The sequence below is a fragment of the Hemitrygon akajei genome, chromosome 16 (assembly GCF_048418815.1).
Source record: "Hemitrygon akajei chromosome 16, sHemAka1.3, whole genome shotgun sequence".
NCBI classification, from domain to species: domain Eukaryota; kingdom Metazoa; phylum Chordata; class Chondrichthyes; order Myliobatiformes; family Dasyatidae; genus Hemitrygon; species Hemitrygon akajei.
The window spans coordinates 26318064-26439959 of NC_133139.1; the positions used below are offsets into that span (position 1 = coordinate 26318064).

General features: G+C 44.6%; 2 protein-coding genes across 4 annotated transcripts in view; both read left to right on the forward strand.

Moving 5' to 3' along the window:
* The window catches only part of sac3d1 (SAC3 domain containing 1), a 6083-nt gene extending 487 nt beyond the window's left edge, over positions 1-5596 (forward strand). Inside the window, exons 1-2 of the mRNA XM_073068481.1 lie at positions 1-145; positions 4469-5596. The exon at positions 1-145 is cut by the window's left edge and continues 487 nt beyond it. Coding sequence (XP_072924582.1) covers positions 1-145; positions 4469-4947 — 624 coding nt within the window. The 3' untranslated portion in view covers positions 4948-5596. The remainder of the gene's footprint in view (positions 146-4468) is intronic.
* A 15449-nt stretch (positions 5597-21045) lies between these two features.
* cpamd8 (C3 and PZP like alpha-2-macroglobulin domain containing 8) lies at positions 21046-121533 on the forward strand. 3 transcript variants are annotated; one of them, XM_073068482.1, is made up of 43 exons: positions 21068-22114; positions 22564-22715; positions 22849-22871; positions 32554-32719; positions 34039-34091; positions 36465-36482; positions 37131-37185; positions 38141-38254; positions 41417-41501; positions 42937-43045; positions 43714-43941; positions 44992-45162; positions 45711-45839; positions 46807-46996; positions 47401-47573; positions 48134-48283; positions 51864-52022; positions 52338-52480; positions 53565-53627; positions 56225-56456; positions 61683-61836; positions 61960-62102; positions 62480-62531; positions 63439-63737; positions 64381-64606; positions 65193-65369; positions 66279-66360; positions 75431-75587; positions 76271-76345; positions 80112-80277; positions 82943-83029; positions 83691-83827; positions 84801-84956; positions 90336-90398; positions 92471-92700; positions 92801-92888; positions 98878-98952; positions 101476-101581; positions 103382-103492; positions 113241-113453; positions 114134-114208; positions 119599-119780; positions 119975-121533. In XM_073068482.1, exons 1-42 carry the CDS (start codon positions 22035-22037, stop codon positions 119775-119777), a joined length of 5544 nt encoding a protein of 1847 aa, XP_072924583.1. In that variant the 5' UTR covers positions 21068-22034; the 3' UTR covers positions 119778-119780; positions 119975-121533. The 3 variants fall into 3 exon arrangements, 2 of the variants coding, with proteins under 2 accessions (XP_072924583.1, XP_072924584.1); XM_073068483.1 differs by lacking the exons at positions 21068-22114; positions 22564-22715; positions 22849-22871; ... (1 more) ...; positions 34039-34091; positions 36465-36482 and adding an exon at positions 36577-36632; XR_012101765.1 differs by lacking the exons at positions 92801-92888; positions 98878-98952; positions 101476-101581; ... (3 more) ...; positions 119599-119780; positions 119975-121533 and having other exon boundaries at positions 21046-22114; positions 84801-85032; positions 92471-92538.
* Positions 121534-121896: the final 363 nt, after the last annotated feature.

Genomic DNA, 121896 nt, shown 5'->3' on the forward strand with positions numbered 1-121896 from the left:
CCGCCCTACCACCCCCGGCCTAGGGAGCCCGGCTCCATCGATGCCCAGGTGCGCGAGTGCTTCAGCCGCCTACTCGCCACGTACAGCGAGGGCGAGCATAAAAACCAGGCGGAGTTCGAGGCCCTAGCACTGCTGTACGACCTCGGTACGTGGAGGGTTGGAGGAAAGAGGGGAAGGGGTGGTGGGGGTGGTGGTCTAGAGTCGCATAGCACGGAACTCAGGCCCTTCAGGTCCCATCTCCTTGATGCCGACCAAGATGCCTATTCAAGCATTTGGTTCATAATCTCCTAAACCTTTCCTATTGGTGTACCTGTCCAACTGTCTTTTAAATGTTATTAAAGTGTGCCTACCTTAACAACAACCGCTGACAGTGCATTACCCTGACTCTGTGAAACAAAAAGTTGCCCCTCAAGCTCCTATTAAATCTGCCCCCTCTCACTTTAAACTGACATCCTCCAGTTTCCAAACACTAGGGAAACTAGGAAAAAAAACTATTTTTTTCTGAGCTCCATATACCTGTCCAGGAGTCTCTTAAAAGACACTATCGTATCTTCACCACCGTCGCTGGCAGCCCATTCCACGCACTCACCACTCTCTGCGTAAAAAAGAAAACAACTTACCCCTGATACAGCCTCTGTACCTACTTCCAAGCACTGTGCCCTCTCGTGCTAGCTATTTCAGCCCTGGGAAAAAGCCTCTGACTATATGATCAATGCCTCTCATCATCTTATACACCTCTATCAGGTCACTCTCATCCTCCGTCACTCCAAGGAAAAAAGGCCGAGCTCACTCAACCTATTCTCATAAGGCATGCTCCCCAATCCAGGTAACATTCTTGTAAATCTCCTCTGCACCCTTTCTATGGTTTCCACATCCTTCCTGTAGTGAGGTGACCAGAACTGAGCACAGTACTTCGTGGGGTCTGAGCAGGGTCCTATACAGCTGCAACATTACCTCTCGACTCCTAAACTCAACCCCACGTTTGATGAAGGCCTATTCACAGTATGCCTTCTTAATCACAGAATCAACTTGTGCAGCTGCTTTGAGCGTCCTGTGGACTCAGATCCCGATCCTTCTGATCCTCCACACTGCCAAGAGTCTTACCATTAATACTATATTCTGCCGTCATAGCAGTACTCACTGCCTCTACTGATGAATGGCAGCATGTCAGAAAGGACAGCCCAAGAAACAATCAGCCAACATCTCCCTTTGCTTCATACTATCAAGCCAGTTGTCCCCGGATTCCACGTGATCTAACCTTTCAGAGCAGCCGATCGATCACCTGGAATCTTATCAAAGGCCTTACTGAAGTCCTTGTAGACCCTGTTCTCATCGACCTTCTTGGTCACACATCAAAAATCAAATTCATAAGACATGATCTACCATGCAAACAGCTGTGCTGACTACTCCAAATTAATCCCTATCTTTCCAGATGCATATGTACCTTATCCCTCAGAATCCTCTCCAGTAACTAACTTACCACAGATGTTGGGCTTACTGGTCTATAATCCTCAGGTTTCTCTTTGCAGTTCCTTAATTGAAGACTCATCTTCTACTACCCTCCAGTCTTCCGGCACCTCACCAGTGGTTAACAACAATGCAAATATCTCAGCCAGGTTTCAACAATTTCTTCTCAAGCCTCCCAGTATGTCGTCAGGCCTCAGAGGTTTGTCGATCTTCCTACATGTTAAGATGTCAGCAACTCCTCTAATGTGGTCGATGCCCAATGCCCATTAACTTTCCCTAATTCCCGGGTCTTCACATCTTTTCTCCAGGGTAAAAACAGAGGAGGAACATACATTGAAGACCTTGCCATCTTGTGTCGTTGCAAACATGGATGTCCTCTTTGTTTTTTTTTGAGGGTCCCATTCTCTTCCTGGTAACTATTTTTCTATAAATATACTATAAAATATATTTGAATTTTTGTAGTCTTCTCTGCCAAAGCTGTCTCATGCCCCCTTTTTGGTCTTCTGATTTACTTTTTTGAGTTTACTCCTGCAGCCCCTATTCTTCTCCATGGATTTGCATGATCCCAGCCACCTGTACCTGACCCTTGCCTCCTTTATCCTGGCCAGGGCTTCAATATCTTGTATGGTCCAGGGTTCCTTGCTTGTGGCTTTTCACTCTTAAGAGGAACATGCAGGCCTTGAGTTCTCACTTCCTCATTTTTAGAAAGCTCCCACTTGCCTGTGGTCTCTTTGCCCACAAACATACTGCTCCAATCAACCTTGGCAAGCTACTTTTTCATACCTTCCAAATTCCTGTTGTCCCAGATTAGACCATGAACATGTGAAAGAGTTCTGTCCCTTTCATAGCTTAATGGCATAATTCTGCTTCTATGTCTCTGGTCTTTCCATAGCTACTTTAAAACTGATCAGTAATCCCTCATTGGTCATCTCAGTCACTTGCCCCACCCTATTATCCAAGCTTTGCCCCTCTCTGGTGGGATCCTCTATAATCTCAGTGGCCATTTTATTAGGTATCTTCTGTACGTAATAAGTGACCTCTGAGTATATGTTTGTGGTCTTCTGCTGCTGTAGCCCATTTACGTCTAGGTTTGATGTAGTGTGAGTTCAGCGATGCTCTTCTGCACACCAATGCTGTAAAGTGTGATTATTTGAGTTAGTGTCACCTTTCTGTCAAATTGAACCTGTCTGGCCATTCTCCTCTGACCTCTCAATAACAAGGCCTTTTTGCCCACAAAACTGCTGCTCACTGGGTTTTTTTTTAAATTTTTGCACCATTCTCTGTAAACTCTGGAGACTGTTTTGCGTGAAAATCCCAGGAGTTCAGCAGTTTCTGAGATACTCAATCCACCCTGTCTGGCACCAACAATCACTCCACGGTCAAAGTCACTTAGATCGCATTTGTTCTCCGTTCTGATGTGTGGTCTGAACGACTGAATTTCTAGACCACATCTGCATGCTTTTATGCATTGAGTTGTCGTTGCAGTAGTGTAGCAGTTAGCACAACGCTATCACAGCTCAGGGCATTCCCGAGTTTAATTCCAACACTATTCTGTGGTGAGACTGTGTCCTTCCTGTGAAATGTGTGGGTCTCCCCCCCCCCCCCCATGCCCCATGTTCTGGTTTCCTCCCACAGTCCAGAGACATACCGGGTAGATTAACTGATCATTGGGGTTGCTGGGACAGTTGGCTCAAAGGGCCCATTCTGCGCCATATTGTTAAATAAATAAATATGATTTGCTGATTAGAGTTTTGCATTAATAAGCCACGTGTACAGCTATACCTAATAAAATGGTGATTGAGTGCATATTGCCAAGGGAAACTTTCCAGAGCACACTTACATTCCACCCATCTCTGCCCTGAACTTCATAGCAGTCCCAGCCAATGGTAGGAAATTTAAAATCCCCTACTATGACAAGCCTGTCTGCACAATCTCCCTGCATGTTTGTTTCTTGAATTCCCACTGACTAATTGCGGCCCATAGTGCAACCACAACACGGTGACCAACCCCTTCTTATTTCTCAGCTCCATCATAAAGCCTCACTGGATGATCCTTCAATAATTTCATCTCTCTCTACTGCTGTGATGTTCCCCTTAAGCAAAAATGTTGAGGGTAGGGAGCGGGCAGTGGGTGAGCGGTTGTAGAGGGGTGAGGGGTGCAGTGCTACATATATAGAAAGGAGGGTGGGGAGGGGAGATGGGTGAGGGTGTGATAAATAGCGTGGAGGTTGGTGGAAGTTGTGGAGAGGGAGGGGGTTGACGGTATGGGGAGGGTAGTAGGGGATTGGTGCTGGGGAGGGTGTGTGTGAGGAATGGAGATGGGGGGGTATTTCAGATGTGAGTCATGGGGAGGGGGGTGTGGTGAGGAAGGGAGAATGGAAAATCAAATAAAATATTTCATATGCTGGTAATCTAAAATAAATCCAGAAAATTCTGCAAACACTCAGCAGGTCAGGCAGCATCTATGGAGAGAGAAACAGTTAACATTTCAGGCCAAAGACCTTTCCCCAGCGTGGTAGGCTGAGTAGAAGCAGACTTGTTGTGGAGGGATTGAGAGGAAGGAGGTGGTGGGGAAGGGTCAATGGGAGAGACGTGAGCCCAGGCCCTGTGGGAGGGATTGAGAGGAAGGAGGTTGTGGGGAAGGGTCAGTGGGAGAGATGTGAGCCCAGACCCTGTGGGAGGGATTGAGAGGAAGGAGGTGGTGGGGAAGGGTCAATGGGAGAGACGTGAGCCCAGGCCCTGTGGGAGGGATTGAGAGGAAGGAGGTTGTGGGGAAGGGTCAGTGGGAGAGATGTGAGCCCAGACCCTGTGGGAGGGATTGAGAGGAAGGAGGTGGTGGGGAAGGGTCAGTGGGAGAGACGTGAGCCCAGATGCCCTGGGGGGAATGGAGAAGAAGGAGGCAATTGGGAGGGGAGGAGTGGGTTAGGGAGGGGTTTTTGGGAGAGATGTGAGTTTAGACCCGCTCTGGCACAGTGTGCACAGACTCTGTCTTGCGTCCCCAGGATCGGATAAAGCTTTGCATCGTGCCTTGCAGTTGCCTGCCCGCATCCAAGACTCGCCTGAGATGAAAGTGGCGTTTTCCATTAACCGTGCCTTGGCCGAGGGGAACTACGTGCGCTGCCTGCGTGTGGTGCGTCACCTCCCCTTCCTGGAGAGCTGTGCCATCTATCGACACATCTCGATGCTCCGACACCGATTGCTTCGTGCATTTAGCCACGGTTATAGTTGCCGCAACTGTCGCTACCCTCTCCGGACTCTGGTGGAACTGCTGGCTGTGGACTCTCAGGACATTGCCACTGACCTCTGCCAACGACACGGTCAGCAGGTGACGGGTGACTCAGTCTGTTTCCAGAAGAGCAGCTACAGGGACCCTGACACCAATCCTGGACTTGAGGAGCTGGAGCTGGTAACCAGAAAGCAAGGAAACAGGACAAGGTCAAGTATTATCCAAGGCCACAGAGTGACAGCGACTGAGCTCTGAGTAAGCAGGGCTCGTCATCTGCTGGCCTTTCAATCAGCCCTGGACAGGGAAGGTTCTTACCTGTTTCCCTCCACTCTTTCACTGTGATAGGTGTGGTAAGGGAGGATGTTACAATCAGATGAACTGTGCTAAACCCAGACTGACGAGACCAAGGGGATGCCCTCTCTAAGGAAACTTGCTCTGAGTCTAATTTGTGCTATCCATCTGCTGGGGTGTTTGAAGGCACATTTTAGGTGGAACTTTAGTTTCTGTCCAGTCCTGTTTGGGAGATGTTTGATGGGACAATACATAGTGAGTTTTCCTCCATGTCTGACTCAAGTTGACCCTTCCTGGGGGTATTTGACTGCTCATCCAAACTGTTCGATATCTGTTCTGGGAGTGTTTGATGCTGGCTGAAATAGGTTGTGCCATTTTTCCCTGCAGTGCCAGGACGTTTACCTGCTTTTGTGGGATGTGGACTTTTATTGACTTGGACCCATTATCTGAGTTTGCAGCTCCCTTGAGAAGTGAAGCACACTGGTTGCTATGTGTGTACTGCCTTATCTCTCCCCGAGCCACTCTCTATCTCCCCATAATTCCTACCTCTCTGAGCTTTCTGTGTCATCCTTTTCTTTATAAGGAGCTGTCGATTAAAAATATTTACAGTTAACATTCGTTTCCTTTGCTGTACTCTGTGATGTTAATGGTGAAAACCAACTCCTCTGCTTGATGAGCTGTCTCTTGAAACTTGACCTGGAGAAGACAGCTATTGAAAAATATAAATGTGTGGGACACTAGTAGATCTACTCCCTCATGGCTGTAGCAGCCCAGGTAAAATTCTGATCTCCAGTGTTGTGTGGAGTTTACATCTCCTTGCAATTGCTTGGGTTTCGTTTGGGCACTCAGATTTTCTCCTGTGTTCTGAAAATGTGTGGGTTGGTAGGTTAATTGGTGTCAAAAGGTTATCCCTCGTGTGTAGGTGAATGGGAGAATCAGTGTAGTAGGGCTGGTTTATGGGAGTGTGTGGTGATAAGATGGGTTAGGTTAGGATTAATGCAACAATGGATGCCTGGTGATTTGCATAGATTCGATGAGCCGAAGACCCTGTTCCTGTGCTCTATCTCCTAAATGAAAAGCTCTTACATTCCAGGGACAGCTGAGTATTTGATAACCAATGACGTACTTTACTGGTGCAGTCCTTGTTGAAATCTATAAAATACACTAACTTTTCATAGACTAGAATCATAGAAAATTTCTGCTGTAGGCCGCCAGGTGCAACATAGTAAATGTGCTGGTCAAAAAGAGCTGGTTCAGCATAACTATCTTTAGACACTACGTCTGTAACTCTGCAGGCCACATCATGGTACTGTTCAAAAGTTTATTTTCAGGCAGTAACTGTCAGACTCATACCACACTCTGAATGAAAGGATATTTACTCATCTCCCCTCTCAACATACCAATTACTTTAAATCTATGGCTCTTGCTTTTACACCCCTCTGCTATTGAAAATAGATCCTTTCTATTCACTATGCCTAGGCCCTTATTAATTTTCAGTACCTTGGCCATCACTGTTGCACAGAAAGTCAGTCTGCCTCTTTCCAACAAAGCTGCATTGTTTCTGTCCTGGCAACATCTTCATAAATCTCCACTACAAACTCTCCAGTGCAATTTTCTGCGATGGCATATGCAGAAGTAAAGCTTTGTGTTGTATGCAGTTCCAGCATCTCCTCCTTGCTAATAAGAAGTTTCTTTGTCAGTTATGTTATTGACCTGTCCTGCTAATTTTAAAGATATGGATGCATAAACCCTAGGGTTCTCATTAAGAACACTCAATGTCAGTAAGAGCAAGGAATTGATTGTGGATTTTCGGAAGGGGAAGACGGGAGAACAACATACTAGCCCTCATCAAGGTCTGCAGTGGAAAGGGTGAACAGCTTCAGGTTTCTGGGTGCCAGCATCTCTGAGGATCTATCCGGGCCCACATTAATGCAGTTATGAGGTAGGCACAGCAGCAGGTATATTTCATTTGGAGTTTGAGGAGATTTGCTATGTCACCAAAGACACATGCAAATTTCTACTGTTGCGCCATGGAGAGCATTCTGGTTGGCTGCATGACTGCCTGATATGGAGGCTCCCGTGCACAGGATCAGAAAAAAAAATTGTATAGGGTTGTAAACTAAGCCAGTTCCAACATGGCCACCATCGAGGATGCCTTCAAAAGGCAATGTCTCAACAAGGCGGCATCCATCAGTAAAGACATTTCGCCATCCAGGACGGACCCTTTTCTCATTACTACAATCAGAGAGAAGTACAGGAGCCTGAAGATACACACTCAACATTTTAAGAATAGCTCCCCTTCTCTGCCATCAGATGTTTGAAGTCTGTGAACACGACCTCACTGTATTGTTCTCATTTTTTTTCACTACTTATTTTTTATCATTCTAACTTAAGGTAATTGTTTATGAATTGTACTGTACTGCTACTGCTAAACAACAATGGAAAGCTGCCAAAATGTGAGAATGTACAAAATAGAATTATGAACAGACAATGCAGGAAATAAAGAGACAAGCTGAACCAGCATTCCAGGGTATTCTCCAGCTCCACAAATGCTGTGTGTCTTGCAGAGTGTTTCCAACAATATCTTTTAATTGCTGATTTCCAGCAGCTGCAGTCATTTTGCTTTTAATTATTACAGAAATTAAATCCAGGTAACAAAATACCTCCACACCTCAATGCAGATTTAGAGATACAGCATGCCAACAGGCCTTTCTATCCCAACGAGACTACATCGCCCAATTAACCTACTAACGTGCATATCTTTGGAAACCAGAGCACCCGGAGGAAACCCATGCAGCCACAGGGAGAACGTACAAGCTCCTTACAGAGAACGATGGGTATGTAATAGTGTTCTGCTAGCCATTATGCTACCGTCCCGCCCCACTGAGGACCTCTTGATGCAACTTGAGTTCTAAAACTGGTTTCAAGTTCATCTCGTTAATAACCTCTTATTTAGGGAGAAGAAGATAAATGACAAACCAGTTTCTTGGAAGAAATTGATTCATTTACAAATTTGATGCATGTTCTCTGGACCTGTGACTGGGGCATCTTGGTTTGGCTTTACACCTAGCAAGGAACGGCAGAGTTGTGGTTAAATTATGGACTAGTAATCCAAAGCTCTTGGTAGATAATCAAATTGCACAATGATTGTTGTAGAAGTTACACTGAATAACCATGGAATAAATCAGAATATTCTCATTAATGGTTGCTAAATCTTTAAGAAGGTTGGGAATCTGCTGTGTTTGCCCATCTGCTTTATATGCTTTCAAATTGGTAGCAATATACACTCAGTGGCCACCTTATTAGGTACACCAGTTCATTTATGCAAATATCTGAGCAGCCATTCACGTGGCAGCAACTCAATGCATGAAAGCATGCCAACATGGTCAAGAGACCAAACACCAGAATAGGGAAGAAATGTGATCTAAGTGATTCGAACCGTGGAATGATTGTTGGTGCCGGGCAGGGTGGTTTGAGTCTCTCAGAGTCTGCTGGACTCCAGGGGTTTTCACGCACAGTAGTCTCTAGAGTTTACAGAATCTGGTGCAAAAAACATCCAGTGAGTGACAGTTCTATAGGCAAAAATGCCTTGTTAATGAGAGGTCAGAGGAAAATGATCAGACTGCTCCAAACTGACAGGAAAGCCAACAGTAACTTAATCAGGTGTTACAACTCAATGCACAGCACGCCAAAACTTGAAGTGGGTAGGCTACAGCAGCAGAAGAATACACCAGGATCCACTCCAATACATAATACAGTGGCCACTGAATGTAGTTGATGGTTAACCAGCTTCAGCAAGCTAATCAATTGCATCAAAATTGCTACATGAATCAAGAATTTAGTGGAGGGAACAAAGAGAATGTGGTACGGTAAACCCCATCAGATAACAGTGACACCTGGGCCAAGGGAGGGTGGTAAAGGCAGCTGGACTTTGGGAGGTGTAAACAGAAGAAGACAAAGCTAGAACAATGGAATATAGAATACACCTTTCCTTGGAAATTTTGAAAGAGAATGGTGAAGAGCCAAGGCAGCATCTGTGGAATGAAGCAAACTGTATAACAAGTTGATGCCTTTACTTCAGGCCTGGCCAGTTCTGCCACAGACTGTAAGGACTGGTTATTGCTGGTCCCTCATCATTACTGGGAGAAGGTTAGCAAAGAACTTTCTGCCTGTTGGCGAGACTATCTCCACAGTTCACGTAGATGGTTCACTGGTGCCCTCTAAAGGTAAGTTACAGATGGACCACAAATGCTGATCTTATTTGTGATGCCCTGATCTGGAAAGTAAAATGGATCAAGAAATTCGTGAAATTTTGAATTCAGCACTGAATCCCAAGGATAGTCACCAGCCTAGTCTTTTCCCACACATAAGCTTTCAGCCCCGTTCTACCCAGAGAAAGGATAGAGTCTTTCTTGTCCTCTCCTTCTATCTCATAAGCCTCCACATTCATTATACCATGCTCCATAATTTCCTCTACATTCAATGAGGTACCAGCAGCAGACATGTGTTCCTCTTTCCAGGGACAATTCCTCTCCAGTTCCTTGCTTCACACTTTCATCTTCACCAATGTCATATTTTCCCATACAATTGCAAGAGAAGCAACATGTGCCATTTTATCTCTGACCTTCACACTTTCCAGGGAGCCAAACACTCCTTCCAACCAAAGCAACAATTCACTTGCACTTCTTCCATTTGCATTATATTGCATTTGTACTCATCATGTGGTGTCCTCTACACTGGAAAAAATAAATCACTTTGCAGAACGCCTCTGCTCTTATAATGATACAGGGTCCATGTATCATTATAATGATCCATTGGGTCCATGTCATTTCCCATGATGGCGATCCTGGTGTCCCCTTCCTTTCTCCTGTGTCCCTGTAACCCTGCAACAACTTCCCTTTGCTACTTTGTTTTACCTTTAACATGGAGTTAAAGTAACCGGAAAGAAAATAACTGAATGATGGAACAATCACGAGGGATGAAAGTACTTTTGACCCGTGGTCTTTCTTTGCTGTATTAGTATTGTTAGATAAGCAAGTCTAAGAAATGACTTACCAATATCTTAATATGAAATTCACACTTGTACTTTTATTCCTTTCAGCAAATTCATATACAAGCACTCTTGATATATTGGTCATCCTGAATTTGGTGCCTGCAGTCCCCATCACCTGAACTTTTTCCTGGATGTAGAGAGCTAACCCTTCGCACCTAAGAACCAGAAAACTGCAACAAATTGAGTTCAGGCAAGCCCCTTCCCCAGGAATAACCAGCTTTTATCAAAACCTTCTCAATAACCTTTAAGTCAATGATATTTAAATAATTAAATCACAAGTATAAATGTAATTAAAACACATTTGGATATAAACGGTTAAAACATTAAATCATTCAAATAAAGTGATCATTCAAGCACCTCTAGCTTTCCACAGGAGTGGGTACCACATTCAAAAGAATGAGATCACCATTTAAATGTAACAGGTGGGTCCAGTAGCAGAGCAGAAGTTTCCTAAGCAGAAGGTTCCAATAACTGCTTTCACCACTGACACACTGTTCTTGTGGTTACTAGTTGGTGGGCTGTTTCTCCAGGATCCGTAAAACAGACAGGAGGAGGCTTGTGCTAGCTATTTTGTTCAATAAGATTATGGCTGATGTTTTACCCCTGCTTTTCTCCACTAACCCCATATCCCTTGAATTCCTTTGTATTCGAAAGCCTTAATAAGCTCATTTTCTGAGCTTGGAATTAGTAGAGAATTCCACTGATACATAACCCTTTTTTAGTCCTGAATGCCTGACTTTTTATTCTGTGAATTGAAGCCTGATTCCAGAGATCCTAACCTTTATTGTACGGGTATTTGAGTAAACATAGGATCACACCTGGAGTATTGTGTACTTGCTGTGGAAGATGCACAGGCTAGTTCCTGAGATGGCAGGTATGACATACGAGAAAAGATTGAGTAGGCCAGGTGTCTGTTCTCTGGAGTTTAGAAGAATGAGAGATGACCTCATTGAAACTCATTAAATTCTGAGACAGCTTGACAGGGTGGATGTGCAGAAGATGCTTCTCCCAGCTGCTGAGACAGATCCTGGTTGTAGTCTCACATTAACAGCAAGACTATTGAAATATATTCATTCAAAGGGTTGTGGACTTCCCTACCCAGAGTGAGCCAGAGGCTCAGTCATTTATTTCATTCAAAATGAAGGTCAGTAGATTTCAGGGTATTAGAAGAATTGAGGAAAATAGGGATGAAGCAAGAAAATGGTGTTGCACAGTAGAGGAAGCTCTGGTCTTCTCCCGTTCTTATACTTGTTGGAATATCATTACTGTCTTCACCCTATTAAGTGCCATAGGAATTTTATAGGTTTCAATGAGATCATCTCACATTCTTTGAAAACCAGAGAGTCCTTAATCTCTCCTTATTCAAACCCCCATGCTCTCTGAAGATCTGTTATATTCTATCACAGGTCCATCATAGAGAGCAAACAACCTGTATGTCATATTCCAATTGTTGTCTCAACAGGGCCTTGTATAATTGCAACAGGAAAGCTTTACTCATGTACTCAACTCCTCTTGTAATAAAGGCTAATGTACAATTTTCCTTCCTAACAGCTTCCAGTAACTACACATTACTTTTCAGATATTCAAGTGCACACAGGTCCCTTTAAATCTCTCAGAATGAAGGAAACTCCTGATATTCCATCTGTCACGTCCCTGTTCATATGCATCTGAAGTCTTACAGCCTTCTCACATTCAGCTTCGTCTCATAAGAAAATGTGGATCTATTATAGTTAGTCCCCTTATCCAAATCATTGATTTATATTATGAGCACCAGAGGCTCCATCACCAATTGCCTTGAACCCCACCCCCCCCCACCCACCTAATCGCAGCTTCCCAGCTGGAAAATGACCCTACTGTCTGTCATTTTCTGTTCATCAGTGAGTCCTCAATCCGCACCAGTATTCTATCCTCTACTCTATGTGCATCAGTTTTATTTAATTAGCTTTAATGTATCCTTTTGAAAGTCTAAATACACCTCACCCCTACTGCTGATATCAGGCTCACTGGTCAGTAGTTCCCTGTTTCCTCTCACTCTGGGTTCTTAAACCGTGTGATTATATGTCTATTAAATTGCCATTTGTGAAATTTGCTCTGGAATCTGTGGTAGGCTGTTATAGAAGTTACAAAGGATCCGAGGTAAGCTATCTAATTGGATCCCAAACTGGGTTGATGAAAGAAGACAGAGGCTTGTGGTGGAAGGATACATTTTTGCTTGTAAGTCTGTGATCCGTACTCTATCACTGTGATTGGTGGTGCACCCTTCATTGTTAAAACTGGGATGTGAATCAAGAAGATGTGATTATTATGTTTATAGATGACATGTAGTCTAAGGCTACAGCAGGAGATAAATCAGATGGAATGTTGGCCAGATGGAATTTAACCCAACAGGTCTAAGGCAACGTATTTTGTGAAGTTAAATATGGGTAGGGCATATGCAGTAAATGATAGGTTGCTGAGGAATGTTGATGGACTGAGGGACCTTGGTGTTCAGGTCCATAGAGCCCTGAAGGTAGCAACAGAGGTAGATAGATAGATAGATAGATAGATACTTTATTCATCCCCATGGGGAAATTCAACTTTTTTTTCAATGTCCCATACACTTGTTGTAGCAAAACTAATTACATACAATACTTAACTCAGTAAAAAAATATGATATGCATCTAAATCACTATCTCAAAAAGCATTAATAATAGCTTTTAAAGAGTTCTTAAGTCCTGGCAGTAGAATTGTAAAGCCTAATGGCATTGGGGAGTATTGACCTCTTCATCCTGTCTGAGGAGCATTGCATCGATAGTAACCTGTCGCTGAAACTGCTTCTCTGTCTCTGGATGGTGCTATGTAGAGGATGTTCAGAGTTATCCATAATTGACCGTAGCCTACTCAGCGCCCTTCGCTCAGCTACCGATGTTAAACTCTCCAGTACTTTGCCCACGACAGAGCCCGCCTTCCTTACCAGCTTATTAAGACGTGAGGTGTCCCTCTTCTTAATGCTTCCTCCCCAACACGCCACCACAAAGAAGAGGGCGCTCTCCACAACTGACCTATAGAACATCTTCAGCATCTCACTACAGACATTGAATGACGCCAACCTTCTAAGGAAGTACAGTCGACTCTGTGCCTTCCTGCACAAGGCATCTGTGTTGGCAGTCCAGTCTAGCTTCTCGTCTAACTGTACTCCCAGATAAAAATCATAAGATATAGGAGCAGAAGTAGGCCATTTGGCCCATCAAGTCTGCTTAGCCATTCAATCATGGGCTGATCAAATTCTTCCAGTCATTCCCACTTCACCTGCCTTCTTCCCATACCCTTTGATGCCCTGGCTAATCAAGAACCTATCTAGCTCTGCCTTAAGTGCACCCAATGACTTGGCCTCCACAGCTGTTTGTGGCAACAAATTCCACAGATTTGCCACTCTCTGACTAAAGTAATTTCTCCGCATCTCTGTTCTAAATGGACGTCCTTCAATCCTAAAGTCATGCCCTCTTGTCCTAGTCTCCCCTACCATGGGAAATAACTTTGCCATATCTAATCTGTTCAGGCCTTTTAACATTTGGAATGTTTCTATGAGATCCCTCCTCATTCTCCTGAACTCCAGGGAATACAGTCTAAGTGCTGCCAGACGTTCCTCATACAGTAACCCTCTTATTCCTGGAATCATTCTTGTGAATCTTCTCTGAACCCTCTCCAAAGTTAGTACATCCTTTCTAAAATAAGGAGCCCAAAACTGCACACAGTACTCCAAGTGTGGTCTCATGGGTGCCTTATAGAGCCTCAACATCACATCCCTGCTCTTATACTCTATACCTCTAGAAATGAATGCCAACATTGCAGTCACCTTCTTCACAACCGACTCAACCTGGAGGTGAACCTTCAGGGTATCCTGCACAAGGACTCCCAAGTCCCTTTGCTTGCCTGCATTTTGAATTCTCTCCACATCTAAATAATAGTTTGCCCATTTATTTCTTCCACCAAAGTGCATGACCATACAATTTCCAACATTGTATTTCATTTGTCACTTATTTGATCATTCCCCTAAACTATCTAAGTCTCTCGGCAGGCTCTCTGTTTCCTCAACACTACCCGCTCCTCCACCTATCTTTGTGTCATCGGCAAATTTAGCCACAAATCCATTAATACTGTAATCCAAATCATTGACATACATTGTAAAAAGCAGCGGTCCCAATACCGACCCCTGTGGAACTCCACTGGTAACCGGCAGCCAGCCATAATAGGATCTCTTTATTCCCACTCTCTGTCTACTGCTGATCAGCCAATGCTCCACACATGCTAGTAACTCTCTTCTAATTCCATGGTATCTTATCTTGCTAAGCAGCATCATGTGTGGCATCTTGTCAAAGGCCTTCTGAAAATCCAAGTACACCACGTCTGCTGTATCTCCTTTGCCTACCCTGCTTGTAATTTCCTCAAAAAATTGCAGTAGGTTAGTCAGGTGGGATTTTCCTTTCAGGAAACCATGTTGGCTTTGGCCTATCTTGTCATGTGCCTCCAGGTACTCCGTAATCTCATCCCTAACAGTCGATCCCAACAACTTTCCAACCACTGATGTCAGGCTAACAGGTCTATATTTCCTTTCTGCTGGCTCCCACCCTTCTTAAATAGCAGAGTAACAATTGCAATCTTCTAGTCATCTGGTACAATGCCAGAATATATTGATTCTTGAAAGATTATTGTTAATGCCTCTGTAATCTCTCCAGCTACTTCCTTCAGAACCTGAGGATGCATTCCTTCAGGTTCAGGAGATTTATCCACCCTCAGACCATTAAGCTTCCTGAGCACCTTCTCAGTCGTAATTTTCACTGCACATACTTCACTTCCCTGACACTCTTGAGTGTCCGGTATACTACAGACATCTTCCACTGTGAAGACTGATGCAAAATACACATTCAGTTCCTCTGCATCTCTCATTACAGTGTCATTTTGTATTGGTCCTATATCTACCCTCGACTCTCTTTTACCCTTTATACACTTAAAAAAGCTTTCAGTATCTTCTTTGATACTAGTCACCAGCTTCCTTTCATAATTTATCTTTTCCTTCCTAATGACCTTCTTAGTTTCCTTATGCAAATTTTTAAAATCTTCCCAATCCTCCATCTTCGCACTAGTGTTAGCTTCCTTGTATGCCCCCTCTTTTGCTTTTACTTTGGCTCTGACTTCATTTGTCAGCCATGGTAGTAGCCTTCTTCCATTCGAAAATTTCTTCTTATTTGGAATATATTTGTCTTGCGCTTCCCTCAATTTTCACAGAAACTCCAGCCATTGCTGTTCTGCTGTCGTTTCTTCTAGTGTTCCTTTCCAGTCAACCTTGGCCAGTTCCCCTCTCATGCCATTGTAATTTCCTTTATGTCACTGAAATACTGACACATTGGAATTTTGTTTCTCCTTCTCAAATTTCAAAGTGAACTCAATCATATTGTGATCACTGTTCCCCAAGGGTTCCTTAACCTTAAACTCTCTTATCACCTCCGGATCATTGCACAACACCCAATCAAGCATAGCCAATCCCCTATTAGGCTCAACAACAAGCTGTTCTAAAAAGCCATCCCTTAGACATTCAGCAAATTCTCTCTGTTGAGGTCCAGTACTGACCTGGTTTTCCCAATCCATTTTCATATTAAAATCACCAACAATTATCATGACATTGCCCTTCTGACACACCTTTTCTATCTCCCGCTGTAATTCATAATCCATATTCTGTCTGCTGTTTGGAGGCCTGTATACAACTGCCATTAGGGTCCTTTTACCCTTGCCATTTCTTAATGTAACCCAGAAGGCATATGATTCATAGCTTGGGCTATGAGAGTTGGGACGTTATGTTGGAACTTTATATTACAGAAGTTAGACTGCGCTTGGAGTATTATGTACTGTCTGATCACCACACAAAAGGAAAAATGTAATTGCACTGAAGAGAGTGTTGGGGAGATTCATTGTGTTGATTGGATTGAAATATTTTAATTCATGGGCAGAGAGTGAATAGACTGGGTTTGTTTTGCCAGGAGCAAATGAGGCTGAGGTAATAAAATTGGGAAGAAGCATAGACTGAGTAGATAAAAACTTTTCACCTTAAATCTTTGCCTTCTTAGAGATAAATTTTTTAATAGAGGACTCTGTCTATCCCCTTCATAATTTTATATCATGTCATGCCTTAGTTTTATCCGTTCCAAAGAATACAAACAGCTTTTCAGCTATCCAAAGAAAACCAACCAACTGCTCTCATCTCTAACTAAAATACTCCGGTCCACAGAACATTTTATTGAATGTCCTCTGCACTCTCCAGCATAATCACATCCTTAAAATAATTGATAGACAAACTAGATGAGAAAAAAATCTTTCCATTCAGTGGGTTGGGTAGGTTTAGACCTCAATCCCAGAAAGGCTTGTGGATGCTGAAACCCCCACCACATTCTGAATGAACAATCAATGAACCGAGTGCAGGAAGGAGGAATTTAATATTTTGTTTCATTTTTAAAGATGAACAGTGTCAGCTGTTATGATTAAAATAAAATGGGAATTTTCACGGGAGAATTGGGTATCTACTTGCAGGAAAACGTGCAGTGTTACAGGGACAAATTAGGTGAGTAGGACTAACTGGGGTGCTCTTGCAAAGACCTGACAGAGGTAATGTCTCAAACTGTGGTTATTCTACGCAGTGACGGTAGCTGCCCTACATGCAACACATTGAAATGGGACGTCATACAGTACTCTCACTCCTGGCCAGTTCTCCATTTATTTCTCAACTTCATTATTTCTGCTGCCTGTGTCTTACTTAGCTATCACCAAGTCCTGATTGCCCTTTACACTCGTGCTCATTGACACGTTGGCTCCTGTTAAAGCCATGTCTCATTTCCAAAATCCTCATCTATATATTTGAGTCTATCCATGTGCAATGTTCCCTCCCTATCTCTATAATCTCATTCAGGGCTCCATCTACCAAAGATCACTGTGCCCCTCCAGTTTTAGCCTCAACCACTGACCCTCATCACCCATTTGCATCAGTCATGCCTTCAGGCGCAAAGTCATAAGCTATGGAAATCCCTCCTTTCTGCTTCTCTTTCTTCAAGCAATCTCTGACCAGACCTAACTACTACATTGATTCTGAATCAGCCTAGTGTCTGGCTTGGCTGTGTGAAGTTGGTGCTGAGGTAATAGATCAGCCAAGATCTCATTGAATGTTGGCACATTCACAGGCTGTTGAATGATCTACTCCTGTTAACCTTCTATATTCTCTAGAAAGGCCAGTTACTGTTGCGTGGGACCTGGGATGCAGCAGTATAAAGACAAACCTACTAGGCTATTCCACCACTGCAGCTTGGAATTTAAATTCAGCTGATCTGGCATAAAAATCAAGTAATGGCCATGAACCTACTGAATTGTCACAAATCCCATCTGGGCCAAGTGTTAAGAGAAGGAAATCTATTACCTTACTCCAGTCTGGTCAATGTGTTTGACTCTTAGCTGACTTCTTGTTAGTGAGTGCATAAGATTGCCAGTATATCGATGCCTTGGGGTTGAATAGATTAAATAGATGGACCCAGTGCCATCAATATCACCAAAAAAGTCCAGGAGGGAATTAGGACGAGAGTGGGGAAAATGTGGATTCACTGCCACGGGGAGAGGTTGCCACAGTAGAGACACATTTAAAGCAATGCTGCATAAACATGAAGGGGGAATGAGTGGTGGGTGGGAATGATTGGTGGTGGCTGTGCGTAGTCTCAAGGCCAGTACAGAGCAGAGGCCCTGCTTCCCTGTAGGGCAGAGTGTGGCTTGCTGTTTCTGTAGTTGAGCAGCAGGGGGAGACTCTGCCACACATGGGTGATTACGACAGAGCCTGGAATTCAAAGCTTAGATTAGATGTTCAACTTTTATACAGGGCAGTGGAGTTGAAATAAAATGCTGCTGTAGGCAACATAGATCATGGGCTGAGGGTGGGTGTTGTGTTCAGAGTGATTGTTAGGGCAAGTGAGAAGCTAAGGTCTTACTGAAAATGCTGTAGATGGTATTTGATGGGATTAGTGGAACATTTGAAAGGGGCAATAAACACACTGCGCCACAGCACCAGGAGGTTGAGAAGAAATTGTTGTCTTCTTATCATTATTATTATTTAGCAGTCTGTTGGAATTGAGGATGATTGTGTGTGTTGCTCTGGATTTCCTGCATCAGCTGAATCTCTTGTGTTTATGATTTACTTCCACTCGAGTTCTTTTGGGGTTTTAAGGTGAGTTCTGAGCCCATTGTGAGAGAAGCAGACTGTTTTACAGATAAGGCAGGAGGGATCTGATGGGTAGTTTTTGTCATGGTGCACTCCTACCATTTACAGTGGCATTCTGTGTTCCCTGAAGCATGATCCCAAGGTTTTCAGTGCCATCACTGATGTTCCTTCATTTTTGAGCAGTCATGAAGCAGAGAATCACTGGAATCAATGAGATTGCTGCTTGTTTTCAAGAAGATTTTGCACACATCCTCTAATCCTTACTTCTGTCAATCTGGTAATCCCTTCCCGTATCAGAGAATGGGATAAAGTGTCTGTTTTGGGATCTGGGATCTGGCATTGGGCATGCGAATGGCATGGCCTAAAAAATGGAAGCATCCGAGTCAGAGAAGGGAGAATGCAGATGATGTAAAATTGGAACAACAGACATAAAATGCTGGGCGAATTAAGTGGTCAGGCAGCATCTGTTGAAAATGAACAATGTTTTGGGCCAAGATCCTTCATAAGGGTATGGGGAAGATGTTGGAGTTGATTGCTAAGAATGTGGTTTTGCAGTTCTTAGAGATACATGATAAAGTAGGCTGTAGTCAGCATGGTTTCGTCAAGGGAAAGTCTTGCCTGACAAATCTGTTGGGAGTTCTTTGAAGATATAACAAGCAGGATAAACAAAGGAGAATCAGTGGATGTTCTTGGATTTTCAGAAGGTGTTTGACAAGGGCCACAAATGAGTCCGTTTAACAAGTTAAGAGCTTATGGTATTACAGGAAAGATTCTAGCATGGATAAAGCAGTGGCACATTGGCAAGAGGCAGAGAGTGGGAATAAAGAAAACCTTTTCTGATTGGCTGCTGGGTTAGTATTCCACAGGGGTCTGCGTTGGGACTGTTTCTTTTTACGTTATATGTCAATGACTTGAATGACAGAATTGATGGCTTTGTTGCAAAGTTTGCAGATTATATGAAGATAGGCAGACGGGCAAGTAGTTTTGAAGAAGTAGAGAAGCTACAGAAAGGCTTAGACAGATTAGAAGAATGGGCAAAAAAAATGGCAGATAGAATACATTGTTGGGAAGTGTATGGCCATGCACTTTTGTAGAAGAAATAGAAGGGTAGTCTGTTTTCTAAATAAAGTGAGAATTTAAAAAAAATCTGAGGTGCAAAGGGACTTGTCCTTGTGCAGGATTCCCTAAAGATTAATTTGCAGGTTGAGTTGGTAGTAAGGAAGGCAGATGCAATGTTAGCATTCATTCCAAGAGGATTGGAATATGAAAGCAAGGATGTAATGCTGAGACTTTATAAAGCATCACTTGGAGTACTTGGAGCAGTTTTGGCCCCTTATCTAAAAAAGATGTGCTGACACTGGAGAGGGTTCAAAGGGGGTTCATGAAAATGATTACAAGATTGAACAGCTTGCCATATGAAGAGTGATGGTTCTGGGCCTGTATCAACTGGAATTCAGAAGAATGAGGGGTGACCTACGTGAAACCTATCAAAAGTTGAAAGGCCTCAATAGAGTGGATGTAGAGAGGATGTTTCCAATGATGGGAGAGTCTAGGATCAGAGGACACAGCGTCAGAGTAGAGGGGCATCCTTTTAGAAAGGAGATGAGGAGGAATTTCTTTAGCCAGAGAGTGGTGAATCTGTGGAATTCATTGCCACAGGCAGCTGTGGAGGCCAGGTCTTCACGTATATTTAAAGTAGAGGTTGATAGATTCTTGATTGGTCAGGGCAAGAAGGCAGGAGATTGGGGCTGAAAGAGAAAATGGATCAGCCATGATGAAATGGCAGAGCAGACTTGATTGGTCCTATATCTTATGGTCATATGGTTTTATAAGAATTTGAAAGGAAGGGGCCAGAAGCAAGAATAAATACTAGGGGGAGGTGAGGAGAACAAACTGGCAGGTGATATATGAATCCAGACGGGTGGGGCAGGGGAGGGAATAATGTGAGAAGCTGGGAGGGACTGTCCGGAAAGAGATTGCTGATGCTTCTCTTTCCAATAGCCTACATCGCACTAATGAAAAGATTGTTGATACCTTGGCAGAGGGACAATGGTGAAAGGTTGGTCAGGGACTGGGGCAGGCCTTAAGGAGCCGGTCAGCACCAAAGCTTTAGGCCTGCAGAATCCTGTGCAAGCTAGATTGAGTAGGGCTTGGGTTCTGAGAAGGGAGAAGTGAAAGGTGATGTGAAGAAATTGAAATGATAGAATGTAACAGAGATTGTAGAGAAGGTAGATAGGAAAAGAAATAAAGGTGTGGACCAGAGATATATCAGAATAGGCAGTGTAGGAATATCAGATTATATAGGCATGCAAAAGATTAAGATTACCATATCCCAGTAAAGGGGGGGGGGCTGGTAAATGAGAAAGAATATAAGGTTGTATAGAGATTTATCTGGTAGATAAATTTATTAGACTAAGGGCACATTTAAATCAAGAGTGTGACTGTTTGTACCATGGAGATGACAGAAAGGTTTCTGGGTGTTGGTCACTCTGTGGACACTCTGTCCCCGTCCTGCTCTTTTATTTTATAAGGTCAATTTAAGTTTCTGGACATGTGCCCCCCCCCCCCCCGGGATATTAATAGTGGATGAGGATGCACATGCACTTGAATGTCAAGGGAGGTAGCTAGATTTTCTTTTGTTAACGATGCTCAGTTAGCTTGTGGGGGGGGGGGGGGAGTGTTGCATGTTACCTGCCAGTCATCAGTCTCTGTCTTGACTTGTGGATATCGGTTCACTACAATTGCCGAGCATTTCAGAATGGAATGGTCGACTCCAGCTGTAACCTAAACAGCCGCCCATTTTTGGTTGATAGGGACAGGATGGGCCGAATGGCTTCTTTGAGCGCCATAAATTTCCGCGGTTCTACTGTGTGTTATCTTCAGCCGGGGCGAAGCTGACTTGATTTTTCAGGGCTCGGGTGGGAGACGAAGCGGGGAGTTGTCTTCCTGCATTCTGGGTCAGGCCGTCATGAGAAGGGAGAGTGTCTGAAAGCACAATACTGGAGATTCTCCACTTGATCCGGTGATCTGGGGAGGGGTGGAGAGATGTGGATTAACCCAGGGACCAAGCGGCATTGGGCGGGGTGGGTCCCCTCCCCTGAACAATGTGTCCCTGCCCCCACCTCCCGACCTGTCAGTGATCTGCTAAGGAAATTCCATGTTTGATCCGCCCCTGGCGAAAGGACTGAAGTCATGTACGCCGCTGCGCTCAGGGTGTCCCGTGGTGCCGCGAAGCCACAGGAAATTCCCGGCGCTGTCATTTACTGAGCGGCTGTTAATTTTGTGTTGTGTAAAGTTGGCGGGTCTGGGGCGGGGGCGGGCCGGTATTTACAGCCCAGGGATGTCATTGGTGAGGAGAGTTGTGACTAATGCCAAGTCAGCCAATGCTGGGTCTCGCTGGGCATAGGGATCGGTCCCGGGCACAGCCAACCGCACGGAACCAGAGAGACATCGGTAGAAACAAAAGCTTCTCCATCAAAGCAGTGCGGAGCCTGCAACTTTCAGGCAGGAATGCCTTGTCCCCACCGCGAGTGCCGGAAGCAAATGTGAGGGAGCAACAGCCGGCCAGGCCGGGACCGTGAGTGTAAAACCTCCCTCAGCTTTGATCCACGGAGGAAGGAGTTATTCCCCGTGAGGGTAGACCAAGTGGAGGTGCTCGGGGCTACGGGTTCACAGCTCTCGATGGCCCCAAGTCCCCTCTGAGCACACGGCAGCCTGGCGGCATTTTAAACCGGTTTCATTCCCACCCGCGCCGTTCAACGGACTCTGGAAATGAGGCAGTTCAGTCGCTGCTGGTGGATTTTGGCCAATCTCGTGGGCTACTGTTGCCTCTCTCGGTGCCAACAAAGACAGTAAGTGTTTGTGAGTGAGTGTGCGAGAAAGTGTATGTGTGAGAATGTTGTGCGTGTTTGAGAACGTGAGCGCGCGTGTGTGAAAGTGAGTGTGAATGGGCGTGATAGAGATTGTGTGCACCAGGGTGACTTGAGTGTTAGAGAAAGCGTGAATGTGCGAGTGTGAATGTGTTTAGGAAAGTGTGAGTGTGAGAGAAAGTGCATGTGAAAGCGTGTTTGCACAAGAGTGCGAGAAAATGTGCATCTAAGAAAGAAAATGTGTGGAATGAGTGTGTGAGATAGTGTGAGTGTGTGCGAGAAAGGTGTGTGTAAGAGAGAGCAAGAGGATGTGTTCTGTTTAAAGGGGAGCATATCAGGGCATGTACTGGCATCTGAGGGTATAGATTGTGAGTTAGAGTGCCACTATCCATTGCAGCCTCTTTATCTGTCTACCCTTTGCTATGTTCTAGGGGTTACCTGGTAACAGCTCCTTCAGTTCTCAGGGCAGGGGTTGATGCAGTTATCAGCTTTACAATATTCAAGCCACTATCAGAAACCAAAGTCCATGTCCAGCTGGTGGTGAAAGGAGAGACGGTGGCTCATAGTCAGGGCTCTGTCTTTGGTGAGTTCTCATGGTTTGAGCTTCAGAAAGATTGCTGTAAACATTTGCTTCATCTCAGCTTTAATGAAAGGCGTTTCTGTGTTTGTGGAGCGTTTTAGTAATCGATATATATGGTATTTGTTTTATTTTGCAGAAAAGGGAACAGTCACATTAAAGGTAAGGTGGCAATTATTTCCTGTCAGATAAAGTTTGGGAAAGGGAGTATAAAGACCCAGCGAATGTTTTAATGGTGAACTTGACAACAATGTAGATCCCATTCAGACTCTCTGCATGTTTTTGTTTCTCCCTCTCTCCCCCTTAAAAATATTGTTTTGTCTCTCCCCTTCAAAAAGATACACCGTCTCACCCTTGTGTTATCCCTTTACCACCATCTCCTTCCAGCTGTCCCTGTAACTCTGAATGTCTTTATCTGTCCTGTCTAACATTCTGCATCTTTCTCATTTATTTCATTCATTTGTTCCTGGTGCTCAACTTCTCCTCACTTTCTTGTCAGTTGTTCTTGCGCAGTTTCGTTCTCTAGCTCCACCCTTGCTCTCTCTGCTTCCCTATTGTTCTCTCATTCTGACATTTTGTTCAGCTGTTTACTCTAGCTTCTGTTTGTTTCCCTATCCTGGCTTTGGCCAAAAAGTGTCACCCAGTACCTGCTGCTGACTCCCCTCCCAATATGCACCTCCTCTCCTCTGTCAGGTTCTGACCCTTGATGACATAAGACCTCCAATCCTTCCTCCCACTGCTGGCTTTGGGCTTCGAGATGGACTCTGACACACGCATGGGGCCGCTTGTGGGAATATTTATTCCTCCAGCTTATGCAGGTTTGAGGGTGTTGGCCGCACTAGAGGCTTCAGCACCTCTAGAGAAGACAGCAAAAGGCAAAACTTCAGCAAACTCTTCAATTCTTGTCCTCGTTATTCTTTCTTTGCCCGTGATTTCAACGATGTCCTGGGGTTTGGGAGTCCTGTTTCTCTGATCTCACAGCTTTCAGAACAGGTGGAGCGAAGGCAGGCAGTTTAACATCAGAAAGTGAGGAGGAAGGGCAGGACAGCTGGGACTGAGAGTCCTTGGCCATCTGTACAGCAGTTGTATGAGGTATGGCAGCAATCATATTAGCTCAAGTCTTTAATAGACTCTATTTGTGCAGCAACTCTTAGCTGCCAAGCCTGAATCGTCATAGATGTCACAGGGCCGGGAAAAATTCTTCTTCATCCCACACTGATAGTCAACAATGAAATATAGATGGAGTTAGTGTGGAACCCATGCTCAGAGAGAGCTAGTGCTATGTGCCTGAGGGAGAGTTGATGCATGTGTACCCTGTACCCTGGGGAGCATCAATGGCTAGTGAGTCCAGTATCTGGCTGATTGCATCCAAGGCCTGAGACCGTGAATGTTCCAAATGAATATTATCAGGGCTTCTTGACATGCACGTTCAACTACAAGAGGCAAACTCCAAAATTCAAAGTTTCGATGTGAGTTTATTCTCAAAGTCACCATATTCTATCCTGAGATTCATTTTATTACAGGCATTCACAGTAGGTGCAGAGAAACACAATGGAATCAATGAAAAACTACACACAAAGATAAACATGCAACCAATGTGTAAAATAAATCAAACTGTGTAAATACAACCCCACCCCCATAACAAATAAATAAATAATATTAAAAACACGAGTCACAGAGCCCTTGAAAGTGAGCTCGTGGGTTATGGAATTAGTTCATTGAGGTGAGTAAAGTTATCCACGCTGGTTCAGGGGCCTGATGGTTAAATGGTAATAACTGCTCCTGAACTTGGTGTTGTGGGACCCAAGGCATCTGTACCTCCTTCCCAAAGGCAACAGTGAAAAGAGCACCCGGATGGGTGGGAGTGGGGGACCCCGATGATAGATGCTCGAACCTGATTTTGTGCACCAGTCTATGTACAATCGAAGCTTGGTCTTTTCAGATGTAGCATGGCCCTGAACAACTTCATTTCAGGTCCTGATGGTTGTGGCAACCCTGATGTATTCTGTGCTTGCTATTCCTTTTCATCTTGATGTTGTGATCTTCAGGTTCTGTACACGTGTTTTCATTAAGATCACTTGAAACCACCCACAACTCGGGAAAAGAATGACCTTGTCTTTTCTTTTTCACCTTCCGCTGTGTCAGGTTTATGCAAAAAAAATTCTTCCCAGCCAGTCAGCTTCCTGCGATGTAGTTATAATGTGTGGTGTGGCTGTGGGAATGCCATTCCTATGCCCTGGAAAAGATTGTAGTGAACAGTTTTGACGATGTTTTAGCGTTTGACTTTCACTGCTGTAGTGAGGGGGAGACTGGTGTTTCCACTACTGTAAATGAGGGCCACATTTTCTTTGTCCAGTTTTGGACTGTCTGTGTCTGGCTGTGAGTTTGGCTCAGGTACTGACTCAGTAGGGTTGGAGACGAAGCATTTGTTTGTGAGGTGTTTTTCCACCGAAATCTCCGTAGTTCTGTTCCTTGCCATTAGATGGTGCGTTATTGGAGTCCTTCCCGTGGTAAGTTGCTGGATTCAAGCTGCGATCATGGCGTCCCATCCATTCTCCAGTGGGTCCGGGTCTGTTGTGTTGCAGGGTTGCAGTTGATGATGAGGGCGACTGAAGCTTCCCATCTAATATCTGAAGGAGTCATTCTGCTGTGTCAGGGACCAGTTGACAGGCAATGACTTCAGTGTCTAAGCTTTACTGTGGAGGGACGTGCTCCTGCTGAAGATTTGATGGTATGGCCTGTAATTTTCTGCAGTGGAAACATTATTGTAACCCTCAGAGTTTGTTGAGGATAGAACTGACCAAGACACTGGGAGATGCTGATAAAGCAACTTGGTAATGTGCTTGTCCTTTTCTATTTGACAGATTGATCTATAAAGGGGAAAAAAAATCCACAGGGGTCCAAGGGGAAAGTTTGCATCATTTATTAAAAATTGACTTAGGTTATAGTTGATGGGAGTTCAGTGGAGCTCTATGGGACTGAGTACTTCACTTTGCTTGGTGTGCATTATTGTTTGATGCTCAAGTGCAGTTCATCTACAGAGGAACAAGAGCTGTTCAATCTTCATTTTCAGTCATTGATTTACAGTTTGCAGATGATGCTTGTGTACGTGCTTATTCAGAGACCTAGCTTCTTGTTATTACTGACTCCTCCTATGAAGCGTAAAAGAGAGTGGGAGTTATATTAAACGACTGGAAGACAAAGGTCCTCTGCCAAACAGACCCACCAGGCAACATTACCTTCTCACTCTCCCACATGCTGCCCTATCGGTCAAGGTCCAAGATGAGTCTTCAAACATGGATCACTTTCTATGTCTTCGGAGAAACCTAACAGCAAAGGTAGATACTGATGATGAAATTCACCACCACCTTTAGTGCACAGGCACAGCTATTGGTCAACTGAAGAAAAGAGTGCTCAAAGACCAAGAGTTAAAGCTGGCACTACTCGGGTGGCCTGGAGAGCAGTCGTGATCCCTGTCTCCTGAATCTGAGACACAGACCAACCGCGACAGGCATGTCTGGGGTCTGTAATTCCCAACTTTTAGGGTGTTCTTGTGGTTAGGACATATAGCAAGTAACTTCAGCAACTATCTTCAGCCACCAATCTTCAGATCTGAATATGGACTGTAGATTAAATTTAAAATGCAGCTCTGGGCAATGGGATCGTAGAGCTGTGATAAGAGCAGCTGACTGAAGGACCAGACAATGTTGATTAACATTCTTTGGAGGGTAGGTGCAAAGGAAGGGAGAGGTGTGAGAGTTATGTGTGATACAAAGAAAGCATTGTAGATACATTGTAAATATAAAATTGTACTTTGATCTTCAGCACATAAAATGTCATGTAGTGTTGGGTCGAGCAGCCCTCTTCCTTGAATATGATGCTGCCGTGTCTCATTTTCTCGAATAAAGAGACTACTTCATAACTACCAGCTCTGTCTCTCCGGTGACTTTGTACATGTTACAACACCGACTACCTCAAATTGGAAAATAAGCAGGTAATCTCCAATCCTGAGTGATTGAGAATATGAAACTAGTTGTATGTAAACTGAAAAGCCACCATGACGAAGATTGATACAGATGAAAAAAGGCCAGTGGTGTGGATGATGGGAAGAAAGTTTAAAGCCACAGGAAGGCAATGATGAACTCGATAGGTGGTCCGGAAAGAATCAGATGGAATACAGTAAGGGGGAAATGTGAGGTGATGTGTTCAGGGAGGGCAAACAAAGCAAAGAATACATAATTATTGGTAGATACTAAGTAAAGGAACATGCTGATCATGAAATGCAAAAGCAAACTGTTGAAGGGGCAGGATGGGTCAGTGGGCTGTTACGAAAGTACTTGCCTTATTGGTTGAGGAATACAATGCTAGAGTGGGAAGGCCTTGCTTTAATTGTCTAAAGCTAGTTTGGAAACAGCTAGGGCAGTTTTATAGTCCTGGTCACCACGTGACGAAAGGTTGTATAAAATATTAAGAGGATTCGACAGGGTAGACAGTCAGGGCATTTCACTTAGCAGAGAAATAAATAACTCGGGGGCATAGGCTTGTTAATTGATGGAAAGATGAGAGGGAAAAACTACTTCAATCAGTGGGGTACTGAAATGAGATACTTCAAATGATGCTGAAGAACTATTACCTGCCAGCCTACAGACCAAGAACTAAGAAGTGTGATTAACTTAGATTTGTGGGTCACATGGATACTATGGAACAATTCCAGTGGTTCTATAAATCTGCAAGCAATCTGGAGCTGATACAAAGTTACAAATAGTTTGGCATCATAGCTTGTATTTAATAAGAGGGTTATTCTGAATAAGGAAAATAAATAATTTCAGGTGATACTCTGAACAGTATTCCAGACGCGGGAACAGATGGAGCTAAGCTGGTGCATCGGTGAAAACGGCCTGCAGTTCTAGTTTCTGTCAATAGAGGTTCCCAGTGAGGTGGTAAAAGACAAAATAGAACCATTGTGGTATCTGCACGGGCCAATGTGGATGTCCAGAGAAAATAAGATTTGCCCTGCGGCTGGACTGAATTGAATTGCATTGACTTTAGTACTTCCTTCATACACATGAGGAGTAATAGTCTTTACATTACGTCTCCTTCTAAATGTGCAATTTATAGCCATTTTTAATAAATAGTATATACGACAGGATAGTCAATATAATAGAAATTCAGTTGTGTCAGCATGAATTAAGCAGTCTGATGGCCTGGTGGAAGAAGCTGTCCCGGAGCCTGCTGGTCCTGGCTTTTATGTTACGGTATCGTTTCCTGGATGGTAGCAGCTGGAACAGTTTGTGGTTGGGGTGACTCAGGTCTCCAGTGATCCTTCGGGTCCTTTTTACACACCTGTCTCTGTAAGTGGATTACTTTCTTGTGTGTGGATACACTTGCTCTGATTTTAGCTTATTTGTAAATTTCTGCAGGGGTGTTTGTAATAGGAATTGCTCATGTAAATATGATGGTTATCGTGGAGTTTGGGTGACCTTGTCAGGACTGTTTCAGAGATCATTAGTACCCATTGCATTAACATCACTGAGACATCTCACCATCAGCACGGAGCTTTCACCCAAACCAACCACATACTATTACTACGGGACCAAGCAGGAGACCGGGTGTCCTGGAATGAGTGGGCCACTTCCTAGCATCTGATGGGATGAACACCATCCACAATGCACAAGCTAGGAATATGATGGAATACGCTGCTTGCCTGAATGAATACAGCTCCAACACTTCAATAAGCCATCCGGGATAAAGTTGCTAGTTTTACTGAAACTCCCATCTATGTCAGAATCAGGTTCAATATCACTGTTCCATGTGGTGAAATTTGTTGTTTTGTGGCAGTGGTAGAGTCCAATAGATAAAATGCACTATAAATTACAAGAAGAAATATAATTATTGTACTTGTATATTATTACAAATATGTTAATTACATATTACAAAAAGAGCAGAAACAGTAAGGTAGTGCTCATTGTTCATTAAGAAATCTGTTCCATGTTCAATGGTTCAATTTTATGTCAGACAATGTATACAATATACAGCCTGAAACTCTTACTCTCTGCAGGCGGAGCAGACTTGATGGGCCAAATGGCCTAATTTTGCTCCTATGTCTTATGGGCATCCAGAAGAACAACCCTAAAGAGTGAATGATAGCAAAAGATGTTAGAACTGCAAATCCCCCTCTTCCCCCCCTTCCCACGCACAAGCAGCAGCAAGACATCAATCAACCCTCCCCCCACTTATTCCAGCAAAAAGCATCAGCACCCGCCATGTGCCAAAAAATTAATTTCCTCCATCAGTCGCACACCGGTGGCCGCAGAATATTCACAAAAAAATAACTGCGGTTACTCTTCTGGTTACTCCCAGCGACACCGTTCAGGACCACTTTCCCTGAGATTGACGAGGGCTTCAGGCCCATGGGAACATCACCATTTACACGTTACTGTTCAAGTTGTGCACCATCCTTACTAGGAAATATATCACTGTGTGTAAATCCTGGTACAGCAGTCCCTGGGTTACACAAGGTTTCCATTCCTGAAAAACACTATATAAACCCATTTCTCCCTAAATCAGAGATGTCCATTTTTTACAGTATCCCATAATGTATTGCTCTGCATGTATTTACTGTAAGCCTTGTATTTCATTGAACAATTACCCTAACATTACCTATAATTAAACAAATGGAATGCATTGTATTGTGGTTAATTGGGACACAGTGGGACTAGTACATTTTGGCTCAATTGAGTGGCTGCCCCAACTAGCTGAAGTTTCATGGAAATAGATAAAAAGCTATAAAAAAGGCAAACGACCATTTAACTGAGTAACAAATTTTGTATTTAAATGGAAATACAGAACAAATTAGAACATTACCAAGTTCCTAATAGTTATCACCACAAGAATTTATCCACTGTACAATGCCATGTTGTTTGATTGTAAATGAACAAAATCAGTGCAGATAATGGACTGCCTTTATACAATACTTAAGCTGATTGCGTCCTCCAAATCATTTTCATTATAATGTTCAAGATTATAGTTGATGCCTTCAAATTCTCTAATTCCTAACTTGCCGAAGTAGTGCAATTGTTTAATTTTCCCTCCTTTCGGAATGGCTGCTTATTTCCCACCAACTATCAGTGACAAAAATCACTGCTTTTTGAATGCAAACACACACAACCGATGCTATTTAAAAACTGTTTGCTCTCAGCACAGTGTAGTGGTCACAGCAAGTACATGTGACTGATGTTAGTTAGAAGCTGTTTGGCAATAGTCCTCTGGCCCATTTAAGCTTCACTGTCCCAAATAAATGAAAAGAATCTCAGCTACTTTCTTGATTTAGTTTTTGTTCTTAAGAATTGTCCCAAATAAATGTCTGCTCTGACCAACTGATGGCCCAATTAACCGGATTCCACTGCAGTACACTATTCTGAATTGAAATTGCTATATAACATACCATCATATATGCATGCATTTCTATGTAACAGCCTGGGTCAAAAACACAGATATGCTTATCTGATCCAGTGTTTAATATACACACCATCCTATGGTACACATTGTATACTGTATCAGTATGCGCAGGTGCCCAGTGCAGCTTCTTGTGTAATGCACTGACCAATTGACCCTTCTTCCTGTGTAATACTTCATCCAGTACACAACTGCCTTTATAACATGTTATCCAATACCCACAGCTCCTGATGTATTGCACTGTTAAACTGTATGAAAGCTGTTCAATATGGATTCCTGTGTCAATCCCACAACAATTATCCAGCTCTGTCATTCAGTTACAAAGTTCATTGTGAATTGCCTGCCAGCGGTCTCACTGGTTGTTCTGTGATTGCCATTACCTCTGATAGTGATTCTTCAGGCGAGGCTCGGCTACGTGTCGAGGTTCCGGACTCAATCACCACGTGGATAACCGAAGCAGTCAGCCCGTCGCAGGAGTTTAGTTTTTATTCTCTAACAGTTAGTGGGGCGGCACAGTAGTGCAGTGGTTAGCACAACGGTTTTTAACAACCCAGGTTCAATTCCCGTCGCTGACTGTAAAGAGTTTGTACGTTCTCCCTGAGACCGCATGGGTTTCCTCCCACAGTCCAAAGACCTACTGGTTGGTACGTTAATTGGTCATTGTAAATTGTCCCGTGATTAGGCTCGGACTAAATCAGGGATTGCTGACGGCCTATTCTGATAGATAGATAGATAGATAGATACTTTATTCATCCCCATGGGGAAATTCAACATTTTTTCCAATGTCCCATACACTTGTTGTAGCAAAAACTCATTACATACAATACTTAACTCAGTAATAATATGATATGCATCTAAATCACTAACTCAAAAAGCATTAATAATAGCTTTAAAAAAAGTTCTTAAGTCCTGGCAGTTGAATTGTAAAGCCTAATGGCATTGGGGAGTATTGACCTCTTCATCCTGTCTGAGGAGCATTGCATCGACAGTAACCTGTCGCTGAAACTGCTTCTCTGTCTCTGGATGGTGCTATGTAGAGGATGTTCAGGGTTTTCCATAATTGACCGTAGCCTACTCAGCGCCCTTCGCTCAGCTACCGATGTTAAACTCTCCAGTACTTTGCCCACGACAGAGCCCGCCTTCCTTATCAGCTTATTAAGACGTGAGGCGTCCTTCTTCTTAATGCTTCCTCCCCAACATGCCACCACAAAGAAGAGGGCGCTCTCAACAACTGACCTATAGAACATCTTCAGCATCTCACTGCAGACATTGAATGACGCCAACCTTCTAAGGAAGTACAGTCGACTCTGTGCCTTCCTGCACAAGGCATCTGTGTTGGCAGTCCAGTCTAGCTTCTCGTCCAACTGTACTCCCAGATACTTGTAGGTCTTAACCTGCTCCACACATTCTCCATTAATGATCACTGGCTCCATATGAGGCCTAGATCTCCTAAAGTCCACCACCATCTCCTTGGTCTTGGTGACATTGAGACGCAGGTAGTTTGAGTTGCACCATATCACAAAGTCCTGTATCAGTTTCCTATACTCCTCCTCCTGTCCATTCCTGACACACCCCACTATGGCCGTGTCATCAGCGAACTTCTGCACATGGCAGGACTCCGAGTTATATTGGAAGTCAGATGTGTACAGGGTGAACAGGACCGGAGAGAGTACGGTTCCCTGTGGCGCTCCTGTGCTGCTGACCACTGTGTCAGACCTACAGTCTCCCAACCGCACATACTGAGGTCTATCTGTCAAGTAGTCCACTATCCAATCCACCATGTGAGAGTCTACTCCCATCTCCGTTAGTTTGTGCTTTAAGATCTTGGGCTGGATGGTGTTAAAGGCACTAGAGAAGTCAAGGAATGTAATCCTCACAGCACAACTGACCCCCTCTAGGTGAGAGAGTGATTTGTGCAGCAAATACGTGATAGCATCCTCCACTCCCACCTTCTGTACCGAATCTCAATAAATAAATAAATAAATAAAGAGTTGTCCCAAATAAGTTGCTGCCCTGATTAACTGATGGCCCAATTAACTGGAGTCCACTGTATCTGTTGTATTAATTCATTAATGAGACCCATGAAGCATTATTGACGCTAGCTTGAAAAATACTTTAAAAAATGTAAGGGAAAGTTACGTAAAGTTGTATTTCGTTAGTTGGGTTATTCATAACCTGTAGAGCCCCTGTGCGCTTTTCCCATCACAATTGTGGGAGTACTTTCATCAGGTACCACCTTGTCATGAGGTGTTAGTGATGAACAATAAATGCTGGCTTTTTCCAGCATTGTACCAATCTTGAAGAATGAGTAAATGAGCAGCTGAAAAGTGGCCTCCAGTCACTTCTTATCCATTTTCCTCCTATTAAACCTCTTTTCTTTATCTTCCAGGTGCCGCAAGGATTCAGTGGACAGGCTCAGTTAAAAGTGTGGGGCAATCGATATCTCACCGATGATGGACACATCTTCCACAACTTTACAACCGTCACTATCGACTCTAAAGGATCGTCGGTGTTTATCCAGACAGACAAACCCGTCTATAAACCGAAGCAGAGAGGTGACCCTTCCTTACCCACCTCTCTGCATTCCCCATGGCCCGAGTCTCAGAGTGTATCAACTTGTATTAAATGCTGAGAGACTGAGAGAAAGAAAAGGAGGGTAAGGGAGGGGGTGGAGATGAAAGGAAGGAGAGACAGAATATCCTCATTACCCAAATATTTCAATTTAGCTAATTTCTCAGATCAAAGTCATGATTCAAGTCCTTAGAGGGAACATACTGAGCAAGAACTGCACCATTCAATTTGGTGTTCTATTGGTTCAATCCATAGAGATTAAATCCCTACGTGCACCTCCCTTGTATCTGTGAGTTCTCCTTTTCACCCTCAATACCTGTCTTATTCTTCCCTTCTTTCTCTCTGTTACTCACTTTTTTCCTTTTCTCGCTTCCATTTAATGACATCCTTTCTTTCTCTTTCTCTCTTTCTTCTGCGTTTCTTTATCTTCTTATTTTTCTTCTGTCTTCTTTCTCTTTGAGGGTAACCGGAGGGAAGAGCTTTAAATTAATTGGTGAAGTGTACTGGCCAGTATCCACACAATTTGTGCCCCACTTTTTAAATTAATTGGGAAAATGTACTGGCCAGTATCCACACAATTTGTGCCCCACTTTTTAAATTAATTGGTGAAGTGTACTGGCCAGTATCCACACAATTTGTGCCCCACTTTTTAAATTAATTGGGAAAATGTACTGGCCAGTATCCACACAATTTGTGTCCCACTTTTTAAATTAATTGGGAAAATGTACTGGCCAGTATCCACACAATTTGTGCCCCACTTTTTAAATTAATTGGTGAAGTGTACTGGCCAGTATCCACACAATTTGTGCCCCACTTTTTAAATTAATTGGGAAAATGTACTGGCCAGTATCCACACAATTTGTGCCCCCATTTTACTTGCAGCCGGTTTATGTGGCACGATCAAAACTAGTTTCATTTAACTTAAGTTGCCTTTTAGCTTAATCAAGTGATATTAAATGCACCTATTGAAACCTATTGACTCCACAGATTGCGTCACTTAAAGAGATGTTTGTAGAGGTAACCAAAGGGTTGGTGTGAAGGATTCATTTTAAGGAGTGCTTAAGGGAGGCAAGAGAGATTTAGAGAGGAAATTGCAGAGCTTATGGGCAAGACCGCTGAGAGCATGGTAATCGGTTGTAAGACGATTAAATTTGGGGATAATTGAACTGTTAGAATCAGAGGGACACAGGTACCAGAGACTTGGAGCTCCATCCAGAATTGGGGAAGCACGCAATATGTGTTTAGTAAAGACATAATTTGTACTACTTTTTCACCAGTGCCTTTCTCCCTCTTTCCTTCACAGTGCTGATTAATGTGTTCACCGTCACCCCTGACCTCCGACCCACCAATCCGAAGGTAGGATTTGTCACTGTCCCTGCCAGCCTCCAGTTTTGTGTATAAATTGAATATACACCCCTTCCAGTTACCTTTTTGAAGTTTTGGATTTGATCAGAAAGTTTTTCCTTGTTTTTTGTTTGGCTTTCACTCTCAGTTTGAGCAGTTCAGTTCTTTTTTTTGTTTTTTTTTGTGTTTTGGGGTTTTTTTCTGTATATGTCAATTATAAAAGTTTCTTTATCTTTTTTATCTTTTTATGGATAAGAGGAGAATCAATTACCTTTCTATTATATACTATTAGATTAATACTTTGATCTTGATAATGTTTAGTTTTCCTTTTATTCAAACTGTTAATAATATAGATATTTGTGATAATTCTCCTCTTGTTTATATATATGTACTTTTTATTCAACTAATAAAAAGATTGATAAAGAAAGAATATACAGAAAGACTGACTTACCCGATGAAATGTTAGTGACAATAGCAGCAGGCCTTCTGGTCCATCCTATTTCTAAACCCAGTGGGTAGCAGGAGGGCAGAGGATAGCTGGGTTCACCTCAGGCTGACACTCAGACTCTCAGCAGTCATATTGAAGTTCTGGATCCATTGGGAATGGGTCAGAGATTCGGACTGAAACACTGCAAATCCACATTAATGCCGTGTCCAGCATGAAGCCATTGGCTATGTTCCGACCCATCATCAAGCTTCTTACAGGATATTAGTTTTGGAGATGGTTTGAACATCCCTGTCTTGGTTAATGATGTTTCTAAGCACACAGGTTAGCATGGTAGCAAAGTGGTTAACAGAATGCAGAACATCAAACAGTACAGGCCCTTTGTCCCACAATGTGGTGCCGACATTTTAACCTACTCCAAAATTAATCTAATCTTTCTCTCCCACGTAACCCTTCATTTTTCTTTCATCCATGTGCCTATTTATGTCCCTAGTGTATCAGCCTCTACCTCCACCCCCGGCAGCACATTCCATGCACCTATCACTCTCTGTGTTTTTTAAATAAAAAAGAAACTTGCCTCTGATATCCCCCTATACTTTCTGCAATAACCTTAAAGTTGTGTTCCCTTGTATTAGTCATTTCCGCCCTGCTAGTGGACAAGCAGCCAGAGTTCTGGATCGTTGTTCCAGACTCATGAGTCTGAATCCCACCGAGGCAGCTGGGGAATGTAACATTAAGTAAGGTAGTGTAGCAGTTAGCACAATACTTTACAGAACCAGGGACTCGGACCCGATTCAATTCCTACCACTGTCTGTAAGGCGCTGATACGTTCTCCCCGTGACTGTTTGGGCTTCCCCCCACAGTCAAAGAGGTTAATTTGGAGATTGTAAACTGCCCTGTGGTTAGGCTAGGGTTAAATTGGAGTTATCCAGTTGGCACCGTTTGAAGGGCTGGACTGTATCTCAATAATAAACTAAATTTGGAAAAAAACAATGATGCCAGCCTTGGTAAAGACAACCATGGAATGAGCAGACTGTTGTAAAGCAATCTGGTTCAATAACGTCTTCCTTCAGAGGAGGAAATCTGTGATCCTTACCAAGTCTGGCTTCAGTGTGGCTCCAGATCTGCTAACGTCATTGACTCTTTAGCTGTTTCCTCAGTTTAGGAGTAATTAGGGACACAGAATAATTGCTGGTGTCCTCAGTGATGTTCTCATCCTGTATATGAAAAAGAATTGTTCTTGGACCTCCTCAATAGTTGTGTTGATTTGCTGTCAAAGTTCAAAAAGGCACCAGTGTGTTTTATTTTCCTCTCTCATTCTCTGCCTCTGGGCACAGCTGGCAAGGTCAAACCGCTTTTCCGCTTCTCAGCTATCCTGACGAAGTGATGGTGAGCTGTCTTTGTCCCCCATTGTGTGTGTGGTAATCCGTGGAGCTGTTGCGAAACAAATCAGAGTTTGCAAAGCCTCTTTGCAAGGCATTTTTAATGCCAAGTTGTCGTCAGGCTGGTTCAGCTGGTACAGGAAACAGGTTTCCTTGTTCCACAGCCAGGAAAAAGATGGTAAGTTTCCTGCCCTAAAGGGCTTAGTGAGACAAATGTTTTATTTTCGCAATTCCACTTCATTCTGGTCACTGTTATTGAGTCTGAAGAGGAGGTTTAGATGTGAATAAAAATCCATATTAATAAAATTGCTATTTCATTTACTGGTGCCTCCTCTTTGCATTTTGTGTGTTATTTGCTTCTGAGTTGAAGGAAGCTTGGGATTTGTCATAAGAATAAATGAGAAAATTGGGTACGACTGCTGAGTTCTGCAGAATGGCTCCTTGGCACTATGGATATTGATGTTGCCTGCACATATAACAGGGGCTAAACTTTCAGTAATTCAAGAATGCTATTGAAGTGAATCATTGATTCCTCATTCAAACATCATTCTCTTGCAGGTTGAAGCCTATATCGTGGTGAGTGCCAGGGAGATGCCATCCAACCAGAAGCATGCATGGCCACAACTGGGATGTTAAAAGCACCCTGTTATCCTTTGGGCATCCATCATTTTATCTGTCTGACAGTTTGACACAGAGCGAGACCCGTCTTTATTCTGCATGTTGCCCGTCAGTTTCTCCAATTTTCCTCTCTCCGTGTTATCTGTCACTCTGAATCTCTCTCCTGCTTTCCCATCTTTTCTCTATACCAGACTCAAATATTCTAAATGACTCTAGCAGTGTTGCTGCCGCTTCTGAGAACTGGAGCTTTGCACCATGTTCTCCCCGACCACAGCAGCAGCGTAAATCGGGAACTCTGCACGCAACAGGGCCTGTTCCATGTGGTGGACATCCGTGGGTTGCAGTCACACCACCACCCCCCACCCCGTCCCGTCTCTGTGAGGAAATGCATGCTTAAGATTAATAACAGAAAATGGGATCATGTGTGATTGAATCAGACGTAAATAAGGTGGGGGAGAGATTGCAGACATGTTTGTGTCGGGTAATCAGAGATCCCGTCCCATCACCTTGTTGGGGAATCACAGATTCTTATCCCTTCAGAATGTGAAGGGCAATATCTGCCATGGTGTATAGTTCCCTTTGCCTCATTGCTGGTCTTTTCCTCAGGATCCCCGGGGCTCTCGGATGATCCAGTGGACTGACCTAAAGCCAATCTGCTGTGGTAAGTCATGCAATTGCTTCTATGAAATTCCCATAAAATTAACCCCAATGGCTGTTCATGTTAAGTTGAAAGTTGATTTCCCACAAGTTCCAGGCACCATTCAACTCACTAACAGAAACTAAACTCTTTGTAGAAAGTCCCCCTTTTCCATTTCACAGGCCCCATGATTCATGGTGGGAAGTTTTCCGGTTTGCAAACTCAGTGAGTTGTTTAAAGGTATAGCAGATACGTGAGTGTCGTTAAGAGTTAAGTGGTAATGAGAGGGCCTGAGAAGGTTTATAAACCGGAAAACCTACCCACCATGGATCAGAACTGAAGAAGCCTCTCAGAAGAGTGGTGAAATATCGTCTAGACAACACAGCAAGTCCAATTGCCTTGATTTACTACTGCTTGATATACAATGACCTGGATGACTGAGAAACGTCATGGACATATGACTGGTTCTGAGTGTTTCTCAGTGCCATCCAGTTCACTATAATGAAGGATGAGCTCACCCTGCAGGGATTTCCAACCTTTTTTATGCCACGGACCAATACCATTAAGCAAAGAGTCCATTGACCCCAGGTTGGGATCCCCTCCTCTAGAGGAACTTGGGCCACTGTTTTGTCATTAACTCACCAAGTGAGTGCGACTAGCTCTGCCTGTTAGCCACCCCTCAGTCATGTTCCCATTTCCCTCCAACTCATGGATGATGTGGAGGCAAGGTGTTAGCGGAATGGAATGATGTGGGGTGTGGAGGTGTAGGTGGGTATGGGCCGCTGGAAGTATGGGAAATACAATGAGGTGAATGGTTGGGTGAAGAGTGGAGAGTAGGATTCAGTGCTTGTCAATGGGATTGCTGGCTGGTACTCAGATCTGTAGGATCCTCAGGCCTGCACTGCCCAGATCCGCAAAGAATTGAATAAGCAAACTCCTGCTGCTTTATGGCAAATCATTCATCTTTGTTTCAATTCAGGGGTTGTAAATATGAGCTTCCCGCTTTCGGATCAGCCAGTGATTGGAGAGTGGTTAATCTTCGTGGAGCTTCAAGGATACACTTACAACAAAACGTTTGAAGTGCAGAAATACGGTGAGTGTGGCACCTTACCTCAAATACAGCCTGCTGGCGTTTACACTTCACCAGGAACCAAGCAGCCGGCAACACAGACCGTGGAGATTACAGGCTAACACACAAGTACAGCCCAGTACGTGGACTGGCTGGACTTGCTCAGGCATGCACATCTCGGAGTGCCAGCACTTACACTGTCCTGCGCGCGTACTGCCTGTACTTGCACAGCCCCATACGTGGGCTGCCAATGTGCAGCTGGTGCTTGGAGCCGGGGATCGCTAACAGACCCTTGCTGGAATGGGTTTCTATCAGATTCTAGTTACCTTGGCAGGAATTTTAACCAAGGGGTAGGGTCTGTTTTTAATTCACCAAGATTAAAAGCATTAATTCTATGTTGCTCCGGTGATACCAGATACTGTTGGGTAAAGGAGGAAGACTGGCTCTTACCTGGGCAAGAACCACAGCGAGATACCAGCTTCAGGGCTCTCATGAAGAGCAGAGTCTGCCCAGTCTCGAGTTCTGACCTACTGCTTCTGAGCACCAGATCAGCTGCTCTGTTATTGGTCACAGATCTTGCTGCTTGTGTGACACAGGTCACCCTTGGTTTTCTGCCCAGACCCATCTGGCTATGCCTTGCTGCAACATCCATTTTAAAAGTTGTACAGAAACCTTCCGTATACTTCACCTGTCCCTTTACATAATGTCTCTTCGACCCACAGATACCTGGCTCCCCCAGATTTAATCACTTCGCTATTGAAAGTACCTTTGAATTCTCTCCCCAAACACCACTCTCTCTGTTTGGCTTTTCATTTCTCTTTCTTTCCTCTCACTCTCATTCTCTCTATTTTTTTCTCTTTCTCTTTTTCTATTCTTTTACTCTTCTGCCACCAACTCCTTTTTGGTCTTTCTCGTGTGCTCTTTGCCTCTGCCCCCTTTCTGTCTCTCCCTCCCTGTCTCTCACTGTCTTGTATCTCTCTTTATCTTTCTTTCTCCCCCTCTCTTTCCCTTCCTCCCTCTCTCTTTCTCTCTCTCACGCATGGTATGCAAGTTATTTCAGGAATTTGGGTCAGGGAGTTGAAAAGATTCCTTGAGGAATGATTCCAGATTTAGTGGGTGGTTGCAGTGAGATGGGGGAGGAGTTTTAAGCCCTTCTCTCGTATCCATCTGGGAATGGTTTGGACGAGGACTGCTGAAGAAAGCTGTTTGGTTCAGGGTGCTTGTTCTCCTCTCCTCTTCATCCCTGTACAAACCCAAACCAGGCCACTGCTGCCTGACGTTCCATCTCCTGTGCAGCTTTCTGCCATCAGCACGCACCGAGTCTGACTCACTTGGCACTCCTTCCTTCCTGACCTACCCTGGCTCCCTGCCTGCTAACACCTAGATTTTTAAAATTTTGCTTGCTCTTTTTCCAGATCCCCTTTTTAGCTTCTACCCTTCCTGTCTCTGTAACCCGTGATCCTATGACCCGCTGGTTTTCAAGGCTGCTTCCCAGTAGTAAATGTCAAAAAATTGAGAGTGAGGAACATTACTACGGCTGGTGACTTAAAGCTTGCCCAGAGATGAACACTATGGTGTGTCTTGGAGGAGGGAGCGTGGGGAAATATTGATCCCTTTTCATAATAACTACCAATGACTCTGTTTTTGGGCTGATAGATCACGGGATCTGAAGTCAACACCAAATAACTGTAACAGCAACCAAATACAGTAACAAAAGGCGTGTGTTACTGCAACGAACAATTAGCTGAAGGAACTCAGTGAATCAGGCAGCAATTGTAGAGGGAACGGACAGTCAGTTTTTCAGGTCCTTTACCCAGACGTGTGAAAATTCAATGTTCATTCCAGAAGGTTGCAAAATGCCAAGATGAAGGTATGGTGTTATTCTTCAGATACTTTGGGCCTTGCTGTAGCAGTGCAGAAAGTCACAGACTAAAGGTCAAAGTGACAGTGGGATTCAGAATTAAAGGGGCATGCAGCAGAAAGTTTAGGATGGCCTCTGTTGATTAAGCAGTTACTTAAAGTGATTACCCAGCCAGCACTTTGTTTCTCCAGTGTGCAGGAGAACACATTATGAACGCTGAGTGCGATACACTGTATTGGATGAAGTGCAAGTGTATTGCTGCGTCACCTCGATTGATTGTTTAAGGGTGCTGGGTAGTGGGGAAGAAGAGATGAATGGACAGGCTTTGCGTCTGCTCCAGTTGCACAGGGAGGCGCTGTGAAGCTGGGAGTGGTGGATGAGGACAGAGAGTCCCTGCAAAATGCAGAAAGAGGAAGATGTGACACGCTAAATCTGGCTGAAGTTCTTACCAGTGTTTCTGTTTTTGTTTCAGATTTCACATCTGAAGTTTTATCTGTTTTCCATTACTGCAGAACAGGGACAGCACATATCAGATACAGGGTAAAGCTCCCTCTCCACTTTCCTATCGCACACTCCCAAGGCAGGGATAGCATGATTTAGACAAAGCATTAACTTGCCTTTACCCTGTCCCATCAAACACTCTTGGAGCCCACAGGTCAGATACAGAGTAAACCTCCCACCCCCCGCACACACTGCTAGTACAGGAAAAGCACAGGTTACATAGAATGTAAAGCTGCTTCTACTTGGTCCCCTTAATCACTGACCTCCTGTGGGTGAGCAAGGTTATCAGCTTCTAGCGGATCTGGACCATTCTGGGGACTTGTCATATGGCTCTTGGTAAAGACTCGGCAAACTTGCCTCCCAAAGATTTAGCAACTGGCAAAGTGTCATCGTAGGCTGGTGTCAGGTTCTAGGTGCCAAAAGTGATTGGTTACGACATACCTCTCTGCATCACGCATCCATGGTGTTCGCAATTTTGAAAGTTTTCTGGCAGAGTAAAAAATGCAATATGTTTTCCACTAGCAGGAGGTTGATAACCAAAGTACACACATTTAAAATTGGCAGAAGATCACAGAAGATGAGGAGAAATATTTTTGCAGTCAGTTGTTATGATCTGAAATGCACTGTCTAAAAGAGTGGTGGATATAGTTTCAGTGAGAGCTATTAACAGGGAGTTGGGTAAATATTTGAAGTGGAAAAATGGCCCTCCATGCTATACCACTCTGTGATTTCTACTAAATGTTTCATTCCACCTTGTGGCTTCTTCACCCAGACGATATAATGTTTTACTGGAGTGAGAATATTCCCTTTATTCTTCCATACAGTGTTACCAAAGTTTGAACTCACTATTGATCCTCCCAAGTACATCCAGGACCTGAACAAGTGCGAGGAGGGAACTGTCCATGCCAGGTAAGCTACTCTTACTCCTGGGGAGAAAGCTGACTAACAGAGCCTCTCAGCACACAGCCCGAGGTAAGGGCCTTCAGGACCTTTGACGTGAAACATCAAGGAGTTTAGTCAGTGTCTCACTAAACTTTACTTCTCTGCCAGTAGCTCAGACCACACAGACACAGACCATCCAGAACCTGAACGTCTCAACACCAGTCGCTAAAGTCCTAAAAGTTATAACAACCTTGCAACTTTTTCTCATCTTCAGTCTGACCGCCACGGCTGCCCTCTGATGCATGAGGCTGAGCCTGTACATTTAGAACAGGGTATGTTGAAAGATCAGTCCCCACCCCACACAACACCACAGAGCGGAACCTGACTGCAGATGGACTGTATTAATTTTAAACTGCCCTTGCAGCTCGAAGCCTGGTTATCACAGGGAGGCTATAGCACTACTAATATAACCAACTAGCAGCTTAGGAGGTGGTAGAAAGGGAGAAGGGTTGGGGAGTGAACAACATTTTTCACAAAGTAAATGTTCTGCTGATACATAAACATCTATTTCTTCGACCCAGATTTGCACATCTGAATGTGCAACTATTTCATTACTAGTTGGCCTCTATTTAACTATTTGTGTCTGATATAAGGACTTGGTAAATTTCCCAGTCGATTCCGGTGGACGAAACCCACATATTAGTGCCCAGTCTAGGATTGTGGAATGGATTCACTGTGGATTTCGATAAATTGGAACATCTCGGTCCAATCTATCTCTTACTCCTTCATCAAGTTCAGATGCCAACTGTTTTCCAGAGCAGACTGTTACAGCCAGAACCTGTATTCAGCCTCAGTAAATCCCAGCTGATCTATCACTGAATCCATTTATCCACCCGTGTTCCACATTCTTTGGTTTTCAGCACACAACAAAATAAGATCTACCATTGTCTTGAAATCACCGATTGAGCTTGGCTTGCACAATCTTCTGGAGAGCGAGCTCCAGATTTCCATTGGCCTTTGAAGAGGTGCTTCCCGATGTCGGACTGAATGGCCTGATTTCAAAATTCTGCCTCCACATCCATGACTTTTCCCACAGAAGGATTTTAAGAGGTTGGATTCAATAAGGATCGGTCTGGACAGTAAGGTCCTTGAACTGATCCATCAGAGGAAGTGTCTGGGAACAAATTAAGAGAAGACTTCCTCGGACCCTCTGTGCCCTACTAAAATGGTTGGAGTGAAGGCTTCAAGATTTTAACAAAGAGTAAACTGGTAACGGTGTTCGCTGAATGTTGGGATGTGGCAGTGGGTTAATTCTCCATCAAAGCCTTGCTACACAACATTGATTTGGAGATGTTCATTCATGGTGTTGGGTGGGAATGTAGGCTCACTACAGGAAAAGCAATAGACTCTCTCACTTCTTTCTCCTTGTGCACTCTCTCTCTCTTTCTCTCATTCTCTTGAGGTACACGTTTGGTAAACCGGTGCTGGGGAGACTGACGGTGAACATGACGGTGAATGGAGTGGGTTACTACAGGCACGAACTGGGACACCCTGTGGTGAAGATCATGGAGGTATGGAATCTCTGGCTGCCAAGATCAATTTCTTGAACCGAGGAAGCATTAATCTTATAGAAGGAATGAATTTTCATTTCAGCATTAAGTAAACATGTAAACGGGGACAACAGATTAAAAAGTTAATCTCTCTTTGCATTGTCCCATCAAATGTTCCCAGTACGGGATCAGCACTACAAAACTCCATTTATATTGAGATGGTAATAGTATAGGTTAGATACAGACACTCCCATTGATCTACTCCCAGGGAGGGGACAACATGGGTTTTACAGGTAGTCTGTACTGTTGACATACAGGGAAGGATAGAGATTGAAGCTCTCCTTGCGCTGTCACTCCCAGGGCAAGGGCAGTCAGGCTAAGTACATTGTAATTCTCCCTCTGTCAAACATTTGCAGGGTAGATAAGCATGGGTTGGATTCAAAAAACAGTTCCCTTTGTTGCCCTGGTTAACACTTCCAAGGCATGCAAACAGCTGAATTTATTCTCCACTCTGATGAAGGTCGATCTCCCAATGTCTTCTGACGTGTCTTGCCAAGTTCACACATTTATGGAATGGTCCACTCATTTTGTAGATGCTGCTTGACCTGCTGAGTTCCTCCAGCAATTTGTGTGTTCCTGTTGCCTCTCTCATTCTTTCACTGAAAACGACCCTCTTTTTAACCCTACAGATTGACGGCTCGGCCTCCTTCCCCATCTGCGTCAAGGAAATGATGCCCGTGGATGTCCCGGAACATTTCCGAGGCTCGCTCAACATCTGGGCCTCGGTGCTGAGTGGCGACGGCAGCACACAGATCACCTTTGACGATTCGACCCCGGTTCACAAGCAGCTCATCGACATCAAGTATTCCAAGGACACTCGCAAGCAGTTCAAACCAGGCCTTCCTTACAAAGGAAAGGTAACCTCGAGCTCATGAAGTATGGGAACCTTGGAATTAAGCCTCCCAAATCTCAGGACATTACAGTGTAATCCTAATCTATCACCAGCTCAATTCCATAAAGAGACACCCCACCACCCTCACTCTTACTGAGTGCTGACTCACTACTCCCTAGGGTGCTAACTATCCTTGGCCTGGTGCAAGTCCTGAGCCTGGAAAAGAGATGAAAGAAAATCTAAAGATTAGCTTTATTTGTCACATGTGCATCAAAACATACATTGAAATGTGTCAAATCAAATTAAATCAAATCAGCAAGGAGTGTGCTGGGCAGCCCACAGGTCTCACCGTGCTTCTGGCACTAGCATAGCTCTCTAACCCTATCATGTGTCTGGAAAGTGGGAGGAAACCAGGGCAGCCGGAGAAGACCCATGCGGTCATGAGGAGAACTCCTTACAGACAGTGGAGGGAATTGAACTGGTGTTGTAATAATGTAACGCTAACCACTACGCTACCATGCCACCCATAGTACATGGTGAAATGGGTACCCAAGGCTCTCTGGGCCCTGGCACACTATGTTGGCTCTGGAACACAGTGCATCCCTGGCCTGGCAAGGTGTCTTGGTCATAGAAGACCGGGTAGTCCTGGGTCTGACACACCACCCTCTCCTTCTGCTTCTCTCCTTTAAGATTTTCACCCAAGCCCTTTGACCATGCTTCTGGTCACTACTGTAATATCGTCTACTAGGGCCCAGAGTCACTCTTTATTTGAAAATCTCTCTGTTGAAGAGCCTTGGGATAGTTTACTTTGTAAAAGGTGCTGCAGGAATGAGAGCCGAATCCCAGAAATATCTTCCTTGGGTCTGCTCTGCTCAGCCGTGGCTGACTTATTTTCTCTCACAACCCCATTCTCCCACCTTCCTGTAACGTTTGGGGCCTTTAATAATCAAGAGCCTATCAACCTCCACTTTAAGTATAACCAATATCTTGTCCTCCATAGCCATCTGTGGCAATAAATTGCACAGATTCATCACCCTCTGGCTAAAGAAATTCCTCCTTGTTGTTCTTCTTGTAGGTGGAGGTGACGTACCCCGATGGAAGTCCTGCCAATGGCATCACTGTGCGGATCAAAGCTGAGCTCACTCCAAAGGACAATGTCTACACGAGCGAACTGGTGTCTGAGGACAGCAAAGTGGAGTTTGAGATTCCATCTATCCCCACTGCTGCCCAGTATGTCTGGCTGGAGGTGAGGAGGGAAAGATGCCACGTGGTGAGAGAAATCTTATCCTCACAAATACATGGGTATGTGCATGCACACATACACGAGCGTGCATACACAGACACACATAGCCACTTACGCCTTCATAGATTAATACTCAAATCTGCCGGTCCTCCGAGATAATAACACCTAGGAATTTAAAGTAAATTTTCATTTACACATGCACATGTTTATTGCACATACACATTCACATGTGCATGTGTATCCTCACAAACTAGCATACACACATTCGTACTTCCTTGTGTTCTCCCTTTCACACAGAAGTACTTAGACACAATAATGTGTATAAACTTCCGTGCTTGTACAAATACATTGAATCTATGTGAAAACATGAAAACATGTTCCTGGAAAGAATGCCCATACACATAGTTGCTCACTCAGACTTGACACAATGGACCATGGGCGATAGACAGCAAGTGGAAATGTTTCTCATCACCTCTCATTCCTTTCACCTAAGACAACCAATGATAAAGGGCATGGGCTTCATTGCTAATTATATTCTTACTTCTCTTCAGACTAAGGTGACTGCCATCAATGGAACGCCAGCTGGTGAGCAGTACCTGCCTAGCTACCTGTCCATTAGCAGCTGGTATTCACCAAGCAAGTGCCATATTCAGATGCAGGGGCCAGAGCGGGCGCTGCAGGTGAGGTATTATGCCCTGTAGCATCGCGTTTTCCCTTTCTCACTGCCAGAATTGAAGAACATTGCAGTGACTCTGGAAACTACAGCCTGTCTCCTCAACTAACATTCAGCCACCGATTAACATTTGCAAATGCGATCATTGTAATACACATCCTGCAGGGGATCTATTCATCCCATTGAGTCTGTGCTGCCCCTCTGAAGGAGCTTTTCTCATTGTCCCACTTCCTTGTTCTTTTTCTTGAGCTCTGAGGACTTTTTCCTGTCAAGACCATAAGGCAGGGGAGCAGAATCAGGCCATTTGGCCCATTCGGTCTGCTCTGCTATTCCATCCTGGCTGACTTAGTTTCCCTCTCAACCCCATTCTCCCACCTTCTCCTTGTAACCTTTGATGCCCTTAATAATCAAGAGTCTATTAACCTTTGCTTTAAGTATTCCCAATGACTTGGCTTCCATAGCCATCTGTGGCAATGAACTGGACAGATTCACCACGTTCTGGGTAAAGAAATTCCTCCTCATCTCATTTCTAAAGGGATGTCCATCTAAAGCAGAGGTTTCCAACCTTTTTTATGCCATTAACTGAGGAGCCTGTGGACCCTTGAAGCACCCAGTAGTCCTAGACTCTCCCACTATTAGAAACTTGCTCTCTGCGTCTACTCTATCTACGCCTTATAATATTCGGAACGTTCTAATGAAGTCCTCCCTCAGCCTTTCATTACTGGGTAAGTCAAGTACTTATCTAGCTCCCTTTGAAAGTTCCTCTACTCCTTTAGATGATGCATGATCACAGCAACCCTCTAGGTCTCTTATCTGATCACCTTAAATCTCTGTCCCCTATGGAGCCCAATGTGCTAAGGCCGATTGTGGCCTTTCTTGCTGCTGAACTAGCTGCAGGAGGCTCGGTGCCCTGTGGGGGTGGGCTCATTGGTACACTGTGTCTGAGGATGCTCTTTCGTCTCTGACTGCTCCAGGTGGGCGAGGAGGCCTGGATTCCAGTGAAATCCACCTGTCCTTGTGACTTTGCATTACACTTTGAGATCGCCTCACGGGGCAACATCGTGAGAACCGGGGTACAGCCAGCCAGCATCACCCGGCTGCGCAATAGGAGGGCCACTGTCATCTTTGACAAGAAGAAGCAGTCATCACAGACCCCACAGAACCGTAAGTCAGAGGGAGAGCCAGGCGGAGAGTACGGTCCGCTGGATGGAGGGAGGGTTGGAAGGTTGACAGGACAGGGAGAGTGCTGGATGGATGGGTGGTTAAAAGACCAGATGGGGAGGGAGAGAGGATCAGAGAAGGTGAGGTTGGATAGATGGAGGGAGGGAGAGTCAGAGTGAGTGAATGAGCAGCTGGTAGGAGGGAGGGTGGTTCAGAGGGAGAGTCAGAGTGAATGAGCAGCTGGTAGGAGGGAGGACAGTGAGAGGGAAAGGGTTAACTGGAGAGACGTGATGGACAGATAGACGGAGTTGAAACTGGACTGTTACACTGTGGAAGGCCGAGGTGGTTGGACAATGTGGTCAAACAGAGGGAGACGGACAGAATTAAACACCCTGCTTTCCCCTCAGAGCGGGCCATGTCTCCAGCCGGTGAAGTTGGTGTGTGCACGACCTACCTCCACTTCAGGGTCACGCATGACATGAGCCCACTCAGTCGTCTGCTCCTGTACTACGTGCGAGAAAATGGCGAGGGCATCACCGACAGCATCCAGATTCCAGTACAGCCATCCTATGAAAACAAGGTGGGTGAGCAACAACATGGGTCACTGTTTACAGGTATGTATCACCTGTAACAAAAGGGAGGCTTCAGTGTGTCACCAGACAAAATTGGTCATTGAATTACACCTTGTGGAGCGAGCATTAGGGCCTGTTTCTGGCTAAACCGTGCTTGATGAATGACTGAGTTAGGGGGCTGGGTCAAAGGACGGTTTTAAAGGGGAAGCAAAGTGGAGTAAGTAGAGGTTTAGGAAGGGAAATTCCCCAGTTTAGGATCCAAATAGCTGAAGACATGGCTGTCAGTGGAGACTCAGTAATGTCCAGAATCGGTTGGAGGACAGCTGTTTAGATAGCAGGGATTTTAGAAATGGGAAGCTGAGTCGGAGCCTTTGGGGGATTTGGAAGCATGAATCAGAATTTCAAGATCAGCCCACTGCTGCCCCAGAACAGTGCCAGATCCCGGAGCTGGGAAAGTGTTTCATTTGTTTTGGGGGTGCAATGAAGTTTGAATTGGTGGGGGCTGTTTGTGTTCATTAAATGTGCTGGATTCATGACAGCTGGACTTGTTCCTGTTTGAAATATCCAGGTATCGATTTCACTCTCCTCCAACAAAACGATGCCTGGTGACCCCATCAGTGTGACGGTGAAGGGCAAGGCACGGTCGTGCGTTTGCATTGCATCTGTGGATAAGAGTGTGCACCTGCTGAAACCTGGTTTCCAGCTCACAACTGACAAGGTAATCACAGCTTACCCCTCTCACCGACACGCTTCCTTGGTATGATGGTCATTCCATCTTTCAGACTGATTTATTATTTATTTAGGCCAGGGTATTCTGCATTGTAAATGCTTTTACTTCCTTCAGTTCTATTAACTTAAATCTCCCAACTTTAGAAACCTATTTAAACCCCAGTGTGGAACCTTTAGTTGACACTCAGCCTTAACAATCTTACTTGGGGAGGGAGCTTTGGATTTCCATACCCATCCAGACAAAGCAGACCATTTGACTGGCACCTGTTTGCTATCCTAAGCATCCCTTTCCTCCACCATTAGTGCAAGTCTTGTACAGTGTACACTGTCTATAAAATGCTCGCCTGGGCTTCTCCAATGGCATCTCACAAACATGTGATCTCTACCACCAGGCAAGGTCAAGGGAAGTGGGCGAATGGAACCAACTTCTGGTGTGATACCATTCTGATTTGGAAATCTATCACCTATATTGGTAATATCTTCACCACAATAAATGTGACAGTTCCCAAAGGTGCCTTTTCAAAGGCAGTTAGGAATGGGCAATGAATGCTGGGCTTTGAATGATATTCAAAATCCTGAAAGTTGATCACAAATAATATCACCCCGAATAGTCTGGCTCTACTATTATGGCTGTTACTATTTTCTTCTGTACACATCCACCAGTGGGAAGATTTATTTATTTAGAGATACAGTGTAGAACAGGCCCTTTTGGCTCAGTGAGCCACGTTGCCAGCAACCCAGCTGTTTAACACTAGCCTAATCCCAGGACAGTTTACATTGATCAGTTAGTCTACTTAGCGCTGCGTCTTTGGGCTGTGGGGGGAGGAACTGGAACACCCAAAGAAAGCCCACGCGATCACAGGGAGAACGTGCAGACTCCTTACAGACAGCGCAGGAATTGAACTCCGAACTCCAACGCTTGGAGCTGTAATATTGTCGTGCTAACCACTAAGCTACCGCGGCACTCCATACTTCATCTACTTCATTAACACCTTTGGTCATTTTAAAGTCCTTGATTAGATTTCCTCAGTCATTGACGGTAGACACAAATTCAAGCCCAGTGCGTGCAACTTGTCTGTTTGAATCCCCTCCACCCGACTGGGATTCTGACAATGCTGGGCTGTAGTCCTTACAAAACTCTGTCATCATCTCCAGGACTGAACACCATGCCACTGGATGAGATCTGATCAGACTTTATCCTTGATTTTGCTAAACAAGATTCCCAAATCGCCAAGCTCTTGGAAGCCTCTATTCATGGGAATGGGATAAAATAAAGACTTGTGTTCTTTTAATCCACCATTTACATCATTTCCTGCACTTCCCTCAGGGTGACCATGAAAGGTTCGACATTGGCCCCAATCTCCTTATCCGTTCTTAGCAGTTTTGTTTCTGTTGCTGGATTCATTACAGGAGTTCAGAAGTGGGAATGCTGGTTGATTTGGTTCCCCTTTGTTCAGATTACTGTGACTAGGGGGACCAGCCATCTCTTGCTTTCCAGTTCCCAGCAAAAAACAACTTATTTTCTGCTCTGCTACTCTTGGCTGCTGTCACCGCTGTGAGTCAGCCTGGTGTTGTTTGAGGGACATCCAGTAAGTGTGCTGGTGAGGGTTCAAAAGTAAACTCAAGAGTACGTCACCACATACAACCCTGAGGTTGTTTTCTTTTTCTGCGGGCACACCTAGCAAATCTATAGAAGAGTAATTGTAAACGGTAAACATCAGGAACTGTGCAAATGCAGATATAAATAAATAGCAATAAATAATGAGCTTGAAATAGCAATGTAACAGAGTCCTTAAATGAGTGTAGCTATCCCCTTTTGTTCAAGAGCCTGATGGTTGAGGGATAGTAACTGATCTTGAACCTGGTGGTGGGGATCCTGAGGCTGCTGTATCTTCTACCTGATGGCAGCAGCAAGAAAAGAGCTTGGCCTGGGTGGTGAGGATCTTTGATGATGGATAATGCTTTTCTATGCAACATTTCATGTAGGTGTGCTCAATGGTTGGGAGCATTTTACCTGTGATGTACTGGGCCAATTCCATTACCTTTTGTAGGATTTTCCACTCAAAGGCATTGGTGTTCCCATACCAGGCTGTAATGCAGCCAGTCAGCACATTTTCCACCTCACTTCTATAGAAGTTTTCGAAAGTTTTCAATGACACGCTGAACCTCTGCAGACTCTTGAGGAAGTAGGAGTGCTGTTGTGCTTGCTTTGCAATAATAATTATATGATTGGTCCAGGGCAGGTCCTCTGAGATTGTGACATCCAGGAATTTAAAGTTACTGACCCTCTCCAACTCTTCTTCCAATGGTTGCTGGCTTATGGACGTCTGGCTTCCCTCTCCTGAGTTCTACAAGTGTGCATACATGAGAGAGAAGAGTCTTGCCTGTAAAGCAGGGGTTCCCAACGGACCTCTTGGTTAATGGTAAAGGTCCATGGCCTTTTTTTTAAAAAAAAGGTTGGGAGCCCCTGCTCTAAGGCTACACAAAGAACCAGGAGCTAATTCAGCTCTCTAATTCTTAGTCTATGCTATCTTTCACCCTTACTGTCTTGAAGGCTGTAATTAAATTCTTCCCTATCCATACCAATTCCTGGGAATATAGCACCAGGTCTGCTGCACAGTGGTTACATGGCCAGCATCAGAGCTCAGAACTGTTGTTAATTTTATTTATATAGAAAGCACAAAGTAGACTCTACCGGTCCTTTGAGCCACATCGCACAACCACTGACAAACCTGATTAACCCTAACCTCATCGCGGGACAATTTACAATGTCCTTGGGTGGAAACAGGAATGTCCAGGGAAAACCCACACATTCCACAAAGAGGATGTGCAGACTTCTTATAGAATGGCGCCGGAATTGAACTCTGGAACAGCCTGAGTGTTAGAGTGTTGCGCTAACTGCTACACTACCACAGCGCCCTGTTCTGGACTTTAGTGTTCAAATCCCACCCAATATGACATGGAATTTAAATCTCAATGAAATAGCCAACAGTAAAAATTTAAAGTTTAGTAATGTTGACTGCTGGATTATCATCAAAATCTATTTATTCTTTAATGCCCTTTTGGGGAGGAAACCTTTTGTCCGGATTTATTGTGATCCATATGTTGTCTCGACCTGCAAAGTGGTTGTGTCTTAATTTCTTTCTGAATTGTTCTACCAAGTAATTCAGTTTGAGGGCAATTGAAGATGTATAATAAATGTTATCTTTGTCAGTGATGCCTATTTCATGAGTCCCAGTCTCATTTTGGTCATTTGAAGGTGTACTTCTTCAGGTATAGTGCATACCTTCTAAGGTGTTGTGCCCAGGACTGCTCTGAGTGGTATAATTCTGATCAATTCAGAGTCGTTCTCAAGGAGTCTGAGCACATGGTATCCAGTGGTTCACTCTGGTAGCAAGGGGCTTTGGCGATGGATGTTGCAGATGGGACATGCCTGGTGTGGAGACACTGTGATCTGTTCTGGTCCAGGGAGCACTGCTATCTTACTTCTGTGTAGTGTTTATCTGCAGGCAAAACCAGGGTGTACCGACCATCAGCTGGCCTTTAACTCTGTCCACTCATTTCTCCAGATCTTTCAGGAACTGGCCGATTACGATGTCTCTGATGCTTTTGGAATTCCGAAGGAGGACGGTCACTTTTGGTGGCCGGGGCTGTCTTCACGAAGACGGAGATCATCCGTGTTCCCTTGGCACTGGGATATCACCAAGGATGCTCACTTCGCCTTCAGCGTAAGCACCGCGTCACGGCAACCTCCCCCATCTCAGCTCGCCCATGACCTGTTTTCAGCCCACGTCCTGCCCTCATTTGGACATGGGTGCCCCAGACACTGAATCTGATTGGGTTGGATCAACTCTTACTGGGATAGGTTCTCTAGGTATTGAATCTTGATAATTGTCCTGCAAGCACCAGCCCTAATACAATACAGATTCCTGAGACCCCGACTCTCATAGGGGCACAGGTCCCCAGATTTGCTCGTGGATACTGTTCTGCTCTTCTACCCAAGACCAATTCTTTGATCTGTGTCTGCTTCCCCGGTTACATAGGAGACAGGCCTGGTGGTCATGACAGACGTGGTGAGTCTGAACCACAGACAGAATGGGGGGATGTACACTGACGAGGCCATGCCAGGCTTCCAGCCTCACACTGGCACCCTGGTGGCAGCCCTACAACCAAGGATCAGCCCTAGGTAAGAGGAGATCTTTATGTTTTACACTAACTGGAATGGGTTAATCCTTCACTGTAAAACTGTAGGGTCTCCTTTGAGGTTCAAAGAAGCAGTGTCGACCGTAGTTTTCTCCACGGCTTCTTGGTGTAACTAAGTTTCAGACTCATTGGGACAGAGGCATTAGCAAGACATTTTTGGTTGCTGCTGTCAATATTATGCAGCACATCTAACACAGATGTGATGCCTTAGGTTCAGTTGTGACCTCCAGAGCTACCTGAGTAAAGTTTGCGCGTTCTCCCTGTGATCATGTGAGTACCCTCCCATACCCCAAATATGCATGGGTTGGTCAGTTAACTGGCCACTCTAAACTGCCCTTCACATAGGTGGGTGGTAGAATTGGTGGGGATGCAGGATTACAGAGAAAATTAGTGAAGGTATGGACTTGCTCTTTGAATTGTCAGAGACTGAATGGGATGAATGGTTTCCCTCCATGTTGCATGGAAATATGGAATTGTGCACAAGTTTCATCTGAATGATATGTCATCTGCATGCATGGTTCCAGTAATGCAGTGGTGAATACAGAAGGCAGCTGATAATTGTGGAAATATTTAGAGCCTCAGTGGAAGAATTTCTTATTTACCGTACCTAAAATGAAGAAGTTAGGGATAGGGTAAAGGGGATCAAGACTTTAAGTGAAGGGCTTTCTCAAAGATCTAATATAAATATCATGGGTCAATGGTCCAATTTGCTGTGTAATTTTACAATCGTGCCTTTCTGTGCTAACGTCAGTCAGACATCTCCTTAAATATCTGGCACTTCTGGTAGTGCTGCACTCACTCAGAACTGCACTTGAAAATTAGCCGGAGAGTTTTTCCGCAGCCTCCTGAACCTCAGTCTGGCTGGTGGTTCTGGGGCAGGACGAACAACTCAGGGAAAGTACATTATGGAGCTGCCAGGGAAGTAGAGACTGCAGGGAGAGTTGGCGCTGGCCATAATGCAGGCAGACTAGGCGTTATTGCTGGGGTGGCTGGGAGAAACGTTGTCCTGCGAGATGCCATTGATGTTCTGCTCTTCTCTAACATGTAGCTGATTTCTTTCTGCCCAGAGCTGAGAAGAGGAAAAGGACGTTTTTTCCAGAAACCTGGATCTGGCATTGTCTCAACATCAGGTAGAAGCATTAAAAACTGGATTTATTCAAGAGTGCAACAGTGGGTCAGGATAGATGCCAATCCCATTCCTAGTGACAATCCCTAAAGTGGCAATATGATTTCCGGCTCCCGATAAGACAAGCATCCAGCTTCTCCACAGAATATTGGAGGCTACTGCCAAGAGTTAGCTGAATGTCAAATTTAAAGACCCCAAGGATACTAAGGTCCACCGATTGGGCTGACCCAAATGTGGGTATAAGGGATAGGAACGGAGAAGATTAGAAATTCTGTGTCTGTGAATGTCACAGATCGATTTATTTCCCAATAAATCAGAACAAGTGGATGAGCAGGAAATATTGGAAGCTATGCAGAATGTAGCTTAATAAAAGAAGGATGTTATCACTGTGGCTGCCAGTGCAAAAAAAGAAGTATTTAGTGGAGCCTGTATCTTCCAAAAGATATTGTTTCAAAGCACTTAACACATTGCCAGAATATCTTCCAATGCTTTGCCATTACTGCATTCCTCAGCTAAGTGTTCCCATGTGAGAATTTAAAACATTACCAGCTTTTGGGCCAAAGGATGAAAGGAATTTTGAGTTTATTTACTTCCAAAGCTCCCAAACGGTGGAGAGCACAGCTTGCATCGGAGTGGAACGGCATTTCACAGCCCTGAATAAGGGGAGGGAAGGATTGAGGGCAATAGGCTCAATGAGGAGTCAGACTCGTACACCTGTGCACCCTGACAATCAGCACTGCAAAGCTTTCGTTTGATATTCTGTCAAGTTACGGTCACTATTCAATACACAGAACTTCCAGTTTAACACATTGCCCAATACACAAGGGCCTGGATAACACATTGCCCAGTAAACACAGCTCTTCAAGTGATACCGTGTCTGATAGACAGCTCCGTGTTTAACACACCATACGATTAACACAGCTTGCTATGCTGCACTATGCAATACACACTACTCCCTTGTAACCCATGCTAAATCCCTAATTCTCTGTAACTGTTTAATACACACAATTCCATGTTTAACACATTATCCAATACACACAGCTACTTATCTCATACTATCCGATCATCCAAAATGCACAGCTCCTTGTGTAACACACTGTTCAATATACAACATGCCGCCCAGTACACACAGTTTGCTGTAACAGACTCGCCAATAAACACATTTCCCAATTATAGAGTGGATTCTGGTTAATGGGGACACATCGGTACAATTTGACCCAATTAAGCAGCCAAATTGGCCAAAGTTTCATGGAAATATTTAAAAGATATAAAAGGGACAAACTGCAGTTTAACTGAGTAACAATTAATGTGTTAAAACGAAACCATCAACTGAAATACAGAATAAGTTAGAATACTACCAATACCTCTACAGCACTATAAAACTGAGACTAGATCCTAATAGTTATTGACGGAGGAATTTATCTGCCATGTTCTTTTGATTGACTGTAAAAGAACAAAGTCAGCACAGCCATACGTCTAGTGCAGATAATGGACTGCCTTCATACAATGATTTAAGTGGCTGCATCCTCCAAATCTTCATTTTCATTGTAACAGTTAAGATGACTGTCATACCTTCAAATTCTCCATAATTCCTAACTTGTTGAAGTAGTGAAATTGTTTCACTTTCACTCCCGGCCGTTTCTGGCCTGAATGGTTGAAACCGCAGTGAGCAAAACAATGCTGAATTGTCTTACTGCTTAGTTCTCAACAACTATGAGTGACAAAAATCGCTGCTTTTTGAACACAAACACACAGAACTGACACTATTTAAAAACAGTTTGCTTTAAGCACAGTGTAGTGTCTGACGGCCAAGCAAGTGCACATGACTGATGCTAGTTAGAAACTGTTTGGTAACAGTCTCTTGCCCAAACTAAGTGGCATAGTATCCCAAATAAACGAAGGGAATCCCGGCTCCTTTCTCAATTTAGATTTTCTTCTTTAAGAGTTTCCCAAATAAACAGCTGCCCAGATTAACTGGTGGCCCAATTAACTGGATTCCACTGCAGTACACGATCCAAGATCGAAATTGCTATGCAACATACCATCAGATAAGCACGTATTTCTATGTAGCACATTGTCAAAAACACAGGAATGCTTATCTGATCCAGGGACTCCTATACACATCATCCTTTGTTACACATCATATTCTGTATCAATATGTGCAGGTGCCTGGTACAACTTCTTGTGTAATGCACTGACCATTTGACCCTTTGTCCTGTGTAATACATCATCCAGTACACAACTGCCTTTATAACATGTTATCCAATACCCACAGCTCCTGATGTATTGCACTGTTAGACTGTATGAAAGCTGTTCAATATGGACTCCTGTGTCAATCCCACAACAATTACAGGTGTCCCCCGCTTTACAAATGTTCGCTTTATGCCACTTCGCTTTTACAAAAGACCTACATTAATAACCTGTTTTCTTTACTTTACGCCATTTTGGCTTAAGAAAGGTTTCATAGGAACGCTCTATCTTGGTAAAGTGGGGGGGGGAGACACACCTGTATCCAGCTCTGTCATTCAGTTACAAAGTTCATTGTGAATTGCCTGCCAGCGGTCTCACTGGTTGTTCTGTGATTGCCATTACCTCTGATAGTGATTCTGCAGGCGAGGCTCGGTTACGTGTGGAGGTTCCGGACTCGATCACCACGTGGATAACCGAAGCAGTCAGCCTGTCGTGGGAGAGTGGTCTCGGACTTGCACAGCCCACTGAGCTCCACACGTTCAAAGCTTTCTTTGTGGACTTCACCCTGCCCAGCTTCGTGATCCGCGGCGAGCAAACCAAGATCCCGCTCATGGTCCACAACTATCTGCCGACTTGCGCTGAGGTACGACCAAAGCTGCCGTATCGGGAAAGAGGGAGAGGGGAAGGGAATGGAGAAGGAAAAGATGAAGATTAACATTATTTGTTACATGAACATTGAAATGCCTCGTTTGCATCAATGACCAACACAGTCTGAGGATGTGGCAGAGCAGCCCATAAGTGTCGCTGTGCTTCAGGGGCTAGCATAGCATGCCCACGATTTACTAATCCCCATGCCTTTGAAACGTGGAAGGAAACCGGAGCACCCGTAAGAATCCTACACAGTTATGGGGATAATGTACAAACTTTTTACAGACAATGGGAATTGACCCTTCATCATTGGCAATGTAGAGTGTTACGCTGCTGTGCTGCCGGCTGGGGATGAGGGGTGAGGGCATTTTTGGGGTAAGCATATGGGTTGGGGTTAATGGCGTGCACTAGTATAGTTACATACAGTATATATATTTGTTTACTGAGATACAGTGCGGAATATGTCCTTCCAGCCCTTCCAGCCCTGCCACCCAACAATCCCCCAATTCGATCCTAGCCGAATCACAGGACAATTTACAATCACCAATTAACCTACAAACCAGTACATCTTCGGACTGTGGGAGGAAACCGGAGCACCCAGAGGAAACCCATGCAAACATTGGCAGAACATACAAACTCCTTACAGGCAGCGATGGGAATTGAACCCTGTTCTGTAAAGCATTGTGCTAACTACTGCTGTTCCGCCCCCATCTCCCCAACAAGGTGGAAAATTGCCTAGATAAGCTGTGTCTAGAAGCTGCAGAGCAAGTCCAGTCTGGTTAGTTCCTACCAGAGTGGTCTAGTCTCAATAGTCAGCAAAGAGACGGAAGATGTCATTGACATTAACACCCAGTTTGGGTTTTGATTGAGCCACTGGGCTCCAGACCTTCTTATGGACATAACGGCAAAGAGGTAAATTGCAAAGGAAAAGTTACTGTCTTTTATATCATGGCAGGATTTGACCTAATTCTGTAGCTAGAGGCTCTTATAAATCTGACATCAATGGACTTCAAAGGAATACACTCCAATGGCACCTTACACAAAAGAAGATGGTTGATCTTGTTGGGAGGTCAATCGTTCTGCTCCAGGACATTATTATAGGAGTCCCTTTTCAAGGTTCAATCATCTTCAGCAATTTTCCTTTCCTCGGAAGTTCAACCAAGGGGATGTGCACTGTTGATTACTTGCAATTGCAGTTTATCAGAGAATGCCTCCATACATGAAGACCTAGATTTAATTCAACATCAACTGATATGTGGAAAATAACATTTATACCACACTTGACCTCCAAGGGAGGGACCACCAACTTTCCCTTGACATGCAAAGGCATTAACAACACCAAGTCTCTTGCCCTCGGTATCCTGAGATTTACTGTTGGCCAGAAACCCAGCTGGACCAGACACATAAATACTATGGCTACAGAGTTGGTATGTTCAGTAGTAAGTGACTTTCCTCTTAACATCAAAAGCCTTTCCAGAAGGTTTGGGTCGGGACTGTGATAGAATATTTTCCACTTGGTTGAATTAATGCAGCACCAGCTGCAAGCTTAAGAAAAAGACTGCCCAGTTGAGTTAAAATTGCCCAAAAGACTGCTCATTGAAAATCTGGCTGAATGGTGCTACAACAATCTCTCACTCGATATCAGCAAGGCAATGGAGTTGATTATTGACTTCAGGAAACCAGAGGACCATGAGCCAGTCCTCTTCAGGGCATCAGAGATGGAGAGGGTCAGCAACTTTAAATTCTTTGGTATTATTAGTGCAGAGGATCTGTCCTGGGTCCAGTATGTAAGTGTCATTACGAAGGAAGAACAGCAGTACCTCGACATTTTTTTTTAATTTTCCAAAGAAGGTGTCAGTAACCTGCTTCAATGACTATCATCTGATGGCATTAACATCAACCATTATGAAATGCTTTGAGCACATTAAAGCCTTTCTCCTGGCTACACTGAACCCTTTCCAGTTCGCTTATCGCTCAAATCGATCCACTGATGATACAATAGCCTCTGCCCTCCATTCTGCCCTGTCCCACTGGGAAAATGGGGTCTCGTATGTCAGTCTGCTGTTTGTAGACTTCAGTTCAGCATTCAACATCATCATAGTCCTGAAACTGGTGGGGAGACTGGCTTTGCTGGGTCTCAATACTCCCTCTGTAATTGGATATTGGACTTCTTAACAGTAAGGCCGCAGTCAGTCCATGTCAGTCTCTTGTCCCATTATGTTGAGCACTGGTGCCCCCCCCCCCAAGGTTGTGTACTCACCCGCTGCTGTCCTCACTGCTGACGCATGACTGTGTCACAGACCCAGCTCAAAGCGTGTCGTTAAGTGGTTGGCCTCATCAAGAACGGTGACGAGATGGAGTACAGAGATGAAGTGGAGCAGCTGGTGGATTAGTGCGAGAACAACAACCTAAGCCTGAATGTGAAGAAGACAAAGGAAATCATTGTGGACCTCAGGAAGGTGCAGACAAACCATCTCCCTCTGTGAATATATGGCTCCTCCATAGAGAGTTAAGAGCACCAAGTTCCTGGCAGTTCACATCACAAATGACCTCACCTGGTTCCTTCAAATCACCTCCCTGAACAAGAAGGCACAGCAGTGCCTCCACTTCCTAAGAAGATTGAGGCAAGCTAGGCTCCCACCCACCATCTTAACTGTGTTTTACAGAAACGCCATTGAGACCGTCCTGGCAAGTTGCATCTCCATTTGGTATAGGAACAGTTGAGCATCGAACAAAAAGTCCATACAAAAGACTGAGAGAACAGCTGAGAGGATCATAAGGGACATTTATCAGGAGCGCTGCATACTTATTATTAAAGATCCCACCCATTCATCCAGCAACCTCTTTGACTTTCTACCATCAGGCTGGAGACTGATGCATATAAACAAAAACAGTCAGGGTGAAAAACAGTTTCTTCCCCCAGGCCATTAGGCTTCTGAACTCCTGGCTGCATCATATTTAAAGTGTCACTGATTAATCTGTTCCATATCTTCCAGTATTTAAAATTAATGCACTTTAGTCTGTTATTTGTGTGTGATTATCTGTAGATTTTATTCGTACCTTCAGAAGTTGTCATACTACTGTGTTATGTGTACTACTGTGCTTTACATCCTAATTTGAAGAAACATCTCGTTTCTATATACGTTATATGGTTCTACACATTATATACACATATATAGTTAAACTTGATTTGACTTAAAGATTTGGCATATCATCTAAAACTTTGATAAACCTCTATAAGCTGTGCTGTGGAGAGTACATTGACTGGTTGCATCACGATCTGGTATGGAAACACCAATGCCCTTGAATGGAAATACCTACAACAAGTAGTGGATACAGCACAGTTCATTACTGGTCAAGCCCTCCCCATCATTCAGCACATCTACACAGAGCACTGAAACAGGAAAGCAGCATCCATCATCAAGGAACCCCACCACCCAGGACATGCTGTCTTCTCGTCGCTGCTATCAGGAAGAAGGTACAGGAGCCTCAGGATCCTCACCATCGAGTTCAGGAACTGTTATTGCCCCACAACCATCAGGCTCCTGAATCAGAGGGGATAACTTCACTCAACCCATCACTGAACTGTTCTCACAACCTCTGGACTCACTTTCAAGGACTCTTCATCTCATGTTTTCAATACTTATTGTTATTTATTATTATTATTGTTTTTCTTTTTGTATTTGCACACTTTGTTGTTTTTTGCACATTGGTTGTTTATCTGTTCTGTTGGATGCATTTTTTCCATTGTGTTTTTTGTAATTGCTATGAATGCCCACAAGAAAATGAATCACAAGGTTGTATATGGTGATATTTGTGTACTTGGATAATAAATTTGCTTTTACTTTTGACTTTGACCCATTCCCTCCACAGCTGGCATGTTGTAGTCTGCATAATACATTAGTTACTCACCTAAACTACTCTGACAATACCTAAAACAGTAAGCTCTACCACCTAAGAGGACAGGTGCATTACATTATTTGAAAACAGGATTCCTACGGCATGTTCCAAAACACACACACACTTTGTTATTCTTTCATCACTGTGTAATATCCTGAATTCCTCTCTAAAAGTACTAAAAAGTGTACGTCCATTATACAGACTCCAGTGACTGAAGAAGGCTGATTGCCACCACACCATTTCTGAAGGCAGTTGTGGTCTCGCTGTGACACCTCTATATCATGAAGGGATAAAAGTATCAGCAGGATCCTGGAATAGGTCATGGACTGTACCCACTTGCTCTGTACAACCCTGGATTCCAAGAACTCAAATGTAAAGGAAGCCTTGCTTCAGTTCCATAAAGATATAGTCCAACTTCATCCGTAGTACTTGTGTTATATTCTGGGGAACACTGCAAGAAAGAGACTCCTTTAGGAGGACTGCATCATCGATTCACTGGACTAATACTTAGACTTGAAGGGTTAAGTTAAAAGGATGATTGCATGGATTTGGTTTGCATCCATTCATTTAAAAGACGGAAGAGAGATGCAATCAAGAAGTTGAAGAGCATTAAAGCTGATGGGGTGGAGTGAGAGAAACTCTTCCCTCTGCTGGTGGTGTCTAGAACAAGATGCAAAGTCCTGAAGTTGGAGCCATTCTATTCATAGTCTCAAAACACAAAAATAAGCCTTCCATTCTACGTTCATGAATTATCTGTCCACACTGATTCTATATGTCAGCAGTTAGACTGTGTCTTTCTGTCTCTTGGCAGGTGAAGTTCTCATCTATCTACTTAAATATTCTGAGAATACCTCAAAGGTGATGTCAAGAAGCATATCCTCACACAAAGGCAATGGGTCTCTGTATAACACTCCATAAAAGGCCATTGATATTGGGAATTAATCTGAGCTCTCAAGGCAGAAGGATTTTTGAAATAGAAACAAAAGAAAAATGATGGAAGCAGTCAACAGGTTAGGCAGTGCCTGTGAAAAGAAGCACAAAGTTAACTTTTCAGTCATTATCCCATTGTTCCGATGAAGTGTGTTTGAACTAAAAATATTAATAGCGTTTTCTGGTTTTATTTCCATTTTTGGGCATCTGAAGTTTTTTTTTCATTTTTACCGATGGATTTTGGTTGAGTAAGGGTACCAGGAGAATGAGAATACATTTATATAAACCAGAATGTGACATTAGGTTCAGCAGACTCTTTCTATTGTGAGTGGGGATGACAATGGACTGGATGATTGCACGGTGTTAAGATCAGTCTCCTCAAATGTTCCAGGTTCATGTTAAAGTTACAGTTCCAAAAGGAATTAAATTTATTGGGCACCCAGGGAAGAGACACCTGACTCGAAAGATGTGCATCAGCTCGGATGAAGCCAAGCCCACGTCCATCGTCCTCTTGTTCAGTGAGCTGGGTCCTGCAAACATCACAGGTAAGGGGTTTATTCTGAGCTCCCAGAGTTCTGGATTGTTTCCAGCATCTTTTCCCAGTGCTGTGTTCACGTATTACGTTCGTATCAGAGTGTGTTGACAGTCCTGTCACTTTACCTTGACAGCCAAAGGGTTTGCTTACAGTGGGAGCAGCTGCTGCCAGGGTGGGCTCCAGACGCTGAAGAATGGCAGGTACCTGGATGAAAGTTACCTGGACAGGAGGAACCCGGCTGGCATAGACTATGTGAAGAGACGTGTCCTGGTGGAGGTGAGAGAGCCCCTTCTGCTGTGTGTTCTGTTCTGGGACTTAAACCTCCCAAAAGAGTGTAGTACAAAAGCAAAATGTTAGAGACTTGAAGACCAAAATATAATCAGAAAATGCTACACATGCAGGTCGGGCAGCATCTGTGGAGAGAGAAATATGGTTAGTATCTCAGATCAGTGAGGTTTCATCAGTTCAGCAAACGGTATACAAGATGATTGGTGTGTTTTCGGAAGCTGAAGTTACTGTAAATATATAATGCTGAAGTTTTCCTAGTTGCTGGGGAGGTATCTGCAAACTCAGTAATGTGGAGGGGTAATTGGCTCTGTGGACTTTGTACTGATCATTGTCTTACCCTGTCTTTCTCTCTTGGTGTTCCACAGCCTGAAGGACTGCCCAGGGAGTACACCTACAGCATCTTCTTCTGCCCCAACGGTATGTGTAATTAGACTGGTCGACGTGATAGAACAGCATTTCTGTCTGTGGATGGTGGAGTGTACGTTTCTTATAGGTGCCCACAATCGCACATCCAAATCGTACCAACTCCATTATATTTGTTAACTAAATTCTCTACCTTTCAAATTGTCAATTGTGTGAATTTATTTCCCAACTTGGTCAAGTTTCTGAATGAAGGGTTAACTATAATACATATAGTAACACTATAATACGTTTCCCTACCTCAGCTTCTTCTGTGAAGTGCACGCATTACTGTTAGTATGAAGTCCAGACCTCACCAGGTCTGGTATAACCCTAACCCAAGTCCTTGTTTACCAGTACTCTGGAGATAACAGTAAACATTCTATCAGACTTGATTGTTCCTGCTCATTGCATGTTAATCATTTCTTTGGGTCCACAGTTTACAGATTTTCACTATTTGGACAGTACAGTTTTCTGATCTTTTTAGGTCCAAAAGGAATTATTTATCATTTTCTCATAAAGTTTTACACAGTTTCCTCATTTTCCACAGTTTTGCCTATTGATATCCATTCATGTTTTTATTCATATTGTTTACAATGCTGCAATCTTGGATATGTAGTTTTCTATTACATCTTCTAAATCATTTATAAACACAGTGAATTTTTGGAGAGCTGTTTTTTCCCAACTTCCTTTCCAACCAATTTACCTCCAATTTCATGAACTTCAGTAATAGCCAACAGACTGTGATGAAGGACTTCATCCAATGCCTCCTAAAAATCTACATGAGTATAATTTGTTGAAGTTCCCCTGTTATATAATCCTCAACGTCAGTGTCTTCCCATTTAACCACCTTTCTACCCACTCCTCTCCAATACTTTGACATTCTTCCAATACTTTGGCCAAATTATTCCCTTTGTCTTCTCAGAGAAGATTCACATCTCCACCCCCAACAAGTACGAGTACCAGTACATCCAGAAACCGGCCTGGATGACACACTTTGACGTGGCTGTAAAAGCGCACAATGATGCCCACTTTGCCTTATCGACGGGTCCTCGTGACACGGCGGAAATGGTAGAGATTGTGATTGGAGGGCAGCAGAACACGAGGACATGGATCACAGTGAGCAAGATGGGTGAGCCGGTGGTCAGCGCCAGCACACCTCACATCCTGTCCTGGGACGAGTTCCGAAACTTCTGGATCCGTTGGAAGGCTGGCATAGTCCAGGTAAGGGGCAGTTTCCATGGTATGCACAGGAAACAGCTGCCTTTGGCCTTCACCTTTCACATGAGAGGGAGCCTCCATGGGATTGATGCTCCTTCAGTTTCTAAGTCTGGGGCGTTTTTGCTTTGTATTCACTTTGGCATTAGTCAGTGAGATCCCCGATCTCACTAGGTCATCATCTTTCATGTTGTCTTTAATAGCCAAGGTACAATCTGGTGCAGTTTTAGTAGTGGGCAATATGATTAAGTAGCAGTTAATGTAACACTATAATGGTTAAATTATATAAGTAGTGCAAAAACAGATATTAAAAAAAGTAGTGAGGTAGTGTTCATGGGTTGAATGTCCATTCAGAAATTGAATGGCAGAGGGGAAGAAGCTGTTCCTGAATTGCTGGGTGGTGCCTTCAGGCTTCAGTACCTCCTACCTGATGGTAATAGAAGTTTCTTCTCCCATTCCAAAAAGTTGGTGAGTTGTGGGCATGTTATGTTGGCATCTGAAGCATGGAGACACTTGTGGGCAGCCCAGCATAATTTGATTTGATAAGATGCATTTTGCTGTATATTTTGATGTACGTGTGACAAATAGAATTAATCTTTAAGAATCTTTAATCAACAAAGGTTTAGCTGTTCTCTTGTTCTGTTTCTAGGTGGGCCATGGCGCGGTGCCCAGCAATGAGTCGCTGATTGTTGAGTGGGCACTGGCCAAAGTTCCAGACGTCAAATACATTGGCTTCTCAACGGGCTGGGGCTCGGTGGGCGAGTTCAAAATCTGGAGGAAAGAGGAATCGGAGGAGAACCACAATGAGGCCTTTACTCTTGGTGTGCCGCACAATGTGGTCCCTGGATCAGAGAGGGCCACGGCTTCCATGATAGGTAACAGCACAGTCAGGTCCCGTGCAATGCAGGATCCACTACCATTTCATCATGAAATACTAGTGACGGATGGAAGGCTTGGACTGGGTGTGGTATGTTGGAAAGAGGTTTGTGATTACTTTGAGTGGCTCTGAGTTACTAGGAACAGCCAGTTCTCACAGAACCAGATCTCAACAGTTGGTAGCTCCTCTTGGACAATGTATTCAGGGTGAGAGAGGGAACTAATTTTGTTAAGGTGACTTGTGATACCATCACTTAGGGTGGCTTCGCGTCTTCCCACTGGGTTTTTTCCCCACACGCAAGACAGATTGAGTGCTCTTGTTTATTGTCCAATCAGCGAGGTAGAAGTTCTATCGCTCCCTGAGATGCTGATATCCACTAGTTCTGGGTTCCCTGCTCTCCCCAGGGTGCAGATACTCACCATGCCTCTGAGACCCACCTCTCCCAGGCTACCTACACTCAGTGGGGTTCGAGGACCCTCCTCTCATTAGGATTCTGTCTCTCCCTGGAAAGGATGTGCATGTGTTTCTCTTCCTTGTGACCTTTCTGCATTTGCTAACCCTCATTGTTGTCTGTTTTCCATCAGGTGATGTGATGGGCCCCACCCTTAATAATCTGGACAACCTTCTGCGTCTTCCATTTGGCTGTGGAGAACAGAACATGATCCATTTTGCCCCGAATGTCTTTGTGTTGAGATACCTACAGAAGACCAAGCAGCTGTTCGCCGAGGTGGAGAGTGAGGCCACCGACTACCTACTGCAAGGTGAGTCCCTGTCTCAGCACCCTTGGGTGGCTCATTCCAGCAAAGAGTTTCTTCACCGGGACCCTGAGAGGGGCTCCTTCTGCCCCATGTCTGCTGCAGACGAAGCTTTATTCAGAACCCAAACCCCAATGGACACAGACATGAGTGCACAAACACACAGACAGAGAGACACACACACCCCACAACCAGAACTCTTGTGGCCTCAAAGGGGAACCTGGAATCTTGTCTCCCCTCCTTGGGGAGAAGAGGAACAAAAGAACTACCTTGTGACCTCTAAAAATGAACCAAGGGCTTACAAGAGTGGCCGGAATATGCCTATCACATCATCCATCCATGACCACTGGAATGTGGTCCTATCAGGAAGGGACCTTCTCTGTTCTCTGCCCCAGTGGGTTGCATAGCTGTGTATATACTTCATGAAGTCAACGGGGAAACTTGGGACAGGAGCAAACATTGCTGTTTCTGAGATCAGCAAAAGTGAGGTTTTATCCATTCTGCCCAGCTGGAATTATTTAATTATTCATTGTTTTGTAATGGAGTATCCTAAGGAATTGAGTATCCTTCCTTAGTTCTGTTGTCTTATGATATGTCACTGTAACTAAAGCTGAGCTACTTCAGATGTCAGTTAAAAGTCATTGCGAGGTTGGAGTGAACTTTGAACTCATAGTCAAGCTCACCAATATAGTGAGAGCAAGGATTGAATTGAATTCATTGCCTCATCCTTTGCACACAAGGTTAACCTCCTCCTCCTCCTCCAATGAGGACAGCCCCACTGCTTCCAAAACCTCAAGAGTTGGTAAACCTCTTTGCTGCTGTTCATTTGAAAAATATTTTCCACTCAAGTGATAACTGACAGAAAACAAAAATGGAACTATTGGCAGACTCTCCCCTGCATTTTCTCTCCTGCAGGATATCAGCGTCAGCTGACGTACAAACGGGAGGATGGATCATACAGCGCATTCGGTGAGAGGGATTCTTCTGGGAGTATGTGGTGCGTGAATTTATTCAGTCTCTACCAATACAAGGATCAAGAACATTTTGGGGAAGAATTATATATTTCCTCATGGGGAGTAGAGGGTTGGGGAAGTGTAAACGCAGCTCCAGACATGTGATGTGCCTCAAGGACAGAATTAAATTCTCAGATGCATTCCTGAAATTGTTCTACTACAATGCACACAAAATGCTGGAGGAACTCAGCAGGTTGGGCGCGTTCTATGGAGGGGAATGAACAGTTGACATTTCAGACCGAGGCCCTTCATTAGGACTGGAGGGGAAGAGGGAGGAAGCCAGATTAAGAAGATGGGAGGGAGGGAAAGGAGTGCAAATTGGCAGAGGATAGGTGAAACCAGATGAGAAGAGTTTGTTGGGGAGGGTAGATGGAATAAGAAGCTGGCAAGTGATAGGTGGAAGAGGTAAATGGCCAAAGGAGGAGGAATTTGATAGATAAATTCCAGGAGGGAAATCAGTGGGGAGGAACGAGTAGACAAGGGAAGCACCTTCACTTTGCATCTTGTGTGTGTGCTGTTTGGGGAAGGTTATGTATTCACAGGGTCAGATCACCGGGTGAAGCTTTCTGCTCTATCCACCATGTATTGATCCTGTTTTGGGTTGACACAGTCTCATCCTTCTGAGCTTCCAATGATTTCCCATGCTACGTTTCCCCGTTATTTATTGTTGAAGCCAGCAATAAACAACTTAGAACTAACTCAGAGAAGTTTTGGAGCTCTGATCCCAGGAATGAAGTTTGCCTCGAAGAGGTGGCTGACAAAGTGCTGGACGTTTTCCAGTTCCTCACTGCCACTGTAGGTCTTTGCTGGGTCTGATGGCTGACTGGAGACAGGCTGGTGAAAACCTTCTGTCCTGCTCATGTTCGTTGCTAATACTGGGCTGTTAACATCAGAGAAATGGGTAGGAGCCTCCTTTGAACGTGCAGAACCCCGCAATTGAAAATTCGATCTATTGAAGGCCATACATAATTCCAGGTGTTGTTCTTGATCCTCTTCCTGGATTTGTCTAACTGCAAAGATCATAGCAAAGTGCCTTGTGATGCCCTGAAGCCACACTGGGACTTGGGAGAATGTCATCTGCAAAGAGGAAGTGTTTAATTTAGTTGGGTTCTAACAAGAATCTTCGCAATGATGAAGAGGCTGACAATGCATTAATCGTTACCGTGATCAGTCCTATATCCCTTTATAAAATGGTGATGGTTAGCATTGTGTAGGTCAGTGAGTTCTTCACTAGGACAAGTTTTAAGGAGCAACAAATTGGGTTTCTTTGTCTGTGTTTCAATCTAATCAAATCAAGTTTAATTATCATTCAGACCGTACTGGGATACAGTCGAACGAGCTAGTGTTCCTCTGGGGTCCAGAGGCATGGCATACATTCAAAATAGAGAGGAAAAAAAAACAAACACACATTGTTACACAAGAGAACACGTGTATAGTCCAAGTCCCTGAGTGACGTGATGGTACAGCTCCTGGCAATCCAGCTGTCCTTCTGCCAGTCGAGCACTAGAGGGCAGCACTCTCGGGAGAGGCCAGCTCTCAGCCAAGCACAGACTCCTTGCTACAACTGAGGCCACACTGCTGACTTGTCGCCAGTCTCACCACCAAACAAGGGAAGCAGGCCTGTGGCATCTCACATTATCCGACAGGGTCTTGCGATCGCAGGAGAACTATCCAAGACAGTCACTCATGGTTACACTGCATGCTGCTTTTGCGCACCAACTCCAATGTCTTCCAGTAGCAGGCAGCAGCATGGTCAGCTCATCCGACCCTTTCCCGGCCGAGCGCCGGCTTCTCCTTCGACAATCCAGCCGGCAGCTCCGAACAGCGAACAGATCACTGATGCAGTAGGCCTGCTGTACTCATTGATCTTGGAGTACAGTATAGTCTGACAACCATAAAAAACACAATAAGAAAAATGCACCTTTGGTTGGCCCCCAAGAGGCTGCTGAGTTTGAACACGCTGCCATCTTAGCATCTTACAAAGACAACTGTGTTTTTCCGAGGTCATTCTTACGCTCGACCATTAGGCTCTATAATGAGTCAACCTATAGCCAGGGAAGTGATGACCCCCTCCTGAGGTAACTTGTTTTTTATTCTTTCTTTGTTCTCTTCTAATATTTGTAAACCTGTGGACTTGGAATGCTGTTGTGACTCTTAATTTCCTTTGGGATCAATAAAATATCTATCTCTCTACCCCAGCTTTCCAAATTCCAATGTTTCCCTATTGGAACTTGATACTTTATCTCTCTCCAGCTATTTCCTTGGGTGTTGGTGGGGGTAATGAGAGGATGCTGAGAGACAGAATTGAAGGAGTTAACAATCACAGGAATGAGGATGTGAAGTTCAGATCACCATTAGAGCAAGCTGTACACAGGATTCACAAGCAGAGAAACTGTCAAACTCTTACCAAAATCTGTTTGGACTTACTCAAACACCATGAATAGTTCTGGTCTCCACTTTTCAGAGGCATCAGGAAAGAGGGATAATGATTCACCCTTACTTGACACTCTTGTTAATCTAGAACCTATCAACCTCTACTTTAAATATACTTAACCTCCACAGTTGTATGTGGCAAATAATTGCACCCCCGCCTAAAGAAATGCCTCCTCATTACTGTTCTAAAAGTACTTCAGAGACTCTCCCACAATTTGAATCATCCTCTGCTTGTCCACTTTATCAATATTCAGTAGGTTTCAATGTGATCCCGCTCCCCCCATTATTCGAAACTCCAGCAAGTAAGATCCAGAGTCATCATTACATTAACCCCTTCATTCCCAGGATCATTCCTATAAACTTCCTTAGGTCCCTCTCCAATGCCAGCACATCCTTTCTTTGATATGGGACCCAGAACTGCTCACAACACTCCAAATGTAGTCTGATCAATTCCTTGTAAAGCCTCAACATTACATCCTTGCTTTTATATTTTGGTCCTCTTGAAATGAATGCTAACATTGCATCTGCCTTCCTTACTACCAACTTAAACTGCAAGTTAACCTTTAGGGAATCCTGCAGAAGGACTCCCAAGTCCGGGTATGGAGGGTGGTTGGAAAGTCTCAGATGGGGAGGAGAGGCAAGTGGGCAAAGAAGAGTAAGTGAGTGAGTGGTGAAGGATTTGTAGAAGGGTTGGAGTCTAGAGATGGGAAAGGGACTTCTGATTCATGTATGCTACTTTTAATTATCTTAGTATGACTTTAAGAAAGGTAACGTTTTCTTAGTTGCATCTATAAGATTCAGCTTCATCTGTTAACCCCCATAACCTTTCAATCAGGAATGATTCCACGATGTTAGGAAACTAGCCTGTATTCCACTGTCAGTATCTCGAGGGTATAATTCTGGCCTGGGTAATCGGCTGGTCTGTGATTGGCGTGATGCTGAAATGTCTCTTGTTTGGATGATGTCATTGGCTCTGTGCCAAAGCTCCGCCTCTTCCTGAGGGCATGAATAACGGAGCAAATTGACTGGAGCAGATCGCAAGATACAATCACCAAACAGTGCTGTGGCTTATTGTCAAAGCCCCATCCCTGCACACATGAAACTGTAGTGTTGTACGGGGAAACCCGACGTTTGCCAAGACATTTCATGGCTCGATCAATGAGAAGGAGCTGGAGAGAAAAGCTAACAATTTTTAAATCTTGGCTTATGGCCCAGACAGAATTTCATTCAGAGATTTAGCCTGGGCTTTTTTTTTGCCAGGACATTCATGGTGAAATGTCTCTGGATTACAGGTGAACATTGGGAACAGCTGCAGTTGACTTTTTACAATCTCATCTCCCTTGAGACCCGAAGCTTGCTTTTCTCCCCTTAGTGACTTTTTATTATCAATTGATGGCATTATATTGCTCAAGAAGGTTGGTGGGGAAGGTATACCCCATCCAGAGCACGAGTGAGCCCCATAGAGTGTTGCCTGGGCAGCGAGTGAATCTTGGTTTATGGGAAGCCTCTGCCCAGCTGGAATTTTCCCATGGCAAAGTAGTGAGTCCCAAGGGAAGAATGGGCTACCTGGACTTCACCCTCCCTGGTTCCTTTTTCAGATTTTTGCTCTATCAACTGCAATTGCACCCCACTAGGCTTAGGCTGGTACAAGGGTTGAAATTCAGGCCAGGAGAGATCTATCCCAAGGTTGCCATGGGAAGCAAGGGAAGAAATAGCCTGAACCCTGTCGGAGATCTTTCCATCTTCACTTGACACAATGAGGTGCCAGAAGACTGGAAGTCAGCTAACGTTTCTTTATTTCAGAAGGCCGATAGGAACACACCAGGCAATTACAAGCCAGTGAGCTTATTCCTAATACGTGTATGTAAACGTATATGGCAGATAAAGTTGATCCTTATGTCGGAGGCAGGAAAATTATTGGAGAAAGTTCTAGGGATAGGATTTATGTACATTTGGAAAGACTGGGGCTGATAAAAGGTAGTCAGCATAGCTTTGTGTGGGCAAAATCCCATCTCACTAATTTGAGCAGATTGATGAAGGAAGGTCAATAGGTGTTGTCTGTATTGAATTTGAGGTCCCACATTATATGCTGGTCCAAAGGGTTTAAGTTCAAGATCAGGTTTCATTGTCATTCACCCATACATGAATATCCATGAATACAGGCAAACGGAATGGCGTTCTTCCAGGGCCAAGATCCAAATCGTAGTACACACAAGGCACATATAGCACACGTTTCACGACATATGCTGGTGATATTAAACCTGATAAGGCAGTAGTGAACAGTCACAGACAAAAAAATGTGCAAATCCGTGAGCTTCGTGTCCTGTAGATTGATGGTGCGTGGATGCTGTTGTCCAAGAACAAGCCTGCAGCAGTCCGTAGACAAACGCGATCCAGCTTGTCTTCCACTGAGCGCATACTGGAGAGCAGCACCAATGAAAGGGGTCAGTCTCCACGCAGCATGGACCCCAGACCACCTCTGGCGTCTCTCCTCTGTGTGGCTGCAACAGCTGACCCATGGGCACGAGAGCCTAGGCTGCACTACAACCAAGGCCAAGTAACTCCGCTGCCGTCAGTCTCATCAATAAACTGGTGAACTGCCAGTATTCTGCATTACAGCGTGTTAACAGGGTCTTGCTATTCCAGGAAAAACATCACTCGGCCACATCCCTAGACAATCACTCACACAGTTTGTTAGACTGCACGCCGTGTCCGCGTGCCGACTGCAATGCCTTTCTGTAGCAGGCGGCAACACGATCCGCACCAAGTCCAGCTCCTCCACTATCGAGCAACTCACTAGAGGGGTAGACTTGCAGTACTCAATGTTCTTAATAATCAGCACTATTGTGTGATCGTGAAAAAGATGTAAAGGATGAACAATTTCACCTTTGGTTGGATACCGAGTGACTGTTGTGACCATGCATGCCGCCACCTTACTGGAAGTTCAAAGCAAGTTAAGGTACATGAGATCCAAGGCAAGCTGGCTAATTCAATCCAAAATTGCTATGATAGGCAGCAGAGTGGGGGAGATGATAGAAAGATATTCTTCTGATTAAGATGGCACCAGCAAGCTACACGACCAAGGGTGACATCCCTCAGTCAGTTCACAAAACAACTAGATTCGCTTTGTTTACTTCATCTTTTTCTTTCAAATGTGGTTCTGCTGCTGTTGGGTCCTGTGATCTACAGTTTGGTGTTTCCTCGGGCCGATAGATCAATTAGCACTTTGCTGTCTCTGAGGGTGTTCAGCAAGGTTTCGAGCAGAGTGAGCAGCCTGGTGACGGAGCTCGAGCCCGAGCCCACGATGGACTCCATTTCCCGCTGATCCCATTGATTAAAGCGTTGAGGAAGACTGAAATCAAGGAAGAGTAGAAGACGGGCAGGTGTGCTGCGTGTGACCAGTCTCTCCCTCACCCCCCCCCCCTCGCTTGCTGCCCCCGGAGGAAGGTGCCTGTGTTCGAATGGTGTCTCTCTCGTTCTCGTCTGATGCTGCCGGAGGATGGGGCTGGAGCCAAGAGTCTTGGGCAAGGTTTCAATCAATGGAAGTTCTGTGTTGGACTCTGTAGTTCAGGTTATGATGTGCTTCTAGTTTCTGGTCGATCCTTTTGCTCCTGTTTTGTGCGAATTTGATCGGGGTGGACTGGCGCTGCCACCTGCCGATAGCGAGCGACACGGCGCTGGATTGAACTGAACTGAACTCTTTCAATGGCTTTGTGATTAGGTGTTTTGTATCCTGTGTTTTCCACTCAATTTTTGCCATTTGTGCAATTTATTTTTTGAGTGTTGGGGATTTGATGTTTTCCTTTCAATGGGATCCGTGAATTTCTTTGTTTCGTGGCCGTCTGTGGGAAGATGAATCTCAGTGCGGTATATACTTCACACATACTTTGACAGTAAATGTACTTTGAATCTTTAATTAAAATTCTAAAACCCGATACAATTGTTTAGACAAGGCGTAGAAGGATACAGTTCTAATCCTCATGGCACGAAGATCAATTTCTCAAACTTCTGGTAATGGTCCTCCCCCCACCTCCCTTCTCCATCTCCAATAGCCATTCCAATTTCCCTCCCTTACATTATCTCCTTACCTGCCCATCAACTCCCTCTGGTGCTCCTCTCCCTTCCCTTTCTTCCATGGACTCCTGTCCTCTCCTATCAGATGCCCCCTTCTCCAGCTCTTTACTTCACCCCTCCCCCTCTCCCAGTTTCTTTTATCACCTACTACCTTGTATATCTTCCTCCCCTCCTGCCACCTTCTTACTCTGACTTCTCATTCTTTTTTTCAGTCTTGATGAAGGGTCTCGGCCTAAAACGTCCACTGTTTACTCCTCTTCGTCGATGCTGCCTGGCCTGCTGAGTTCCTCCAGCATCTTGTGTGTGTTGCTTGGGCAAATAGGATTGGTATAGGTGGGCGAATTGAGCACGTGTGGTTCAGGAGAAAGTAGTGTCGGATTTGCTGCGGTGCCATCCACTGTTCGACGTTTATTGTCTGATTTTGCTGGTGGTTTGGTCTCTAAGGTGAGGCATCTGCCAGGCTTGGTCTCCCAGAGCACCTCGGGCCGGCACTTGCAGTTGTATTTTATATATAGCGTGGGCCGAATTGTGGCCCCCTTCGAGGTATTGGAACAGATCAGAGGAACACAGAACAGCCAAACCTCAAACAGTTAGATCAATGGGCAGGGTTGTGTCCCAGTGGCAAAGCTGTTGGGCCATTTTTTGTTCTGACGCATGTATCCCAAAGAAGCCAATGACCTCACAGTCACTTGATGGGAGGTCAGTGCCCTTGAAGATGGTCAGAAGGGAATCATGGCATCTGATTTGGGCATAGGGTAGCCCCTTTGTGATGGAGTTTTTTTTAAGCAAGGGTGAACTGGCTTGTTCCATGAGCTCCTGGGACTTGATATTGAAAGAGTTTGGGTCACTTTTAAGTTTCCCTTCATTCAGCCAAAGATATTTTATTGGTTATAGAACTGAGTCAGGTAGGTGCAGCTGAAATACAGAGGACTCATGGTGCTGTCGAGTAACCAGGCTCAAGGGGTTGAATTGCTATCTTCTGCTTCCATGTTTAACATGACATGAACTAAAACAATGGTACAGTGCGAATCTTCAGCTCTGAGTTGCAGGAAAGGGTACAATGGATCTTCATCGTTGGAATCTAGTCCATTCAGTAAACATTTGACAATTCTCTTTAGTCGCTGAAATGGAATCAACTGCTTTAGTGCGTTAACCAACACAGCACACAAAACCAGATGTAAACAGCTATTGTGGAGACACACTCTCAGTTCTGTTGCAGAGCCACTGACCTTTCCTGCCCCCCACAGCCAGGTCTATGTAAAATACCAGAGTAAATCATTTGAGAGAGGTAGCAACCCCTTGCACAATGCCTGGCGCGATTCAGTCCCTCACCGTGAAAGATTGTGACAGGCCGTTACTTAACACTTGAAAAATTCACTGCGGGCTGTTGGCTAAACGGCGAGTCCCTCCCACTGCGTTAAGGGCAGGGGGTAATAATAGCACGATTCAGTAGTTGAGAGACTGCGCACTCCCTTTCCCTCCCTCTCTCTCTCTCTGGCGACTCTGCTGTGAGCTGCAAAGGCCTAGGAGTCATTAGCAGCAGTTTTCTTAATAGGTATTGGGGCCTCAGGGGAGTTTTAAAGCACAGGCCCAATCTTGCAATTTTAACATTTAACCCGAGATGCCAGTTTAGTTGTGAATGTTCTCTTTCCCTAAACAAGTCTTTCTAATCACTCATTATGTTGACGTCATTTACAAAAAAAAAACACTCACACATAGCTTATTTTCAGAGAGTTTAACCTTAGCCTGAATCTGAGCTTCCATTCGGATTAACTCAGCCACACCGACGATTTGCAGCGGCCTCGCGCGGCGGGAGAGTTCGCTGATGCCAGTCTGAACCTTGAGTTGGTCAGCAGAAAGGTTTTTACTGCCTTATTCCCAACTTGCCCACTCAACTTCCATCAACGTCAGCACTTCCCGGGATTGAGCGGAGCAGCAGGGACATTCCCTCTTCCGGATAATCATTCAACATATTGAGGATTTAAGCATCTGTGTGTGTGTGTGTGTGTATACATTTAAACTGTCTCTGAAAAGCGGTCAAGGTAAATTCCTGTATCCCTGTATTACATAGCTAATATCTGCTAATATCCACACTCCCCTTTAATGAATCAGTGATCAAGCGTTAAGGGCATCACTTCAAGTTCAAGTTTATTGTCATTCAACATGTATACATACAGCCAACTGAAAAAATGTTCCTCTGGGCCAGCGTGCACAACACAGTACATATGTTCCACACACAACACATAAAGTGATATCACCACAAATAATAGTTTCCAGCATTAGGCGCATTTATGACACAAGTAAAAAAGTAAACAGTACAATGCTACTGGCACTTCATGTGTGATGAGACCTGGGTAGTGGCAGGGAGTTTAGGGGTCTCATGGCCTGGGGGAAGAAGCTATTTTGACCCCTAACAGTTCTTGTTCTAATGCTACGGTATCTCCTGACTTAAAACGCAATAATTTTTAACTCTACCAATGCGTTGTGTTTGGAGTCAGAGCAAGCAAAATTAATGTCTCCTTCCTGCGTATCCCTTATTTCTCCTAGGCTGACGGCGTTTGTACTGAAATCCTTCGCACAGTCCCGTGGGTTTATCTACATTGACCTGAAGGAACTCGCCACGGCCAAGGAATGGATTATACAGCATCAGCAGGAAGATGGCTCATTCCCTGCGGTTGGGCGCATTCTGAACAAGGACATCCAGGTAATTCCATGGGTGGCCTCTCCCACAAGAATATCACCACGTTCACCAACACAATGCACTTGGGAGAGGCAGAAGGATAGAGGGAGAGGGTAAGTGTAGATGGGGAAAGTGACGGGATTGGACTCCGTTGGGATGTGATTTATAAATGCCTTTGTGTATTGGTGAACTTCAACCAATTTGTGCATCTTTTTGGTAAAATCATCGACAACAAGCAGGGTGGATGAGTGATTACATATTTGGATACCAAAGGGTGACATTTGTTACATAAATGTGCACACGTGAATTATGTTTTATCTGTGTTGTGTGACTGTGTGTCAGATAGGATCTACTAATATTAGTGCATCTGGCTAAAACAGTCACCATTGCCCCCAGCTGTGGCTGGTCAGTGATTTCTGTTGGCCAACACTGCGTTACAACAAGGTCCATCTCCCTGTTCAGGTGGATGTTAAAGATCCCACGGCAACTAATCGATGAAGAGCAGGGGAGTCCTTCGGGTGTCTTGGCCGACATTTCTCCCTCCACCAACACAACCAAAGCAGTTTGGCTGGTCAGTGATCAGATTGCTGTTTGTGGGATCTTTCTGTGTGTGATTGCTTGTTTGTACTGTTGACCTCTAAGTTCCAGGGCCAAACTTGACATCAGCAATGATTTCCTTATTCTGATATTTATATATATATATATAGGGTGGAGTCCATGGGAAGATCTCATTGACTGCCTATGTTGTTACTGCACTTCTGGAGACTGGCATCGCCTCTGAGGTATGGTTGAGTTTCTCACACAGCCTTTTTTTGTTTTTTCTGGTAATTGGTTGAAGTGTGGATGGAATGGGAAGACCCTCAACAGACTTGACCTATGTTGTGATGGAAATGAGAAAGATTCTTTGGGTCTCACAGGCAAGAGCTCTGGACACACAGTGTTAACAATAAGGAGTTTATTTACAAGGGGAGAAAAAGCTTGGGAACAACACAAGCGGCTACGATATTCGCACAAACGCGCTTAGAACAGACGTGTGTGGGAAAAGTCTGGTCGGCAGTACAATACACGGGAAAACGGTGTGGGGACAGAGTACAGGTACACATAAAATCAAGGGAAAAGTAACTACAATACCTGCCATCCCTTGACTATCGGTAGGCACGGCTCTTTGCTAAAGGGACAACAATAAACGCTCCCACAACCCTGTTCAATGCACAGCTCACCACTTGTCTCCAGCGCTGTTCTGCAGTCTTCAGCCTGGAGTGAAGCAGGGTGCTCCCTCGAGGATGGCAAAAAGAGAGCGAGCCAAGCACATGTAGCACCCTTTATAGGTCAGGAGGCTGGAGGATCCAGCCCAGGTGATTCACCAGGGGGCCAACGGCTTGGTGCTAGGTGGGTTAATCCAATTAAGGTGGCCAATGGTTAAGTATTAAGTTGGGAGGGGTGAAATGTTGACTGCCAGGTGGTGTGACTTCCGACTGGGTGGGGGCAGTGCTGTCACGTGACAGGCATGGCGCTCTGGATACAACCTATGTCTTTAGAAGCAGAACAATCCCATGAAAGGCTATGTTGGCCTGATTGACATTGTCCTGCAAAGTTCTGGACAAAAGGTCCCTAGAGTTACCCAAATCCAACATGCTCTCTGATGGGCTCCCAGTGTTTTGGGGAGTATAGTGACTCTCCCCAATACAATGGAATGAACAGCAGGTTTAATAAGGAAAATGATAAAACCAGAATATGTCTTAATATCCACATTACTTGTCTCTACTGTCAAAATCAAAGTCAAGGTAAATTTAGTATAAAAGTATGTATACGTCACTGCAAACTATCCTGAGATTCATTGTAATACAAGCACTAACAGAACAATAAAGACAAAGTGATCTAAATTAATTACAAATATAAAACACAAAATAGTTGATTGCATTAAGTTTTCACCCCCTTTAATATGCTGCACCAAATCATCATTGGTGCAGCCAATTGGTTTTAGAAGTCACATAATTAGTTAAATGGATCACCTGTGTGCAGTCAAGGTGTTTCAATTGAATGTAGTAAACCTGTATCTGGAAGGTGCAATTGCTAGTGAGTCAGTATCCTAGCAAGAATTACACCATGAAGGCAAAAGAACACTCCAAGCAACTCTGCAAAAAAGGTTATTGAAAAGCGCAAGTCAGGAGATGGATACAAGGACATCTCCAAGTCACTGAATACCCCTTGGAATACAGCTATCATCAAGAAAGGGAAAGAATATAGCCCAGCTATAAATCTGCCTAGAGCAGGTCATCCTCAAAAACTGAGTGACCGTGCAGGAAGGGACTAGTGAGGGAGGCCACCGAGAGACCTGTGATAACTCCAGAGGAGTTGCAAGCTTCAGTGGCTGAGATGGGAGAGACTGCGCATATAACAACTGTTGCCCGGGTGCTTCACCAGTCACAGATTTATGGGAGAGTGGCAAAGAGAAAGCCACTGTTAGGGGGGAAAAAGTCACTCGAAATCTCAGGTAGTGTTTGCCGCAGGCATGTGGGAGATTTTGAAATCAGGTTCTGTGGTCTGATGAAACCAAAATAGGGCTTTTTGGCCGTCAGTATCAGAAAAGCCAATTTAAATCCACTGTGATTGTTGTAAAACAATAAAACATGAAAACTTCCTAGAGGGGGTGAATACTTTTTATAGGCACTGTATCTATACAATAGATATATATATATATATATATATAGTGTGTGTGTATCTTAGAAAATAAAAAGTGATTCTGTGGGTCGTTGAATCAGTTCAGAGTTAAGGTGAACGAAATTATCAATATTAGTTCAGGAGCCTAATGGTAATAAGGTAATTACTGTTCCTGAACCTGGTGGTGTGGTCACCCAGTGGAACATATTATTTACATAGCATTTAACATTTCTAATGTGGAGTGTACTAGAGAGATTTGTTTTGGGCAAAGAGGATGTATGCACACTGTGACATCAAACACTCCCAGTGAAAGGAGAACAGTTTAAACATGGAAGCTTGCTTAACATTGTCCCGTTAAATCCTGTCAAGGCAGGAACACCCTAAAATGTTCTGATCCAGATGTTTGATCACATAGTTCTAAACAACTCTGTTCAGTTGTCATTAGGGTAAGTGGAATGAAAGGGTCAATAGGATCTGACAGATGAACACTAATTAGGTAGAGTTAATCCTGTTTCAGTCACTGATTGTAATTTGAAGAGGTTTGCAATGGGGATGGACACAGGTTAACAAGGGCCGGAGGGGATTCCATGGGTTTGTTAAACAGGGAACTGGAAGAAAGTATGAATTCCTTGAATTCCTAATTTCTCAGGCACTTGCTGCTCTCTCTCCCTCTCCACATCAGCTCTCAAGGGGTCAGGAAACAGGAAGCAACTAAAGCTCTTAAATCTGTGTCCTCGCCAGCAGGATACAGGGAGCTGGCAGTAATCAGAGGAACAGCAAGATTCACCTGCTTGTACAGTCCAACCTCACATGCCTCAAACCAGAGACTGAACGCTGATATAGCCTGTCTTTCCCAAACCTGCCCATCGTTGGCATATTTGTGATTAAATGAAATTGTTGCTACTCCCTGTAAGCAACTGTGGGCTCAGGCTGAGAAACTAGTGCTCGTTCAAAAGATTAGTGCAGTTCGAGAGAATGAGAGAGACGACAATGTGTCTGATAAATGGAGGGAGAGAGAGAGGTGATGGGGTGGGTGGAGGGGAAGAAAGCACACATCATGTACTTAATAGACGGTAAGATAGCAAGCATGCAGTCAGACTGAGTGAGGAAGCAGAGGACACCACGTGTCTGATACGGAGAAACAGCTTCACAGCAGTTACCTCATAGACAGAGAGAAAGAGCTTGCTGTTAGTTTATAAGAATGGTAGAGAGAGAGATGTATAGAGATGGTGATCTAATAGACAGGCAAAGTTACTTGTGCATGACAGGCAGAGAGAGGGGGATAGGTAGATAGGTGAGAAGGCACGTGTACAAAAGAAAGAGATGGATGAGAGGCAATGTTCCCTCTAATTTTTTTTTAAACAGCTACGTGGACCAGCCATTGCTCTGAGCAGGCAATTTTTACATGACCTGCAAACTGTGCGGCACTTTAAATGTTAAGAAAACTCCAGCTGTGTGGCAACAAAGGCTTTGTGCCCGGAAGCATTTCGGTTACCGTGCGGCCACGCACCACGCAGATTAAAGGGAGCAATGGTGAGAAGTCATTGCATGAGAGAGAGAGAGAGAGAGAAATGGGTGGGAAGCCAAATACCCAAAAGAGAGAGAGAGTGCACCTGCCAGCTGACTGAAAGAGAAGAGCTAGAGAAAATAGTGTGCTGGGTTCCTAACAGGCAGTTCGGAAAAATAAAAAGCACCTTGTACACAGCATAATGAAAACAAAAGTGTTGTGTTCCTGATTGACAGAGACAAGAGAGGGGGGAGGTTGAAGGTATTAAATGTCCTTTGGTCTGGGAGAAGAATGATGTCTATCAGGACAGGAAAACCTGTCCTGAATGAAGATTGTACATTTTTAGTTGTTGCTTTCTCCTCTATATTTTGTTGTTTTAGGAGGAAAAAGCTGCAGTTGGAAAGGCTAAACATTTCCTGGAAGCAAACATGTACTCAGCAGATGATCCATACACCACAGCCCTCTCTGCCTACGCACTGACCCTGCTCCGGAGCAAGCATGCGTCAGCCGCACTGAGAAAACTCAACAACATGGCCATTATGCAAGGTGCGTCCAAGCCCGTGCTGCCTGGATGTATACAACCACAGCAACGTATCTGGATGAGGTTTTCAAAATCTCCATCAAATATATTAATTCAAAGTTACCTAAGGAGATATTTGGGCATGTGAGTGAGAGCTTTGAGATGTGTTTTAAAGGATTGGAGATAGGGAGAGAAACTAAGAGATTTAATGTGAGAATTCAGGAACATAGAGCCCGAAAAATGATGCCACTGTGGTGAAACGATTAAAAGGGTAATGAAGAGGTAGAATCCAAGAAGCTTAGATGTCAGGGGAGTTGTAGGACTTAAAGTAGATAGGGAGGGTTGAGGTTGTGGAAGTACTTTAAGGGACAGGCATTGCTTAACGAGGTGTTGGTTAGTCAGCACACAGTGATGGGCAAATGGGACTTGAGGCAAGTTTTGACACAGACAGCAAGGTTTTGTGTGATTTGAAACTTGTGGAGTGAAGTGCAAGATAGGCCAGGCAGAAGAACTTTGGATTGATGAAGTGTAAAGACACTGAGGGCAAGGAAGAGTGTTCCTACAGCTGGTGAGCTGGGGTGAAGTTGTTAGTTTTGCGGCAGAGGAAGAGGTGCAAATATCAGGTTTGCAACTGAGATGACACCAGATTTGCTAGCAGTCTGGTTCAGTTGCAGGCAGAGGGATGGAGTATTGGCAAGAATCCACCTTAAATGATGATGGTGTCCCCTCTTTGTGATAGAGTTTATAAGTTACCTGGATGAAAATGTATATGCATGGATTAGTAAGTTTACAGATGATATGAAAATGAACATTAATTTCTCTACAACACACACAAAATGCTGGTGGAACACAGCAGGCCAGGCAGCATCTATAGGGAGAAGCACTGTCAATGTTTCGGGCCGAGACCCTTCGTCAGGACTAACTGAAAGGAAAGATAGTAAGAGATTTGAAAGTAGGAGGGGAGAGGGGGAAATCCAAAATGATAGGAGAAGACCGGAGGGGGTGAGGTGAAGCTGAGAGCTGGAAAGGTGATTGGTGAAAGTGATACAGAGCTGGAGAAGGGAAAGGATCATGGGATGGGAGGCCTAGAGAGAAAGAAAGGGGGAGGGGAGCACCAGAGGGAGATGGAGAACAGGCAGAGTGATGGGCAGAAAGTGAGAAAAAAAGAGGGGGGATAAAACTAAATATATCAGGGATGGGGTAAGAAGGGGAGGAGGGGCATTAACGGAAGTTAGAGAAGTCAATGTTCATGCCATCAGGTTGCAGGCTACCCAGCCGGTATATAAGGTGTTGTTCCTCCAACCTGAGTGTGGCTTCATCTTGACAGTAGAGGAGGCCATGGATAGACATATCAAAATGGAAATGGGATGCGGAATTAAAATGTGTGGCCACTGGGAGATCCTGCTTTCTCTGGCGGACAGAGCGTAGGTGTTCAGCGAAACGGTCTCCCAGTCTGCGTCGGGTCTCACCAATATATAAAAGGCCACACCGGGAGCACCGGACGCAGTATACCAATTCCACCCCCTACCCCTTCAGTCTTTTCGCATTTCTGAGTGTGAGTCCCCTCTTACCTTCTCTTCTCCTCACCTGCCCATCACTTCCCTCTGGTGCCTGTCTTCCTTTCCTTCCACGGCCCACTGTCCTGTCCTGTCCTTCCTCTTCAGCCCTTTACCTCTTCCACCCATTGCCTCCCAGCTTCGAACTTCATCCCCCGTCCCCACCCACCCACCTTCTCCCTCACCTGGTTTCATCTATCACCTGCCAGCTTGCATTCCTTCCCCTCCCTCCACCTTATTCTGGCTTCTTCCCTCTTCCTTTCCAGTCCCGATGAAGGGTCCAAAATAGGTTCCCAGAACTAGGTTTCGTGGACTGGGACTGCTGTGCGAGATTTCTTTAAATAACAACAGTGCAGGTCTTGTGAGTATTATGGATGAAAGTTCTGCAAGTAGTTTTGAGCCATGGATATTTGGGGGGGGGGGGTTATATTGCATACACATATAAGAAATAGAAATAAGGGTCAACCTTGTCCAGCTTGTAGTCAGCCCCTGGTTTCTGTTTTCATTTAAAATTTCCTTGTAACGTATAAAACTGTGACACTACCAATTTCTGTGTCTATCATTATTTGTACATTTGCAGATTTTAGAACAGGACAGTAGGGAAGGGTTTATCTGGTTGCTGAAAGAGAGGATAGTCGTCTCTGTCTATTGGGGTTTAGTGATGGTGTGATGGAGAACTGGATAGACTAGAGAATCAGGAGCTTCCCCCTTCCCTGACACCAGCTCAGCCAGGAAAACACTGGATTGGTTCGACTGGCTGAGCAATTGGGAGAATCTGTAACATGCATCAAATTGGCCTGGATTTTGTCTCAGACCCACTTAAATGAAGGCGCGATACACACGGTTGTTTCCGAAATGAATAACCCACCAAACACAGGGGTGGTTTTGGAATCCCACAGCACGGGAAAGGCCATTTATTCCAATGTACTTGTACTGGCCTCAAACTGTTTTCATATAACCATGTAAATTAGATCACTTAATTGACATATTGTATTTGATTACTTTGTGAGATCTCTTATGGAATCTGACCTTTCAGGAGGTATCTCAGATCATAACTATCATAAGTAAGGTGTCGGGGTGGGGGAGGAATCTCTTCCTTTTTTGTGAATGCATTCATTTACTGTCTGAATTGTAGATGGTTTCACACACTGGAGTTTGATGGGCACCACAGTCACGGATGAGGATACATTTATGGGTTTCAATGATGGCCTCTCGCAGTCAGGTAAGGCACGACTTTGGGATGCCGGCACGGCCCACTTGTTAAATCTGTAGTTGGTACACAGGTTTTCAATCATGTCCTCTGTCCATGCACGGGAAGTCCCTATCATCAGTCACAACCAGAGGGGCTCAAACACTGCTCAGGAACGGGGGTGGGGAGCAAAAGCTGTAGAAACCGTAGGAATCAGAAATGAAAATAGAAAAATGCCTGGAATATAGTAGGTTGTATCTGTAGGAAGATGTTTCTCTCAGTTTTTTTCTCTCCCCAGAGATGGGGCTTGAGCTGCTGAGCATTTTCTGTATTTTTTTTTATTGAAGAATTGGGAATTGTGCTCTAAGAGGTATCTCACACCATGGGGCAGGGATCTATACTGTGGGTTGGGTGTAATGAGGATGGAGCTTGCACTGAAGTATTCACATTATGGGGAGGAGCAAGGGAAACTGATTTAAGAAATGAGTGAAGTGTGGTGGATATGTGTTACTATACGAGAGAAGGGTTCTCTCTCAAGGTTAAGGCTCCAATGTTGATGGAGGAGGGGTTTGCAATAATTTTGATCGCTCTGTGTAACTCCGCAGTCACTTCACAAGCAGGAGTGCAAGGCAGGAAGCTGATTAAGTGATTGTGATTGTTCTGTGAATCTGCCTCTCATGTCTCCCATTCACAGTCGTGTCAGCAGAGGTGGAGATGACAGCCTATGCCCTCCTCACCTACACCTCCCTCGGGGACGTGGCATCAGCCCTTCCCGTCGTGAAATGGCTCTCACAACAACGCAATGCACTGGGAGGATTCTCGTCCACACAGGTAAACTCACCCATCGCTTGCAATTCACAGGTGAACGTACAAACTGCAGGTCAGTACATGGGTATACGAGCTCATGTGTGGGTAAATTTGCATTGTATCAGTTTGTAATGGGTAAAAATGCAAAACCATTGGACATTATACATGTAAACAAACTGCAGACCAATAATACTGGTAGGTATGAAGTAGTCTCTGTATTTGATAAAATGAGATACAGCTGGCATCATATTGAAACCCCTTTTGGAGGAAGAGGCCTGTTCGATCCAGTGCTACATGACATTTTAGATGCTAAAGATCAAAGGACAATTCCATATTTACAATGCCTCCTTTGAACTACACACAACCTGCTCACCTCCCTCTTTGCACCCACACCACAGGCACCCAAATTAATTTTAATCAGCACTGTTTGGTCTTCCCATTAACTGTAATTCATGACCCTTGGGAACCCATTATTCAGAGCTGCTCTTTAAATTTAACCTACAGTCCATATTCAGATTTGAAGATTGGCGGCTGAAATTATTTGCTATATGTGCTAACCACAAAACGCCCTAACAATGAGTAAAAATACTAAGCCATTGGACACTATACATGTAAGCAAGCTGCAGGCCAATAACGGGGAAACATGCAACCCCTCAGTTTTGCATGGGTAAACTTTCTTAAACTGATGGTCGGTACACTGGTAATCGTACAAACAACACACGCATAGACACAAAGGTTCTGCAGATGCTCTAAATACAGAGCAACACACAGAATGCTGGAGGAGCATAGCAGATAAGGCAGCATCTATGAAGAGGAATAAAAAGTTGACATTTCAGGCTGAGAGTCTTCATCAGGACGTGTATAGACACACACATCCCCGTGGTAGATGCACACAGGCCCCTCCCTCTCTTGCCTGTTTAGTTTCATTTGGTGGAGTGTGTGAGTTGAATGTGTGGCCCAGAGTTTGTGGAACTATTACCGTTTAATCTCTTTCCAGGATACCTGTGTAGCCCTGCAGGCACTGTCGGAGTATGCCATCCTCTCCTATGTTGGAGGGGTCAATCTCACTATCTCACTTGCATCAACTAATCTGGACTTCCAGGAATCCTTCGAGCTCAACAGGGACAACAAGAAGATTCTGCAGACAGCGGCGGTGAGAAGCAGTCAGTCTCCTGTTGTGAAAGCACACGTTTCAATTTCACACTTCTACACGTGAAAGAGTAAAGCGTGTGAGTGTGTAGACTGGCTAAATCTGTGCAAAGGAAGTGGTGTAAATGTACGTGAAGTCGTCTAGGTGGGAAGGGTTCATTAGTCAACGAGTTAGAAAGGGAGACCAAGGCCAAGTAGAGAGAAGAGTTTACTTAAACTTTATTTCTATAAAATACAGTAAACAAAACTCCTGAGAAAATCTATAGAAAAGGCAGGATTATTGAGAAAATTACATGGAATGAAGGGAGCTCTGGAGTATAAATGACTTGTATAAAATCAGTCCCAATCACTCACTTGTAGTGATTACAGGGAAAATTGGTCAATCTTACCACCAAAATTCTCCTTGGTGTCTCTGTCTATAGCAAACCCTGGAGAGTAGGGCAGGTATGTGAGAGTTAGTGGGTCGAGAAAATATTGTCTAATGGTTGGTGGAGATCAAGTGATGAGAGTAAAGAACAGTTTGAGTTAAGTCTGGAGTTTAGCAGCCAGAGAGCAGAGTTTGGGAGGTGGAAGAATCCTTGGAGAGGGATGCTAGGTTGTCAGATGCAGTGTTTGACCATCAGGTTGCAACTGTGGATGAGGAAAAGCAACAAGCCGTAAGAGCGGAGGGAGAATTCTCTGGTGCTGAAATGCCAATGGCATCTTGAAGATTAAGGTGGGGCAATTAAACTGGTGTGGCCAAGTTGTCATGGGGATTCAATCCTAAAGAACATTGTTGCAGTATCTAAAGCACAGTGAGAGCATTGTGTACAAGTATGGGCTCATGGCCCAAGGAAGGATACAGAAGTGCAGTGAAGGTTCACTAGAAGAATAAGAGGTGATCTCATTGAAATGTGCCAAAGGCTAACAGGGCCTACAAAGCTTGTACAGAATTTGGGTTTCCCCTGGCAGGAGTGTCTACAACCAGGGATCATAGTCTCAAAGTAAGCCATACAAGATAGATTGAAAAGACATTTTTACATGCAGAGTATAATGTATGACTCTATTTCTTTTAGAGCAACACTACGTATTGATCTGTTGTCTATGCATGTGCATTGCTTTCTCTCTCTCATTGCAATGTGAATACACCAGTTAAAGCCATCTCCCACATGCATGCTTTTATTTAATTGACACGCAGTTGTGCACAGACACAACAAATTGGCGACGAGTAAGAACTTGAATGTCAGAAAATATCATGAATGGCTCCTGCAGTTACAGGACGAAATAGCAAGAGTTAAACAGCACAAGAAAGCCAAAGGACGCCGGAATGATAGTGAACTACAGTTTGAATTTGAAGTGAAAATAACGTGGTGATGGTTTCAGTCGGGAAAGTTGAAGAATTTGATAGCACTAATGAAGGCTAGGAGTCATATATTGAGAGGGTGGAACTCTGTTGTAATGTGAACAACTTGGAGGAGCAAAAGAAAACCCCTAGACTTCTTAGCTTAATGGGCTCAAGAGCATATAGTCTCTTATGCAACCTGGTAACCCTGAAAAGACCACGAGCAAGATGGTCGATGAAATTGTTGCAATTTTACAAAACCACCTGAGCCCTAAACCGCTGGTATTAGTGGAAAGATTTAGATTTTACAGAAGGAACCAGTCAAAGGATGAAAGCATTTCTGAATATGTTGCAGAACGGCGTAAACTTTCCCAGTACTGTGACTTTAGAGATGGACTTTCTGATGCATTAAGGGACAGGATTGCATGTGGCATGTATACTCAAAGCACTCAAATGAAGCTCCTGGCAGAAAGAGTCCTAACCTTAGAACAGGCATTGACCATTGCAATATCATTAGAGACCACAGCAAAGGATACAGCAAACTACAGTAAAGGTTAGAATGTGAAATGCACAAAATGTCCCTGAATGGTGCAAAAAGCCAAAGATGTTATTGATGTGGCAAATCCTCCATGATGCAAATGACTGTTGGTTCAAAGAAAAAGTCTTCAGAGTGTCCCAGACAACCTCACATAGAGAGAGTGTGCAATGCAGACAAAAAGCACAACCTAGAGAAAAGACTCAAACACAAAACTAAACAAATGCATAAAGTGACCGAATGTAAAACAGAATCAGACAACATAGAGTCTGAGACAAAGCTGAACTGTCATGCCTAGAACTGCATAGTATTGAAGCAGATTACAAAATCATTTGGATCACAACAGATGTGGCTGGCGTAAAACTGAAAATGGAGCTGGATACAGGGCCAGCTTTGCCCATAATTCCAGAGGCTGACTACAACAGACCATTTGCTGAGGTAGCATTGGAGAAGACCTCAGTGATATCCAAGACTTGCACAGGTGAGAAAGTGTCTCCCAAAGGCCAGCTGAAAGTAAATGGGATGTGCGGAGGCTAAACACAACAGGTAGAGCTTTATGTTTTGAAAAGTGAAGGGCCAGCACGTTTCGGACATGAATGTTTGCGAAAAATCCAACTAGACTGGCACTCAGTCAAAGGTCTCAGTGTAACATCAATGGGCAACGGCAGCCCAAATGATAGCACTAACCAGAGACTGTCACAGCTGCTTGATGCTGATGAGAAGGTGTTTGAGAAGGGAATAGTTAAACAGATCAATCAAAGACTTGGCCGAAAGCTGTTTAGGGTGCCAAAAAGTTTAAAATGTACCCCCAGGCACCGTTACACCCATGGGAGTGGCTGTCTTCACCATGGCAATGAGTACATTTTGACTTTGCTGGGCTATTCATGAACTCCATGTTTCTGCAATCCTTTTTTACTGGGCGTCTCTGGAAATGCTGCTTGTTAGCCCCTCGCTAACAGCCATTGGACTCCGTGGCGAGAAACACACCTTTCCCAGACTCCATACATACGTCTAGGGTGCTTTGGACTTTGGTCCTGCCAAATCCCTGAGGTTGGGATGCCTCTCCCACCCAAACCCCGGTTTGTGTGAATGCCGTGTGATTTACTACTCCCCAGCAATCGCCCATCGACAAGAAATAACAGATCATATGCTGCATACAATTATAAAGAATTATATTTAAGAGTGTTAACTTAAGCAAAGTTATTAAAAGAAAGAAAGGGGGGGAAGCAAATAGGGCCCATTATTCTTAAACAGTCAAATGTGCACTTAAGTTGGAGCACATATTGAACTTGTCTGTTACTCGTGCGCTGGAGCCTTGGTCTGTGTGAAAGCTCACACCACCTTCCGAATGTCACTCGAAATCCATGTCTCCCACGGGAGTTTTGGTCCTTCCTCCTTGAAGCCATTCATCTGCACAAAGCACCTTGTGCAACAGGGACAGCACAAGGGTGAGCATCCTCAGTCATCTTCCCTCCCGTCTTCTCACGGCTCCCACCAAAAAGACCGACTCATACCTGTAGCCCTCACAAAACTTTTCCACCCAGCGTTCTCCAGAACCTTCTCCCAATTCCACCATCCTGATTGGATGACATCACATTCCTAAGCTAAACACCAAAGCCTCTCATCTCTGCTCAAACCCGAACACGCTGAAAGCAGAGCAGATTGCTCTTACAGAACTGCTAAAATGAAATACCTACAGCATAGCAGTAAAAATCTTAAACAGGGCGTTACATTTGTGATTGCTGTGGATGTTCATTCGAAGTGGCCAGAGGTTATACCAATGAAGTCAACCAGCTCAGCAAAGCCTGTCTCTGCTCTGAGGACTATCTTTTGCCAGAAATGGCGTAACAGAAGAAATTGTGAGTGACAACGGACCACAATACATGTCGGAAGAATTCCGATTGTTCATGAAGAAAAATGGCATCAGACATTTCAAGCCAGCTCCTCACCACTCAGCAATGAATGGGTTAGCTGAAAGATTTATTCAAACCTTCAAGAAGTCCACTAAAGTGTTGGACAAGGAGAACATTTCTGTACAGCACAAGGCAGACGGCTTCCTTTTTGTGTATCGGAACTCTGTTCATGCAACGGCAAATCAAACATCTGCAGTGCTGTTCATGAACAGGTTTCTGGGATCTCGCATAGACCTCCTAAAACCAGATCTACAGAGGCAAGTGCAGAATAAACAGTTCAGCCAGTTGCCAAGTGAAGCAGCGAGAAACTTCGAGGTTGGACAGGAAATCCTAATGTGTGATTACCAAGAAGGCAAGTGGACACCTGATAGGATAGCTACAGTAACTGGACCACTGATATACACAGTGGATGTTGGAGATCAGACATGAAGACATCATGTGGACCAGCTACTGGATGCTCAACCGAAGAACACACCCGAGTCAATTGCATCCAATAAAACAGACAGATTACAGCCTTCAGACTTGTCTCTCAGTGATGATGTCACTGACAGCAATGTGACACTGGAAACAGAGAACGTTATCTTAGCCAAGACACCTCTCAAAACTGATGCCACTCCACAGGTACAGAGACACTATCCCGAAAGAAACAGAGCACCACCCAAAGGATTGAACCTTTAGAACTGTGAAGCTAGTTATGGAGTGTTATGTGAATTTGGAATATGGGCTTACGAAAGGGAAATTGAATGTTTTGTACATATATAGTTATATGTTGCACTAATCTAAAGGGGGAGGAAGTGTAAAGTTTGGATCTATTTCTTTTAGAGCAATGACCCCCCCCCCCCCCCCAAACACTTCGTATTGATCTGTTGTCTACACATTAACATTGCTCTCTCTCGTTGCAACATGAATGCAGTAGCTAAAGCCATCTCGCGTGTGCGTGCTTTTATTTAATATGTATGTAGTTATGCACAGACACAACACAGAATGGTGAGTGATTGGAATTCCCAGCCCGAGAGGGCTGCGGAGGCACAGCTGTGAATGCATTCAAGACATTGAGACTGGCAGGTTTTTAGATATTAAAGGAATAAAAGAATATGTGATTAGGCAAGAAGATGGCACTGAGGGAGAATATCACCCACGATCCAACTGAATGACAGAACAGGTACTAGGGACCAAACGACCTACTCCCGGTTCTGTTTCTTATGTAGTAAAGTTGGAAGGATTTTGAAGATTGGGGTAAAAGATGAAGTCATTCCTCTGGAGAAGATATTTTGTAGGCAGAGTGAGGAGTAATCACGGGGCAATTATGTAATGCTGATGGGCTTTGCAACAGAAGTTTTCAGTGAGGTGTTGAGGAAAAGGTTGTCATGAACCAGTGGCAGATATTTTAATGGATTCCTAGCAGCAGTGGGGAGAAAACATAAAGCCTGATCTTGGGATAAATGGGAACCTGGGAATCTTGTTACACCCAAAATAAATTGTACTAAAACAGGGCAGGGTCAGCCTGAGGACTGAATCTTGCAAGGCTTGGATTTTGTTGAATTCTCTCAACTGCTACAGTAAAAACCATTGAAGATGTTCTGATATTTCTCTGTCTGCTCCCTGCTGTTCTAGATTCCAAGTGTTCCGACTGGTCTGTTTGTTAGTGCCAAGGGAGAAGGCTGCTGTTTGATGCAGGTAAGGATGAAAAATGGCCCTGTTATTTTTGAGTCCTCTGCTTCTTCTGCCTGAGATCCTGAATGCCAAATACTAGTTGAATCAGTGGAGAAGGAGGTCACGTGCTCCATTATAGATCATAAAACACTATAGCACAGTGCAGACCCTTTAGCCCATGATGCTATGCTGACCTGTACAAACCTACTCAACAATCAATCTAACTCTTCCTCCTACACAGCCTGTAACCCTCCATTTTTCTTACATCCATGTTCCTATCTAAGTCTCTTAAATATCTTTGCTGATATCAGTCACTGCCTCCACCCCAGCAGTACTTTCCAGGCACGTACCAATCTCCGTGTGTAAAGAAAAAAAACAAGAAACTGCCCTTGACATCTCCCCTCACCTTAAATGGATGTTCTGCGGTATTGGCATTTGCTGCTTTGGGGGAAAAGAGGCACTAATTGTCCACCCCATCTATGCCGCTCATAATCTTTACACCTCTATCAAGTCGCCCCGCATCCTCCTTTGCTCTAAGGAGAAAAGACCAGCTTGCTCAAATTTTCCTCATAAAACATGTTCTCGTAACGTTTAACACAGGGTGCATTTAATAGTGCTACTGGCGCTTTATATGTGATGAGATCTGAGTGGTGGCAGGGAGTTCAGTGGTCTCACAGCCTGGAGAAAGAGGCTGTTTCCCATCCTAACAGTCCTTGTCCTAATGCTACAGTACCTCTTGCCTGATGATAAGTGGGCAAGTGCTGCCAACACGACTGTGTTCTTTTTGTCAAGAAGTCCAAGATCTAGTTACAGAGAGGGGCGTTGAGATCCAATGAGGACAATTTACTCACTGGCTTCTGGGGGATGATCAGCTGAAGTAGATTAACAGCATTCCGGTGTGTGAGGCACAGTTTTCTCAGAGAAACAGCACGGATTGGAGGGCAGAGACAATGGCTTTGCCAGTGGACCAATTTGAGTGAAAGGGTCCAATGTAGTAGGAAGATGGGATTTAATGCAATCTATAACCAGTTGCTCAAAGCAATTCATTTTTGTTGGACAGTAGTTGTTAAGGCTGCTTACTGTCACCTTCTTGGGTACCAGGTTAATGATGGCTGCCTTGAAGCCTGCAGGGACAGTGAGAACAGTCTGTTAGAAGCCAACCATGGCTTCTGATTTGCCCTCACAGAGTTATGTTTAATAACAGGGACATTCTCAATGCACTTCTCTGTGTAGCCAGTCACAGATCCCGCATATTCATCGTGATGGTCGTAAGTAGCTGTCTCCCTGAACATTTTCCAGTCTGTGTTTTCAAAGCAGCCCTGTAATGCTGAGGTGGTTCCTTCTAGCCAGGTCTTTATCTTCCCCTGAACTGGTTTGACCTGTTCGATCCATTTCCATTTTGAAAGTTCTCACAGAATCTACACGTAGAGTTTATTTGAGATACCACATTATTGTGACGAGCTTGACGCTCGGCCGGTAACTTGCAGCTGACACCTTGCATGTGAAGAGACTGATGTAATCCTTGTCTTTATTGACCATGGTCACATCAGCATCCAGGGACGGTTACCGGGCCAGGAGTGGAGGGGGGCGGGGGTAGAGAATGAAACCACATCTAAGCTCACACTCCACTGACTCTTACTGGAACAAGTCTGTAAATAGATAGCAGAAAAAAAAATAGGGTTCAATTGAGTGGTCAACATCAGTTAGATTTGCACTCTTGAGTCAGTGACTATAGGACCTAGTCCAGTGGGACATATATCCCAGAGAGGGGGTGTCTGTGGGCTTCAGACTGTTGTGGGTGTCAATATGTGGGGGACTCAAACCTTAATCTGAACAACTGTATCCCAGTGAAAGATGGTATCTCTGGAATCTGTGCCACATTAAGGGTCATTGATGAATGAAAAGCAAGCTCCAAAATCCTTAAAATCTAACCTAAGAAAATATAGTTTCAAGGAATTGGAACAAATGTATATTTTGTGCAAGCCCAGTCATTGGGGCTTGAGAGCAGCTGGTTTGGGAAACTCGTGTTGCGGTTCAGTCAGAAGGAGTGCTGACAAAAGTCTATGCTGACTGTAAATTAGTCTCCATCTTCATAGATTGACGTGAGCTACAACGTGCCAGATCCGGTGGCCAAACCAGCCTTCCAGCTGTCGGTGAATCTAAAGGAACCAAGCCGCGAGCGGCACCGGCACCTCGCCAGGCCCGCCTCCAGGAGCGACAACCGGTCAAAGAGGTCGCGCCAGGAGCGGGCGCTGCACCACGATGATGACCCGGCTTCTGACCAGGATCATCAGGAGTACAAACTCACTGTGGAGGCCTGTGCCAGGTATACAGCCTTCAGTTTCACTGTGCCTGCCCTTTGTTGGAGTCCACCCCGTCACTCTTCCCTCCCTCTAACCTGTACTTTACTGATTATTCTTCCCTAGGTGGTTACATTCTGGCTCTTCGAATATGGCAGTCCTGGAGGTCCCTCTCCTGTCAGGCTTCCGAGCAGATGTGGAGAGTCTAGAACAGGTGACGTTTCAGACACTTTTTTTAAAAATCAAGGCTCTATGTTGGATCCCTGGAGTCTCAAAGCCCTTGAAATTTACGTTTAAAGATGACCCTGTGATTGTATGCCAATGAAGAGGACACACTCAATCTCTCTCACCCGCACACGCTTCACTATTCGTCCCCCTCAATATATTCATGTTCTCTCCCCACCTCTAAAGTTCTCTCTGCTCCTCAGCCGACTCCTCACCCCTCTCTCTGCCTTCTGCCACTCACCCCACTCCGTCTCTCTCCCTCTGTCAGATTTAATTGAAACCATTTCTCTCCAACTTCCTGCTGACAGCACGGACCTGGGTAGCCGCAGTTGAGTGCTCGGGGATTGTGTATGGGATATGGGACCGAAACTGTGCAAAGGGGGAGGAGTGGGATTGGCTTGGGCTGTGAGCCAGAGCCTGACTGCAGTGTGAGGCTCTGTCCTTGTTTGGGGTTCCCGTGGGGGTGGGGATGGGGGGTGTTGATCTTGGTGCCTCTGTAATTGGAGTTTGCAGCTGTTTATTGGGAGTGATCCCTGCAACATCTGGAGTTCATTTTGGTGGAGACTCTGTATTGGAATGAATCTGTTTGGTGCTGTGAGCATCTCACATTTTAGGTTCCACCCTCTGGGGACAGAGGGTCCCTTAGTCCCTCAGAACTAGGCCATGAGCTGGTCTGCTCTGTGACTTTCAGTCTTCCGGAGCTTGCTCCCTCTAGTTCCAGTGGCCCTGAAATGCTCCTCATAATAGTTTCCCTGGGAGATGACAGTTTTAATGAATTGCATATTTAAAGGTTTATCCTCAATCGCCCTCCGACCTCTCTCCCCCCCCCCCCCCCACCTCCCACGCAATAAAGTTCCTCTTAAAATAACGAGATTCTGAAGCTGCGGAGCTCCCTGCTTTCATCTCCGGACCAGGCAGAATTGTCGGGCTTCCTGGGATTGGGAAGGGACAGTGTTAAACTCAGTCCCGGCTCTTCTGCTTCCCGTCAAGGGAGTTGGGTCAGGATTCCCACCCAGAATATGTGCCCGGTGGCTCCACTTGAGTGTGGCAGCCTCCTGGAGTAAAGGGCTCAGCTTAGCTCTGGTCCCCTGCAACGTGTGCACTCGGACTCCAGTGACCTCGAGCCACAAGACCTTAAACCTTTCTGCAGCTGTGGTTGTCTAAGAATTTATTGCTCTCCGCAGACTCCCACATGCTACAGATATATATTACAGTCTTCCACTGCTATCGAACTTGTTTTACATAATTAATTAAAATGTATATATTTTAACAAAAAAATGCTTTCTACTTTTCTGTTAAGGACTTACGTGATCTCGTTTCAGCTACATACAATTAACATTTACCTGTAATTCACTCTTCCTGCTGACCTAATGCAGTGACACCACTTTGCACCTTTTCTCCTGAGGTGCATGTACTCTCTCAGCTAACAACTTCCTCTTGGCCCTGCCCTTTGTCCCCAGTGACCTCTTGGCCCTGCCCTTTGTCCCCAGTGACCTCCTGGCCTTGCCCTTTGTCCCCAGTGACCTCCTGGCCTTGCCCTTTGATCCCATTGTGCTCTTGGTGTTACGATTCTCCTTTGCACATTCCTAAGTTAACAGAAATTGCTATGATTGGGGCATAAGGAGTAAAGATTTGGACGCTTCCAGTTCACGGTGAGCAGTATGATGGATTGCATCCAGAGGTGGAAGAGTACCAATCCAAGAGTGGCATTCCGGGAGCTGGGAGAGTTACTTGGATCTTAGTGGTTTCAGTGAAAGTGTGGATATATGCTCTAAAACTCATTCTGGGGTTAAATTTGACATCAGGGTTTTGAACAGTTTGGTTACATTTTAGACATTTGCAGGAGAGGAATGGTGTCGGTGACCAGGGAACGGAATTTGTGATGGAGACTCAGGCAGTGACTCTAGTCTTCCCACTGTTTAGTTGAAGAAGACCTACTTTTCAGTTCTGGATGTCAGACAATCCATGAGGTTGAGGAAAGGGCAGAAAGTTGCAGTGTTTCAGCTGCGCTGTAGTGACTCTTGGACGAGGATGGATGTGAGGCAACCCTGTGCCGGGAATCTCTTACAGCCATTGACACTGGTCTAAGGTCAGAGTTCGTGCACACTGTGTGACCTGGGACTTGTTTGGTGTCACCACAGCCCACAGGAGTAGGAGGGGGGAGCAGCTGTGGGCTCAGGTACTGTCAGCAGGACTGGAATTCTATTTATTTGTAAAGAAAAAATTATGGAGCCCCAGAGACCCAAAAAGTCACGGAAACCAGAAGATTTATCCAGTGATTTTAAAACCCTAAATAGCAAGGGAAAGATCATTGACCAAATACATTTACAAGTGTTTGTGTATAAGTGGGACTGAGACCTTTAAGCAAAATTTGTTTTAGAAAAATAAAATCTTATGTTATCTTTGCTCTTCATTGTCTTTTGCATATTTGAGTTGAAGCACTGGGCTGCATCTATTGTCCATGCTTGGGGAGTCCACCTCAGGAAGGACATTTGACAGGATGTCCACCTATTGGTGTTATCAGTATCATCTGTGTAAAGTTTCTGTGAAGAGGGTGAGTGTGAGTGTGTGTGTGTGTGTGTACATATGTCATTCCATGAGTGCCCACATACACACAGGTGTGTCCATTTCTGTGTGTGCGCACACACATATCCTTGTGCAAGCACACAGACGTGTGTGTGCATGTCTCTATGTGTGGGCATGTCTGTACATGTGTGTGTGTGTTTTTTTTGGGGGGGGGGAGAGAGAGATGTCAGGATCTGGCTGGGTGATGCTGTCTGTGGCTCACCGGCCTGCAGATTCTCACTGAAGGGTGGGCATGAGTGTGAATTGCCTGGCAGGCGCAGCAGAAGAGAAAGCACGCGGTACGTGTGTGCGCAATAAAAGGAACTTCAAAGGAGCCAAAGCTGTGGGGTCAGCAGAAGAGGGCCACAGGCCAAAGGTGACAAAGAATCACTGCGTTACTTCTGAGTCGTTAACCAGCAACCTCCCAAAGACTGTGAAACAAGGATACCCAGGGGGCAGCCAAAGGTCACTTAGAGGGGCATTCCGTTTAAATAAATGCTGTTGTAAGAACATGCAAGGGCTTCTGTCATGCCAATGTAATTGCAATGTTTTGTTTCTTTGCTCCATCTGCTCATTGCTTCCCGACATCTGAGTCTATCACTCCTGCAGGTACCCAGAGCAGACGTTACAAATACAGGCCATTCGGCCCATACCGTTGTTACACTCCTCACAAATCCCTTCACTGCACCCGAGTGCCATGTCCTCTCCTTGTATCTATTGACCCCTTCATTGCACCTCTCCTCTTCAGCCCACAAATTTCGACACCACCTCCTCCCACAGCATGCCCATCACCACCGTGTGACACAAATCCCCAAGTATCCTCCGAGGTGGGCACTTTCCTGAAACTTTCCCAAACCCAACACTTTGCATGGGGAGTGAAGAGCATGTTGGTGGATGGCGGGGGGTGGCTTGTGAGGGAGGGATAGCAGCAGAGGGAGAGAGGTGAGAGGATAGTGGCAGAGAGAGAGAGAGAGAGATGGAGGTAACAGCAGGGAGGGGCACATGTGAAGGGATGGAAGGCACCAGCAGTTTGCTGCCTTGTGTGCTACCTGAACCTACCTCACTGCCAGCCTGAGCAGTGGGCAGGACCTGGAGCTGGGACTTCCATCAGGCCAGCCTGTAAAACTCGGCTCTCACTGGGGAGCACAATTCTCCCTGGCGCCAGAGTGCAAAAGAACGTCGTAAACTGTCTGTCTGCGGCCAGTTACTGCCCTTCCATCTATGAAATATTAACAACAGCCTTCAGGCCCTGTAAAACCCAACACTAAATTAAGTGTGGCTCTTTACTGGCCTCGGCTGGAAGCTGAGGCCACTCGCTCTTATCATGGGCTTGAATAGATGCAGCTTTCACTACAGCTTGCTCTTTTATGAAACGTCCCCCGAGGACGGCAAAACTTCTCGTGATAGAACTGTTATGTGGCACAATGTGAGAAGCTGCGATCAGCTCCAACAAGCTTCCCCTTTGTTACTCTGTGTGTCGGCCTGTGAGACCCACGCTACCCTTGCCTCGGACCGTGCGCGCGTGTGTGTGTGTGTGTGTGTGTGTGTGTGTGTGTGTGTGTGTGTGTGTGTGTGTGTGTGTGTGTGTGTGTGTGTGTGTGTGTGTGTGTGTGTGTGTGTGTGTGTGTGTCTGCCTGCTTCGGCCTTCAGATACCATGTGTATCTGTGCAAATGTGGTTCAGTGCATGCGTGTGTGTGTGCAGATGTGCAGCTCTCTCTCTATATATATCTATCTGCTTCTATATCTTTGTATATACGTGTTTCCATGTGTGCATTGTGTATACATACATACTCTGTAACTTTATATCGGCTAGCGGAGCCTCGTGATTTTAGTATCACAGTGGGGGTCTTGGTAAAGAACCCCCTGATATTAAAACAAAGGTCTTTCACAACATTGGGGAGTTGGGGGAGGGTTCATTTTAATAACTTTCTTTTAATATATTAAACATTTTTGGCAGACTGACTTTCCGGGGTGGAGCGTAGGCCTCCCATTCACAGGGACTGCCTGGATCACAGCCCACTTATCTGTTAGATCAACCATCTCTTAACACTGGGATTAGGTTAACTCATTAATGCCTGCAAAGGCTTTCATTGGTGAATGCAGACCGGCAACTGGAATCAAAAGTCCCAGATTCAGCCCTCTGGCTTCTCAATGTGAGTTATTTGAGGCTAAAACTTTGGGGGAGAAAACACCATATAGGCACCTACTGGAATTTCATGACAACTTCTAGTATCCTCACTTGAGGAAAATGTCAGGACATTGGAGATGGATGCAGAGGTTTGCAGAGTGGTTCCAGAAATGAGCGATTTTAGGAGGGATTGAAATAGTTCTTCTTGGAGCAGAGAAGGTTGAGAAAGAATTGATAAAAGTAAAACTAAACCATTTAGAGTGACCAGAGGACTGGTAACTACAGATTAAAGATAAAGCAAAATGACACAAGGATTTGCTTTACACAGTGAATTGTTGTAATCTGGAATGCTCCACATAAGGGAGGTGAAAGCAGGAATTTTCAGCAAGCAACTGTGTATACTCTTGAAAAAGACAGACTTCCAGAAGTATGGAGAAAGAGCAGGGAAGTGGGGGGTAAGACGAGAGCTTTTTCATGGAGCAGGTCTAGACACAATGGGCTGAGCAGCCTCTTTCCAATCGTACTGTGATTCAATGGAGAAAGGAACCACTTGTCATTTGGCGACCTTTTATTTATTTGTTTGTGTTTTATTTCAAGATACAGTGCAGAACAGGCCCTTTTGGCTCTATGAGCCCGTAACCCACCTATCTAGCCCTAGCCCAGTCACAGGATAGTTTACAGCCAAGTAGGTTAATTGGCCATTGTAAATTGTCCTGAGGGAGTACGGACAATTTGGACTGTGGGAAGAAACTGGAGACCCACAAGGTTACAGGGAGAACGCACAAACTCCTTACAGACGGCACCGGAATAGTACTCTAATCTCTGACGCCCTGAGCTATTGTGGCGCCCTGGAGAAAACTCTGCTTCACCGGACTCAAAGGAAAAACTGCGAGTACCCGTATACAAAGCATAGCTGTGCCTTGTTGAACTAAGCAGATAAAGTTTATATTACACTTACTGCTAACAGTCTCAACCTCTCTGGTCTCATTTTAAATAGGAATTGCCTATATACTCAAGTCATACTGTAGTTACACCCTGTGAATAGTGAAGGACTGTGGAAGACCAAGCTAAACAATAAGTGGCTGATGCTGTAAAGCAAAATTAGTGCCAGCCCACTCATCTGGAGACAAGGCCCAAACTCCCAGTGCCCAACTGGTTATTTTGATAGCTAATTTACTCAATTAGGATCCCAAAATATAGTGAAAATTAACAATGAACCTAAATTGGGTTTACTCTTCATGTTTGAAAGTAACACACTCAACACAACATTCTTCCTCCCCACAGCTGCTCCTGGGCAAACAGATTGAACTCAAACGATACGAAATGGATGGAAGAAAAATTCTGTTTTATTTTGACGAGGTAAGAGAGAAACTAAAGATGCAGTGAAATAATAAGAAATTATATTTGATGGGATCTTTCAGTTATGAGGAGAGACTGGGTTTGTTTTACTTGGAGCAGAGCAGGTTGAGGGGAACCTGTTAGAATTATACAAAATTATGAGAGGCACAGATAGGGTACATGTTTTTTTAAAAAAACTTTTCCCATGGTAGAGGTATCTTGAGACCAACAGGCATAGATTTAAGGTGGCATGTAAGAGGGTGGTTTGCACTCTGAAGCTCCCTCTGACATGTCGGTCCATGCCCTCTTGTGCCACGATGAAGCCACTCTCAAGGTGGAGGAGCAACACCTTGTATCCCGTCTGGATAGCCTCTAACCTGGATGGCATGAATATCGATTCCTTCCAGTAAACAAATTCCCGCCCTCCAACCTTTTATTTCCCCACTCTGACGTTTTACCTCTTTACCTCTTCTCACCTGCTGATTCCTTCCCCTGGGTCCTCTCCTCCTTCCATTTTTCCTATGGTCTACTTCCTTCTCCAATCAGATTCCCTCTTCTCCGGCTCTTGATCTTTCCCACCCACCTGCCTTCACCTATCACCTTCCAGCTAGCCTCCTTGCCCTCCCTTCTGTCTTTTTATTCTGGCACCTTCCCCCTTTCTTCTCTGTCCTAAAGAATGGTCTTGGCCAGAAATGTCGACTATCTATTCATTTCTGCCTGACCTGCTGAGTTCCTCCAGCATTTTGTGTGTGTTGGTTTGGAGTTCCAGCATCTGCCGAATTCCTTGTGTTTATGATTCATGACCTAAGAAGGTTCTGGCAGTAGATATTGCAACAACATTTAAGCATTCAAATACTTCAGCAACCAAGGTTATGGGACCAAGTGCTGACATATGGGATTCTTGCAGATAGGCACTTGATTGACAGCATGGGCATGATGGGCCGAAGAGCCTGTTTCTGCGTTGTATGACTCTAACATTGCATCAGCCAGTCCCGTGGAGGTGGAACATGTGATGTGACTCATAGCAACAACCTATTGTCCTGTAAGCAGATTCAATTTGTTCAAAAACAAAACAGATTCTATCTGCAAAGGAAACAGAAATCACACCAACTCCTCCCAGTAAAAGCAGGCTACTTTTCTCAGAAATACTCAGTTCAGTGCAAGATAGCTATGGTTAAATTGAACTCAGTTAGTTACCAAACATAACTGTCAGGGGGATTAGAAATTATCTCTACTTTATCTAGACTTAGAACCTGAGTAACTACACTCTTCATGTGCCTGTACAGAGTTAGGTGATCTCATTAGGAGCGAACACTGATTCTGTCCGCTTTTGGCGGTATTGTTCCCCACATGATCATTCTGATAAACTTGTGTAAATGCTTTCTTTGCCGATCTCTTTCAATCCTTTTTCATTCAATAATATGCTGCCATAGATACAGAGGCTGCAGCTTTCCATCCTGATTCTCTTTAATCTCACATTGATCAACAGCCTTGATCACTCAGTGGATCCAACACAAAGCTCTCTGGACTCTCATCAGAAATAGAACAATGGGGAGGCCACTCATCCCATTCTGCTTGCTCTGTTTCAATAAGATTATGACTATTGCCACTTCCCTGTACTTTTCTTGGATCTCTTAATATACAAAAATCTATCTCTGTCTTGAATATACAAAATGACTGAGTGTCCATAGCTCTCTTGGTAGAGAACTCCAAAGATCCACTACTGTCACACTGAAGAAATTTCACCTCATATCTATCCTTATTTTCTGACCCCTTATTTTGAAGGAGGGGGTGCCAACAGTTGCAGGAGATGTGGAGAAGACTGGGGAGAAGAGGGAGGGAAAAATACCTTCCTTAAATGTGCATCTGTGGGGAGCGTGTTCGTCTCTGAGCAGAAAATCGTGAGTTCAAGTTGAAGTTGAGAGTTCTGAGTGTCTAATCAGGCTGATACCCCGAGGGAGGTCTCCATTGTTAGAATCAGAATCGGGTTTGTTGTGTATGTTGTGAAAAGTGTTGATCTGCGGCAGCAGTAGAGTGCAATACATACAAATACTATAAATTATCATAAATATATATTAAACATTTAAATTAAATAGTGCAAAAAGAAAGCAAAAGTAGTGAGATAGTGTTCATGTGTTGGCTCAATGACTGTTTGGAAATTTGATGGCGGATGGGAAGAAGCTGTTCTTAAAACGTTGAGTGTGTGTTTTCTTTCTCGACGGATAATATCAGTTGAATGGGATCCTAATCCAAGACCCTGGTCTCTCCTTTGAGTGGATATGTAAGATCTCATGGCCACTATAGCACGATAGTGCCTAGGCTCAGTACTTCCAATTTCACCAACATAATCTCATTGCTATTTTCAGAATCTTGAGCACAATTTGTCTGCTGAATTTCTTGCTTTATAGCAATGACTCTGCTTCCGAGGTACTTCCTGTCGCAAGAAGGACTGTGAGATGGGCTGGACCAATCTGAGTCTTTTAAATATTAACTGAGTGAAATATAAATTTCCTGAATTCCATCTTCCCTCTTGCTGTTGCTCAGATTCCCAGCCAGTGCATGACCTGTGTCAAGTTCTACGCGTACCGGGAGTACATCATTGGCAAAACTGCTCCAGTCCCAGTCAAGGTGTATGACTACTACGAACCTGGTAAGTGTGAACAGAGGGGGGTCCTTTGGTGAAGGTTCATTTCTCAGACACACTTGGGACCAGAAGCACCAGGAAGCAATAGCAGGGATAATTATGAATTAGAAAAACTTGTAAAAAATGCAGATGCAGAAAGTACGTTCTAAGGTTTAAAAAAAAAGTCTGGAAGTACCCAACAATAAACAGAGAAACATAATTAACTTATTAGGTCCTGATGAAGGATCTCAGCCTGAAACGCTGACTCTTTATTCCTTTCCATAGATACTGCCTGACCCGCTGAGTTCCTCTAGCATTTTGTGTGTGTTGCTTTAACATTTCAGGTTGAAAACCTTTCAACAGACAAGAGATTATTAGAAGTAAACAATATTTTAAGTTGCAGAGGAGGAGGAGAGATGGAGAGGTTGATATTCTATTGGAGACCAAAAAAGACTAAACAATGTAGATGGTGTTACCAGTGAAATCTTCTAGTTTTGTTGTGTTCAAGGATTGGAGATTATCTAAAGGATTGTCATTGAAGTGGTTTATTTGAATTACTAATCTAACAGTTGCTGTAAATATTAGTATACAATATCAAAAGTTAAACAAGTAGAACTGGTAACAGACAGAACAAAGCACTAACTAGCAGTGGGGCAGCTTGCAATAGGTTAGCATCAAGGTGTTAAGCTGAGGCTTGGATGGACTCACTCCAAGAAGCTCAGTTTCCTCTCCTTCCTTCTCGGGATTCCACACAGTGCTACCTGCAGTTATGGTTGATTCTAAGGGCAAGGAAGAGCTTCAACTTCTCCGTCCTGTCTCTCAGCCAATCAGCAAGTTCGATGTCATTCAAAGTAAAACTGGATAGGTATATGGACAGGAAAGGAATGGAGCGTTATGGGCTGAGTGCAGGCCAGTGGGACTAGGTGAGTGTAAGTGTCGGCACGGACTAGAAGGGCCGAGATGGCCTGTTTCCGTGCTGTAATTGTTATATGGTTATATATGATACAGCCCTTGACGCACCCATGCATTTGTAGGGGGGCAGGCAGAAAAAATAGACTACTCTTGGCCCAGGGATACTTAATTTCTCTGTTGATAAATGACCTTTTGAAGGTTATACACAATTGTGAGAACTGTTCCAGTCACAACCAGTCACTGGCACTGTAAAGCATTGTGCTAACCACTACACTACCGTGCTGCCCAGTGTCATACCATTTAATGGTGTCGTACCATTCCAGACAAGGTGGATAACCTCGCATTTTGCCCATTTTGCTCCAGTTTCCACGCAACCTCCTTTACAGGCATTTTGCATCCTCCCCACTTATTGTTGTCTTGTCAGCAAAGTCAGACAAGTTGCAGTCACTCCATTCATCTAAGCTGATTATAGATTGTAAAGGCTGAGACCCCACCCTTCACATCAATTACTTACAGTCTGCCAGCTTGAAAATTACATGTCTATTCTTACCCTGTATTTCCTGTAAGTTAGGGTCCATATTGGTAATTATCTTCAAGTCTATTAGACCTTTGTTATTTGTACCTGTAAAGTAACCTTTAATGTGGCATTTTATCAGCCATCTTTTGGAAATATAAATATACAAATCCACAGGCTTTCTTTTTAATTTTTGTGGCAGCTACATTCTTAAAGAACTCTCATAAATTTGGTCTAGATAATTTTCCTTTTGTTAAAGCATGTTGACTGTGCCTAAGCATGTCTGTAAGTGCCTGATTATCATTTGCTCAGTAAAGGATTCCAGTGTTTATACCGTGTGTAATGCGATGAGCAATGTCTCTGTACTGGCATAATGCAACGTGATCTTCTTGCCCGTGCAGCTTTCGAAGCAACAAGGTTCTACAACGTAAGTGAGACCAGCCCTTTGGCCCGCGAGCTGTGCGATGGGACTACATGCAATGAGGTCGAGAGCTCAGCCAATCAGTGGGTCGGTATGTAATCACCTGACCATGCATTAATAACTTTGTCACCAGTGGGCTTGTTTCTAACAAAACCACTGGCCACCTGAGTGACCAGTACGAGGAGATGCTGTATCGTACTGCAGTTGGAATATCGTGCAGCTGACCAGTGTGCCAGTGGTGGGATGACGCGGCCCCAAGGGTGCTTGTGGTTGAATGAGAGTATAGGCATTCGTTAGTCTCGTGAGACCATGGATTTGTGCCTTGGAAGGTTTTTCCAGGGCGCAGGCCTGGGCAGGGTTGTATGGGAGACCGGCAGTTGCCCAAGCTGCAAGTCTCCCCTCTCCACACCACCGATGTTGTTCAAGGGAAGGGCACTAGGACCCATACAGCTTGGCACCGGTGTCGTCGCAGAGCAAAGTGTGGTTAAGTACCTTGCTCAAGGACACGACACGCTGAGGCTCGAACCAGTGACCTTCAGATCACTAGACCGATGCCTTATCCACTAGGCCACGCGCCAATACTTGAATGAGAGTATTGCTGGGCTAAAGCAGTGCAGGTGAGTGGTCAGTATCTGTCACGCTCTGATCCTGAAACCTGGAGGTTGCAGAGGGAGTGGGGTGGGTGTGGTGGGTTTGTGTGTGTTGTTGAGAGATCGGGAGATGAGTCACTTTACAGAAACTCTCTGGTGATAATATCACTGATTTGGTTCAGCAGCCAACAGTGGCCTGGGATGGTGTTACTGAAGTCGCTGCTGTTGATGATAAAGCTGCAAAGTTACTGTTCACCAGCACAGCCGTAGATGTCAACTTTCTGACGAGACTGGCAGGGTTATTCTTCAAACGAAAAACATTAGCCAGTATTGATCCATTTGGCATCTTTCTGTGCACGGTTTGGCTGACCCATTTCCAGTCTCCAAATTTTAAAAAGTGATTTGTTGACAGTGAAATGTTTAGCATCCTCTTTGTGGAAAGCTGCAGCTCCAGACCTGTGCGTGTGCCTCAGGGAAAGAATGACATTCTCAGATGCATTCCTGAAACGGCTCTACTGCTACACGCACAAAATGTTGCAGGAACTCAGCAAGTCAAGCAACGCTGATGGAAGTGAATAAACAGTCGACATTTCAGGCCAAGGTCCTTCATCAGGACTGGAAAGGAAGGGAGTAGGTGCCAGAATAAGAAGAGGGGAGGGAGATGAAGTAAAAAACTGGGAGGTGATATGTGGAAAATCCAAAGGACTGGAGAAGAAGGAATCTGACAGGAGATGAGAGTGGACCATGTGAGAAAGGGAAGGAGGAGGGGACGCAGGGGGAGGTGATAGGCAGGAGAGGAAAAGAAATAAGAGACTAGAGTGGGGAAATGAAGAAGAAGGGGGAGGGAATTACTGGAAGTTGGAGAGATTGATGTTCATGCCATCAGATTGGGGGCTACCCAGGCGGAATATGAGGTATTGCTCCTTCATCCTGAGAATGACCTGATCATGGCAAAAGAGGAGGCCGTGAACTGGTGTGTTGAAACGAGAATGGGGATGGGAATTAAAATAAATGGCCACCGGGAAACTCCACTTTTTGTGGATGGAGTGGAGGTGTTCGACAAAACAAGTCCCCCAGTCTACATCGGGTCTCGCCAACATAGGGGAGGCTTCATCGGGAGCACAGGATACGATAGACAGTCACAACAGATTCCTAGGTGAAGTGTTGCCTCGCCTGGATAGATTTTGGGGCCCCGAATGGAGGCGATGGAGGAGGTGAAAGGGCAGATATAGCACATCTGTTGGTTGCAGGGATACGTGCCTGGAGGAAGATTAGTGGGGAGGGACAAATGTACAAGGGAATCACGGAGGGAATGATCACTGCAGAAAGTAGGGGGAAGGTAAGGATACCTTGGTGGTAGGCCCCACTGAAGGTGGCAGAGGTTGTGGAGTTTGCTGTGTTGAATTCAGAGGCTTGGGGACGTAGGTGAGGACAAGATGAACTCAATCCCTGTTAAGGTGGCGGGGAGATGGGGTGAGTGTTGATGTCTGGGAATTGGAGGAGGTGCAGGAAGGGAAGCCTCAGTCTTTGAAGGAGGAGGACATCTCTGGTGTCCTGGAAAGGAAAGCCTCATTCTGAGAACAGATGCAGCAGAGATGAAGGTTCCTTGAGAAAAGGGAATTTAGCATTTTTGTAGGAGACAGGATGGGAAGAGGTATAGTCAAGATGGCTGTGGGAATTGATGGGTTTGTAAAAGATGACAGTAGACAATTTGGATCCAGAGGTGGAAACCCAGAGATCGAGAAAGGGGAAGTAGGCGTGAGAAATGGACGGGGTGAAGTTAAGGGAATGTGGAAGTTGGAGGCAAAGTTGATGAAATTGACGAGCTCAGCAGGGGTGCATGAAGCAGCACCAATGCAGTCGTCAGTGTAGCACAGAAAGAGTTGTGGGGAGCATTACCAGGGAAGGCTCTAGTGCATCCTGCTGGACACACTCTGGCAATTAACATGGGAGCTGTGGCGTATGATCATTCCGATGTCATGGTGTGGGTGATGGAGCAAGGTGGGAAACACAAGTGCAGTGGGGGGGGTTGGGATCTACTGGCCACCTAAACCATTTAAAATGCCCCGTTGGCAGTGCAGATCAAGCACATTTACAATGGATTTCCCTACATAAGCTGTTCATTACAGCAGCTGCCCCTCTGCTGGCCAGAGGGTGTAACTGCAAGTATGAGTTGTTTGTATGGTAAACAATGACAAAGAGGCAAAATCCAACTCCGTGTAGATTTAAAGATCTATTGTAAAGGATTTAGTACTTGAAGAAATTACATTTATTGATAAATGCTGCAGCCTGTCAGATAGCTGATTGCGAGTTCCTCTCAAACAAATGGTTTCTTTCTCTAATAATTGTTTAATGATGCAAGTAACTGAGGCAATTGTGGTTGGCTGATTGCTGTGGAACAAAGCACCAATGGATAACTCACAGCCAGCTAGGCCAAGCTCCTGGCCATTAGTGTGGGTCACTCATAAGGCCTGAGATTGGTTGCTGCAAGTTTATAACTGAGCCCAAGGGAAGTTCGTATAATTCTTCCCAATTCTCCCCTGCTTCCTCTTTCCCTCCCCCTACTCTCTGACCAGCATCAATGTCTGAAGATCACTGTAAACGAGTCAATCTACTCCTGTCGAGACCTGTCCCCTAAACCCATTGACAATTTACAGCCAGTCTCCTGATGCAAAGGCAAGCTGCCAAACCAGGCCTTTCCTCAGCATGTCACAGCCCTGGGGCAGACTCCTCGCTGAGGTATTAATTTACAAGGCAGGCTTGCCAAAGTTGGACCTCCTCATTACAGGTAGTTTATGGCCCCAGCCTGCTCCACCATTCCAGCATTCTGGCTTGTTTTAAACTTACCTCATAGCTGTCAACTGGGAGCTAATGAAACACAGTCCTGTGTAACGGTGGAGAGATATGGCTGGACACTTGGCTCTTGCCAGCAGTGGCTTTATTCCCTTTGATTAGAACGGGACATTGTTGAGTAATGAAAGGAGCCTTCATTTGGAGCAAGCTCATAAAATTTACTGGAACAAGTAGCTTTACTCCCCCTCCCCCCCTTCCTTCCCATCCTCCACCCCTTCTGCAAACCCCCTAGAATAGGTCTGAGGGTACTGAACCTTGCCTGCCTGCAGTTTCCGTGCTGCAGCTGATTTCCTCGCCCCAATATTTACACGCGAAAGCCCTCAAATCGAAGTGTCAGCCGTGCTTACTCTCAAAGATTCAAAGTACGTTTATTATCAAAGAACGTATAAATTATACAACCCTGAGATTTGTTTGCTCACAGGTAGCCACAAAGCACGAAACCAGAAACAAAAAAATAAATAATAAATAAAAATAAGAGACCAACACCCATTGTGTAAGAGAAAGGGGGGATAAAACAATTGTAGTGAGCCACATTGAGACTTGGGAACGCCATCTGGGTTGACCTTCCCCGTGTCAATCTGGGAAAGTGAGGCAATGACAGGGGTGGCATCCTTAAGAACAAATTATTTTGTTTCTCCCAGGCACCAGGATCTGCTGATTTTTGGCCTTATTGCCTGCTTCTTGATCATTTTGAGGAACCACATGTGCCTTCAGTCATCTTGTTTTGAGCAGACCTTTTGCTCCTTGGGCTATCAACTAATCCATAAACCCTTTCTGGGACACTCCCACGATCTACTGTCATCTTAACCACGAATAAATTTTCCCACTTCTCCACAAACATCAAAACAAGATCAGCCTCAACCAAATGTCAAGTCATAACAACTGCTTTATGCTTCTCCTTCACAAGCATTATGTTCAGCTCTGTTGAGAGTTGATCAGCCACATGCACCATCAGACTATTAGCTAAATCCATCTTTTCACGGATTGCTAAATCCAAAATGCTTTGATCGCTTGTTGGTTCTGGAGCATATCATTGCCAGAAACTATCTTGAACATTACCTTTCATACTTGAGCTGGTCTGTTTACCTCAGTCTGTTTGAAATTTAAAATACCCCATACACATTGTGCCTTTGCGATGTGCTTCCTTATTCTCTGCACTTATCCATTCTACAATTTCACAACCACTACCAGGAACCTGGTTGCTAACCAGGGTTAGCGACTTTAAATTCCTGGGCCCAGCACGTAAGTGCAATTGCAAAGAAAGCATGGCAGCAGCCCTACTTCCTTAGGAGTATGTGGAAATTTGGCATGACATCTAAAACTGCGACAAACTTCTACAGATGAGTAGTGGAGAGTGGCTGGATCACAGCCTGGTATGGGAACTCCAGTGCCTTTGAATGGAAAATCCTACAAGAAGTAGTGGATTTGGCCCAGTGCATCACGGGTAAAGTCTTCCCAACCACAGAGCCCACCTACATGAAACGCTGTCATAGGAAAGCAGCATCCATCATCAAAGATCGTCACCACCCAGGCCCATGCTCTTTTCTCACTGCTGCCATCAGGTAGAGGGTACAAGAGCCTCAGGACTCTCGCCACCAGGTTCAACAAAGTTCCTACCCCTCAACCATCAGGCACTAAGGGAGATAACTACCGTACACTCACTCGCCCGTCAATGAAATGTTCCCGCGAGCAATGATCTTACTTTAAGGACTCTTTATCTCATTATCTCATGTTCTCGTTATTTATTGCTATTTATTTATATTTGCATTTGTTGCCTTTCTGCACTCTGGTTGATCTTTCATTGATCCTGTTATAGTTACGATTCTATAGATTTGCTGAGTATGCCCATAGGAAAATGAATCTCAAGGTTTTGTATGGTGACATAATATATATATATTTTGATAATAAAATTTACTTTGAACTTTGAGGAAGGTTGTGCTCAACTAACATTAGAAACTTGAAACATTTTCTGATTCTTAATTGTACCCACAATGTCTTCGCCATCTATTCATCTCTCATGTTGACTTTCATCACTGACAATACTCCCCCTGATTTGTCGCATTTCTTGTTTTTCCTGCTGATCTTATAACCTGCTGCATTTAGTTTCCAGTACTGACTGCATTAGATAGATAGAGATAGATAGATAGATACTTTATTCATCCCCATGGGGAAATTCAACATTTTTCCAATGTCCCATACACTTATTGTAGCAAAACTAATTACGTACAATACTTAGCTCAATATAAATATGCATCTAAAATCACCCTCTCAAAAAGCATTAATAAATATCTTTTTAAAAGTTCTTAAATAGTTTACTAAGAAATACATTGAATGGTAACTTAAGCTCAGTCCTGACCCTGGCACTTTAACATATCCTACCCCTGGCGTTAACCTGCTGACCACCATGTCAGACCTACAGTCTTCCAACCGCACATACTGAGGTCTATCTGTCAAGTAGTCCACTATCCAAGCCACCATGTGAGAGTCTACTCCCATCTCCGTTAGTTTGTGCCTTAAGATCCTGGGCTGGATGGTGTTAAATTATAAACATATTTTAACAACAATTACCATATTAAATACTCTGAGTAGAATTGACATCTTCAGTTCATCAGTTGTTCCCTGTGTGTTTGTGGAAAGAATCACTATCAGTGTCACGCACCACAAGCAATCCCACTGTTCTATATGTTTACAATCATGTCTCTCTTTGCACCTGACTGACCTACTCTACATCCATTTGTTTCTCCTTTCCCTTTGTCGATAAATTACCTGAGTCATTTTTATTATATAAAAACAACATTTTTGCCTCTAAGTCTTTCATCTAGTACTTTTCTTTTAACGTTCTCACAGCTGATATTTATCAACATTATCAAGATATTATTGTGATTTGATAAGGTCGATAGAGAAACTATTTCTATTGATAAGCAAAGATTTTAAAATTAGAGGCAAACTATTTAGGAGTGAAGTTCAGAGATGCTTCTACATACAGGAAGTCTAGATATTTGTATTTCTTCTGTAAACAGTAACTGATACCAGGTCTACAGGTTTTACAGGTGAAGCTGATGTTTTTTTATTCACCAAGTGCATTATCAGATCAGCTACAATCTCACTGAAAGTTGCAGCAAGTTGAAGGCAATAAATGGTCATTTTCTGTCCTTAAAAACTGAGCAATCGCACCCCTTTCTAATTGAGCCCCTGCTACTATATTGAACAAGAGCAGAGAAATTCTTCCTGCAGTCCTGGGAGTTGTATATTCCTATAACTGTCCATTACTGTAACTGTGTCATTGTATGTGGGAGATGTCCGAGCACAAATTGCCCATCTTGCTTCCTACATTACGGTAATGATGAACTTTCAGAAGTGCTGCTTTGGCTGCGAAACACTTGGGATGTTCAAGTTGCGCTGAGTGCTGTAGAAATGAAGATGTTCCACCTTTCACCCTCATGAAATGCCCTCGGCTTTGCTGATCGGGGGAGGATGAGTACTGGGTGCACCCCGTGGTCACCGTCAGGATGAGCGAGCCACAGACCAGGGAGAGGTGCTACTGCATGGATATGCCAAGCTTCTGCCTAACCCTACCTCCCACTCCCACCTTTGCTGAATGTATCTAGACTCAATAACAGGTCAAGGGTGCAGAGAAACCCGTGCTCTCACTTGTTATCCCCTTCCACCACTCCTGCACCTTGAACAATACCTGACATTTATACGGCACCGATGAAGTGACGACGATGGAAAAAGATGAAGAGTTTCACTATCCACTCTGTGGATCACAGAGATTTTGGAGGACTATGGGACTTGAAGGTGATTACAGAGTAGGGGAGGGGTGGCGCCGTGGAAGGATTTGAAAATTAAATTAAAAAGATGGCTTAATCAGGAGCCTGTGCAGGTCAGTGAGCACAGGGGTGATGGATGACTGGAACTCAGCTATCACAGGAAGAGTGAGAGGACTGGAGGTTGTAAGCACATTCCTTGGTAAATGAGCTGTCAAGCACCTTAATCTCTCCTGGAGCGTGGAGTCACAGCTGAGAGCGGCTGGGCAGTGCAGACTGCAGCTGCCCCAGTGATGTAACCAAGATATTCCTGTTGCTTTGGAAACACACCTTGGGCATAATCCAGCAGTTTCCATCGCCAGGGTAACCACACCACTCGTAATAAAACTACAAACAAATATTCCCATGTTTCCTCTATCCTTCCATCATCAATTATTAATAATGTTGGGGATTTCCCCATGATGTTGGGCATTCAGAGAACAAGGACGGGTTTTGAAAAGGAGTGATTTTGGCGCTGAAGGATTAAACTAAAAGGACACTTTGCACAAAATGGGCTCAAGTTTCGTTTAAAAATTTGTCTTGCATTTTCATAGCGGTTTTCACATCCTAAGGATGTCCCCAAAACCATTTACAGCCAGTAAGCCAAAGAGTTCAAGTGCAGTTACTGTCTCAAAAACCAAGCATCCAGTTTGCAAACAAGCTCTGACAATTAGCAATTTGATAATCCGTGTGAAGGATAAATGTTAGCCAGTTCACTGGACTGAATTATATGATCTTGCATGTCCACCTCTGTTCAGCATCTCTTCCAAATGGCATCATTTCTGATCATACAAAGTTACCAGTCTAAAACAAACAGTCTGCTCATTTATTGCATGGATGTTTGTTCATGTGAACAAACTATCCATTAAATGCATAAAGTAATTTATATTCTTGAACATTTAAGATTGAGGGTAATGTTCTTTGATAGGAATTTTCCACCATTGGAGGAAGTTATTCAGCCTCTTGTCCATCCCATCATTTTGTAGAGAAATCCCACCCATCCCATTCCTCTCTTTGCTGTTAGCTGTACAAATTACTCCCTCTCAAATGGCTGTCTGCTCCACTATTTAAAGCTCCAATTCACTGTTTCTACAATTGCACAGGGTGAAAGTTCCAGTTTATCACAATCTCTGTCCTTAAAAGGCATTTTATCCGTAGATCTTTCACCAAATCCACACTTGGTGTCCTTAAACCATCTGCTAATGGGAAAAGCTACCCTCTGTAAATCAGACGCAATCTTGTAAAACAAGAGCAAAGAAGCTGGAAGTCCAGAGCAACACACACACAATGCTGGAGGAGCTCAGCAGGCCAGGCAGCATCCATGGAAAAGAGTACAGTGAATGTTTTGGGCTGAGACCCCCAGCATTTTGTGTGTGTGTGTGTGTGTGTGTGTGTGTGTGTGTGTGTGTGTGTGTGTGTGTGTGTGTGTGTGTGTGTGTGTGTGTGTGTGTGTGTGTGGTGTTGCTCACCGCTCTATCAAATCTCCTCTCCAAGTGTACTGCAGGGGGAATTGGATGCAGTGCTCCAGCTGGAGTCTAACCAGTGTTTTACAAAGGTCCATCATAACCTCCTTATTTCTGTACTTTGTGCTTCTGTTTACAAATCTCAGATCCTGTACCCTTTAGTAAACACACTCTCTGCCTTGCTGCCTTAAAAGACTTCTGCACATAAACACCCTGTGTAGCTGTGCCATTAACCCTGTCCTTTCTCTCTGCCAAATGACCAACTTGGGTTGAAACTGCATCTGTCCAAAATGCCAGTCTTCCGCTCATTCTGTTACTCTTCCTTGCTGTTTGTGGTAATGGCCAAATAGCGAAGGCAGCTGTGTTGCTGTTGGAAGATATTTATGGACTCTCTCTGAATTGTTGACCATGCTCTGGCCCTCAGCATCTGCTTTAGTTTCCATGTCAGCTGAATGACACTTCTCTTGGCCTCTTCTGTAGGCTCTCAATTAATATCACTCGGCTCCTGGCCCAATTTATCCAATGTTTTCTCTCAGTAACCTCAAGCTGACCATCCTGTCCAGCTGTTACTCCCCCCCCCCCCCCCCCCCCAGCCATCACCACTAACCCACACTGGCTCCTGGTTAAGCAATACCTCAAGCGTTGAAATATTCAGTTTTTTCTCCAGTCCTCTGAAGGATTTTGCCCCGAAACGACGACCACTTTTTTCCACAGATGCTGCCTGGCCTGCTGAGTTTCTCCAGCTTTTTGTGTGCGTTGCTTGTTCCCACTCCTCCCTATTTCTGTTACCTCCAGTATGCTGAGGTATCTGTGCTCTAACTTGTTATTGACAGCCGTGCCCTTAGCTCCGGAAATCCCTCCCCAAACCCCTCTCCTCTCCATTCCTCTCTCTTGCTTTATGGGATCCCTAAGAGGTGATCTTGTGTCATCCAGGTTTTGGATCAGAGTCAGTTTTTGTTGGCTCCGGTGAAACACCGTGAACTATTTTATTTCATTTAGGCTGCTATATAAATGTTCTGTTGTGGATTCCCCTTGTCGACAGGGGGTGAGAGCTAAGTTCTCTAGAGTGGTGAAGGTTTAGACCAAGTTTTTGTGGGCTTGTTTGATACTTTGTGTGTTTGCAATAGGGTTTGTCCAGCCCGCCACCTGCAAGAACGTGTACGACTGCCTGGAGGAAGAACGCTACGAGCTGTGCGCCTGTTACCGTGACTGCGGCTTTGACGGGATGCCAGTGTGCGGCTCCGATGGAGTCCTGTACCAGAACCAGTGTCAAATGGAGGTGGCTGCCTGCCGCAACAACACGCGGATCGACCAAGCCCCCCTGTCACACTGCCCTTCCGGTGAGACCCTACTCTACCAGCACGGCACCCTCTCAGCTCAGCCCAGAGGAGGGGTAACGGTCACCGTGCACCCTCCTCCCCTTCCCTGCCTCAGAAGTTTCAGAACAACCTCATAAGATGGGATAAAAACAGAAAATGATGGAAATAAGCAGTCAGTGCAATTTAAAACCAAGTTAACAGTGCACTCTATCACCCTTGGTCAGAAGTATGGTGCAGATCAGAAACTTAGCGTGATTTATTCCACGCACGCTGTGCGACCTTCTCAGTGTTCCTGCTAGTTTCTATCTTGATTTTAGGTTTCTAGTATTTGCACACTTTTGACTTTTATAGGCTGGGGCTTACGTGTTTGAGAGTCTCTCTCACTCGTTTTGTGTGTTTCCATCTATTACACTGCTGGTCCATTTGGATCTCTTGCCTTCTTCACCTCACTCTGTGTCTACCCCTCTCAGCCTTCTATAACTCCGTCTTTCACGCCATGTTTCTCCCCTCTGATTTGGGCATCTCTCCATCGATCTGCCCTTCTCTTTTCTTGCTTTCTCCTTCATTGGCGTGGTTATTACATTTGGAAGGAAGGGTCTAATTCTGGGAATGAGGTCGGCATGAGGGGTGCATTTCCTTTATTTTGGGACATCCCTCTGGCCCAATAACTTCTGACCTCCAACTCTGCCTCCGTCCTGCAGCAGGAGCAGCCCCTGAAGAGAGAGAGCCTGTGACATCGCCCGTAGACCCAGAGATGACAGAGCGGAACCAGTCAGGTAGGTCAACCTCCAACATTCTCACTGGAGCATGTCTTTTGTCCTTGGATGGTCTCCTTGTAGGCAAAATCAGTCCAATAAACTGCATGAGCGCTTCCTAAATCTTGGAATGTATGGAACAGCCCAGCGGGTGGAAGGAGTGATTCTGGGATTTGTTCACCTAAGAGCAGAGGAGGAGACTTTTAACAGAAGGCTTTCAGTGACCGAGACGCTTGCTGGAAGAAACCACTGGTGGGGGGAGGGGAGAAGGGGGAACATGGTTACAATTTCAGGCTCTCCACCCCCGCCCCCCAAAGTTGGGGTGGAGTCAGATTCAATGGAACATAAAATCGATAAATACTCAAAGGAGAAGTACGCGCAGGGTTGTGGAGAAAGGGCTGGGAAACGGGACCGATTTCAAAAAAGCTGGTACGAGCTCGATGGGCCACATGGCCACTCCCTGTGCCATAATCAGTTAACAGTGCAGCCTGGGCACTCACTTGCACTCATCAGGGCTCGGTAGCAAAAGGGTTGCTTCCGCACGACCTCAAGCTGAGTGCGGGGTCCGAGCCCGGCCAAGTTTCGGGATTGGGAAGTGGTGGTGGAGGTCCATCCAGCTGTGCACAGGATGTCCGGGTCCAGCTGTGCACAGTAGCTGCTGCCCCACATGTGGTACTCAGGATAATAATCATTATGTGCCTGAATGTTCCAGCCCACAACAGTCGAGCCTCTTATCTGCGCTCCTTCCTCACTTGTTCATCTGTCTCCACCCAGTGAGAACCAGACATTCTTTGAACCTATCCCTGCCAATTTAAAGGTGTTAGTGATTTTAGTTCTGGGCAGGTGAAAAGGAAGTGATTGCTAATTTAGAGCTGCTTTCATCTTTTTACATTTCAATTTTTGGGTGATTACACCTCAGCAGAAGCAGTCAGACTGTAAACTACTTTATCCAACAGACAAAACTGTGATGTTTAATAAGGGCTTTGCGGGTTGGCACTGGCAGCCAGAGACATTCTCTGAGTGTCTGTGCAACGTTGAAACAAATGCTTGTCCAGCTCAGGAATCAAGTCCTGACAAAGGGTCTCGGCCCGAAACGTCGACAGTGCTTCTCCCTATAGACGCTGCCTGGCCTGCTGTGATCCACCAGCATTTTGTGTGTGTTGCTTGAATTTCCGGCATCTGCAGATTTCCTCGTGTTTGCTCAGCAATCACAGTTGTTTGTTCTCCAGATGTGGAACCAGCCGCTTAGTGATGCGGCATTTGACCAGGTCACAGACCAGGGAGGTCCTGGTGTCACCAGCCATCCTCAGAACAGGATGATCCGAGTGCCCATTTCCCAGGATGTGAAAGGTCAGGGCACTGGAACATTGACCGGTGACCAACAACTGGACAACAGCGGTGGGGATGGGTAAAGAAATCACACCCCTCCTCAAAGTTTGCATTATTGAGTGGTAGTGTGAAATCCTCAAAAATGAGAAAATAAATTGTAATATGTTCACGAAGAACACGTGGATAAAGAGAGATTGGGTGTCCGTTTACATGGATCGCCCACAGCTAGTAAAGAGAGTCATCAAAGCCACTGTTGGAAGGGATGCCCTTTACGTGAACATGGTGGGGGGGGGAGAGTTACTCCTCAATTGAAAGGAACCTTGCTGAGATCCTATCTGGGAGTTCATCTGGCCCCACACAAGGGAGAGGACATAGTGCCCAAGGATGTGTGGGGAGTGGGTTCAGTGCGGACTGGGCTGCGCGATTCTGAGGCTGAAGAAGTTAAACAGCAAAACCAGGCTGTTTGAACTCTGCAGGCAGAGGTTTTGGACAGGCGATCTAAACCTGACTTTGATTTGGCGCGCAAATTGAATCACCTCTGTGACTCTAAAATAGGGCCAGGCCTTGTGTAGGAGTGAAATCAGAAAGTGCATCTTCAGAGGGCCAAAAATCTGGAACTTTCTTTGACAGAAAGGGAGCTCCCCAAATTATATCACTTGCATTTGTGTTTGGTAAGAGGATCGAGAGATCTGGGGTTAAGGTGAGCTGTCAGAGCTGAGCGAACAATCAGCCACAGCCTAATAGAATGGAGCAGCAGATATGAGGGGCTGAATGGCCTCCCATGCAATCACTATCGAGACCCAGCGATGCCTGAACCACCATCAGCCAACTTGGCGCAGGGGCAAGCTCTTGATTAGTGACCATCGGAATACTAACTCCTTGTTTAAATGTCATTGCCAAAGAATGTTTGAGATTTATGTTGATGTATTGAAAATATTCCAGTAACGTTTTGGACAGAGAGTTCATAAATAAAATGCATTAAAATAGGCAAAATTTATGCAGAGAGTCTCAGATGGAAATGGATGTCTTGTTTGCTCAGAGTTCCAAGAGGCTGAAACTCATCCGGTTGAGTGTTTTACAGGAATTCCCAATTTTGTCCTCGTACCAAGTTTCCACTGAGGCTGTTGAGGGAATGTCCTCCTGAGCTGGAGCAGCAGCACCACCTGGCGGTCAGGGACACACACTGCAGCTCCAAACAAATAGGAATCAATAAGTGTCAGAAGCAAATCTGGATTCACCTCTTCCTGCATTCCATTACAACCACACTTTCTTGGGGCATCTTCCACAATGATGCTAGAAAATTGTTCTTCAGTTGTGTTTTTTGGTGTTAGCTTTCAATATTAAATACATTTGGGTCTTCAGGGCAAATATATCAGAGCAGATTCTACGGTCTGAATTGACCGAATTCTGCTCCTATGCCTTGTGGTTTTGAATTTAGCAAAGTTTGAAGAAGCCCAACTTAAAAAATTTTAAGCTGACAAAGCTCTGTGCTAACAGTGTCAGTCATTCAGAATATATATTTTCATTCATTTTGCTTTAAGAATACTGCACATTGCTTCCAAGATGATGTTGTACACTGCTGACTGATGCCATTTCTTGTATGCTGGTCAGTCATCTGATGAAGTTGGAAAAATACTGACAGTTTCACTGCTTGTGTATGTTAGTGCTGAACTGCCCAAGCTAACGATATCTACTGTAGGGGGAAATTCCTCACACTGGATCCTGGGGTGGTGAGTTCTCACATGAAAGGAGACTGCTTAGGTTAGACCTACTTATTGAAATGGAGACACCAGAGACTACAGATGCTGCAATTTGGAGCACAAAAGAGGCAGGGTCTCAACCCAGAACACTGACAATTACCCTCTCCTCTTTGGATGCTGCTCCAGCTGCTGAATTTCTCCAGCAGTTTTTTTTTTTTGCTTTTTGCTGAAATATTCAGACAGTTTAACATTGAGGCCACAGTCTCAAAATGAGAGTCTCCCAACCTAGGGCTGAATGATGATAAATCTGTTCCCGTAGAGGGTGGTGAATCTTTAGAATTCTCCACCCCTGGGAACTGCGGCACATTAGTCACTGGTTGCAATCAAACCACAGACTGATATGCTTCTGGATTTCAAGGGATATGGGGATACAACAGTAAAAAGTATAGAGAATCAGTTATGATCTTGGAAACAGAAGCAGAATTAGGCCATTCAGCCCATCGAGTTTGCTCCACCATTCAATCGTGGCTGACTTATTAACCCTCTCAACCCCTTTCTCCTACCTCCTCCCCATTGCCTTTGACGCCTTTACAAATCAAGAACCTACCAACCTCTGCTTTAAACACGCCCAATGATTTGGCCTCCACATCCATCTGTGCCAATGAATTCCACAGATTTACCACCATCTAGCTGAGGAAGTTCCTCCTCATCGCTGTTCTAAAGGGACATCCTTCTATTCTGAAACTGTGCCTTCAGGTCCTAGACTCCCCCACTGTAGGCAACATCTTCTCCACATCCACTCCGTCTAGGTCTTTACAACATCCAATCAGTTTCAATGAGAATGCCTTTCGTTCTTCTAAACTCCAGCGAGCACAGGCCCAGAGCCACCAAACGCTCCCTCGTATGTGAACCTGTCATTCTTGTGAATCTCCTCTGGACCCTCCCCAATGCTTGTACATAGGTTTTTAGGTTCAGGACCCATAACTACTTGCAAAACTCCAAATAAGGTCTGATCAATACCTCAGCATTACATCCTTGCTTTTATATTCTAGTCCTCCCGAAATGAATGCTAACATTGCATTTGCTTTCCATACCACCAGCTCAACCTGCAAGTTAACCTTTAGGGAAACCTACATGAGGACTCCCAACACAAAATGGTGTGTTGGGCTGGAACTCAGCAGGCCCGGCAGCATCTGTGGAAAACAGTACAGTCGATGCTTTGGGCCAAAACCCTTCAGCAGGACACATTTATTCTCGTTTAGCCTTAGGTGGGCAATCTCTTATTTTGAGTTTGTGGCACAACTCCTTAGAAACCCGGCTGAGTTCCTCCAGCATTTTGTGTGTGTTGCTCAGATTTCCAGCATCTGCAGATTCTCTCTTGTTTTGAGGACTCCCAAATCCCGTTGCACATCTGATTTCTGAATGTTCTTCCCCCATGCAGAAAAAAAACAGTCTACGCCTTTATTCCTTCTACTCAAGTGCACGGCCACACACTTCCCCACACTCTATTCCACCTGCCTGTCACTTCTTTGCCCGTTCCCCTAGTCTTTCTGCAGACTCACTGCTTCCTCAGAATGACCTGATGGAGTACGCTTGAGGGTACTGAGTTACATTTTTATGTTCCTCTCCTACTGTATCTTCCAACAACTGGTCTGTAGATGACAATTTCTCACCGGTGTTTACATTTCATGGTTTTTACCACTCCCAGCCCTTCAGGCGATGAATTCCACATCCGCAGCGGCAGATCTCCACCTCTGCCGTCTCCCTCTACCATTTGCCGTAAACCTCTGACAGTGGTGGGAAAGTCACAAGCAGGAAAGAAATGGGGAGGGGGAGCATGAAATAAATTCATGGTGATGTGAAAAGAAAGCTGTCCAAACTATAATTAAGAAACTGCTATTACTATTATTAATTTCAAATTAACTGCACTCTGCGGAGACCAGAAGTTGCTAAACTTCACGAATGAACATTTTGTACCAAAAGTGCCCAACTTACAGACAAAGAGCAAGAACACTTGAATTGAGCTAAAAATTCAAGCCCTAAATATATATTTTAAAATGTGTGTGAGCTGTATTTGGGAGCTCTCAGATTATTAATGGTCTATTGGTTAACCCACAGCATATTGTGCCACTGTCTCTCTATTACTTGCTCTCTTCTGTTTCTATTCTATTCTTCTCTTCTTCCCTCTGTCATTCCTTTTGTTTACCACCCTCTCCCACAAATACCCCACTTTAACTTTTCAATCTTTTACTGTCCCTCTGTTCCCCCCATTACAATATATCTTCCTCTCTCCCCCCTCCCTCTTTAACGCCTCTCTTTTCTCTCTCCTTTACCTCCTAACCTGCCCATTTCTTTTCCTCGCCTCCCCCTCCCCTCACACAGGTGATGTCACGGTGGCCCAGTCAGAACTCTCCTATTACTCCTACGGAACGAGCTACGAGTATGAGCCGGAGCTGTTTGAGAGCGACGTGGACGATGCTTTTCAGATGAACGAAGATCAGGTGGAGAGACTGAGCCAGGGAGCGAAAGGAGAACAGAAGAGGGCATCAGGGAAAAAATGAACGGTAATCGCCAGTAAATAGCACTCGTGTGGCAGGGCTGTGCTGATTGACCAAACTGCCCGTGTCATTTGCCGTTGATTCTTGTGTGTGTGGGTTTGCGCACATTAACCACATATTTGAGAGCGAGCACTTGCAAATGCGTACAGTGTGTGAATCCTGACGTTCTGATAAACTTCGTTCTGTTTCCTTCCTCACAGAATATGGATTCTCAGCCGTGGGAAGAGGATGAATCAAAGAACATGGATGTTCTAACCTGTACATGTGTGTTTATATGTTACAAGGACCAAGCACTGTTGCTGAAGACAGCACTATATATCCACGCCCAACTAATACATAGACTAGGCATATCTATCCTTTAGTAATGTGTTGTAACCACACAGGCACGTTAGAGGAAGCTGGTATTTATATTTTGTAATTATGTGTTCTGATCTTCACCTCTCTGATATTTATAATTGTGATTTTAGTTAAAGATTCTTTCATGGCTCTCCCTTCCAGAGCTGGGTCAAAGGTTACTGGTCAACTTCCTAGCTTTCATTATTTAAATTTTTTTAATTTACGATTTTTCTCCTCCTTCCTGAACCCTTAAACAGGGCAGTTAAACATGCTGAGAGTAGAGAAGAAGGGATTGACAGGAAATCCCCTTTTCCTCATCCCTTCATCTTGCTTTCTGCCTCCTCCCCATCTCTTTTACCCCTGCATCCGTTCAGGAGTAATGTCCAGGCCGAAAGAGATTGCTCGCTGATTTTTCCTCATGGGCTCTCTAATTTACAGCCACCCTGAAATCGAACCCATCCTGCAATGTATAAAAGTTGTTCAACCCCTGAACCTCCAGCTCCCCCATTGCACCTCACTCCCCAAGTGGTGGCTTTGTCCCTTCCCACTGCCCTGGATACTGTGGCCTACCTCAGAAGGGGACTGTGAGGTGATGCACTGTGGTGTCACTGGCCACCTGCAGGGGTTAAGAGGGCTGGTAACCAGTGGACAAGACGTGGCCAGGTGAGGTGCAGGTGATAAGACAGACCTTCCAAAAATAAAAGTGACAATCTCTTAAAATTGTTTACCCTGACTCTTAATTTCTGGTTTCTGTCACATCATCTTGAATCTGCCCCGGGAGCAGAAACCACATTTTCTCGGGAGCACTTGTAGATTGGAAGATTCCATTCACCCTGAGAAACTTGCAATATGAGATTAGGATGTTGTTCCTTTTCGCGCCATGTTGCGCATCAGGTGGTATTTTTTGCCGTTTCCATAGCATTTGTCTGTTTTTTTACGAGGCTGAGTTGCTAGCTCGCCGCTCAACCCAGCACGAACGGAAAGCGTGCAAAGGAGCCGGCCGGATTCGAATCCAGGATCATTGGCCTCAAAGTGTGGTGCTGTTGGAGACTAGATTAGATCACAGCCAATCTCCATTTTGACTCCAGCTTTACCCAAGCATTTTATTTCTTGAGCTCAACGATACACCATGACGTGATACAGTGCAGGAGGAGGCCACAATCCTTGTTCTTGTGCCATCTCTTTGAAATGCTCTCTTGCTCTTCTTCCCCAACCCGGCAGATTTTTTCCATATTAGTATTTATCCAATTTCATTTTGAAGGTTCCTCTTGAATCTGTTTTTACCTTCCTCTCAGGCATCAACTTGCCATTAGATCACAACTTCTCCCAATTATTTATTTTCCACGTTAAAATTGTCTCTCTGGTTTATTTACTCTGTTGAAACATGCAGCATAAGAAATAAAAAGGACGATCTTGAAATTCAGCTACAGATTGGCAAGTATGACATTGTGGCCATCTCTGAAACTTGGTTAAAGGATGGTTTCCATTGGAAGCTGAACATCCAAGGATATACGGTGTATCAGAAAGATAGATTGGTAGGCAGAGGGGGTGGTGTGGCTCTGTGTATAAGAAACAATATTAAATCATTGGAAAGAGATGACATAAGATCAGAAGGTGTAGAGTCTCTATGGGTTGAGTTATGAAATTGCAAGGGTAAAAGGACCCTAATGGCAGTTGTACACAGGCCTCCAAACAGCAGTCAGGATGAGGATTACAAATTACAGCAGGAGATAGAAAAGGCATGTCAGAAGGCCAATGTCATGATAATCGTTGGGGATTTTAACAT

Coding starts and splice junctions, on each gene's coding strand:
- cpamd8 (XM_073068482.1), top strand. CDS start 22,035: ATGAGGCAGTTCAGTCGCTGCTGGTGGATTTTGGCCAATCTCGTGGGC. Junction 45,840..46,806: donor GGCCAGAGCGGGCGCTGCAG/GTGAGGTATTAT, acceptor TGACTGCTCCAG/GTGGGCGAGGAGGCCTGGAT. Junction 90,399..92,470: donor AAGGCTGCTGTTTGATGCAG/GTAAGGATGAAA, acceptor CCATCTTCATAG/ATTGACGTGAGCTACAACGT.